The sequence below is a fragment of the Dermacentor albipictus genome, chromosome 7, assembly GCF_038994185.2.
Source record: "Dermacentor albipictus isolate Rhodes 1998 colony chromosome 7, USDA_Dalb.pri_finalv2, whole genome shotgun sequence".
In the NCBI taxonomy this organism is placed as follows: domain Eukaryota; kingdom Metazoa; phylum Arthropoda; class Arachnida; order Ixodida; family Ixodidae; genus Dermacentor; species Dermacentor albipictus.
Window position 1 is genome coordinate 87,626,585 of NC_091827.1, and position 144,179 is coordinate 87,770,763.

General features: G+C 47.0%; 2 protein-coding genes and 1 pseudogene across 2 annotated transcripts in view; 1 reads left to right on the forward strand and 2 right to left on the reverse strand.

The window, feature by feature from the left end:
- The first annotated feature begins 6,315 nt into the window (after nucleotides 1–6,315).
- LOC135899718 (sphingomyelin phosphodiesterase-like) lies at nucleotides 6,316–86,313 on the forward strand. The gene is made up of 13 exons (XM_065429036.2): nucleotides 6,316–6,448; nucleotides 60,274–60,535; nucleotides 61,369–61,560; nucleotides 66,751–66,912; nucleotides 68,644–68,889; nucleotides 70,469–70,638; nucleotides 73,298–73,417; nucleotides 76,004–76,084; nucleotides 77,233–77,320; nucleotides 78,638–78,720; nucleotides 79,754–79,934; nucleotides 82,499–82,683; nucleotides 84,919–86,313. The coding sequence occupies exons 2-12, from the start codon at nucleotides 60,284–60,286 to the stop codon at nucleotides 82,559–82,561; spliced, it is 1,638 nt and encodes a 545-aa protein (XP_065285108.1). The 5' UTR covers nucleotides 6,316–6,448; nucleotides 60,274–60,283; the 3' UTR covers nucleotides 82,562–82,683; nucleotides 84,919–86,313.
- Nucleotides 86,314–87,672: 1,359 nt separating this feature from the next.
- Nucleotides 87,673–144,179, reverse strand: part of LOC135899685 (uncharacterized) — a 58,838-nt gene continuing 2,331 nt past the window's right edge. Inside the window, exons 2-9 of the mRNA XM_065429009.2 lie at nucleotides 134,216–134,444; nucleotides 131,894–132,292; nucleotides 127,142–127,455; nucleotides 114,092–114,302; nucleotides 112,159–112,365; nucleotides 110,675–110,941; nucleotides 103,685–104,131; nucleotides 87,673–88,374 (exon numbers count right to left, since the gene is read on the reverse strand). Of these exons, the coding sequence (XP_065285081.1) occupies nucleotides 87,877–88,374; nucleotides 103,685–104,131; nucleotides 110,675–110,941; nucleotides 112,159–112,365; nucleotides 114,092–114,302; nucleotides 127,142–127,455; nucleotides 131,894–132,292; nucleotides 134,216–134,444 (2,572 nt within the window). The 3' untranslated portion in view covers nucleotides 87,673–87,876. The remainder of the gene's footprint in view (nucleotides 88,375–103,684; nucleotides 104,132–110,674; nucleotides 110,942–112,158; nucleotides 112,366–114,091; nucleotides 114,303–127,141; nucleotides 127,456–131,893; nucleotides 132,293–134,215; nucleotides 134,445–144,179) is intronic.
- On the reverse strand, nucleotides 126,267–126,362 carry LOC135899720 (U2 spliceosomal RNA; annotated as a pseudogene).

Below are 144,179 nucleotides of genomic sequence, written 5' to 3' on the forward strand. Positions count from 1 at the left end.
GGTTGGCTGAGCGGGGTCTATAGGATCTGCAATTCCAGTGCCAAATGCGGAGGGTGGGAAGCTGCTCGGTATGTCTACGTTGGGGAGCCGCCATGTTGGTAATTGTCCTCCACCTGGAGTAGGTGGTTTGGTGTTGTCGAGCTAGAATCCTCTGCGGATTCCACTCGTGCTGTCTTTCGTCCTTTGCGTTTGGTTCCTAGCTGCTCCGCCAGATGTTCATGAGTCACGAAATTCTTGTAAGCATATGTCATGAAGTTGTGTTGTTGTGCCATGAAGCCATCCAGTTTGGCGTCGAGTGTGGTGACCGTACGGGTTAGTGGCTCTACCTTTTCCATGATTTTAGTTACCACTGTCTGTATGGTTCTGTCTGCTGATGCGAGAAGTTTTGTAGTGAGGGTTTCCTCGAAGACTTGAAGGCGTCGTTCAACAAGGTCAAGAATCTTCGCTTCATGTGCTTGCAGCCGTTCGTCTACCCGCTTCATTATTCTAGCTTCTACCTGTCTTAGTACGCTTTCTTCCACTCTCTTCGCTACTTTTTCCTCGAGTTCTGGCGTGTTGCACTCGGCTACCGGTTGCTGTCGTATCGTCCTCTGTAGATTCTGTACTTTATGTTCGAGAGTCCGTATCGTCGCTGTCTCGCCCGAACTGCTCGGGTTGCATGAGGAATTCGAGGCGCTGCTTCCGTTCGCCGCGGCGACGTAAGTGATTCGCCTAACGGAGCGAGACCATGACCGAGAGCGGGATGTAGAGCCCGATCTTAGGATAGAGCGAGAGCGGCTCCGGCCAGGTCTTTGTCGAGGCGAGGGCCCCCGTGAGCTGTCCGAGGTGGTAACCAGTGCGGGGAAGTCTTCGGTGCTCGAGCTCCAGTGATTCTCTCGGGCGCGAGCGTTGTCAATCTGCTGTCTTCTTACTTGGTAGGGAGGCGGGTTGTTACGGAGCTTCTTCTTACATTCCTTGCCTGCCGTTTCGTGGTCTCCGCCGCAAATCTTGCACTTCGGGTGACAATCGTGTTCTTCCGTGACTCCATCGCGCCCGCATGTGTAGCAGAAGTTGGCTCTCGGCTGAGGACATATATCCTGTCGGTGTCCGATGGCGCCGCAGGTTCTGCAGTATTGGACGGATTTTCGGTAGGGCTTGCATCTGTAGTCACCGCTCTGGTACGTTACGTAATGAGGGACGTGCTGTCCGTCGAAGGTGATAACCGCGGCTGTTGAAGATCCTAGCATGCACGCGCCGAGAACCGTGTATCTTGAGTCCACTCGAAGGCCGGCAGCTATCTCCGCGGGACTTGTACCCGGTTCGAGGCCGTATATCACTCCGCGGCACACATCGTCTGGGTGTCGAATCTGGGGATTTACTTGATAGACGGTTCCGCCGAGTTGTATGGTGTTGATGTGCTGCAGTTTGGAAGCTCGTTCCGTACTTGCCGTGCTCGCGATGATCACATTCTCTAGTTTCTGCACTTGTACACGGACATTATCGTGAAAGTCTTGCTGGACCAAACCGCTGGATCTTCCGATGGCATGTGTCACTGCGATGAGTGTGTGCTTCGAGAGGTCAAGTCCTGCTTGAGGGCGGAAGACGATTTTGAAGTCATCAGTAGGGAAGGGTCGCATCCTCGGAATGCGTTGACGCTGCGGCAGAGCTTGTGCTTGAGGTTTGGCGTCTGGTTTCAGGACTTCTATGGCTCTTTCCTCGGCAGATTTATTGTCTTCTTTTGCTGATCTGCCTTTACGAGAAACTTGTAGCCACTCGATGTGGGCTTTACCCGTCGTTTTGCCGCTGTTCGCGTCGTATGTCCACTGTGGTATGGTGTCGGAGTTAGCATCGGTCGCCTCCATTCGCGCCGTTGTCGGCTCTTGTAAAGCGTTCGCCATCTGTTTCCAGAAAAGCGGGCGCGCTTCGCCTCAGTTGCTGGTTCTGCGTGATTCACTCCTACTGCGAGAGCGCCGTGCTCGTGCACCGCGGGCCTGCAGGCGCGAGCCGCTGGTCTCCCGCTCGTGCCACGGGTGCTCCGGCGTTAGGGTTATCTTGGAGCGCACGGTCACAGAATGTTCAGGGTTCGATTATTCGAGTAAAGGTCTACTCACTGCGTCGTGGCTGGTGTCAAACGATGCCTTGCAACTTCTGGAATCCGAGGTTCCCAAATTCGTTGTGTTTCCAGGCAATGTTCCACACAAAATAGCGAGAAAAGCAGGAGCCCATGTGAGGTACGGCTGTGCTCCTCGGCCCCCTGGCGGTCTTCCCCTGGCCGGCCCAGTTTCATTTTTTTTTCTCTTAATGTCAACTAGCATAGCGGCTACCTCCATTGGCTCTCTGATCCACATCGCAATTTTCCTGTGTCATAACGTTACGTCTGGCGGTCCTTAACTTGTTCTTTAGCTTCAGTGTAAAGCTTCAAGTTTCTGCCCATGCATATGATAGCACCGGTAGAACGCATTGTTTGTACACCTTTCTTTTCAATGATAGTGGAAAGCTTCCAGTCAGAATTTGATAATGCCTTCTGTATGGACTCCAGCGCATTTTTATTCATCGGCAAATTTCGTTCTCATGATCAGAATCACCTACGAGTAAGTGACCTAGATAAATTTACCCCTGCACATACTGTAGAAGCTGACTGGCCATCATAAATTTTTGTTTCCTTGCCAGGCTACTGAGCATTATGTTTGTCTTCTGCATACATATGCTTAACCCTACTCTTACACTTTCTCGATTAAGGTCCTGAATAATATGCAAGTCATCCTCAATGTTGCTGAACAGAACAATCTCATCTGCAAACCGAAGGTTGTTGAGGTATTCGCCGTTGATCTTCACTCCTAAGGCTTCCGAACCTAATAGCTTGAATGCATCTTCTAAGCATGCAGTTGGAGATACTGTGTCTCCTTGCCTGACCCCTTTCTTGATACGTATTTCTCCGCTTTTGGATAACTAAGGTACCTATGGAGACTTTGTAGATATTTCCCAAGATATAACGTACCCCTCCTGTACTCCTTGAATAAGCAAGCCTCCAGTAATGCTGACATCTCTACTGAATCAAATGCTTTTACATAATCTGTTGAAGCTTATGAGAGATTGATTCTATTCCGCAGATTTCGCAATTACCTGACTGACGACATGGACGTTATTCATTGTATAATATCCCTTCCCGAAGCCAGCCTAATCACTTGTTTGACTGAAGTCAAGTCTTGCCGTGAATGGAATGGAAATTATCTTGGCGAATACTTTATACATTACTGAAAACAAGCTAATGGACTTATAACTCCTCAGTTAATTCTTTAACGTCTACCTTCTTATGGATTAGTACAACGTTGGCATTCTTCCAACTCTCTGGTACACTTGAAGTCGTGAGGCCTTGCGTATAAAGGGCCGCAACCATTTGGATCATATGTCCTCCATCTTTCATAAAAACCACCGTTATTCCACCTTCTCCTGCTGCAAGCTTGTATCTGGGACATGTCTTCTTAAAATGCCCTTCTAACTTCATCGCTAGTTATAGGATCTTTAGTATTCTGTTCATCACTACTTCCAATGAAGGTCGTGTGGCTGCTGTTGGTACTCTACAGGTGTGTGTTATATGTCTGTTTATCCTGTTCTTTTTTTATTCCATAACGTTTGATCGTAGTTGTTCTAACTGTATTTTAGTTCTTGGTGCACCATATGCAGACCTCCGGTGGTTCCTGGGCGCCTAAAGGATTGATTGATTGATTGATTGATTGATTGATTGATTGATTGATTGATTGATTGATTGATTGATTGATTGATTGATTGATTGATTGACGACCGTCGTTCAATGACTCTACCTCATGCTTGAAGGGACACTAAAGCGAAAAATTATTTCTTCTGCATCAGTAAATTACCGTTCTACAACACCAAAAACACCACTCTTACAACGATAAGAGGTTTGGTAAGTCATAGAAAGCGCAAGAACAAAATACGGGTGGCGACGCCTACTTAAGTTCCCGCACCTAGGGGCTGTGACGTCTTGGATTTTGATGGCATCTTCTAGGGCCTACTAATTATATATAGCGGTACAGATTGGCTACATTGTGTTCTGCAGGAAGCAAATATTAAACATGGCAAGCTTCGGGAACCATTATTCAGCCAAGGCGGCCCAAATGCGACAACATACTTTGGAAGCCATGACGTCACGCTGATGTACCGGTGCTGGGGTTTTGGCGCGAAATTCAAATGTTGATACTTGGACCTTCATTTTCTCATCTATTGATCAAACTATTTTTTTAAATGACTGCCTGCAGGGTTCTCTAACAATGCTTCATTAGTCTAAGCTGATTTATTGTTTCACTTTAGTGTCCCTTTAATGAGTATGCTCATCCGTCACGCGTTTACGTATGCACATGTGCCTGCGCGTGTTATTCATATTACGGTGAAGCTGTATGACGGAGTTCCGAAGCGGTTTTTGTGTGGCTGCGGCGACGAATGGTGGCGTGGTCCTATATCAGTCGAGGCGACACTGACGTCTCCCGGAATTTCCTGACCGTGGGGGCTCGGAGCTGCTGCTGTCTTACTGAATAGATGACACATAAAAAATGAATTGTATAGTGTACGTGCCGGGTTGTGGGATCGAACCTTGGTATTCCACCGCAGGAGCTCGATACTATAATCATAAGGCCACGGTTTTTTTCTCTTTCTTTCTTTAGTGGTATTCATTTCAGGCACGCAAGGCTCCTGATAGCGAACTAAGAAGTCTCTTCTAGTTACACGGCAACGAAGACACATGCACAGAGCAACATAGAGTTATTCTTCATTCTTGAAACGCGCTTCTCAGGTTGTGGTCAATCTTCACAAGAAACACTAAATGGTGGTAAGGATAAGCATCTTACCAATACAGAGTACCAATCTGGACGAACTTCAATTTCTTCGTATAGATCTTTCAGCTGGACGGTCATTTTAATAAAATGAGTTTCTGATGAAATTATATGAAACCTACCGAAGAAGCTCTACTTCCGAACTATTTCGTCTCTCTTATTAGCCCATTAACGCACGAAGAGTGTTTCGGTGTAAGCGGTGGTTTTACTCTGCAATAGTTTGAACGCGACATAGAGCAACTGCCTATAGCAAAAACACCAGGTCCTCACGAAATTCCCCGTGAACTTTACAAAGCATTTAATAATCGTCCGTGTCCCACTCTAATGACAATTCTTACCGAGGGCTTCGCGAGCGCGACCGTTCTATGGTTCTTCAACAAAAGTCACACGGTTTTGATTCCAAAAAGTACCGATCGAGTAAAATTACGTCATGCTGAGGGCTACAGGTCCACAACGTTATCCAATGTTCCCCATAAAATGTTTGCCGAAGTTTTGTCTAATAGATTACAATTTGTAATGTCAAGCCTAATTCGACCTCACCAAACATGTGGAATAAAGGGCCGCTATGTATAAGACTAACATTCATATCACTCGTACTGTTCACATGTGTATAATTATGGGTAAACTTCATTGTTGACAACGCCATACCCTTGTTTATATTTTGACAACTCATGAAGTAACTTGTGGTTGCTTTTCTTTGTGCGCATAAAAGTGCTGTGCAATTTTCGTCCCCAACGTTTTGTTAATCATGTTTGCAAGCCTATGTATTTTCTGAGTGGTAATGCTTGCCATAGCTTGTTTATAATTTGTTCAGTTTCGTTCACTATGTTGACTTTCTCGCCATACCCCGCAATTCCCCCCACCCCTGCTTGGTCTTCGCACTGCAGTCTGTGCAAAGTAATTCTTGATTAATATTCAAACTATTATGAGCAACTCGCATTACTTCAAGTTGACCTCGCAAAAGCATTTGATCGTGTTCCAACGCGTTTCTGTTTTTTCTTCTACAACCTAATGTTGGTTGTAGTTTGTTAAAAGGAGTGCGATTTCGTTACATTGTTCTACCCACTTGATTGTGAATAACCAACCCTCGGAGCATATAGCGTTTCAATTCTCTGTCCAGCAAGGCTGTCCTATGTCGCCCCTCCCGTTTTCTCTTTACTTAGAGCCGCTGTGCTTGAACATTCTTCACTCAGACAGTATTCATTGTTACAGCGTGCTAGGACAGAAGGTTAAAGCGCTTGCGTACGCAGACAATATCGTTTTTTAAAGCGAAAGCGTTACTGGCCGCGAAGTTGCGATTTCGCTGCGGCCGTGCTCCGAGGAGGCACATGACGTCACTCCGCGTTCTTCGTCGTTGCGTTCACCTCCGCTCGCTTCGCCAGCTGCGTCGCATGCCTGATAACATTTCGGAGGATTGAAAAGGAGTGCTCGCGTGCGCCACAACCTCACTTGAGGCGGCAGTATGGACGGCGACAATTCTGATAAGCAATAAGAGGCCTGGAATCGACATCGGAACGAGATGGAGAGGAAACGAATCCCCCAGGAAACAGACGAACCGCGCGCCGAACGACTGGCTAAACGCCGCAACAAAGCTAGACAACCAGACTAACCTGGACTTGCAAGTAAGCTTAACCAAGGCTAACCATGCCATGCCTTAGCTTTCGCTACGTATATCCTGGCATAGCCGAGCTAAGCCATTGCCAATTTTTTCTGCAAGAACAAGCCAAGCATTGAGCAAGTTGTAGGTACTGTGGAGTGATTTGGCATTGTTTAAGACGTGCAGCTGAATTATTAAAAAGTTCTGGTGTGTGATTTGGGTCACGCTGGTCTACACCTACTCCGTTCGCTGGAATAGAGTGGTAAGTGGTGCCCTCAAAATGCCTCTATGTTCCATTAAATGCGCACAAGTTGCGTGCACAGTATTGGAAAGAGAGCATTCCGGCCCTTGAACGCTACGTTAAATTCTTTGCACCGGACAACCTTTTATTTCCGGCAAAGCTTAGGCATTCAAAACGCTCTTGGCAACAAACCTTTTCCACGTACTACAAGTGATCCGCGGTGCCAGACCATACATTCAACGTTTTCACCGCGCATTTGCCATTTTATTATGGTCTTCGAGTTGTAAAGCCATGGGACGAGATAACCTTTTCAGGCTGGTTCGCGTTCCGTGACTTCTCGTTCCGTGACTGTTCTCTACCTATAGTTCGAGCTTTCTGACAGATAAACGTGAGGAATGTCTTATCTGACCTAGCAGTTTCATAAAATTTTTCTTCACGACCATGTCTGGGGGGGGGGGGGGCGGTTATGCGGGAAGTATAGTTCTCGGCTCGTTTTCTGGCAGTGAAGTTTTCAAATGACTATTTGCACTGGGTATCACGAAACAGAGATTCAATATCTATGTTACTGCAGCCACCACTTTACCGTTCAAAATACATTGGCCTGCCAGGACAGGATGTACTAGTTAGTGTGCTTAAAATGCCCCTGCCTCCATCTACAAAAAAACCTTCTTTGGAAATTACATTCTGAAACCTAGCCTTTCAGAACCTGGCTGCGTTCAAGAGACATTGTCGTGACGTTCATTTTGTTCAGCTCTATTCACGAGGTGGCGGGATTGAATCCCAGCCACCTCGGGCGAAATGCGAAGAACACCCATGTATACTTAGATTTAGGTGCACGTTAATGAACTCCAAGTGGGCCAGATTATCCCAGAGTCATCCCATATCGTGGTTTTTGGCGCGTAAAACCCCATAAGCTAATCTCTTTTTTGACGTCCAGTAATTGTCGCTCGTGCGATGTACCTAAAATAACTGAAAATTGTTTTATAGGCTGCAGGGATGCGGATGCTATCTTATTTTTGGGTGTGCTTCAACAAGCTCTGCACAAAGACTTTGATTTGAGCGCTCATTTCGTGCGACATCTGGTGCCAACTATATTTGTGACGATGTACGCTTTGACATGTTTCTGCTTATTGGAATGCATAGCCTGTATAGCAAACACCCATGCTGCATCGAAATGCTGAACCTAATGGCTCACAATGGCACGCACACTTCAAGTGCCAACGCCAAGTAGCTCTTCGAGTTGATCGGCACGTGTGTCTCCGTGCACAGGACGGGTGTGCGAGAGCGCATGCGTGGGCGTTATAGTTTCCTTTACGCCGGAGACGCAGGAATGAAATGAGCATATTTACAGCGTTTGATTAACCTGACTTCAGGACAGATTCGCTTCACATAAAGGGTGTTTTCCTTTTTTTTTTTCTAGCTGCACATAACTCTTTAAAAAATTGCCTGTGGCAAATTGCACAATTCTAACATTCGGGCTAAATTACTCGATGAGGCGGCCACTACTTCCACGAGAAATCAAGATGCTTGATTGAACGATTACCAAAATTACGCAGATTATCTGTTTATCTAATTACTTTACAGCACACATTTTAATCTACGAATTGTAGGTGGTAAGATGGCAAGGCATGTCGGCTTGGAAGAATTCTGAAGATGGCGCCGGTTTCAAGATATGCGCCGTCAAACTTGCATTAACTTGCTCTAGTTCCTGTTACTCTTTTTTTAGGAAAAGGCTGCTTTATGCATTGAATCACAAAAGTAACTAGAACACCTATGCATTTCATCGGACGCTTTGAAAATCAATATCTCGAAACTGGTGTAGCCCTGGGAGTTCGTTCCAAGTGGATGCGCCTTTCGAACTAAGCGGCTACATTTCCTAAGTTGAAGTATGTGCCGTATAGTAAATAATTACGGGGTTGTGAGGTTAATTAGTATAATTATGTTATTTAATAAAGTAAGCGCTTTGATTTCTCGTAGAAGTAATGACCATTTCATCGAGTAATTTAGCTCAAGGTTTAGAATGGTGTTATCGATCTGTTACAGACAATATTTCAAAATTTGGTACAACTAAAAAACAAACGCGCCTCGTAGATTTCGAAGACGTGCGTTGAATCTGCATTTTTTTTTTCTGCTCAACGGCATTTTGTGGCGACAGAACGACCGACCGACTTGCGGGGAAGCAAAGCACAACGCGCAGACTCTTCCGTAATCCACATAGGCTGGTCATCACCATTAAAGTAGCGTTTGCACACTGATACAAGTACTCCAGTTATAGGTCAAGCATCAAACGTTTATTTCTCGGCATCTGTTCAACCCTGGCCTGCCACGTGCCCGGCACCATTTCTCGCGCACGTGGTGCAGCCGTGCGATCGGCGACACTTCTATTAGATAGCAAGAGATAACGACACCGACACCAAGAGAAGGCAAACACGTCATTTCGGTATGCTTGTCCTAGCCTTGGCTTATGTCCCATAACAGCGAGCTATTCGAAGTACTCAAAAAAAAAGAAGGGGGGCATGGTCGCTCTCCGTCTCCTCTTTTTTTTTTGCTTGTGATTTACGGTGAAGCTGTATATCGCTAGGGTTCCATAGATTTTTCGTGCCCGTGCGTCAACAATAATAGAAAGCTCAGCTTGGGCCAATCCCCAAAACAGTGCAATACCGGGCCGTCCCGCGGCGAAGGCGAAGCAGGCTTCGAGCACACCGCCCGTAATAATAATAAAAAATAATAGTAATAAGTGAAATAAATAATTCAAGATGCATTGTTTCAAGTCAATGGGTATACTGGGACCGTTCGTGAACAGCACAGGGACTCGGGAGCAGAAGGCGTTGCCCTAGCCTTAAAGGACAGTAGGTACAGCCATGCACCCTTGACTAGCAAGAGGACAATACCACCAACTGTGGGGATGTCTGTGCCCTACAAATGAAAGACGGAATTGCGATATTCGCTGTGTATATATCTCCAGGCACACCCAAGTGTGATATCGAGAAGCTCATGACCACGCACTTTGAATGGGTTAGCCGTGCTGACACCATCCCTGTGATCATCAGTAGTAGATATCAATGTATGAGGTATCAAGATATCATTTCAAAAAGAGACAATGGTTCCCTGAGTTTGTGCTTGGAGAGTGATTTGAAGTGCCGCACCAATCCAAGTCACTCAACAACGGTCGTGTATATATTTAACTTTGGCCAAGATTCTAGTTTGTAACCGAACCAATCAGTATATCAAAGCTATCGTCACTACCATTACGGAATGATGAAAATAAATACATGCACCCTTGTGTAACCCTGTGCGATGTGCTACATCTTAGCTGGTCATGCACCTTCGCACAGTGGAATGGCTTCTTTTTTTTTACTTTACACCACAATACCTCGAAAAGATGTACACCAAATCCCTTAACATAATACTCTGCATGCTTTCTGGGGCTTTACGTGCCAAAACCAGGATATGATTACTAGGGACTCTGTAATGCGGGGACACTGGAGTAATTTTGACCACGTAGGGTTCTTTAACGTGCACCCACTGTACACGGAAATGCGGCCACCGCGGTCGGGATTTAAACCCGCGCCCTTGTGCTTAGCAGTGCAACGCCATCTGCAACGCCACTACGGGGGATCTACTATACGAAACTAAGAACTTCATTCAGATAGCAGCACCGAAGTATAAAGCTTTGTTTTATTCGTTCGTTTAATATGTGCTTTATTTCTCAACGACATTTAATTTTATATTTAAGGTCGTCTATAGCAGCAATCTCATTAGTTTAAGGCTGGGCATCGACTAAAAATATTCACCCAATTGACCGAAAACATTTCATCTGGTATTTATTAGATAATAGAATGTATAAAGCTACGTGGATTAGCAAAAAAGATCAATAAAGCTGTGTAAATTATGCAGATGAATTTTGGCGAACGAACAAACTGCGCTATTTGAAGCAACACTTGCTTTTCAGCGACGTTTTGCGTGAGTGGACATGACAAGCACAACAAGTTCAGTCTGACACCGTCGAACGCCCATCTGCAGAGGCCGCTGGGTCCGAACTTGGTAACATTTTCCAATGACAGAGAGTTCCTTTATATGTATTAATTTGCTCGCCCACGCCAGTTGAAATGAAGAGGCACTCCCGTGATGTCGGATTTGCCCACCTTTGATCCATAGCTCAAGGTGCAGTGGGCACTGGTGTCTTTTGTCCTCATCTCATTTAGCAATTACACATATATCAACACGCGGTCAAGAAAAATAGGTTATTCCTGTTCTGATTCACCGAGGAGGGCAAAAATCTTTTCATGGCACTTTATTAAAATACTATAACGTATAGCACCCAAGTCTTATGAAAAGAGTCATGGCGAACGCACCGGCCGAACACAAGGCTCACTCTAATTTCTTTTTTTTTTAATCTCTGCACTTTATAAGTCTAAAATAACTGCACTGGCCAACCACCCTGTGCGAAAAAAAAAAGATTATCTGCCTGCGCGCTAATAGAATTGTGCTCATAACAGCAAACATGATGCATACCCCCCCCAAAGAGTATAAAATGTTATCGTAATTCAATGAAAACAAACATTTTGTCTGAGTGCTTAAGTGAATAGAATGAATGCAGAATTAGAAGTGAATGAGTGAGTAAATATATTTACTATTCTCTCTCCTATATGCAGTCTCCGAGTTTAATTTTTTATACGTCTATACCATGCGCGCAAAAAGGCTGATTTGGGACATTACTGACATTCTTTGTAAGAAATTTGGACTTATTTGCAATTCTTTTGTAAACTAATGTTGGCAGTTTGATGTCAGAATATTGACCTAAAATACTTTGCCGTGCAACCACAAAACATTGACGAACAGTATTCCCAGATTTGTAAAAATTACACTTGTAACACATTTTCAGCTGTAAATTTCCCATTGAGTTTGCCCGCCTTTAAATATGAAGGGCTACGCATGTAATATAAAGACACCTCCCAATTTGTTTCACAAAGTTTATTCGGGGTGACATTTTTTCTTACGCTAAAAAAAATTATGTACGGCCGAAAGTACATACTGCCCCTCACCAGGTCTGGTCATGTTGAGCTGACCATCTTAAGCTGATACCAGACGCGCTAATGATAGTGTCTGATAAGTATTAGATGCACCCGCCGCGGTGGCTTAGCGGATACGGTGTTGCGCTGCTAAGCACGAGGTCGCGGCACCGAATCCCTGCTGCGGCGTGCGCATTTCGATCGGGGCGAAACGCAAAAATGCCCATGCCCCGTGCATTGGCGGCCCGGTAAAGACCCGCTGGTGGTCAAAATTTATCCGGAGTCACACACTACGGCGTGCCTCACGATCACATCATGGTTTTGGCCCGCAAAAAGCCAGAATCCAAATCAAGCATAACATTCCTACGCGCCGCGAAAAGAGATGAAATTTCAAACCAAACGGCGCTTGTCTTTGTCGCTGACGCCGCATTCCCAGCCGGAGAGTCGACGCACGGCCGCTCAATGGAACGCAGGTCGACGTATATCGCGCAACTGTGCCTTAGTGTTTCTCTATATGCTGCCGCAGCGGAAGCATATGCAGGAACACTAGCGCGCCTGCGTACGTGGAGGCGCTGTGATGTTGTTCATAGAGACCTGCGGCTTCGAGAATTATTCAAGGGAACATCAGGTATTTGTTTAACCTGTTGCTTCAATGGAAGAATTAAAGTTTACCGAAATAATAAAACCGACTGTCTGCGTGTTTTTGTTTTACTACGTGCCGTAGCAAGAGAGATGTACTTCCGTTTCGTCTGCTTGTTCTCACGCCGTGCAGTGGCGCGCGCAGAACACCGAAACCGTGTTCCAGCGCGGAATCATGCTCTGTGATCCGTTTGTGCCTGCCTCGGTATTCGTGTAGCGCTTATGCCGCTAGTCCAGTGTGCTCGTGCACGGCGCGCAAAATCGTGCGCTGCCCGAAACTAGACACAACAGCTGTAATCATGGCTTCGCGGCACTGAAATATTTTTATCTCGGCTATTAATGAGCCGATTTTTTTTAAATTTGTGGCAGAACGCTCCCTAGAGGACACGTAACAACTTTCAGCGTATAACCAAACTTTGCTATGGGTCCTGGTGAGGGGCCCTTTAAGAGGAATCATTGTAATGTGAAGCGTTATATAGTGGTTCCTTATTTGCGCGTTTGCGAGCTAAACGCACTGGCTTCTCTTCTTCTGTTAGAGATTATCCTTGGCTGCTCTCGCGGATGGCGTAGAAGCAACGCCCACCTTTGGCCGAGACAGGCTTGGCGTCTGAGAGCAGTAGCAGTGGTGGAGAGTGGCGAGCAGCGCCCGGTGTCCAATCTTCGCGCCAGTGAGGAGGCGCCTCCACGACAGGTGCGCACCAGTTGCGCAGTAGCTGCGCCTTGGGCGCGTGAAAAGGGCGGAGCGTCGGACTTTGTTGCGGATGGCGTGACATTCATGCCCAGAGTAAAGGGACTTTAGCCCAGAGGACCCAGGGCCCTCAAATAATCGTATGGGCTCCCAGCAATGGTCAGGCGGCGCAGCGATCGGCTAAGCCGTCAGCGCCACCGTGTCAGTTGCGCGAAACACCGAGGTGGCCACTGCTACGGAGGCACATATCCAGCTTTTCTGGACACGTACCTACTAGCGCCCCAAGCGGGCCCGGCACGAAGCTAGCGCGTTTTCAATGGAACGAGCGGGTTTTTTGCGAATAACAAAAGCTGCAGGCCGATTATTGAAAAACGCAGGTGACAAACGTGTTCTGGATGACAGTCCACACGAGCCAAATATAGTGATCACTCTATGGCACGTAAAAATTTTGTTCCCACAGCACTTAAAGTTTTAGCAATGGAAGCCTATGGAAACGATGAAAATTTGTGCTCGATTTTTGAGGCAAGAACGATGACTGTAATAAAACTATCCATTTTTCTAGACTGCTGGGATGCTGTGTTCCATTGGGACATATTACAGAGAACACTAAAGAAGGACTTGCCGATTACACCATATGGGATTCGTTTCTTGCCTACTCTAAATGAAGACAAAGTACCCTATGACATGTTCATGCTGGTGTCCTTACATAGCTTATGGAAAACTAGAATGGCCGTGAGACATGCCGAAGTAAATGCCCGGCCTGTTAGAGAATACTTCATTGAAAGCATTTGTCATATTAAGGAAATGTATAATTTGCAAAAAGAAAAACCAACATGGCTCAGTGTGATGACTGAGCTAGCGAATTTTAAGCGATTTTAGCCCTGTGACTGCCAACCAATGGCAGAGATGTTGTCGTGACCGTTGTCTATTGTTAAAATGTCTTGTTTTGTAGCCTTGTTGCCATGTCGGTAATAAAGACAAAAAAAGGTAGCCGTGGCCGAGTGGTAGAATAGCGAGCACCTTTCGTCCCGCTTCACGGGCGGCCGTGGTTCGATTCCTTCTTCGCAGCGGTTTTTTTTTTTTTTAAGCAGCATAGGACCTAGTTTTGTAGTCTCTCACTAGATGGCAGAATGACAAAACCCAAGATTTGCTTTCGGTTTTGGTTTTTCAGCAGCGCATTTTTTGAAAGCCGCATAGGGCTTATAGTCTCCTACCAAATGGCATAAACACAAAGCTCAAGACTTGCTTTCGGTTCTGGTTTTCCAGTGGTGCTCTTGAAATATTATGCTTTCTGTTTTTCCTCGTAAAACGTAACAGTATCGTGTTCATTTGTTAAGTCATCGCTTTTATGAAGGTTTTATTCATTGGACAACATAACTAGAAGCTTGCGCATGGCTTTGTGTTATGAAAAAAAAAAAACTTTCGTGCTTTGTAGCGTGGAACCTGCAAGAACAAGATGGCTATTCTTATTGCGTTCTTCTGGAAGGTCCGTTTTCTTCGACTTTCGGCTGTCCTTAATGGCACACACTCCGAGCGAATGACGTCCAGCTGTGCCACAATGTTACCCGGTGGCCAGTGCCATTCCTATGCAACATTCGTGTGGAACAAAGGGTCTGCTAGGCTGAGTCGCTGCCCGAACGTTAATTATTTCTAAATATTCATCCAAATAAGAAATGCACCAAGTAGGAGATGTGCAGCGTCTGGATTAGTAGCTACTGTTAATGTGTTCCCTACAGCCAAGTGGTATCAATCCGTAGGTGTGGCCGTAAAAAACCATTTGAATAAAAGTCCGTCGTTCGGTGCATTTGCTTTTAATGCGCAGCATTCTTTGTGTAGTACCCCAGCAATTTGGTAGCAAAATCGTGCAATATCGTACCTGTAACGCCATAAGCTTGACGCATTTCCCATATAAATATATAGGTCTTCATAAAAAGGGTTGGGGTGACCAACTTGAAATTGGAAGTGGCATCAGCATAAATTTGGGCCAAGGTGAATTTAGCAGTGATATGGGAGTGGCCCTACCTAAATTTGGAGTGAAATGGTAGTTAGCCAAGCTGAATTTGAGGCTGATATGGGGGTGGCCCAACCAAAATTTGACGTGATATAGGGGTGGGTAAGCTTAAGTTTGGGGGAATAAGGGGGTGGGCCAGCCTGGATTTGGGGATGATATGGGGGTGGGAGAACCTAAATTTGGGGGTGATATGGGGGGTGGGCCACCCTAACCATGGGCGTGATATGGGGCTGGGCCAAGCTGAATCGAGGGGGGGGGAGGTAGGGGGGCTAACCTAAATTTGGGAGTGATTTGCGGTGGGCCATCCTAAATTTGAGGTGATAGACGGGTGGGCCAGGCAAAGTTTGGGGCTGATATGGGGGTGGGCCAACCTGGATTTGAGGATGATATGGGGGTGGGCCAACCTAAATTTGAAGGTAACATGGGGACGCGCTAACCTAACCATGGGGGTGATGTTTGACTGGGCCAAGCTGAATTGGGGGGCGGGCGAAGGTGACGGGTGGACTAACCTATATTGGGGTATGATTTGCGGTGGGCCATCCTAAATTTGAGGTGATCGAGGGGTGGGCCAGCATTAGTTTGGGGCTGATATAGGGGTGGGTCAACCTCGATTTGCAGGTGGTATTGGAGTGGGCTAATATAAATTTGGCGGTGTTGTGGAGGCGGGCCAATCTGTATTTGGGGGTGATATGGGGTTGGTCCTACCTAAATGTGGGGGCCATCTCGGGGTCGGTCAATCTGAACTTGGGGGCGATATGGGGGTGGGCCAACCTAAATTTTGGGGTGCGTCGAATGGAATTTGGGGGGACGATTGATGGAAATTCGTGGGTGGACCAACTTGAAAATTAGGGGTGGCCCAATTGAAATTGGGGATGGGCCAACTCCAAGTTTAAGGCTGGGCGAAAAAAAATCGGGCGTGGCCGACTTAAAATTGGGGGGGTGGGCCAATTTTAATTTGAGGGTGTGCCAACTTGAAATTTGGGGGTGGGCCTATCTAATGTTTGGGGGTGGGCCAATTGAAATTTGGGGGGCCTGTTTACGAATAGTTAGACAACACCAGTCGTGTTTCTGCATCTTTTTCATCATCGCAAAGTATGTATAATAATAATTGTTACCTAATACCCCTCAAGGTGAGCTACCACTCGAGCCTTCCCACCCCACTGGGCTGATAATGTCACAGAAGTATTCTCATCGTGACAACTGCGACGTTCAATGCGGAGATCACATGAACAAATCGCAGACTGAGCTGACCATTTTCACACCAATGTCATTGCTAACACTACTCGCTCGTGCTAGAGGCAACACAAGCTGACAATTATCATAATTCAACTTTCACTCGCACGCTAGTCGACACGCTCTCAGCGCACTATTTCGCCAATCATTGGATAGAGCCTTGCTGAATGTTTTACTGTCATGTTGCGTCGTTTTTCACGAAGGCCGTCTCCCGAAAAGAGAATAGATTTTTGAGAATGACGAGGCAAGCTAGTATATAACTCATACGAAGCAAATGTATAAACGGTTATAGTGATTTTTCAAAAATGAATATAAGTAAATAAGATATCAGATGGTATTGTTTCGACCGGGCATGACAACGAGTTTTTCCCGCCTGTCACAGTGCTTTGACCGAAAACCTAATCATTTTGCTCAAACGTGTTGCCCAACACTACATGTGCTAAATGTAGAAAAGTGCGGTGCGTGGTCACAGCTTCAAAGCCAGTCTATTTTGTGTACGGTTGTTGATATTGTAGTAATGTGGAGTTTTCTTCTTTATAAGAGCACAAAAAGAAAAATATTACAGATGGTAGTAAGCGCAAAGTAAATTGGAAGATCTGAAACCAGCAATTATCTTTAATTTGTGGATTGGTCTTCTCCGCCGGTAGATCACTGTCGCATTACTTCAAAGAATTTTGTTTGTGTGCAACTGCAGCAAAAACGAAAATACTACCATTTCATTGCCAGGACCTTTATGCCCTCCACACACACAAGAAGGACACCAGATAATTGGCAATATCAGTTTATAAACTGACATTGCTTTGCTAATTTCAGTGTAGCGTGGTGCCTGCGGACGGAGTATTTTCTTAGTATCAGTCCAGTGTTAGCAGTGAGAAGCAGTTCGGTGTACCATTCCCATGAGGGCCTACTAGCCATTGTAGCGCTTTACCGTAGGACAAATTAAGTGCTAAAAACTTGGTGTGCCTTGTCCTTTCCGCAGGTCGTCCATCCATTCTGTTATGGTGACGATCAACATTGTGTCCGTCAGGCCTCCTCCTCATTTTTAGCTTCACCATCGCGAGAGCGGACAGAGAAAGGAAGCTTTCTTCACAATCAGCCCCAGCGGGATTCCACCACTCGTAACTGCTGCAATTTGCATTCAGTGACTGGGCATGCTAAGCACATCCTTAGTTTCACAATGACTAGAGTACGCAGAAAAAGTAGAGCTTTGGTCGCTATCACTACCACGAACCCATGTCAATGCAGATATAAGTACGTGCAGGGGCTGAGTATGCTAACCTCTCCGCTACCACCTGCTTCCACCAACTTAGATTTTCCAGGCATACCTGCTTCTTGTTTCCGTCGCAGACGCATGCAGGATAAGCGCGGATAACTAAAAAATCTCAGTGCCCTTCCACTCTGGGAAGAAACATGACCTGCAAAGCTGTGTATGTGGGTCCCTTAATGGTGAACTGCACCTCCACCGTACGTCGGCCCCGCATTGCACTGTCTTCGGGATCGGCCCACGTATGGGGAGTGCTTTACGCCTGCTTCACCTCCGTCGCGGGTCTCCCCGGCATGGCGTTACATTCGGGATCAGCCCACATATGGGGAGCGCTGAACGCATGCTTCACCACCGCTGCGGGTCGGGCCGGTATTACGCTACCTTCAGGATTTGGCTCTACACGCGGACGCGATAGTGGAGAAAGTAGCCCTTAAGAGGAAGCTTTAGCTCTGGTGGTCCTATCTAAATAAATGTAAAAGGCGAATTCGTTTTTCTTGACAGCCACTGCATCTAATTTGACAAGGTTTGTTGCATTTAAAACAAGAACTTAAAATCTAGTGTCTGTTGGTTTCGAATTCTTGAATTAGGTCATCATTTGTTTATTCAATATTGTCCAAAATGGCAAATTTTAAGAAAACGAAACCATCAAGTTTACAACTCTCTTTCGGCAAAGAAAACTGATATCAAAATTATGTACACTGCATCTAACAGCACATCTAAAGCAGACAAAATTGATATATTACGCATGAATCTTAAAAAATTTAGTAATATGGAAATACAGCTTTTCCACAACCCTTGTTCACAACGTAACGACTTCAGGTAAGATATAAATCGGCATACTGGAATTGTCTAATGGATGCTGTTTACAGAATCGCGATATCAGTTCTTTATCTGGAGTTAATAATTTGTAAACTTCGTGTTGTGTACTTTTCGCACTTTCGAATTGTTGAATATCTTTTACCAAAATTCAGGCCCTAAATAGAAATTCCGCTTCCAATAGTCACTAGAATTTACCTTTCTATCCCGAATCCAACAAATTTCATTAAAATCGGTCCAGGGGTTATCTAAGAAAAGCGTTTCGTCGCTTTACATCTATTTGAATAGGCCGAGTCGGAGTAGGGCCCGTGTTAAAGCTTCCCCTTAACGACTTCGCTGTAAAAAAAGGAATAAAAGAATAAAAGAAAACAAAAACGCTGCATCCATCAGTATCGCCGGCTCAGATTTCGTCATGATGGCACCGTCCCCATCGGCACGGCTCCGTGAGCAGCTGCCAAGCTGTTCACTTTCGTTATCTTCCTTCCCTCGGCGGCCGCGCATTGTCTTGATGCCAGCGGCGCGCTAAATCTGCACCATCATTCCGTCATGCATCGCTTCTGCGACCAAGCAAGCTTTCGGCGGCACACGTACGCTGCCGTATTGACACCAAAACTTTAAACTGCTTGCTTTCGAGAAAACAGCATGAATAAAAATGGAAGGCGACTATAAGGCCACGTGGAATATGTTCGCGGGGCCATACTATTGATGACGGCATCCCGAAAGGCTAGATGTGGTCAGGTTGGCTTTACAGGTTTGGAAGGAATGACTGACGGTCTAGCTGCTTCATTATCACATAAACAGCGCTTGAAGTTGTTAGCGCAGTTTGTGTGTGGTTCCTCCTTTGTGTCCCGTCGTGAACTGCTGTTCTTTCTGTGGCTTTACAGATGTCCCTTTTCTGCGTCAGTTACGCCTTCCAAGAGTGTTTACTTGGAAAATTTTTGTTTGCATGGCTCTTACAGAAGCATGTTTAGTCGAAAGTTTTTCGATTGGCTGCATAATCTCGAGGACGGGCTCCAAACTTCTCATTTTCTTTAGCCACGTAAGAACCATTACTGAAAATTTAATTAACGTAGCTTTGTTAATTACGCAAACAACTTCTCAACTTACTCCGCATCTAGAGATTACCAATCTGAACACTCGAATGATAAAATGATGTTAACATTGTTTGTATCATTTCAGAACTAAAGCTTGTTTTCAATCATACCTTCCCCAGACATCTGTTGAATGGAACCGCCTCCCTCCCGATATTGCAGCCATTGAGGATAATCAACGATTTCGTGATGCACTAACAACCTTTGTTTGTTTTGGAGAATGTTGAAATTATGTCCTGACAAAATTCACTGTATTGTATTTATTGTCTTTGTAACCTGTATTACCCACTCCCCTCTGTAATGCCTTTGGCCCTGAGGGTATAATAAATAAATAAATAAATAAATAAATAAATAAATAAATAAATAGTTTTGTTTCGTGCAGTTAAAAGCAGCCGGCATATTTATGGTGTTGTAGACTTCTTATAAAGTAAGTGTGAAAGCTTGGACAGGTTATCTTGGCACAAATCAACTTCATGAGCTTAAGCACATGTGCCCAACCTTGCACGACTGCCTTTACAACCGATTCTTATATATTATACAAGAAGCACCTCAGCGCTACGGTACATCCCACAAGGTGTGCGAGAACATTGTGTGCGCTCCCGATTAAGAGCCTGAGCGTTGGTGGCATCAGGCTCGGTTTCCTGGCATCATAACGAATAAAAACTGCTGCCTGGAGGAAAGCATTGGGTACATTTTCAGTACTTTGTAACATATGGATCAGCACGGATGTGCACGTTAGAACGAAAAGTACTGAAATATTAAGATGAGGCTTCCGCTGGATGTATTTTAGCGGTCTAATTATAAGATCTAAAGAAAAAATACTGTGATTTTGTGACAAATAATGCTGACATGAAATATGAGCTCCGACACAGTAGCCGTGGTGGAACTGGCTCCTGGACTATTGGGATACATTGAACCACGATACGCTGGTTTGATAGTTCGCGCTTGAATTTCCTGTATGTCGGCGCCGCTGTGCAGTGTTGGAGGCCCTTTTTGAACGACAAGCACTATTTTTCAGCTAATATTGAAAGCAACTGTATTCCTTTTTTAAAGGGGGGGGGGGGGGGAGCTTTTTTTTTTTAGCGTCTAACCACAGTTCCAAAGTTATCAGTTAGCTCAAGATGCGCCTGCATGTGTTTCTAATATCCAGTATGTTGTCACGGATTCAATAGCGAAAGAGCGTTATCTTATCAGATTGCGCGCGTGAAGCGAATACTGGCCTACATTCGCCGTCACATTTGAGGACCCGAGATTGCGCTGCAATGTACGAGCATTTCAGTCTGACGAACTGACGCCTTGATCCGTAGATAGGAATCAGAGGAAGCACTTTGCGCGCAGCCATCGTTGCGCTTTGAGCGTTTTCTTTTCCAGCGCAAGCTCACCTTATGTTGAGATATATTCGTGACTCACTCTTTGGAAGTGTTTTGTTCTTGACATCCCTACAATGTGAGAGTATAGAGGCGCTCCATCTTCATCGAGTGAATACTTGGAAACGGACTAGGCCTTTTCTTGCGTCTGCGTTTACACACTTACCGCATCAATTTATTTTTATAACCTAATTTAGGAGGCTGTGAAACACAGCAACCTTTTATTAACAGGACGTTTTAATGACACAGAAAATGTAAATGCTTATTAGTCGGCTTTCACCTCATGGTAAGGAATTTCAATAAAGATAGCTCTATGATAATTAAAAGCCTATCCTCTTGACAACGTTTAATCTGAGTTCCTCTTTGCAAGCTGATACAGACTTGCAGGTGGTTCGTATCGGGGGCCCTCAACGTATGTCTAACCGTCAAACAAAGAGTTATTCCGAATGTTTAATTTCAGGAAGGCGTGTTACCCTCCTACATTCATTCCCGTTCGCAAACACGCATAAGACGAAAGTGCTGCGTGAAGAGCGTCGTTAGTCAAAACCAACGAACTAGCGTAACTCACCTCGCTTATATCGCTGTCATTTAGGCTTATATAAGAAATATATATATATATCTTATATCGACGCATCACGAATCGAAAAAGAGCTGTCCGTGACCAGCCCAGCTAGGTTTCTTTCATTTCGTACTTCGTAGTAGCGGCTAATAGTAGCTCACGAAGCAGAGCACTGAGTGTGGATATTGCAGAGAAGGTGTTCTATATACTGTCTCGTCACCCACCAAAAATTTCCCACCGTGATACTGGCCATTCGTAGAAAATTGTATATGTGACGCCCAGCCATTTGCAACACCGCAACTTTGTTTTGCGATTGGAGAGTCCAGGTGAGAGAGAGGGTGCTTATGTAAAGACACGCTATTTTCTGCAGTAACATAGGAATGCATGAATGAATGCCTTCATTTATTGAGAAAAAAGAAGAGCAAGCATCAGTGGAAGCACGTCTCAGCAGATTGGGAAAGAAGCGGGGAACAAAGAGGAAAAGCTGGAGGTCGGGTGGCAGGCAAAGTCGCAGTTTAGGGGCGAGAGAATATAAGCAAGAGTTGGTGAAACCAGTTCAATTCTAGTGTAGACCTGTGATGTGGCGAGTAAATGATTGGAGTCACCGCCAAGCATCCGTCATTTACGGTAGTATAAGCACCCGCCGTTCTTGGTAACAAACGTTTACTGAAAACCAATCTTCGCAATTAATCATTCATCAGCCATACCTCGCCACGTATTTCTTAGTGGCAGGGTCAGTGGATTTCAACCACGCTGTCGCGACAAGTTACGACTATAACGTGACGCTTGCGGTTACGGTTGCCATACTCGTGACTCTTACTATTGCGCGAATACTATAAACATGGGTTTACTGCACAAGTTAGTGAACAGACATTTTAGAACCACGTTTCTCACCTTACATACGCTCAACGCAAGCACCATTGCAGTATGTTACGGTGCGCGTCCCTTCAAGACAGAGACGAAAACAAAACAACGCGTTAGAAGACAGGGTACCGACTTGGGCCTCGTGCCAAACATATCCAAGCCAACAATATTTATTTTATTTCAATAACCTAAAGGCCCAATGCGGGCGTTACGTAGGGGGGGATTCATCAAAGAAAACTTAACAATATACCACACAGAATATGAACGGCTGAAGACAGGAATAAACAAGTTAATAAGCCAGGTACAAGTTGACAGGGGAAAGAATGGCTAGGAACAGGTACTGAAATAATGCACATGTAGCAAAGCCCACAAAACAAAACGAAAATCGCACCTTCAGAAGTTACAAAACATGTCATCTAATATTCCACGGAACGTTACGGCCCACACGCAAACAATGAAAAAAACACAAAAAAAACCGCATATCATTCTACAGTGGAATTTTCTAAGCATGACCAAAGATCTGTTTGAAATGATGATGTTCCAGCGATATCCGCAATGCTAGAAGCAAGCGAATTTCATTCTTCAATAGCCAGGACCAAAAGTGAGTATTTGTATCGTTCTGTCCGAGCGAAAATGGGTTAGTCTTCTTCATGTGATCTACACAAGCCGGTGTGTGCGGCACCCGGGAGAAGATGTGAACTCGCGGATGGTGTGTTGCTGTGGTAGAGAGTATGGAAAAAAGATAAATGGCTGTGTTTTCTGCGCATGACCAGAGGCGAGACGGAGCGATATTTTCAGTATTGTTACACTTTGATACCGAGAGTAACGGAAACGGATGAATCGAGCAGCCTTGTTTTGTATAGATTTCAACATGTTAACAAGATAGGTATAATGACGGTTTCAGATCACGGATGCGTATTCTATCACAGGCCTGATTAGCATGTTGAATGCGTGTAGTTTTGTGTCCTGGTTGGCTTGGTGTAGTCGGCGTCTAAGAAGACCAAGTTTTTTTAAGTGTTTAGTAGTAATCAGTTCAATATGAGTGCTCCAGGATAAATACGAGCTAAAATTTACACCGCGGTATTTTACCGACGCTGAAGTTTCAATGATAGTATTATTAAATGTGTGGGCATTAAGAATCGCCTTAGCAGCGGAAGTAAACTTGAGATGTATAGTTGTGTCTGCGTTAATTACCATCTGCCCTACCGCACCAATGAGTTAGTTCATCAAGATCAGTCTGGAGAGCAATGATGTTAACAATCATGCCGTCGTTTCTATGCAAAAAGGTTATGTATTTAAACTTCTCGAGTGACAGTCCGATCCGCCACCTACGGGAGCGCTTGAAGCCGCCGGCGGCCATATTGTTAGAGGAAAAGGAGCACGGTTACAGTACGTGGCTGCAAGCACGCGCGACGCAACTGTGCTTGCGGTTCTGCGATGAAAAATGAAATGAGACCCCTATAGGAAATATATCAGTCCGGCATTGTGTGTCGCTGTGGTCAAAAAAAAAAAAAAGAATGTCATGGTGGTGGGTGCCTTGTGTTCTGTGTACAATATGTTGCGAGAACTGAAAAACAGTCGTTTCCTGTTTTCTTCATTCAGTAACCTGCCGCGTGCATCGGCACTGTGATGCCCTTTCGTCGATACGTGGTGCCGGGCCGTATTGGCAAAACATGACCTTGAAATATAGTATCCTTTTGCCATTTCTTAAAAAAATCACTATTTGTGTTAATGAGCGTTTTTGATTTAAACCTAGAAAACAAGAAAAATATTCAACGGTAGGTCTCATTTTTGTCCGGCGTTTCAGTTCTAGCTTAAAAGAGTTGGTGAAAGCAAATTTACAATAAAGCTAACGCGACCCACCATCTGCACGAAGCCGCAAGCCTACATGCGCTCCAATAAGGGTAACCTGCCAAAGTTAAAGTCATGCGTCACTGGCGGCTCAAGCAATCTTTACTTTTTTTTCATTTCTGAATACGTTCTTCCTGCGTCTGCGGCAAAAACGAGAAGTGGGAAGGCAGGGAAACGGAAATTTGTACAGGCAGGTGGTAGCGTAATGGTTAGAGTGCCCATCTCCCAAATGCAAGATGCTGCATTTGGGAGATGGGCTCGAATCCCGGTGGTTTGTTTGGGAAGACAGCTTTCTGTACACTCTGGTGACTGCGACGCTCAGAATTAGGCGGCAGCCTGACGACAACGGTCGCCGTCAACGTAACAGAATAAGCGGGCGTGCAAGGTCCCACTTAAAGCCGAAAGTACATTCAGAGGAGATACGCTCTACTCTTGTCGGCAAAAAAAAAGTGATGAGTAACGAGCGGTGTTGTTGAGCGACGCTGTAGACCGATAATGTCACCATAGACAGGACCATGCTCCAATCCCGCTGCTCAGCGGAAATATACATCGACAGCATTTCAACTAGCGTGTTATTGATACTTCATTAAGGCCGTTGCGTGTTTGTGTTGTGTCTTGCAGGAGCTAGTAGTATAGGAGATGACATTGGAGAGAAGGCGGTGAGCGAAGTCCGCGAAAAGTAATTGAGGATAGCCATATTGAACGTCGACGCCGTGTTGAGGAAAGCCTGCGACTTCAGTTGCTCAGCCGACAGAAAGGCTTGAGTGGTAGCATACCGCTGGGCGTATTTGGTAACCACAGCGATAGACACACACTTTGCGGAAGTAAACAGGGGAAAGGGACGTAGTGAGTTGGCCGCCCTTTTCAAGCTCTGCTTCAAAAATGCATGTGGCGAAGTATGACGCACCAAATAGTATATGCCAACCCAAATGAATCAGCGCGGTCATACTTGCGCGACATGCCATGGTGGCCTGCCACCAGGACATCATGAAGTTGCAGCGATTACAGTTTTCATTGGGTACTTGAGAATAAAAACGAGCACATCAGAGACGTCCGAGGGATGTTTCTACGGTATAAGAATACATCGCTCTCACCCCCCCCTCCAAATAACTAAATCACGAATATAAGCTTACGAATAGGGGCATCATAAGATCGAGCACTAGGGCGCTTGTTGATCTTGTTCAGGATGATGTCAGCGTTTCATTCAGCGTTTATTTCTGAGAAAATGAGTTGGAGTTACGTTTATCTGCATCACAATGGTGGGCGTAATCAGGCAAACATTGACAGCATTTCATTAGAGGGTGCCTGACTACTCTGTGGAGATTACGTTTAACAATGACAACAAACACAGAAAGCATTGCTTACATCGATTCGCACATACGTGGGATCCGCATAATTTTGTGACTATCAATTTAGATGCTTCAGAATGGCGCTCATTAGCGCAACATTTCCATCCACAGTGAGCATAAGCGGCTGCCGTATCCACAGTAGAATTGATTTAAATGGCTTTAATCCCATGGACATATCGTCGCCAACTTCCGTGGGAATTGAGTCGTCAAAATGGAATACAGGTGACAGGGAAATCAGGAGGTTGATGAACGGCAAGAAGGCGGAAGCTTGCGCATGACCTCAGGGATATAAAACGACTTTTTGAGCAGCTTGGTCAGGGGGCCATGCAATGGTTTCCACGTCTATTAAAAATCCTCCAAAATAGTAACAGAGGCCGACCAAAATGCGGGCATTTTGGGAAAGGTGAAGCCGCTGGAATTTTCACGACAGCCTTAGCCTAAATACAAAAAAGATGACTTAAAATTAGGAAACCATAACGTTGACAGGGTGGCCAAATTCTGGCACAAATAAATCGGCTGTTGAAGCAGTTCAGCTGAAACGCAATGGTGCGAAATAAGGCGAGAATGTCGGCAAGTGTTGAACAAAGGTCAAGTAGGTCCTGCGGCCGACGCCAGCGCTCAGCAGCTGTCAAACGACTGCACGTATTAGCGAGATGCCTGGTCGTCAGTAATTACAGTATGATTCGGGTCTGAAATATTGGACGCGGACTCCATCACATTGAATACAGTGCATTCTACGGTGTCATTCTTGGACAGATGGTACCCATTCTCCAGCAATGAGGATGGGAACAAATTGTCTCACGGGCCGGCTGTCACCTTCCTCCTACTGCCAACATTCCTTTCCCTCCGTAGTTGCTTAGCTTGTATTCGGTTCGGCTGCTAATCACGAGGTCTCGGGATCGAATCCCAACCACGGCAGCCGTATTTAAATGGGTGTGAAATGCGATAACCCGCGTACTTAGGGTTAGGCGCGCGTTAAAAATCCCAAGTGGTCTAAATTATTCCCGAATCCTCCACTACGGCGTGCCTCATAATGAAATCGTGGTTTTGGCAAGTAAAACCTCATAATGCGTTATGTGACATTCGTTAAGCATGTCCTGGGCAGTCGCACAACTCTTGAATACAATTAAGTGTCAGGAGTTGCGCGTGAGGTCCTTGAATATGTCATCATCATCATCATCATCATCATCATCATCATCAGCCTGGTTACGCCCACTGCAGGGCAAAGACCTCTCCCACACTTTTCCAACAACCCCGGTCACCTACTAATTGTGGCCATGTCGTCCCTGCAAACTTCTTAATCTCATCCGCCCACCTAACTTTCTGCCGCCCCCTGCTACACTTCCCTTCCCTTGGAATCCAGTCTGTGTATAATAGCTGTGTCTTACCAGTACTCACCTACGGGGCAGAAACTTGGAGGCTTACGAAAAGGATTCTACTTAAATTATGGACGAGGCAACGAGCTATTGAAAGAAGTGTAATGACGAAGAAGAGCACAGGAACAAGGCCAGCCAAATCGTCTCTTCCATGCCTGCTGTGCAACCAGTGGGCCAGCCGGATAGCCAGTGCTTGGCACGAGTGTGAGCCGTTCGAGGTACCAACTGTTCCTGCTCTGCGTCACCTGCCTGTTCAGTGCACCCATTACAATTGGTGGAGGTGCGGGGTACTCAAGAACATCTACACCCTGGAACTCCGGTCTCGGACTCTGCCTCCCGTCATGCTTGACTCTCCCCGGCCGACGCTGCCGCCACCCCCCGTTGCCTGCTCTGGCGCTGTCCCGCAACGCAATCCAGCGGTTTTCAACGGTATGGACGAACAGGACGTCAATGACTGGTTGGCTACGTACGAACGGGTGAGCTTGCACAATCGATGGGATGATACCGCCAAGTTAAATGCCGTCATATTCTACCTAGCGGGAGTGGCTCACCTGTGGTTTAAGAATCACGAAGCCGACTTTCAGTCCTGGTCCGTGTTCAAGACCAGTTTCGCTGCAGTTTTCGGTCGCCCTGCCGTCCACAAGTTGCGCGCCGAGCAGCGGTTACGAGGGCGAGCGCAACAACCCCGTGAAATGTTCACCTGTTATATTGAAGAGGTTCTCGACCTATGCAAACGTGTGGATGCGTCTATGCCGGAAAATGACAAATTGAAGCACATTTTGAAGGGCATCGCCGATGACATTTTCCAAATGTTGATAGCCAAGAGCCCGCGCACCGTAGCAGAGCTCATAAACTTGTGCCAAAGCTACGACGAGTTGAGGAGGCAGCGCGAGTTGACTAGGCGCCCCTCAGTGGCTGACGAGGCCCTCTCTTCCATGACGGCCTTCTCTGATCGTTCCTCCTTGCTCACACAAATCCAAGCTTTCGTGCGGGAGGAAGTTGCACAGCAGGCATGGAAGAGACGATCTGGCTGGCCTTGTTCCTGTGCTCTTCTTCTTCATTACCATTCTTCATTACCGCAGCCATGGCCTAGTTGCAGAGCGCCCGCCTCGGCTGCGGGAGGCTGTGGGTTCGATTCCCACCGCCGCCGGGTACCCACTGGTTGCACAGCAGGCATCGAAGAGACGATCTGGCTGGCCTTGTTCCTGTGCTCTTCTTCTTTATTATAGAAGAATGATGGGTGTAACGTTAAGGGATAAGCAAAGAGGAGATTGGGTGAGGGAACAAACGCGAGTTAACGACATCTGAGTTGAAATCAAGAAAAAGAAATTGGCATGGGCAGAAGATGTAATGAGGAGGGAAGGTAACCGATGGTCATTAAGGGTTGAATATGTGGATAGCCTTTATGGCGTTCGATAGCTGCTAGTCTACATTGCGGCTATATAATAAAGGCGGAACGGCAACATGGTAGACAATGTGGAGAACTTACAAACCCCGCATATATTACTGCACAATAATTTTAAATAGCGTTCTTGCTTCACGCACGTGGATAGCCGCCATAGGAGACTACTTTCGAAACTAACTGCAAGTACTGTATATGTCGTACCCAAGGGTGTACCTGTCCTGGTGGCCAGTAAATGTGAGGTAATATTGCGAGCAGCTTCGCTCATAGCATGCTAACGGATGACGACACGGACTGAAGTGACTAGCGCAAGAGTGGACAATAGAGAGACGCTACAAGGACAAGCGCCCAGTTGGAAGTTTGCGCTTATCCTTGTCGCCTCTTTAGTGTCCCGTGTCCACTCTTGCGCTAGTCACTTTAGCATGGAATACCAACTAGCCCCCTCTCACATCCTGCGACGACACAGGGACAGTTTGCTCAACTCTTGTTTCGTGACTTTTGTGTCAAGGTGAAAAACCGACATATCCATGTATATGTCTTAATACTTAAGCACATCTAGATTGGCAGCTGCAGCGATAGCCCATGAGTGCGCATTGCAAAGTCGCTAGTGAAATAATCCATCCACGACGGCGTCTCTAGTAGGCGCGGTGCGATGTTCGGACGTTAACAATGTATGCCGATTGAAGAAAGGCTGCCCCGAAGTGCTTCTGACGGTTAGGCTAGCTTCTTTACTCCGTAGAATTAAAAAAAATGAAAAAGAAAAGGAAAAGAGAAGAAAAAAAAGAACCGAATCAAAAGCCCAGAATCAACAATTGCTCGTTGCGAGTAAACGCTGGATGACAAGCAATTTCCAGGCGACGAGCGAATACGCTTGATCAATAAAACTGATAATGCCGGCGGGACAAGCACATTGGCGAAGTTGAATGCGCAGGGATAGCTTTTACTTTTTTTATTTTTGTTTGGTTGACGTCATCACGCGTCACCGCGGGAAGTTTGAAAAGTTTAAGGTGAGTACGCCACGTGGTGGCATTCACGCGAACTAAACCCTTGTGTCCAGAAAAGCTGGATACGCTCGGGCCGAGAGCGAGGATGACGTGGCGTCGCGGCTATGCCCTCCCCCTTCACGTAACGCCCCACGCGCCAACACGGCAGGATATTTTCCCTTTTGGCCGCTCTGCTTTGTAGAGGCGCGCTCGTGCCGTGGCGTCGCAGCCAATGGCAACGGGAGCTGAGGTGTCGTTTCTCTGCTACAGATGACAGACGCGGGATTTTTTGCACAATGAGACACTTGACGCTTTCGAATCAAAACAGGGATAATATAAATGTAATAAAATTAACCACTGCGGAAGATAGGTAGGTTATAGAATCAAAAGAAACACGACTGTGGCGCATTAATGTGTATGAATGACAAAATCCCAGCATAAACAAACGCAAATCAAACTAAATTTGGTGAAAAATATATAATAATGCCAGAATTTTTCAAATCTGACCGTAAAAGAACTGCCCATTTATGTAGTCAAAAAATTCCTTATAAAATGAGTACATTGCTATCGTCTGGCATTTCAACCGTAGGTTGAAGTTGACGTCGTATTACATCGAAGGCGTGGTTCGTTATTTTTTTTCGGATTGAGAAAAGCTTACTGGCAATCATAGTCAACCGTTCAAGAATGACAGTACCTGCTCTAGAGCAGTAGACTTGAACTAATCATTGCTTAAAAGATATTTTACAGAACTTTTACAGATTTATCTTAATTCCACCTTTATCACTTGGGATAACCAATGTTTTTTGCAGAAGAGCGGAATTTGTATTGGCTCTTGCATTGCTCCCATTCTTAGTGACTTGTTTTTATCCTGTTTAGACCATGACATTTCTTTACAAGTGCAAGGCACTGCAGTTTTTAAAACATTTAGATACGTTGATGACTTTTTAATTTTCATTGACTGCTCTTCTGATGCCTTCATTCTGGAAGCTAAGAAAGCGTTAGAAACGTTTCAGAAGTGCTTAGCCCCCCTTCAAACTACTCATGAGCTGCCGGCAGATAGGTCTCTTCGTTTTCTCGATCTTCGCCTGAATTTTCAGGACTGCCACACGTGTTGGTCGTACGAGCCGCGAGCCAACAAACCACTTCTGCCGTATACGTCCGCACATTCCAAGCTTGTTAAGCGGGCCATTGTCAGTTTGTGCTTCAAGAATGCCCTTAGCAAGTCTTGCTGCCATGTTGTGGACGTAAGCTTGGAAGCGCAAACTTTACGGTTGTCCTTGGCTGGATATCCCAGCGTGGTGCTAGTGTCTGTCGCGGAACGCATCTTAAGAGAAGCGCGATCCAGTACGCAAAAGTCAGTTGCCGATGCCCCTCCTGGCACACGCCCTAAAGTTAGTGTCATACCCTACATGCACGGGATTTCCCACAACTTGAAAAAGATTGCCCAAAGAGCGAATGTAAGAGTTGTTTTTTCTGCTCCCGACGAGCTCGGCAGGCTTTGCAGGCTGACGGATCCAAATGCCGTCCCTTCCGATAAATGCAGAAAGCATCACCGAAAAAAGTTTGTCGAGTGTGTACACCGGGTGGTGTACAGCCTTCCGCTTTCATGTGGCAAGAAATACATAGGACAAACTGGGCGTTGCCTCAATGATCGGCTCCGTGAGCACAGCAACAATGTTAAAAACGGCTCTGGCGGTTTCTTGGCGATCCACTGTCGCGATCATGGGTGCAAACCTCTTGAGGATCAATGTACGATTGTTTCCCGTGGCAGCACGCAGCTCATCCGTGAGATATCTGAAGCACAGATGATCGCAAAATTAGGTGATGCGTGTGTCAGCTTCCCGTCTCTAGCTCTCACAGAAAAGGAATTACGTTACTTGGACGCGGCATCACACGACACGTAACCATGTTACATGATTTCGCACTTCATTTCCGTGTAAGCGCATGCGCGATCTACGTGCATGCCATGTATAAAATGACGCAGTGGCACAATAAACTTAGTTGAAAGTTTGCGCTTGGTGTGTCGTCTTCTTTCACGTCCGTGTCGTTTTTTATGTCGCGCAATATCTTTTAAGCAATGGATTACCAACTTGCCCGGAATGCTGCTCTCATTGAACTAATCAGGCTCATATATTTCATACAACCTGCTCTTCAAATGTGCCAATAACTATGCACACTTTGCCAATAACGTTTAGGTGAACCTACAAAAGACATGCTGTGCCAATATGCTACATTTATTTTGTATTTTTGATGGAAAGAGAAAAAATTATTTTTGAATGACGACGGATTCAGAAGGGTAAATCTGCTTCTCTTATGTTCACGAAATATTTCCATAATAGGGGGCAAGCCCGCAGGCGTCCTTATGACGGGCCATAAAAAACGCCGCTATAGCTTAGTGGTATGTTGTGCACGACACAAGTAGGTTGACGCGCAAGTCATTTGTACAGGAGCATGGCCGTAGCCTGTACTAAAGTTCTTTCCGCGGGCACCAACTGGGAGTCTGGCAGTGGGAAGGACTCGAGCGTCTTCGCGCCGGGCAAGAAAAATAAGAACAAGCCAGCATCGGCACCCGCATCGCCTCACGCGATACATTTCGAGGATTGCATAAGCGTCGCTCGATCGCAGGCACCTGATCGGACGTGCAGAACACCCGTTACGGCGCAGCTGAGTTTCCAAAATTTACATTTGGCAGGTCGCTTTCGAGTGCTCGCAACAGATTCGCCCGGTCCATGCAAAGTGCCGTGCTTCAACTCGCAGCGCTCTCTACTTCGAATTCGGCAGTCAATCGAGTGGCTCATCCGATTGCTCTGGCAGCTGCTCAACGTATCGGGCTGGGCAAGTTTTCCTTTGCTCCAATCTGTACTAGGCTTGCCGATCGTCCCGAGTTCAGCGTCCTGACTTCTGAGTAAATGTCCCCTGTCCCGACCTCAACAAGTATGTCCCGACTTCACCAAGTCGGGACAGCCGAATTTCCGGACTTTACTTTTTTTTCTACTGGCTAACAGTGAATAGAGCACATTTTGCTTGACAAATAACTTACGCAGCATTCTTTCTCTGTGTTCTGTTATATTGTTCCAAACATAAAGGTGTTTTCGCTTTTGTCGTGGTTCTAGTTCTGTTGCAGGCTTTATAACCGCTCAAAGACCTGTCCGCATTGGTAGTCGTGATAGTCGGGCAACTAGACTGAACCTTTCTTATTGAAAATCGCCACACGGTAGGGTTAACATCATGTCTTCAACTTTGTTGCACGCGTCGACTGGCGGCTCCTGGCATTACCAGGGTCGGTCGTTTCCAGACCCCTCCTGAAACCTGACTCCCCTCCCACCCGTCTCGACTTCGTCTACTCGATAGTTGGCAACCCCAATCTCTACGTGACTTCACACTTTTATGAAGCTTGTCAGAGCGTCGGAAGAACCAGTCGAATGCATGCCATTACTGTACCTTGCTAACGTGTCTTTCAGTGGACCATTGAACTTTATTGTGCTGAAATTGCATACTGTTTTTCTGCTGTGGTCCTTGAAGACTGTAGTGCTTTGAAATGAAATTTATTCAACAGATTAGCTGAAACGAAACAGTGTGCAGAAAGAGCTTCCAAAATTAAATCACTGCGATGAGACCTCTCATACTAAGTAGACAAAGGAATATTACGGTAAGGGCGTAAGCATGTAAATAAAAACAAACCAACAAAAGCGATAGCAAAGCAATGCTAGTATAAGACGGAAGTTTTTGTAATAAGTGGTAGCATAGAACATATCCCTATGTAACCACAATAGTATTAGACATTAGATAACATGGTCATTACAAACGCGTAGTCAAAACATCACTATGTTGATTATTCAGGATGCACCAGGAACGTAAGTACAAACTAAACTCATGAAACTATGCGTGATTATGTGATGTGGCGACAAACTGTGAACTGCAGAGGAAGAAATGTATAACCTCAGAGTTTGTATGAGTGGTGAAAGCAGTGTCCTAGACTTAATCTAATAAGATAACGTATTCCGCACCTTCATTAAAAAATTAATTACGCGTTTGACGTGCCAAAGCCACGATGTGATTATGAGGCACGCCGTAGTGTGACTGTCCGGAAGTTTGGACCACCTAGGGCTCTTTATCGTGCACTTAAATCTAAGCACACGGTGGTTTCGCATTTCGCCCTCATCGAAGATTAACTAAAGAAAAAAAACAGTTCCTTGAATGCCATACTTAATTTGAACTTTTGGGAGGAATAAGTTTTCCAATCGAGAACTTGTTACATTCTGATTACTGATGTCATTCTTATGAATGAGCTGAAGAAGATAATGGTTACTATTGATGTAATAGGGGCAAATATTCCGACATTATTATTTACAAAGTACAGCGTTTATTGGGGCAATGAAAAAGTGAAGACATACGGTATCTGAACGTAATTAATGAAACCACGAATATAACACCAGGAGAGATCGAATTTTGGTCCGTTATAAAAAAACTGCGGCAGACCCCATCTCACGGTGACTGTCGACGGCAATGCGTTAGCACTGTATCGTATTGAGACCCAACTGTTGCCGCGTTGGAACGAATTATGCTTGAGGCGTGTACTTCAGGGCGACTCCTCTTTCGTGCTTCTCACTGTCATCTAGAGCTGCCACCCCGAAGCCTCCGCATGGCCTCCTCAATGCGGGGCTCACCAATGTGTGCGAACGCTGAAAAACGTGTCATACTGCGGCCGGACTCCTTTCTCGCGATTCTTTCTGCACACGCTGCGCCATCTAGTGGCACTGCCGAGAAGTCCACGAGTGGCCTCCGAGACGCGAAGCGTGGTGCGCCGGTGCCTACGAACGCTGAGAATTGTTCACTCGTTTGGTCGCACACTCAGTGGCACGCACTCAGTGACCCGAGTTAGCGAGAGGTTCATTGAAAAGCGGCACATACCCAGTGCATTTATGGCGGAGCCTGGTAACGCGTCGGGTCGCTATCCTAGAGGAAACCCTGCGGCGTGAGTTTGATTCCGCTCAGTATCGAAGAAATTCAAGGGATTTCTTCCGTCGTTGTAGAGCGGCACATTCCCAATGGTACATACCTAGTTGCTCAAATTGGCGTCAAAGACTTTCCTTGAAGAGCGGCACACGCCTACTGGTACATACCCACTGACCTAAGTTGGAATTAAAGAGGTTCGTTCGAGACTAGCACAGACCGAGTGGCACATACCGCGTACTTCAAGTTGGCGTCAAAGAGTTACTTCGAACAGCAACACCTACCCAGTCCTGCGTCTACAGTGATCCATGTCAGGGTGAAAGAGGTTCGTTGACGAGTGACACGTATGTTCACACTGCCACGTACTCAGTGACCGAAGTTGACCCGATGGTTGGTTTCGAACCCTGCTACCTCAGCACGGCAGCCAGATGCGCTACGCATTCGATCCCTGATAACCCAGCAAACCAGGTAGACGGGAAAACGGTTAGATACAAAGATAGATAGATACGTACAGAGCCCCCAAAAAGTGTGCAAAGTACTACAAGAATGCTAACGCATTAAAAGAAAAATATACACATTAAGATTATGACGCGAAGTGACGACGTATAAAAGCGGATTCCTGTAGAGTGCTTTGTTATTCGTTACTGCGAACGGCCGCCGCGAAATATGTATTGAAAGGACGAATGCATGAATAATTTACTCGCCAGTGCTGACGTGTCTGTCATTGTCGGCGAGAAAGGCATCGTACTCCATACTTGCCAGCACAGTTATTGAACAGGAAGCACCCGGAGCTTAGTCGGACACGGCAATGCCATGTCCAACTGCGTGTCTTCGAATATAGCTCCCTACGTGGTAGCGATTGTGCTCGAGCGTATAATTTAGCAAACGCGTTATATTCGTATCACGAACCCGAACATCACTCGAGGGAAGCTCTGCGGCAGGAAAAATAAAAAATGAACATTCGGTGACAGAGCGTCTAAGCAGACATGGATTCTTTAGGCTCCGCAGACTTTCCACGTTATGGCCGCCCCCACGGACTCTTGGAAAGTGGATCGCACATTACACCACCTGTGAGTGGACCAGGCACTCATCGGACAACTCACCCGGCCCCCATCCGACGACAGCGGCGTCTTCGCAGCTGGCAACGGCACAGGGCACTCATGGCGTGCAGTGCACGCAGCCCTTCTTTCCACCCGCCACGTCTCACCAGCTCTAAAAAAATTAGCACTGTCCATCAAGGATTGCAGAATTAAGCGTCATTTCCTCCTATATATCACTACACATGTAATTTAAATCTAAAGAAACCATCTACGCGGTTGCCGAGGCCCCCGACACTGCCCGATGCTGACTACAATGCAATTCTGAGGATTCGCAAGGGCCTCAATTGCGCTGGGCTAATCCAACCAATAACACAGTGCTTGTGAGTACATCAAGCATGCATCGAACTCACCCCCACTGAAACATCCCGGCCCTAACATTCGATGGGATCCCCTACGAAGTCACCACCCATCTCGCCGACCCTTCAAACTCCTGCCGTGGCATTTTTAGTCTCCCTCTGGACTACCCCGAAGATGACATTCCCCCCACCCTCCAAAGATGCAATCTAACCATGACCATGGGGCCTGCGCGCTGACTCCAGCCCAGCGTCCCTTTTTACATCAACTATGAAGGTTGTGCGCTTCGCTGCCTTCCCTTCGGACAAAAGGCCTGCACCCACTGCCGCCAAATCAGACATCGGCAGGACGTCTGTCCCTCCACGACCGATACTACCAGGCTAAAGTGTGGGCTCAAAGACCGTCCAACGGACCATGAGTGCGGCCCCTTCTGCGTCACACTTATGTGTCGTCTATGTGGCGGGGCTCACCTCACTGGTCCATCGCTGTGCCAACGGCACTTGAAGACCAAAGCTTCTCCTGAATCCCGGACACCTCCCAAGCCCACGCAATTTTCCTCATCTCGGACATCCAGCCTTCACTGACAGCAGTACCCTGGGCAGTAGTGTAGTCGCAGCAAGAGCAAGAAACTGGGTGCAAACTCGACACCCAAAAAGTTGCTAGACATGCCCTGTCAACGAACCCCCCCTCCCATCAGCACTCCACACGACCCACCCAGAAAAGCTTGGCGAAGGCCTCTAACTGCTCCTGATCTCAAAACAGCAGCTTAGAGAAATTCCTCTTAGCTGAAAACGGCATCTAAAGGCGGAAATTCACAGGCTAAAGCTCCAGCTTCAATCCCGGATTTCCCCTATCGCAGCTTCCCAGCAGCCCCTACGCAGACCCTCCACTTCCAGTAACTCACCTCCTACCTCCTCCGCACCCTCGGGTACACCCTCTCCCGCCATGGACACTACATCCCAATCTGTCGAGACCTCCCTCCCACCCTCAAGCAAATGCATAACCCTGACACAACGCGCTAGGAAGAATACCTGGACGCTGCGGTCTTAACATTTAAAGGCAGGATAAAAGCTCTCGAAAATACAAGACATAAAGGATTCGCTGTCTTGGAAAGCAAAATTGCTCACTTGGCAGAATCACTGCTCTGGGGAATGGCCAAACAGCAATGAATGAGTAACTTGATAAATGTCTTGATATTGTTCAAGTACACATTCAAAAGACGACAGGTTGGATGGCGGCCGTCCCCGCGAACCTCCCAAATATATTCGTACCCATCTCCTCCACAACACCAGACCCCCCGACGATGGCTGCAAAACCTAAGCTATAACTTTGTGGTCTGGCAATGCAACTGCAGGGGGTTCAAAAGACAGAAAATTTCCAACAATACCTGGCCTCTGCCTCAATCGCCCTGCTGTTATTGCGCTACAGGAGACCCACGGGCGCATGGGCTTCCGAGGGTATAATGTACACCAAACTAAATTCACAGATCCACCACACGCTACACTGCTAATGCAAAAACATTTCACGACGACTCCCTCCCAGTTCGACGGCATCGACATGGAACGTGACTTTTCAGAAATTCTTCCATCCAAAATTCAAGTGTCAGTTTTATATGCATTAAACATATCTAGCCGACCCCAAGCGAAAGAAACATTATTGCTTCAACACTCACGCTGCACGTGCAATTGCCGCTGGAGAACATCGCCCTATATTAATAATTGGCGACTTCACTGCACCAAATCTGATATGGAGCCACTCTGTATCCACACCCAAGGATAGGGCCTCATGGGTCCACATTCAGGGCCACCGCCTCACCTTACTCAACGATGTATATATCCCCCAGATTAGGCAATAGTGTAGCCAGAGACATATCCCCTGACTTTACGATCACCCATCGCATTGATCGGGTCACATGGACTAATCTCGAAGTTAACCTCGGCAGTGACCACTACGTTATTCAAACCACCACACACTTTCGCTCCCAAGCCCCTAGCTGATCCTAACTGGGAGAAGTTCCGAGAGGCCCGTCAATCCTTGGCGCCTACCGAGATTGAGCACATCCCGGAATGGGTGCAACTTCAAATTGAGAAGCAAATACATACCACCACCTTACCCCCTGACACTCCCCTCACCTCGGTTTACGCGAAACTTCTTCACATGGGGCAGGCTAAGCAGTCTCTCCTCAAAAGGTGAAAGAAGACACGACACAAACGCAGAATAAAATTGCCAAACTAGACCTCCAAATGCAGCAGTGTGCCACACAGCTCGCCTGCCAACAATGGGATCAGAAATGCGAAAGTGTGAATGGCGGCGTAGGCAGCACGAGAACGCGGAAACTCCTGCAGCCCTTTGTGGACCCTACTACATCACGCAACACATATAAGCATCATGTCAACAACCTCCTACACTCACACAAGGACAACCTAAACACACTCTTTCAGGATCTCCGCAACAGACACCTACTCCTCGCATATCGATACAAGGCATCTGAATATACCTACACGCCAAACGGCGCTATGAATACTCCCATAATGGAGACTGAGGTTAGACACGCACTTTAGACATGCACGTAGCTGCGCCGCAGCCGAGCAGTCGCACATGCGACCAGCGAGTGCAGCTAGCTGATCAATACTCATGTCGTAGGGACCCGCCAGTACCGTGCGTGCGGGCTGTGTGAGGCGTTGCAAGAACAGGTCGCGCAAAATTCGAAGCTGACTTTCGTTTGAGGAGTGCTCACCCAGTAACCGACGCAACCGGTGCAGCAGTTGTGATGGTTGTTGGTCGCCAAGATCCTCGGAGAGGAGCTGGTGGAGCCTACTCCATTGCGATAGCTCGAGGCGCTGCAGGGCCGTGCGTTTCACGTCGTCTTATGCGGTGGCTGAAGGCGTACCCGCTAGCAAGTCGTCTATGGCATCTGCGATGACGGAGCGTAGCGCGGCGACGACGCGCAAGTACCTTGCTGTCTGTGAAGTGATGCGCCGGAGTTGAAAGGGGGCCTCTACTCGCATAAACCAAACTCGGAAGGAAGGAAGGAAAGAAACTGTATTTTTGAAAAAGAAAATTAGGCGAGCGTGATTGGGCCTTTAGTCCAGGGCTCCACTCACGCGAGTGGCTTGCCGGGCTTGGTCCAGGAGAGCCACTTGGCTCTCCTTTCCCTCGTCCGCAAGCCATGCCTCCCACTGTCCATTTAACGTGAGTGTGTGTTCATTTATGCATGGGCTAGTAATATGTGAAGGCCTTTCCAGGCACTCCCATGTGATATGTTGTAGTGTGGGTTTGTTGGAACACCATGGACAGACGTCCAGAAATCTTGTTGGGTTTATTTTACTGAGTTTATGCAGGTTGGGGAAGCTGTTTGATTTGAATGCGTCACCAGTCCCTACTCTGCTGTCTGTTAAGATCCTTGTGTGGACGACCGTAGACTCTGCGTTCCTCCCGTTGTTGTAGAAGAATGCCACGGGTGCTTGGGAGAAGTCCCACGCTCGGCTTGGCCGCAACTCGGTTGTTGAATCCTCGAGCTACACGGTCTGCTGCACCGTTACCCTCCAAGCATTCGTGAGCCGGGCACCAAATAATGTCATGGTGTTCTGTCAAGCTTAGTCCCATAAATCTGCGTGCCATTTTGTGTACCGTCCCATTCATAAACAGGCTACATGCCGTCTGCGAGTCGGATAGTATGGCTGCCAACTCGTTTCTGTGTTCCGCGTCTGCAATGGCCACGGCTAATGCAGTTGCTGCTGCCGCACGCGTGGACACGTGGACACCACGTGCACACGTAGTGGCCTCCCTTCCCCTCCGTCCGCCTTACCACGTGTGCCCTCTCTGCCCAGCTGTCCCTTCTTGACGCCATGAGGGGCGCTTACCACACGACGCGCACGTCGGCACTTCATGTGTTAGCCAACTGTCCTCCCCTTACTGTGGACCTGGATCGCTTGGCGGCTGAGTACTCCCTATTTACACTTCGCCAGGTGACACAATATGGCGTTGAAACTTTTCATCCCTACCTACTTGACTTCCCCTGCGACCCGTGGAAGGACCACCCTTGTGAGCGCGCCGGGTTTCCCTTTACGCGCCTCACCCCCGAACACGCTAATATACTTTCCCGGGCTCCTGTTTATCATGTATACACGGACGGTGCCTTCACCACCACTGCAGCGGGCGCCGCATTTGTAGCATTGGATCGGTGTGATCGCGTCGTCCGTGTAAGCAAATACCGTGTTTTTAGTGCCTCTAGTGCATTCGGCATTGAGCTGTGTGCATTTGAGGAGGCACTGGCATATATACCTACCCTGCACCATACAGTATACCTAGACACCGACTGTCTGTCGCTGCTGGTGGCCTTGCCACGGTTGCGCGGTGCGGGGGAGCAGATGTGTCGGGTCAGGAATGCGCTACGTTTCCTGGCAAGAAACTGACCTGGTGTACTGTTATTTCACGTACCAAGGCACCGGGGCGTGCTGGGTAACGAGCTTGCTGACGCCGCCGCTTCGTCTGCGTGCACTACTGGAGCTGTTCGAACGAGCGCTCACTCCGTTCGGTCAATTAGAAAGAGGTTCTTTGGGATTGCCGCAAGCCAGTGGCATCAATACTGGCAGCGGGAGGGGCAGGGCTCCTGCCTCTACGCTTGGGTGCGCAGTGTCCACTCAATTCCTGGCTGGTCCCCTCCAGACCGCTTACTTGTTCACCTCTTTACAGGACATGGGCACTTCCCATATTACTTACATCGATTTCATCTCAGTGCCACGAATCTGTGTACTTGCGGCATGGAGTGCGAGCGAGCGGAGCATTATTTTTCTGCGTGCCCACGCACTGCGCCGATAGTGGTACAACTGTGCGCTCACTCCCGGATTGAGCATGTTATGCCATCGGTGTACCCTGCTGTGCTTCAAAGTAAACGACAGCGCGCATTGCTCTTACAGTTACCCCATGCCATTGTGCGTTCTGTTCCTATGCAACCAACCACTATCACTTTTCCGGATGGCTCATAACTCCTCTTGCTCTTCCATGGCTTCTTTCTCTCCCCCCTCGCTCTTTCATGCTTTCATATTAATTTTTGCATTCGTGCCATCTGCACTGCACATGCCTACCATGGTGGGGTCTCTACCCCGTTGCTTTTGGTCCTAACTGCATGCTACATCTACATTACTTTCCTTCCTATCCACCTCTTCACATCCTCTTTCTATCACTCTGTTGCTCCATACCATACTGCCTTCAGACCCATGCTAGCACGCATCACTGAGCTCCGCCGGCTCGGCGACTACCCCGGCATTTGTAATTTAGCGCTTTCAGGTCAATCACCAGTCCATGCTGCACCCGGCCTACCATGAACCTATCATCCTGCCACGGAGCTATGTGATGTACTCGGACCCCAGCGGCAGGAAGTGCGCACATAGCTCTGTTCCCTGGACAGAAGATGGACAATCGCCGTCTCCTATATGGACGGAAGATGGCTGCCCTAGTTTAAAATATCCCATCTTTATGCAGTAAACCTGCAGCATCCTAATGAATGTGCATCACTGCCGGTGATTAACGCTTAATATAACATACAGGAGCACGCTACATGGTGGATCCGCGCTGCCAATTTTACTGGCCTACCTCATACTCCTATGATATCCTAGCTTTTACCTTTGGCTTCAGCTCCCCAAACCTTTTTTTCTTATCTTATTGGCTTTTGTGTCTAAACTTATCTTGGATTGTCATTCGTGATGGTCCCTCATTGCACAAAACCAAGTAATACGCATTATCACTAACAGTGGGTTTTTCACGAGTGCTACTCTACTACTTCGTGGAAATAACATCCTTGTTGTAACGAACTTGTTCAACTATCATCTAATAATTATGTTTTATAAATTACTTACTAAACATCTCTCATATCAATTCATTGATTCCAGCCTCCTCATCAATAACAATAATACCAGGTTTGCGCGTAACTCCAATTTTCTACTACCTATGGTCCATTCTAACTATGGAAAAATGACATCATCCATCGCTGCTATAAAACTGCGGAATGCTTTACCCGTCAGCATTAAATCTTCATCCTTTCATATATTTAGTCATGCCGTTAAGCTGTTTTATATGTGTAAATAAGTTTACGTCATTCATTACACTACATTTGTCAATGGTGTGTATTGACAGTTTTTTAGAGCGCAGCTCTTTGGCGTCCGTTCCTGGGTTTCGCGTCGTCGTCGGCGTCGGCGTTGTCGTCGGCCTCGTAACCAGCTCGCCGACGAATCTGCTCCGCCACCGCGCATGCGCGCTGTCGGCTCTCCGGGCGAGGGAGGATGATGGAAGGGAGGAGGAGAGACTGTGGAGGAGGGCTGGCTACACAAATGGCTCTTTGGCGTCCGTTCCTGGGTTTCGCGTCGTCGTCGGCGTTGTCGTCGGCCTCGTAACCAGCTCCGCCCCCCTTTCATCCCCCCAGCGCTAGCAGCGACCGACTGATACCGCTTTCGTGAGTCCGCTACCGCACTCACGAAAAACGTCGTGCACTTCCTGCAACTCGCATTAACCGTCCATCGATCCACACCGATGTTAGTAGTGGAGGACTTTAATGTTGACATAAAGACAAACAGCAATTTCCTAACACTTATGCGGGAGAACATCCCGTTCCTCTCGCTCGTAACGTGTCCCACGGCTGTGACAACCTCGCGAGGCACTTGTATAGATCTCGTCTTTGAGAATCAAGCATTGGTGTACCAAGTCGAACATATATCAGTCTATTTCTCCGACCACAAAGCTTCCTTCATGACTGTCAAGAACTGTTAGTGGAGTCTTTGTTAAAGGAATACGTGTGAAAAATAAAAAAAAATTCTGTGATAGCGCATACATGTGTTGCTCGATTTCTTTGCCTCAATCTATCGAAAAATTGAAACAGCTTATTTTCTGCGCTCAAATTTCGCATTAGGAAATAACGTAATCGTCGGTAATTTTTTTGTTTTGCACTGCATGATTGTATACATTCAATTTGTTTTCATTTCTCTTATTTTTCTATGTTTTATTCTCACAATTGTGTGTGTTTCTTTTAGTTAGCTTGCTCTTTAATACGTCTGTACATTGTTATTATTAACCGAGGGTCCCGTTGCAGTCTTTGACTTTGGGACCCTCGTCTGTATATTGACTCTTACCAATTAATTGTACTTAAAGAATAATAAACTGAACTGAACTGAACTGAACTGAGCTGATTGGCTTTCTAAGCCCGTTATACCTCAGGGTGGTGCGGGCCTACCCCCTCTTTCTTTTTATGTTCTTTTTGAACTGGGGGAAGCAACTAAGCACACGTCGACCGAGTTACGACTGTGGCGGCTATGACACGTTGTTTTCGGTTGACTGCTACCATGTGAGTCTCTCTACTGGCTCTGCTAGTGGCTGTGTAGTACGCGGCCGAACCTTTCCCAAAATGATTCAGCAGGGTTACAGCTCGTGCTCGTCTTCTACCAGCACGGCATGTTGGGTGCATATTCTTCGGTATCGGTGCCACCATGATATGGTATCTTGCGTCCCTGTCCAGAAACACTCTATCCTCGTCGCAGTATGGTGGTCGTGGCACGAAACGCACCTTTTGTAGAACTCACGTCCCTGGTTCGTTGAGCAGAGCCGCTCTCTTTGAGCTATGAGGACCGCGCTCGCGTATTTCTCACAGGTACTGTTGATGCCTAGTTTCTCAACTTTATCGTTGTTAGCAATTTCGATGATGCTAAGCGCTGCTTTGAAGGCTATCCTTGTGATTATATTAGCTTGTTTCATCTCCTGGTGTGTTAGTGCTTAGTACGGGAGTGCGTACGTCATCCTGACAGTTATGTAGACGTGGGCCAGCCTGATCCTTTCTACTTCAGTTAGCCCATCTCTACTGCCAGCTATCCTTCGTATCATGCGGGCTACCTTCCCTCTTGTTGCTCTCAACTTTTGGATGGTGTGCGTCGTGCCTCCGTTTTGTTGTACACACATTCCGAGAATGCGCAGTGTTTTCACCTCCCTAACGGGACGGCCATCCAGATGTATCGTTACTGGTACAATATCATTCTGTCTCGCGCATTTATCCCTGATTCTGATCAGCTTGGTCTTCTCAGGTGAAAATTTCATCCCTGCTCCGTCCGTGAAAGCCAGTATCTTGTCCGCTGCTCTCTGGAGTGTGTCCTGTTTTTCCGCATACGACCCCCTTTGCGCCCAAAGGGTTATGTCATCCGCGTAAAGAGCAACGCCTAAATCTGGGTCCTGCTGTAGTTCAATAGCTAGCTTACGCATGTCCACATTGAAGAGGATAGGAGAAAGTATAGCTCCTTGCGGGTTGTCCCTCGGGAGGTCGAATGTGTCAAACCTAGTCGATCCCAGACCCATTGCCGTGGTTCGGCGCGTCAGGAAGGACCTAACGAACGTGTATACGCGGCGGCCACAGTTTATGGACTCCAGGCCTTTCATGATCGAGTCATGGGGGATTGTATCAAAAGCTTTCTTGATATCGAGCGTCAGTATAAAATGGTCACTCGAGCCTCTGATCGGGTGCAGGACATCGTACTTCAGAAGGAGGAACATGTCCTGTGCTAATACGTGTGGCCTGAAGCCGAACATGTTGCTGGGTAGAAGGTTTTCCGTCTCTATATAGTTGGATAGTCTGGTTAAGATCACTTTTTCAGACAACTTGCTCACCCATGATGTCAGCGAAATTGGTCTTTTAGGTTCTGGATATCCCTGGATTTACCCAGCTCCGGTATTAGGGCGTTGTTGGACTCTCCATTCTGTTGGGAGTTCTCCACCCTCCCTCCAGACTTTCTCGTTAAAGAAGTCCATGATTTGTGTTAGGGCTGCGTCACTCAGGTTTCTTATCATGTCATTGGTGACATGATCACTTCCTGCAGCCGTGTTTTTCCGAAATGATTGGGTTGTCGCGTATACTTCTCCCAATGTTATAGGTACATTTAAATCAGGTTGCTATATTCCTTTGTAATCCGTGTGCAGCAACTGTGTGGTAAGGTTGTGCCCGACATATATCTCCTTGATCATGTTTATTAACGTGATATCGTTCCCTTTAAACTCATTCTCTAAGGTCTTGAGTGCCCTGTTCGTCACTGTTTTTGTACCTATGAGGGCAATCATGCTTCGCAAGATGTGCCATGTCCACTTAGTACTCAGTGTTCGTCTGAGCGAGTCAGTAAACTGTCTCCAGTTGGCGTCACTAAAACGTTGCGCATACTCATTATCTTGCTGTGCTAGGTGAGCTATACGTATTTTCCGCTTTCGGTTAGGTTTCTGTCTCCTCCAACGTTTGGTGAGGCGCCTTCTGGCATCCCACAAATGAAGTAGGGATTATTGGGCCGAAAGCTGAGAAACTGAAGCTCTGCGGCGATGACAGGAGACGTAATCATGGTGTCGTCTTCGTCAGCAGGAGTAGGAGCAGCGTCGTCCATGGCATGTGTTCGAAAAAAAAGAACGTAAATGTCCTGGGTCACCACTTGCTAGGAGCTCGGTTTAGCGGGGGCAAGGAATAGACGTTTTATGCGAAGCATATTACGAGAGCTCAACCCAGCTACTCAGGCGCGGCGGTGTCGCCTTGAATACCACGTGACACCGTGACATCACGACAGACGAGAAGTGGCTTTGGCTTAACTCTTGCAAGATGGGCTGGGTGGGAATCGAACCAGGGTCTCCGGAGTGTGAGACGGAGACGCTACCACTGAGCCACGAGTACGATGCTTCAAAGCGGTACAAAAGCGCCTCTAGTGAATGCGGTGTTGCCTTAGAAACGAGCTGTTTATAAGGCTCAGGCGTGCGTCGCTTGCTCAGGCGCACATTTCGTTGCCGCGCCGAACGCTGCGTTGCTCGACGCTCACCGCGTCCAATGCGGGGCGTCCAAGCCGAAGCAGAGTAACACATGAGTTGTTTCTTCGTCTAGCCGAACCAAATATAGCCAAGCAACAGCAGTTCACCAAGCTAAACAGTGGTTCAACAACTAAAATAAAGGCTAGTATGCTTCGCATCCTGGGCTTAACCTTACCTAAGCCACAGCCATTTTTTTTGCAGGTTGAGAACGGACAGTAGACTGGCTTTATTCAAAAGTAAAAGCAGGATTGCCGAGTGGCAGCGGTGGCAACCCAGTCAGGCTGCCACGTTCGTTCCAAGAAAGAGCAGGAGGCAATAACCCCCATGACGAGGCAAGGCGAGGTAAACAGGATTTCTGGAGGAAAGGGCAATGACCCCCACGGCGAGGCATGGCGAAGTGACAGACGGTCGCTACATGACAAATCCAGAAAGGTGATCATATCTATTCTATTACCGATGGTTTCTTTGTTTGCTTTGCAGCTTGACCTGCGATTAATCGAAAGTCGCTGTTTCCTGCTGCGTCATGGATCCATGACGGAACTATTTCAGAGGTACATCGCTTTCAAGCAACTTAGCCAGGAGACCACTTAGCACATTGAGCGAGCACCACGTGAGCGCAACGCCGCTCCGGAATGCAGCCGCGTGGGAGAGATGGATGGAAACAACTTTGCAGAAAATCCGGTAAAGTTTAACGACCCGAGCTCGGGTGAATGGGTAAGAGTAGAAAATGCTGCAGAGGATGCAATCACAAAATTGCAACCGTCCACTTCCGTCCTGATGGCATCTGCAGTGCTATCGGGGCCGAAAATTGGTCCCCAATAACCTGCCTTATGTGACCGCACGGTCGACACCGGATATGAAGTCAGTGAAAAGCATGCATACTACGTAGAAAGACCCACAGTAACTGTACATCGTGAGTTTTCTAAGGCTCATCGATCACACATCAGGTAGGAAGGCATTGCCGGAGACGTAAGACCACACTATCCTATGGTGCTTGCTAGAATGCAAAGTGGAAGTCGATAGTGGGAAACAGAAACAACGAAGTTGTATTACATTCCGTCAAGATCAGGAAAGAAGTGGAAGGCAAAAAAGAAGTTTCTTAACTGTTTTCAATGCCTCCTAGACTTCCAAAGGACGCAACCCTCAACTCGTCTTGTTGGAGGGCGACAGCTTTTCCCTAGACCTTCTCAGAATGAGGCGGATGTTGCTTGCTAGGGGCGGATGCTCTGACATTTGGTAGTGTGCATCTACAGACGTTCCCGGTAACCGCGGAGGCCGATGTACTATAACGAGTGTTTCTTCATAAAAGCCCATAAGAAAACAAGACCAGGACGCCGTATGTTCACGGCATCGCCCTATAAGACCACACGTGTGAAACACATGAGTGCCTAAAGGAACATTTAACACACACGTTAGCCCACTGCATGCGTGGCTGGCAAATTTCAGATGGGCTCTCGGAAAAAAATGGGAAGGCACCGAGTAGTACGGTCGTGCCCACATCGGCTCCTCCTTTCTTCGATATTTTCGGTGAGAAATTCATCGCAATCTCGATGATTTGTGCACCAACGGATGCATAACGAAAAGAGGAACCCACGGATACCAACTTTTCTACGGTGGTTGGCCCTTTCGTCGGTTTTTCGAGCTGCTTCTCTTCCGTGACGCCGCGCTCCCCTCAGCCTGACGGCAAGGCCTAACAAGCGTTCGCCGGGCAGGGTTAGTCCCGCCTCGTCATGACAAAGGGAATGGTTGTTGTAATGAGAGGAGGTGATCTTCCGCCGGAAGAATCTGTTGCGGAGCACGGCTGGCGCTCCGCCGCTGTCAAGAAAACACTCGGCGCGTCTCTCGTCTCGACAGCACCCGTGAAGCTGTAAGCAGTGAGGGGCACCGCGATCGTCTCAATGGCAGCCGGAAGCCCATTAGCCTAAAGCACTAGATCATCAAGTCGTCGTGAATGTCTCAGCTCCCGAAGCAACACTGGAAGTTTATCGCCCGCACCAGAGGTGGTCTGGATGTTTAGAAAACTGGCTCCGCCCGGCATGGTCGGGCCGTCGCCGCGCGGCAGGACTCACGTCCGAGCAAGTTGGCCACGACATAGTCTGCTCCAAGGCAACACAAAATATTATCGTCCTCAGCAGCGCGTCTCGCGATAACGCAGATGCTTATCTAAATATTAAATACATCACCCTGGGAATGAAACAGTACGAACTCAGCACTTACGAATCCGCGCCGTACGCCATGTGCAACGGTGTCATACGTCAAATTGATGAGTCGGAGAGAGGCCGACCTAGACAGAAGCATTCTCAACGAGAGAAATCCCTTAGCCCTGGGAGCGAAGCGAATCAAGAATAGCGAAACCGTAGTCAATGTTTTCGACGGCTACAAGGTCCCCAACTTCGTTTTCTACGGTCGGGCGCTAGACAAGTGCTCTTTGTACGTCAGGCAGCACGGCTGCTGCTATGCCTGCGGTAGACTAGGCCACAGAGCCGACGTCTGCTCAACGCCGAAGGACAAGCTATGCAGGAAATGTGGGGTCAACAACCCCGACGACAACCACACCTGCTCGCCTACTTGCGGCCTCTGCGGGGGCCCGCACGCCACAGCGGAGAAGATTTGCAAGCAAAGATTCCAACTCCCGTACATCGTTCGACGGAGGAGAAGGGAAAGAAATACGGAATCCAGGAATCGAGACCCGTCACCAGCACAGACAAGCGCCGACAGCAAACCGGCTAGACCTTCGAGCAGGCGCTCCCGCTCGAGGAGCGGCTCGAGGTCCTGGAGATGTTCCCGGTCCAAGTTCAGGAGCCGTTCCGGGTCCATGTCCCGGGGCCGCTCCAGATTGGGAAGCCACTCCCGGAGCCCACAGAACAGGGTCCGGTTCGAGGAGCCAGCCGGTCCTGGGAAACAAGGCGCCACCTGGGCAGGCAGGGTGTGGAGTAGAGGGAGAACTGCCGAAAAGGTAACTGTGGGTGCGACGCCAGAGCATGGTTCGTCTGAAATAGCTCAGCTTAGGAAAGAAAATGCCGAGATGCGCAGCATAATTGAGTTAATGCAAGCCGAAATAGCAGAGCTCAGAAAGGCTAATCAACCTCACCACGTTCCGGTCCCTAGTTCAACCCCCTCAGGGCCCCTTCGGCAACCCCCTCTCCCCAACCCCCTCGGGGACCCCCTCTCCCCAAACTGCAGACGTTCCCATGGTCGTGGAGGCGAGCCACTACAGGAACCCAGCCAAAAGAAAGGCCGTTCCGAGCATGCCCGAAAATGTACCGGCTAAAGCCAAGTCCGAAGTCTGAGAAATGTTGAATTCCATTTGCTTCGAGATCAAGAAGATTAACGAACGACTATCTGCAGTGGATCAGCACTCTTGGTCGTGGATCAGAAGTTAGACGCGCAAAATGTCAAAATTCAATGCTTACAAAACAGAATGCCAGAGATAGAGTCCAAGATGCAGGAAATAGACATCGGGACGTCGACCCACGTACGTCCCGTTTAATTCCCGGATGGCGCGTCGGTATTTACGCCGCCACCACTGCACATTCCCGGACCGATTAATAGAACCATCTCCCTCGAGATCCTAGTAGCAACGCCGGAAGGCGCTCTATACAGCAAGGATGGGGCCACACACCCAATTTAGGATTTGGCAGTGGAACTGCAGAGGACTCCACCATAAAAGATGCACCCTGCAGCAGTTTGTTCGCATTCACAAAGAAAAGCCACATGTTATATTATTGCAAGAAACGATGACTGATCAGGTTTCACTCCAGGGATACAAAGCTCTTGCTCTCCGTGAGGACGGCAGAGGAATCTGCACATTAGTCAGCAGCAAGTTCACTTTCGTCGCACACGATGTAGGGGTCCGGCCTAGCAAGACGGAGACCGCCCTAGTAGAAGTCATCCCAAGCCAATCCAACATCTCCAGCATTTTTACACTTAATGTATATAGCCGCCCGAGCGATCACAGACGTTTCCAAACCATCATCACTAGGGCAACGAAACTCGCCGGAAACTCTCCGCTGGTTGTGGCCGGCGATTTCAACGCCCCCTTTCACGCGTGGAACTACACGCACGAAACGGTCAAGGGCAGAAGCCTGTGGCAGGAGGCGGGAGATGCGGCACTCTCTCTATTGACGGACCCAGCCTTTCGCACCAGACGAGGCACCTCCTCGACCAGGGACTCTGTCCCGGATCTCTCCTTTGTTAAAAACGCTGGCTCATACATGTGGTAGAATCTGCTCATAGACCTCGGTAGCGATCACTGCATCACGGTCTCCAGCTTACAAGTGGAGCAGAAAAGAAAGAAGGCCTTCTCGGTCGCTGACTGGGACAAATTCCGTGAGGTTCGCAAGGCCCATGCCGCCCGTGGACAAAAGCCGGAGAGTCTCATCCATTGGTGCGCACTAATTCTGCAAGATGTCTGCTCCACCACCAAAACCATAGAGATGGATCTAGAGACAGACAAAATCGATAGCAGGCTAGCACACCTTCTCGAGGCTAAGCAATCACTTCTCGAGAGGTGGAAAAGGCAGCGCTTGAATCGCAAGCTCGGAAAAAAGACAGCCGAGATCAACAAGCAAATTGACGAGCACTGCCAAGCCCTGTCTAGGCAGCGATGGGACGAAATTTTCAATTCGATCGATGGGCGCATGCGCTTGGGTGGCAAGTGGAATCTTCTCAAACACTTGCTCGACGACTCCGGCACCAAGTCAAACCAAAGTGTACTCGCTAAAGCGCTCCACGAAGCCAAGAAGTCGTCTTCGGAAAAGGACGTGCTGGAGATGTTGGCTAAGAAGTGTCTGCCACTCACAACTGTGGCCGATGAAATGGCATACCCAGTATACAAAGGGAAGCCGAACTCCGCGCTGGACGAGCCTTTCAAGATCAGTGGAATCCGCCGCGCCCTAGACGACCTCACTGGTAGGTCAGCACTCGGCCCGGATCACATTAACAACAAGGCTCTCAGAAACCTAGAGTACGCATCGATCGAGTCTCTCACAGATGAGATAAATCGGATTTGGGAGGATGGAATTGTACCGGAAGAATGGAAGTTGGCGAAGATCATACTAATCCCAAAGCCCGGTAAACCGCCGAGCTTGGACCACCTCCGCCTCATCTGACTGATGTCATGTGCAGGGAAGGTGGCCGAGCGCGCCATCTATAACAGAATTGCCGAGTATATAGAGACCAACGACCTTTCCCTCACAGCATGATAGGTTTCAGGACAGGCCTCTCCACCCAGGAAACCATGTAACTTATCAAGATCGAAATCCTGGAACGCTGCACTCGGGACACGAAAGCCATCCTTGGTTTGGACCTTGAGAAGGCCTTTGATAACATCCGTCACGAGTTCGTTCTCGACGCCATCTCCAAACTCGACCTGGGCTCGTCCTTCCATGCCTTCATCAGGTCTTTCTTGAGCAAACGATTCGCCATCCTCTAGGCTGGAGATTTGGAATCGGAGGAAATAGAGCTGAGCAGAAGAGGCACCCCCCAGGGGTCAGTCATCTCACCGCTCCTCTTCAACATCGCAATAGTCGACCTCTCAAGATACCTAGGCAAGGTCCAGGGCATCGGTCACACGATCTACGCGGACGACATCACTGTCTGGTGCGTGGGTGGCAGTGACGGACAAGTCGAAGCCGCTCTCCAGGAAGCTTTCGACACTACAGAGCGCTTTCTAACCGACACGGGACTCCGGTGCTCCCCAAAGAAACCGAGCTCCTTCTCTTCAGCCGAACTAGAAAGGGCCGCAAGCCACAGAACTGAAAACCCCCCACTGAAATTGACATTAATCTCTACACCAAGTGTGTAAATCCCATTTCCAAAGTCGCGCCCATTCGAATCTTGGGAATGACAGTCGAAGCGGCGGGCACGAATAGCATCACCATTCACACACTAGAAAAGAAGACGGATAGCGTCATCGGTCTAATCAGGCGGGTAGCTAAAAGAAGGAGAGGCCTGAGCGAAGAGAATCTGATAAGGCTAGTCCATGCTTTCTTGTTATGCCATTTTACGTACGTAGCGGCCATGCACGTCTGGAAGAGGGCCGAGCGAGACAAGCTAAATGCCATGATAAGCAGGGGGATCAAGAGCGCGCTCGGACTACCAAACTACACACGCACCGACCGACTCCTGCAGTTGGGTATTCATAATACCCTGGAAGAAATTGCAGAAGCACAAGAAAGAACACATACTCTGAGGCTCTCCGGCACCAGGGCAGGCAGACGACTCCTAACTGAGATGGGCGTCCCCCGGCCACTATCGAAGATGCCTACCAAGGCCTTGCGAAAGAGCAGGAAGATAACATCATCATATTGCCCGCCCCACGCAATATGCATCCCCAGCGCAACGTAGAAAGAAGGAAGGCCAGAGCGGTGGCGCTCCTACGCCACGCAACAGAATTCCCTGGTGGCAGCTGCTTCGTTGACGCGGTCCAGTATGGCAACAGCGACAATTTCACGGTAGTGTCAATCAACCACAGGGGTGGTTGATTGACACTACCGTGTCCCGACCGCTAACGCCGCTTCGGTACGAAGCACGTCACCACGTGCTGCCGAGCAAGTGGCCATTCGCTTGGCCCTCCTGGACGACAAACATGCCAATATCTTCAGCGACTCCAGGGCAGCCATCCGCGCCTTCAGCGTTGGCGCCGTGTGTAAGGAAGCCTGCCGCATCCTCGACGGCAGAAGCATCACCACCCACACTCTCACGTGGTTCTCCGCTCACATGGGATTCATCAAGGGAGGTCCCACAAACCTCAACGAGCTGGCCCACTCCAATTAAGGCGCGAGGTCTCGCTTTCCGCGACCATGGCGAACTCCAACGCCTGCCCGCAGTGGTGGAGAACAGAGATTAACCGACCACATACAATGAAATTGCGCAGCACTTTTATCTCGGCAGGAGAGACTTTCCCCTTCCACACAAGAAGTTAAATAGAGCGCAGGCATTGACCCTCAGATTATTGCAAACAGGCTCATGTCCCAGCCCAGCTTTATCCCACAAAATTTATCCCGACACCTATGCCACTAGTTCTTGCAGGCACTGCAATGACATCGCTAGCCTGGACCATATGCTCTGGCGTTGCCCCTCGTTACGAGGCACAGAACAAATCAATGAGGACAAGTGGCTCTCCGCTATCAAGAGCCCCGACGCCGGGGCGCAACTATGAGTTGTCCAGAGGGCCCACGATGCGGCGGTCGGGCATGGCCTAACTGTCCCACCATGGGAGCGGCCCGCAGCACGCTGACTCGCTTACCTCAGGACCTTCATTAAAGTTTTGCATCCATCCGTCCAACCTGCAAAAGCATTTGCTGCAGTTCTCAAGTAGTCACAGTATTGGCAGTTATAGGCCTTCTCATTTTACTGGCGCCTCATTTTGGCATGACATGAGCAAACGCGGCAAAGCTTCATGTGTACCTTCATTGACAGATAGGTGCCGTACATCGAAAATACTGCGGTCTATGCGCAAAGATATTTGTTTAAAGCTCCTTTTCTCATTTCGAGTCGTGAAATGAAAGTGAGTGTGACCAGGATTCAACCTAGGCGAAGCCCGAGGACTTGCGTTGGATTATGTTTCTGCTTTCTATCGGCAGCCGAAGTTCAGCAGTACAAACAACCTAGGGCAAGGAATCATGACCATTTTCATTCAGAAAGCACGGAAATAAAACCTCCCATTAGCAATCCGCTATACAAACCAACAGCTGGCAACCGTAACAACATAAAGAGGCACCGTTCTCCGCTCTTAACGGAAGTTTAACACCTGTTCGTTAGGCTCATAGCCTCTCTTTGGATATTGTGTCAAATCGAATAGAAGACGCAACGTAAGTAAACCGAGTGTCATACTTCATTGTTCAATTTTCTCTCAAACTACAGAACGACAGTTCATTCCAGGAAGTTTCTGTCGGAGCCTCACCCGGCATCTCATGCTAGTCTCTTGAGGAGCCGACACCGTCTATTCAGAAACTCGGAATAGCGCACGTGTATGTGCATTTTCCCTCAGTCGCATTCATGTTTCATTATGCAAAACATGCGCAATAACTCGCGAAATGTGCACTTATACCACGAATTAAAAACATGTAAAATGTATCACTCGTGTCGAACTCAACGTGGAATCGTGGTGACGCTGCTTAATTTAAACGCTCTGAATAAAACTTATAATCAATATGTCAAGTCAACGACAGCGCGAGAAGGAAAAATCAAAAGAAAGAAACGTATGGAAGGCGTATTGCTGCCATAAACTTGATGCCGCTTGATTATAAAACAGTCACTACACTAAGAGTTTCAGTATATAATACTCACGCATAAGGCTAAAAATTCTCGAAATGAAAGTATAGCCACATAAAGCGTTGAGATAATGAGCTAATAATAGAATAATTTATATATGGGTTAACTGAAGTCTAGAAATGATACGCTAAAGAGAAATGAAAGTGGGCCGAAAAGCAACTTCCCGGTAGGCACTGAACCAGCAATTTCCGCATCACGTGTGCGTTACGCTAACGATTGTGCTACGTTCCCACGTCCCCATTTTTTGGTGTTTAAGCATGTATGCAGCTTAACACCGTGGCGGTGGATCCTTTTGACCAAGCTGTCAAACCAAACCCGACAGCGAACAAAAAACTGTACCGAAATCGGAATTGCAGCCAAAGCTGAAACCGAACCCGAACCAATATTCTCAGAACGTGCTTGAACTCGAACCGAACGTGAAGCGCAAGCAAAAATAATAATAATACTAATATTCACCGGTTTGTAACGAAATGGTTCAAACATATAGAGTGGAAATTGGTGCTTAATACATAAGCGATTCATAAAGATAATTATTTTTCAGTCTGCGCACCCCATGAGGACATTGTTGCGACTCACGAGTTACTCTATGGGCGAGAATGAGGATAGGCGATGGGTATGTGCTGATAACTATACGGCCACCTCGGCAGAGACTCGTACACTTCTGAATTCAGCCACGCCATTTGTGTTCTGCGCCCGAAATGTTTTTCAGTGGCACCGCAGAATCACCGCTTTTGTTGGAGTTCCTACTTCGGCCATAAAGCCCGCTCGCAACAAATACTACATGTACCATAAAACGCACACACCAGGCGACAAGGATAACAATAATTACGGTAAAACTCATCTCACGACGACTGTCGATGGTAATGCGATTAGCAACTGAGCAATATAGTGATACAACGTGTTCTTAAGTCCCGTTTATTTAACATGTGCTGTGGTCGTTCTGAGAATTTCGTCGCTTCGGCGATATGCGACATACTCCGATATTGTCCCACTTTGTTATGGCACTCACTTTCCAAGGTTATCCATGAGAATGGCGGCATGACCTTAACTATATGACACTGACGCAGGGACAATGATAGAATGACAGAGAAAGTATGACGTCGACATAGCAGCGAAGGCGGTATAATAACGACAGCATGACGACAATAAGATGCTAATTAACGAAGCGACTACAATGAGGTGACGATGAGTCTTGGAGATGATGGCATGATGAGGACAGTATTACCACAATCAGATGAAGAAGCTTGGAATGAAGGCTATGGTAGGGCCATGACGCCATGAAAACGACGGTATGACAATAGATGCAAGATAACGTCTGTCTGGCAAGGACGCAATGAGAACAATGGCATGACAACGACGGTACAATCCTGATTGAATAACGACAGCAAAGCAACTGCACTTTAACACAGTGTGAAACATTTAAATACCTATAGTCGGATACAACTTTAGAAAAAAGGGGGCGTTTACTCCTCCGAGGCGGGTGCGCCAGTGGGCGCGCACTCTGGACCGACGTCATGCGCCGGACGGCCGGTGACTTCGCTGCTTCGGTCATCTGGGCGGGGCCTCCCCTTTTTTCTAAAGTTGTATCCGACTATAGGAGTGCATATTTCTAGTGACTTATCTTGGACCCATCATATGAATCAGTTAACTAATTCCTGCAACTGATTACTAGGTTATCTACGCCGTAACTTGTCATCAGCATCTCCCTCAGTCAAACTACTAGCATATAAAACCTTAATCCGAACTAAACTAGAATATGCTTGTGCTATTTATGAAACCATCAGGGTAATATGATTAACACCATTGAATCGGTCCAGAACCGAGCGGCCAGATTCATTCTTTCTGACTACTCCTATAACACAAGTGTTTCAGCCTTAAAATCCAGGTTGTGTCTGCCCTCGCTCGCCTCCCGCCGCAATAGTGCTCGTCTTCTTTTATTTTTTAGGTTCTTTCATTTACAGCCCACAGGTAACCAGGTCATCATTCCAGCCCATCGTTTTTCCCGTCACACACAGCCTAATGCTGTGTACATACCACGCGCCCATTCCACTACGTATCAACGTTCTTTTTTTCTATACACAGCCCGTGAATGGAATACCCTTCCTTCTGACATCGCCCTCATCACTGACATTTCTCGTTTCAAAGCTGCCGTCGAAGACCATCTTTCAAGTCGCATTACCCAACCTGACACGCCGTTTTTTCAATGTGCCCACCCCTCATGTAATGTCCGGTTCAGAGACCTTTGAGGTATAATAAATAAATAAATAAATAAATTAAGATACAAGGACGAACGGAGAATTTCGACGTGCCGACGTCGTCTTCATGACAATGTGGAGACGGTACTGAAGCGATGACGATGATAAAATGACAGCATGACGACGACTGTGTGATGACGATGGCTGAGGACGACGGCATTACAAGAGTCGCATGTCGAAGTTAAAACGACTCAGCGGAACGACTACGGCGGCATCATGGCTGTATTACAACGAATGATTCACGGCGACTGTATGACGCCGACGCATTGATGACGATGGGATGACGAAGGCATAATGACAGTGGGACGATGACGAGTGTATTATGTGTTTGGCGTGACGACGACGATATCACGAGACGTGTATGACGACGATGCCGTGACGATGACGTCGTGGTGAGAGTCTGATGACGAAACTGGAGGGACTAGAATACTCGTTTTTCTATAACACTCTTACTTGATTCAATTCGAAAATTTTGCTATTCCAACATCGCTATCATTTCCTGCTATTTTCACCGTACACGGTAGGGACAATAAAAGGAAGCTTGGGAAAGAGAGAAGACGCGTCGAGGCACCGCATCACATGCTACCATGGCCATGCGGCGACACTACCTAGGATGACCTTCTTTATGTGTATTGCTGCTGTAGCTGTAAAACATTAAACTTCATTCTTATTGATGTAAAAACATTTGTTTCTGTATCCCATGTGCCATGGAGCCCACTTCTTCCACTTCCCGACAGCCTGCACAGGTGGTAACATTGCGCAGCATTTAGCCAAAGGACAGTATAAAGTTTACGGTGCTAAAGCAGTTCGCGAACCGATTCAGTGTTGCGAACTGGTTCGCAAACAATTATACATTTTTATTTCTTCGAACCGAGACTGAACCGTTACGAAATCGGTGCCCACAGCACCCGAACCCGAACCGAACCGGTATTTCTTTCGGTTCGACACCCAGCACTTGACTGATGGCATCACGCAGGACTGACCAATAAACTGGCAGCTGACCAATAAACTCTCGTATGAAAACGAAGTGGCTGCGAGCCAGAACATTTTTTTCCTAGCTCAATTTTCGCCTGATTTCTGTGTATATCACAAGGGAGCCGCCATGAGTCGTGGCACGGATGCAAATTCACGTCCCAGCGCCTCTGCTGGAGATTGCGACTTCTGTGGTGGCTGCGTCTAGAAAACGAACCGGCTTCCAGAAGACAGCAACCGCGAGGATACCAGCGTCTACTCGCTCAGCAGTGATCACTTCTCCGATGACGACTTTCTGCTTGTTAGGAGCCGCAAAACGAAACGAAGAAACACTAGGGCCTACCTGTTTTCAAGCACGTCGACTGTAGAACCAACTCGGAATGCTACAGTCAGTGCGATTCTATTTGTCCCAGAATTCGCTACCGACAATCTGAGGCGACTCAACAGACAGTCTGTCTCGGTGCTTCTTGAAGCGGTGACGCCAAATCAAGTCACGGACGCCAGAGTCAACATACGAAAAAATGGCTTGGCTGTTGACGTTGTACATGAGAGTGCGCTGAGAACTTTGAGCAAATATACGGAACTTGGCGGCATGAAGGTTCGCTCGTATATTCCACTGGACAGTGAAACCACTACTGGTGTCATCTACGACGTGGACGTCTCCATCTCTAGCACTGACTTGCCTATTCTAGTGAAGTCAACCATTGATAGCTTCGCCATAACTCACGTGTCTCACCTCAGCGCATCCCGCTGTGTGAAGGTAATTTTCAAGGACGAATCTCTTCCTTCAACGTCCAAGTGCGCAACCTTAGACACCCCGTGTGACCATTTATACGAAGGCCACTCCAATGCCGCAATTGAATAAGGCTGGACCACGTGAGCGCTGTGTGCGAGCACACGAGACTCTCCTTGCGCAGCCCGGAGCTCCATGCTGCAGACTCCTGTGTAGCCACAGTTCTGAAATGCCACAATTCGATTGGGTCCTATGATGCTGCCTCAAAGGTCTGCCACGAAATGGAGAAGGAAAGGGAGGTGTTGAAGCAGTTGGCGAGAGACCGTTCGTCTCGTCGGGAAGCTGTTGCGGCCCTCAGAAAGCGACGCTCCCGACGCCATCGGACTTCAAAGAACGCAGATGCCTCTGTGAAGAGCGCGCCACATCCGTCAATTCATCCTCCTCTACCCCCTAAGCCAGACGTAGTCGAGTCTAACTCTGACAAGGCCGTGCCGCACAACACCAATACTGAACCTTGGCCCGCGCCGCCAAAGATACAGTCGCCACCACAGCTGAAGCTGCAGCCGAAGCCACAACCGAAGCCACAAGTGAAGTCGCAGCCGGAACCACATCCAAAGCCACAGCCGGTGCCACAGCCGGTGCCACAGCCAGAGCCACAGCCCATGCCACAGCTGGTGCCACAGCCGGAGCCACAGTCACATCATAGGATACAGCGCACCACGGTAGAGGCCACAGCGCCGATTACCGATAAATTGCCCGAAGAAGACCAGCAAGTGGTTGTGATGCTTCGATTCCTGATAAATACACTTCGCGTACTTTTCAGCAAGTTGCATACTCCGTCAGCGCTAAGTGCAGTGCAAGTGCTGGATGCTCTTAATCCAGTGCTAGCAAGTCTCGACTAAGCCCCATGGCTCACCCGCAACTATTCGTGCAACTACCACTGGCCCTTTGGTCGTGCCAGATGTCATCAACACAGATCACCAGCTATGGAACTCTACTTTGGTGTCACTATGCTTCACTGCGCATACAGTGATCCCTTCCTTCCTCTATTATTTCTATTCCCCCTTTCCCTTACCCTAAGTGTAAGGTAGTAAACCGGACGCTCGCCTGGTTGACCTCCCTGCCTTTCCTCTCTTTGCTCTCTCCTTCTCTCTCGTATGCTGCCTTAAAGCATCAAGTCTCCTGCAGTCGAGACCATCGCTATGCAATGAACGAAAAGAAGAGGAACTGAGGGGCCCGATCTTTGCTCATCGATTATCAAAAGTCGCGCCTCTCGGTTCATCTTCTTCTCATTCATCAACATGAAATTAGTACTTTAGCACAGCGAAGACGTAGATTTAGAGCCAGAACCAGACTACTACAAGACTCGACAACACTTCATGTGAATCACTTTCAGCTAAAACAAGCGCAGCTAACCAGTCCTGCATCAAAAGAACATTAGGAACAAACTATTGTTGATGTTATGTAGCGTCCCGAGGTATAGCTATTACGACCGGTGTTTTCATTTTCACTCTGGCGTATTACCGTAAAAATTCAGGAGACACACATAAGACTGCTTACGTGTGGGAATGCGAAAGCATTATAATCGCTTAGGTGAAATATTGTCGACTGACGTTTTCGGCATGCCTTATAATTTTTTCTGCTAAATAGGTGTGTGTGTGTGTGTGTGTGTGTGTGTGTGTGTGTGTGTGTGTGTGTTTGTATACATTCGCCACAGGCTGGAAACATTCGGGCCAATTTGATGCAGAGCGATAAATCTTGTTTTGTGCCTAATGGTAGGTCTGTCGTGTCCATGTCGTCTTCTTTTTTGTTTTGTTTTTCTTCGCCTTCTGAGGCGTGCTTACGTGGGCGACCACGTTTCACAGCTGCCCCAGAGGTAGACGCGTCGGAGTGAAAAGCGGTAGACACAGCACCGATGAAATCCGAAGAGCAAGTGATACGCGGGAGGCAGCGAAGTGACGTGCGCAATAACGCCCGCACTCGGCACGCATCATTTTATGCACTCATGATTTGGCATCGAAACTGCATCGCAGTAGACACAGCGCCGATGAAATCCAGAGCAAGTTACACGTGGGAGGTAGTTACGGAGGCAGTGACGTGACGTATGCAATAATGCACGCACTAGGCACAACTTTAGTCAACCGTAACCATAGACCCACCGTGGAGACGGGGAAGCGTGCTCATTTCGCACCCAGACCAAAATTTACCTAATTCACTTTTCGAAGGCATTATTTACTTTGTTTACAAAAAACTTGCCTGACAAATTTGACGTCAATCCGAGCATTTTTATGCGTTATTACTCTTCGTGCCATCAGCCATATTGGTATCATTTTTCGGTCACGCCGCCGACGACAACGCCGGATTTCCCCCTTAATGGGACATCTAGTGCTTTCGCACTAATATATGTTATTTTATCGTAGCGGTTAACCGCACACTGGTAGACACTACACGGAAGCAGCAGCGGTGGTGACAGTATCTTGTAACGCTCTTTTCGACCATATATAACGCTTGAACCCTTCTTGCCTAATCACAGAATTTACACAGGCGACTGTCGCAATGGGAAGAACTTGACTCGTATTCCCGATATAGCACCAAATTCTTCAGCGGTAGCAACACGGATAGCTTCACAGCCCCTTCAGACGCGGTAGCGAAAATGCCGAACCGCTATGACTAATGTTTTCAATCACCCGTGTTTTCATCCTACCAGGAAGCGAGCAATGCGAGGGACGGTGGTAGGCGGCGCCGTCGCGGCGCTGTTGCCTCTGGCGGGCGCTCAGCTCTCGTTCTGGCACTTGCCGGCTGATCGTAGCAGGGCGAGGCTCCGCGACCCGTACGAAGCACTGGATGTTCTGTCCCGCATGGGATACGCGGCCTTGGTGGGGCAGGAAGAGGGAGACGGCGCTTATGAAAGGAAGCAGGCCCTGGACTACGTTGCCAAGCTAGGGTGGTCTGATGTAGATATTGCGGCGGTAAGTATACATAACCGTACGTTGTTCGCTGTTCATTTGCTGAATTTTACACGACGTTGTTGCGAAGTTACTCCTCCGAAAAGACATAGAGAGAGAAAAAATAACGGGAGGCGAAGTAGACAACGCCCAGTTCGTTACCCTACACGTGGGGAGGGGTAGGTCGCACTGCGTCCACAGTATTTCAGAAGCTGCTCATATGGCGTCCGCGTGTAATGACGCATGGCTTTTTGCCAGAATCCTTCACACCGTCTCTGCCAATGAAGCCATGTCTACGCAACATGCGCTGCTCCAAGCTAACTCGATAACTTGTACATTGCAACTGCTTCGGAGTGGTGTAAACTACACGATAAACAAAGTGTGCGCGGAAAAGCATAACTGATACGCACAATTATTAAAGAGGAATGTGACGAGCGTCAATTCTCATTTGCTTTTCAATGTGCATACACGAAGGAAATGTATAAGGAAATATAGTCCATGTAGCATAGGCAACAAAAGTTAAATTTTTCAAAAACAAGCAGCAAAGGCACAATCTTAACCTTCGTGATCGACGTAATTGGCCTCGCAATCAGGGAGTAAAATAGGTGTGGAACTCTAATGCAGGCAGCAAAGAAGCACGTTCATCTAGGCTGATTAGTCGCAGGAAGCTCAGATTACGATTTTTAAAAATGTGAACAAACGAAAATAGCTGGCACGCATTCAGCGAGCCCATCCAAGTTATAAACAATGGCTTACCGATATCCTTTAAAAACACATAACCAATCCAAATATACATCCTATTTTACAGTATTTAACGGCGAAATAAATCTTGATTCTTAAATGTCCGGAGCACGCAGGTTATGGAGACCTTCAGGACGGGCATAACGACGCCAGAGACATGCGAAACCTGTGAATACTTTATGAACGTGCTGAAGAATGGCTCGGGCAAGTTTTCCATGCCCGTCTTCGTCGCATTCCTGTGGACCATGTGCTACATCCAGTCCTACACCACGAGCGAAGTCTGCACGGGCATTGTCAGGTCCTACAAGGTGAGCGCTGGGCTAGTGGTTAAGTGAAAGCAGAAACCACTTGATGCAAGATGATGGTAGCTCAGCACACCTTTAAAAACGAAGATTTCTTCGCCTCTTTCTTCGACTTTTGCGCTGCTGCTATTGCTGCTTGCACGTCGCATAGAGGGGCGATTCAGGACGTGTATACACATAGCAGGAGCGTGGCAGAGAGGAAAGACGACGCGAAAAGCTTGTTTGGACTTTTCCATCGCGTCGCACATGCACGATGCCCTTTGGAGTTCCCTGGGCGACGCCACATGAGCCTCTTGACAGCTGTAATTACCCGTGAGCCCCCAGCAAAAGCATTGCAGAAACTGCAGCACTTGCCTTTCCACTAACGTGCAAGTCCAGATGAGACGTGGATAAAACTGTAGAGAGCAGAGGGGAGAGGGCGAAGCTGATAATGGGTAGAACCGACGCAGTCGCAAAACCGGTGAATGACAGCCTTGATACTTGCACAGCTCCCATACATGGGGAGAGGGGGGCAAGGAACAGATGAACAAGGCAAGGAAACAGCGGTTGCGGGCAAACTGAAGGTACGGTACGTACGGTACGCCTCTGCTATTTCCGAACAATCTACACCATGCAGGCTTGTCAAGCGGACAACTGACTAGGGCGTGCAGACACCCTGCGTCACCGCACCAAAACACCGTAGGGTCTATGCGGCACAACGGAAGCGGTCGCACGTCAAAGCTTGACGGCTGTGGCATTGCTCGAGGTCACAGGTTCAATCCTGACCCTGGCAGCTGCACTTAGAATGGAAAGAAATACAAAAACGCTAGTGCACTTAGATTTAGGTGCACGTTAAAAAACATCAGGGTGCCAAAATTAATCCGGAGCGCGGCACTATGCCGTGCTTCATAATCCGATCGTGGTTTTGGCACGTACTGGCCCACGATTCAATTAAAATGATCACTTCTGCCACGATGCTACATGCCATGTGAAGCAATGATAATGTTAAACCCTCTCAGAGGTTATGATCACTTGCACACAGAAACGCCTCAAGCAAACACGTCTCCCTCTGTGTTCTTTGTACTGCGCAGACAAATAGCAGTGATGCACGTAAGGTAACGTTTGACATCAACTCACCGCTCTAGTATTTGACTAAACGCTGAAGAAATTACACATTCGCCGTCTACATCACTGCTAATCATGAATCAAAGCACACAGCATACAAAGCTTGGCCTATATCGATTCTCACAGTGCGTGGGATCCCCATATTTCTTTTTTACTTTTTTTTTCAATTAGTTTAGACATGCATTGTCTGTGATGATGCGACTAAAGGTGCATTAATTCTGCCTGACTAGGGTCCCTCCACCCGTGAATTCCTTCGTGGCAGCAAGTAATCAAATCCTTATTAATGCGAGAGCCCTAATCGGCTCGTTGCAATGGCTCATACCCGAAAAATTGGCGTCTATTCCAGTGAAATAAAAAATATCGTCATGAGAAATAGCTCATTCTCCCATAAGCAAGCAGAGATGCAATGACTGAATATGATTGAAGAAAGAAAGAAAGAAAGAAAGAAAGAAAGAAAGAAAGAAAGAAAGAAAGAAAGAAAGAAAGAAAGAAAGAAAGAAAGAAAGAAAGAAAGAAAGAAAGAAAGAAAGAACCTTTAGGTAGTGCATTAGGTTCTCGCATGTGTCGTTGAGAAGGTCGACCTAAAGCAGCACACGTGTACTTCACACTGTGGTTTGTTATGTCTTGCACGATGTCTGACCCCTCCGATCGTATAACTTAGTGCACTACCATGTGTGCACCATGCTTTCGCGTACACGTGTTACAGGAGTGTAACATGATGCCGAACTTTTTTTTCACGCTTAAAACAATGGCAACATCAACACAGATGTAACGTCGTGTCAGACACTCAGAATATCAAAAAAGAAGGTGAAAAAAAGAAAAGCATCACATAGTGCCCCTCATTTATCCTCAACAGAAACGCATGCACGCGAAAAGTAGCCAGCACCATATTCGACGCAATAACAGGGAAAGAAAAGATTGGAGAAATGGCGAACTAACATCATATTCTGAAGTAGGCAAGCACACACAACGCTTTCTACAGCAAGAAGAGCGTTTGAAGTTACCAAATGTAGCAAAAATAAGTAACAATCGCTTGGTAAGGCGTCGAAAAATTGGCTGCGGCTTAGCTCAGCTAACCCTGGCTATGCAAAGCGAAAGCTGGGTTTAGCGTCGTTAACTCTTGGTTTCACTTGGTTACCCTTTGATTTAGTTGTAGTTATTATACTTAGGTATACAATCATCGTTAAGCCAGGTATGACGGCTGTACCTAGGTCGGTGGCTAGATATGACTGTGATTTGGCTTGAGTAGACATGCATCGTTTGACGGTGCGACGTCTGTTGTGCCACAGGGAAAGCGCAAGTGTTAGACATGCAAGGAGACGCCGGGAACATGCTTAGCATCGAAGCACACACGGACAGGGCGCGAACGGGGTGGCTACATTTATCTCAACTGTGCGACGCCTGCTGCATTACGAACCCTCTCCAGTGAAGCACCTCGCCGGGAGATATCCGCGGGGTGGTGAGACGCCGCTTGGCGACGACGGCTCAAAGCCTCCCGCTCCCGCGCAACGCTTACAGAAGACGGCCCGGTCTCGCTCTCATCCATGGCCAAGCTCGCACTAACTAGGCGAGCCTGGTGCTCCTCTTAGCCAGGCACTCCGCGAGTCACGTGGTCAGCCGGCGACCTAGCTGCGGTGAGCGCATGCGCCAAGCCGGCGGCGGCGGCGGAGCTCGGCGCGGCGAGTTACGTGATGCGCTGCCAAGGCTACGGCGTAGCTGCGGTTAAACGAAGGTCAAATTGCTGGCAACGGCGAATCTAGGTTCGACGAGGTTAGTAAAGCTTTCGCTTTAACAGAAAATTGCAAGAAAGCCGGCGCCAAGTGGCAGCGTCACCAAGCGCCTGATGCTTTGATGTGCATTTCTGAACGGTGAGTAAGTAGCATGAACGAATGGTTCCGTTGTTGGGCGCTTGGCAAGTGCCTCCGTTCGTATGGGACAAGTGCCAAATAGTGTTGTACTCTAAAAGGGGTAGTCCTGCATTCTAACCAGCTTCGGCGGTTGAGACAGCGTCCGACATAGAACCCCATATCATCGACAGACGATTGAGTGTATTCAGGTCTTCAGGGGGCCTGCAGTTCCATACTCGCCAAAGGATGACTCCAGTCAGGCTTAAAGACGCCGGAAGCACACATAAACCAGTCCTCAGACAACGGTCCATCTGCCAATATCAGATGACAAGCCATGGTTTTGTTTCCTGCTCACACCTCTTAGCGAGCACTGTAATCGGGCGAGTTGGTACGAGCCCTTAGCTTTGAATAGTGTACGCCTCACCAAACGGTGTACGTCTCGAAATAAAAAAATTCGTTGAAAGTAGCGCCTGTCTTGTATTCTTAGTTCCGTCCGTCCTCCCGTTTTGGCTGTCCGAAGTTACGCATATACCTTTGAGCCAGTATTGCGTACACGCGCGTCTACAGAGTGCCTGCATTCTAAAGAGTGCTTGTTATGTGTTTCTAGTAGGGGTGTGCGAATATTGAAATTTTCGAATACGAATCGAATACGAATAAGGCGAAAAACTGTCTTCGAATATCGAATCGAATATCGAATATATGTGTACCATTAAAAAATTGCAAAACGAGGTAACAATAGCTTTATTACCCTTTTAAAAATAATATTGCATTTTACGAGGCTGCTTCAGGTTAAAGAGGCACTCATTCTAGGTAATGCACTCAGGTAATGTAAGGTAATGCTCTGTCAGGTAAACGCTTGTTACAGATTATCGCGAAGGAAAATTGACTGCTCAACATGTTCAGAGAGTAAAGGCTCTCTATGCACTGTCACAACATTGGCCCAGGTAACATATTCTAGGTGCTTATTTTATTACGCATACTTACAAAGCCCGAAAGTACATCATATATTGTTATGAAAGAGCCCTAGAATAAAGCTTGGTAAAACAAAAAAATCGCACCCGCCGTGGTTGCTCAGTGGCTATGGTGTTAGGCTGCTGAGCACGAGGTCGCGGGATCGAATCCCGGCTACGGCGGCCGCATTTCGATGGGGGCGAAATGCGAAAACACCCGTGTACTTAGATTTAGTTGCACGTTAAAGAACCCCAGGTGGTCAAAATTTCCGGAGTCCCCCACTACGGCGTGCCTCATAATCAGAAAGTGGTTTTGGCACGTAAAACCCCATATATTATTATTATTTAAAAAAATCGAAACTGATCATGTCTCACGGGCCTGATGCAGATAGACTGGGACAGAGCGTACACATTCATAGTAAGGTTCGTTACAGCACTTAAGATCCCATTGCTGTAACGCTGTGTCGTCGTTTTGTACCTTCTTTTGTGTTGCGCTGTAACGAACCTTACTATGAATGCCAACCAACTGGCCCAACTTGCCATCTTGATGCAGAGCATACAGATAATGAGCGGATCATGTGACGCTCTCAGTGAATAAACATGTTCTTAGGAGAATGTGGAGCAAGCGTATAATTCGTTAATTGCTAAATTATTCACAGTCTGTCCGAATATATTCGCCGTTTCGACCATTATTCGGCCGTCCTCGAATATTCGGGAATTTACGAATATGCATTTCGCGAATCGAATGCGCTTAGAATAAGGAAAGTATTCAAAATTTCGAATATTCGCACACCCCTAGTTTCTAGCTCTGTATAATAGCTTGTATCACTTGCTTGCTTTTCTTCTTTCTTTCTTCCTTTCTTTCTTTCTTTCTTTCTTTCTTTCTTTCTTTCTTTCTTTCTTTCTTTCTTTCTTTCTTTCTTTCTCGATGACGAACAGAAGAATTCGCCCTTGGGTTCGTAATTGCGTTTTCTTGTTTAGAGTGGTCATTTTTGAATGGTGAGTAGTGCCTGCGTGGAAAGTCGCCACCCAGATCAGATGCAGCGAAATAAGATCACACTGGGCACTTTGCACCACCTGTTGATACTGCTTGCAACAGAAAATTTTCGTCGGCATTGTCTTCTAGCTGCTTGAGGAACGAAGTCGACGTCACAGGCTTACCGCTGTTCGCTAAATCGCTGGATGCGTTGTCCGACAGCCACGTCGCATCTATATAAATTGTTCTCTCATTGTGGTAAAACGATCGGTCGGCCTACTTTACCAGCACTTGTTTCGTCTTCCACGTCTTCTTCAAGGACGACGTCGGCTACGTGATGAGAACCACGAGGTCCTCTCCGAACGAGCTCTGCACGCTCATGTTTGGTAGGACGTGCGGAAACCTCACGTTGCCGGAACACGTGTGGGAGATAGACGTTCCAGCAAAGCCCAGCGACACCACGCCTGTACTCAGGAAGAGGGTGAGTTGCTTCCTTGCACGGTTGACTCTTACAGAGAACACCTAGTTAGTATTCAAACCAACATAGCTTAACTGAACTTCTCGTCTACCCGCCGCGGTTGCTCATTGGCTATGGTGTTAGGCTGCTGAGCACGAGGTCGCGGGATCGAATCCCGGCCACGGCGGCCGCACTTCGATGGGGGCGAAATGCGAAAACACCCGTGTACTTAGATTTAGGTGCACGTTAAAGAACCCCAGGTGGTCGAAATTTCCGGAGTCCTCCACTACGGCGTGCCTCATAATCACAAAGGGGTTTTGGCACGTAAAACCCCATAATTTAATTTTTTTTTTGAACTTGTCGTCAACCTCAAATATCGTGGCACATTGCACTTGGGATGGCCCCCATATTATCAGAATATTGGCACGTACACACGTACTTGTTCGTTTCTTTTTTTTTTTCTGTGACCGCATTTCACCGGCTAACAAATGTTTCCGCTCAGCGCACGACGCACCTTTGTGTATCGGAAGTTTCTCGAATGTTATCGCGGGTTCTATCTGTCGGCTGTGTTTTTAACCCAGCCTTGCGTAATCATATAGCGTGCGCGAGGCGAATAGCGGTTTACATTTTAGAGCCTACGCGAACACCAGCGATTTCGATGGAACGGTCAGTGAGCCATGTATAAATAGCGGACGTGTCTGATCCGCAGATTAGAATTTTTCGACAATCGACGAGTGCGATCGCCGTTATCATTGTGCTGAGTGTTACTTGTGCTGGGCACAGGTCCACCATAGAAAGAGTGAAATTCGAAAGAGTGAAATTCCCATCTCCGTCACTACAACGCGACAATGTAAAGTTTGCGTAACGCAATGTTCTCTCGGGACATTGAGAAACGTAGCTGATAACAGCGGCGTTACATATTCTATCACTTGCTTAAGTATATTTCTCACAAAATCTGCCGTTGCCCCACAGGTAATTGAATAATTAAAATAACTTCTGCGGCTCTACATGCCAAAACCAGGATATGATTGTGAGGCACACCGTAGTGGGCGGGGGGCTGCGGATTAATTTAGACCACCTGGGATGCTTTAACCTGCGCTCAATGCAAAGTACACGGGCGTTCTCGCGTTTCGATCCCGTCGAATTCCACAAGTAATTAAACTCGCACACAGATTTGCCATTGTGAGTAGCCCTGTTTTTCTTAGTTTGATTCTGTTGGCATTTGTGCTTATGCTCGCGCAGAGTGCTCATTCTTGCGCCGCTCCTAAAATACACGCCTAACGCTCGGGAGCCCTTGCATACGTAATTCGTTGCAAAGACTACGATTAACCCACGTAGTTTGAACTTTGCCTACGGCATTGCTCATAACGTGCCCCTTATTTTCCTCAAGCATAAACAAGGTGCGTCGTTTATATAGCAGCGGATTAAACTCGACACTGTTCGTAAAACACACTTATAACGCTCCGGAGAGCTCGCATACGTAATTTATTGCAAAGGCCGCCATTAACCCACCCACTTTTCCTTTCGCCCTATAATTCAGCCATTACCTGGCCCTTACTTTCGCCAAACACAATTAGGTGCCTCGTTTAATTCACTGAGGACGCTTGGCGTACCTCTCTTTAGCAGGCATATCGTTTTACTGCAAAGCATTCATCTATAGGCCACAGTGCACCAAGCAACGTTCTCTCGAAAGCAGGCAATCCTGCCATGAGATGTCTTTCCTCGGTGGCTCGCCTCAGTGTTTTGCGCGTGCAGGCGCAGTCAACGGCCGAGCTGGCGTCGTCGTTCCGCGTGCTGCACCTGTCGGACACGCACTACGACCCGGAGTACGTCGAGGGGAGCCTGGCATCGTGCGACGAGCCCCTGTGCTGCCGTGCCGCATCGGGAGAAGTAACGAACGACACCGACCGCGCGGGCCGCTGGGGTGACTTGCGTTACTGCGACCTGCCGTTCCGCACGCTGGAAAACATGCTCGAGCACATCGGACGACAGGGACGTCAGGTGAGCGAGTAGCTCCTCTTTAAATTTGCAAAAAAGAAAAAAAAAATGCGGCAGAACCTACCTCAAGATTAATTTCGACGTTATAGTGATTAGCAGTGTAGTAAAGTGGTGACGCAAGGTACATTGCCACCACAGGCACGCGTCGTATTTGAAGCGTCCATGCAGCCGGGTTCCTCTCGCCCGCTCCCCTCTACGCATGCTGCGTCATTCGGCGGCGTCGCCACGAAGCGCACGTGTGGCGCTTGTGTGAATACACATTCAGGAAAGTTTTGTCTGAATGTATGTGACAGAGTTTCGATTGCACCCAAGCACGAGATAAACCATGATCTTTTTTTCCCATTGATGATTGGCACATACGCTGTAGCACACACTCAGTGAGCGAAGTTGGCGTCGAGGAGGTTCACTGAAGAACAGCGCATAAGTATTGACATGCACCCGGTAACACGAGTGGACATGGAATGGGTTAACTAGTGAGCGGCACATAGCTAAAGTCACATACCCAGTGATTCAAGTTGTTCGGCGTCTGGTTTCGAAACCCGTTCCCTCAGCACAGCAGCCTGATGCCTTACCAATCAGACCACGGACTTCCCAGTGACTCAAGCGGTGACAGACAGGCAGCCCCCGAAAGGTGCGTGCATTATCCTAAGAATGCTAATCGCATTAAAACACTTCAGTCTACACCCGTCCATCTTAAAGGCATCGTTAAATAGCGATGGGCCTATTGTAATAGTACACGCGCGTGTGTAATGTATTCGTTGTAAACGCTATTAATTTTCGTAGCAACTGGTCGATTATTAGGAAAATCAGGGCAAAAACTTGCCTTGCTGCAATTTGTAGCGAAAGCTTCAGTGTCTATACTTCGGTGTGATGCTGTAGACTTCAAATCTTCCTCTGTGTATGTGCGTGCGCGTGTGTGCGTGTACACAGTGTGTGTGTCTTGGGGGGGGGGGGGGGGGCATGTGTGTGTGTGTGTTTGTGCGTGCGTGCGTGCGTGCGTGTACGTGCATGCATTTTTACTAGGGTATTTTAATGTGCGACGAAGTCTTTCTTCACTCATGAACAATTAAGTAAGCCAGCATACAAAATCGGCTGAAGTCGCGTACATAAACTTCACAGTGGCGTAGTCACCTGTCCTTAGTGCACGCGTCTTTCCTGGCTCTCCGAGTCTCCTTTCGGGGCACGAGCGGCCGCGTTATTATTTCAGAAGTGTCAGTAACTAATACAGCCTAACTTACTGCACTTCTTTGTTGTTCCTTTACTCGAACTGCGCATGCGCAAGGAGAGTTGAGCTTGCATCTCCCGTGTGCAAAAACAACGCACCCAACACCCGCCTCCAGTTATGACCTCGGTCGTTGCCTCATTTAGGAAATATATCGTTTATATTTCAGGCGTATACGTAAGTATACGCCGTAAGCTAGTATAAGCGGTCATTGGCCAAAAGCTGTTTAGAAAATGCTGGAGAGCTCTGTTACCTTTGCCCACGTCTGTACATAAGTTGGATCTCGCTTATGCAGACGTATGTAAGTGACCCTCCGAAGGCAATTAAAAGCACTTATGGCGCGATTTTCATTGTTCTTAGCCTCAGTTCGCCTACTGGACCGGCGATCTCCCACCCCACGACGTGTGGAGGATAACTCGGGCCGCCAACTTCGAGAACTTCGAGACGACCGTCTCGACAATCGCCAAGAAGCTGCCCGGCGTCACGGTCTATCCGGTCGTCGGAAACCACGAAGCTGTTCCCCCCAACATGCAAGTTCCAGCCCACTACTAGTTTCTTCGAAACATAAACGGCGCGCTCCTGCACTATAAGACGCACCTTCACTACTTTAATGGAATGCAATGATGAAACAATGCTTTACCGAAAAACATGGTGTTGTAAAAAATAAATCGAAAAGAAAATAGTGTTTTCTTCTCTAAGTGCACTGCATCGAATTGGAGGCTCCATTGTAGCAAACAATGGAGCCTCCATTGTTTCCAAGGTTTTCCAAACGAGCGAGGAACGGAACGAGCTGCTAATCAATTTAAAAAAAAGACAATCGGAAAACGTAATGAAGAAAAACAGCAGTACAATTAGAGTAGAATTAGCAGGAAGCCGTTGAAATTGAATACGAAGAGCACAAAAAAAAATAATTTGCTGGTGTCCTGTCGCCTGTGTTGTCTCTAGGTTGTGTCTCGTGGTCTTTGTTTTCTACACGATTCAAACAAAAACTAAGTTTAGTCAGACGTGGCTCACGGCTTGTCTTCAACAAGACACCAGTAAGGTAACGCGCTACTGCTTACACTTGCGTGCGAAATGGCCCCATAAAAACAACCTTCCTTGAATTGCTGCACGACTTGGAAAGGCAATTTTACCGTTCTCCTCGATATTAACTCGTAATGATAAAAAAATACAACTCATAATTGGCATTTTTAGAAAGAAGTAACAGCGCTATTGCATTACACAAATGTTCTTTTGTGAGAAGATCTTCGTCAAGTGATGGAAAATAACGAACGTAATGATAGCAATACATCTGACTTTGTGCGCGGCAAAACTCGTTATTGAACGACTATAATAGATTATCAGTAGCGCCGAAGAGCAGGTCACGTTTGGTCTGACCTCCTCGTCGCAGTACACGTGTCCCGTTTATGATGCAGATAGGTTTGCTGGAGACAAAAAAAAAAAATGCCTCGGTACGGCACAAGTTCTGTCTGGCATTTCTTACTTAAAAGGGCCCCTGAAACGGTTCGGACAAATTTTGTAGGCGCGTAGGGTACAGCTTAAGTAGAACATTCGCACCACAATCTAGGTGAAGCGTTACGTATTAATGGAGCTGCAAGCGATTAGAAGTTACCCTCCTCCCTAGCTATGCTTTTCCTCCTCAACTCGCTCGCCGAGCGAGCGGCGCTAAGCTCCGCCTTCACTGGTCCTGCGTCACGATGCGACGTCACATCGTCCACTTCCGGTTGTTTTGGAGCACGCCTCCTCCTGCGCGAGACCTCTCCGCTAGCCGCTTGGCCGTCGACCGAGAGCTATTGAAGCAGCGTGCGTTGCGAGCATACTGTCGTAGCGCCGAAGGTGTCCGGTATTCCGGTAACCACAGGCAAGCTGGTCATTTCGGCAAATGACTGGAGGCATAAACTCAAGCTGATGAAGGAACTTCAGCGTAGACGTACGTGAGCAGCCTGATCGGTCTGCACGGTCCAGACACTTGTTAGCGCAGCGCTTAACCAGCCAAACAAAGCGCCAATATTGCTCTAACCAAGTGTAAAACATTTTAAACATTTATACAAACAAAGTGTTGATGATTACACTCCTGCGAAAAATACACACCAGCAGCAAAGAAGAATACACTTCGTTGCTGCTACTGTGTATGGTTGAGCTCTGTGCCACCAGGTGGCTGCACCGTGCAGACCTTTCACACTTGCCCTTCTGCTCATCTCGTGGCTCATCCCGGCACAGTCAAGCGGCCAGACCCTGTCCCCTTGCGCTTGCGTTTGCCCTAATACTGGACTCGCGAAACGGTATTGCGTTAGTAATCTTCCGGCTTAAAGTAACGGCCACAAACGCTCAAATCCTGGCGCCGATCGGATACCGGCAGTCCCATGAGCAGCAGCCAGTTCGCTTGTATACTGCCTTGCAGAGGGACACGATGTCGCAGCTTGACATATTGCCCGTCGCTAGGTTTGCAGTCCACAAGGCAACAAAGTCGAATCATAGTGCTCGCGAAAAGACTGAGACCGACTCTGACCGCGGAGCTCTCGTCAAAATGGAGTACGTTGTAACACAAGCAGACGACACTTGCTGTGTGCCGGAAGTGCTGAAGTGTACTGAAAAATTGTTCTTGTGCATTCTCTTTATGTTACTTTCTTTTTATACAAACAAATGAACTAACATTCCAACTATTACGAAGATTATTTGTTTACCATACAGTTGGAAAAATTATCGACCACGCACACTGGTCAGCCAATCAGATAGCTCGCCCACGTGACGTCATATGGGTTATTTGCATCATATGGGTAGGGGCGGCTTAAAATTCCGCCGAGCAGTGCGCTACGATCGGCAGCGATGTGTATTTTTAAAACCTTATAATAAATTACCCGCTTTACGCAGAGCACTTAGATGCATCAATTAATGATCAGAAGGACCTACTCTAACGACTCAGTACGTTTGTAGAAAATCGCCAAAATCGTTTCAGGGTCCCTTTAGCAAAACGCTGCTTCAATTTTCGAGGAATTCTGTATCACTTATCCGACACTTCGCGTTGTTCGCTACGGGAAAAAAAAATCAGAAGGTATACACTGAGCAAGAGAGCGGCAAGTTGATAACGAAGCAGCAGGACTCTCACCATGTCCGCTTTCCGTGCGTTGTATGCATGCCAACCAAGGGACAGGCCGAGCAGTTCAAACATGGAACTCCTGGCGCGTGCAGGTTCCCCGAGACCGACCACAGCGATGCGCAGCACGCCGAGAAGTCGCAGTGGCTGTACGACACCCTAGCCGAAGATTGGAAGGTGTGGCTTCCGGAAGACGCCCTCGCCAGCGTCAGACGGTAGGTGTCTCCGAACGTGTGCAGCGAGCGCCCACGGAGCTTGCATCTCGATCTTACGAGCACGGCCAGTGGACGGCGAGAACTGTAGCTTCAGCACAAAGCTCGGTTAGCCAGGATCATGCGGTCATTGTGCCATATTCCTCCAATTATTTTCCTCCTCGCGCTTCCGCTTTGGTTAGACCGCCGCACCGCATGTGTTATAACCAGGATCAGCGAGCGATGAGCGGTGGAAAAAGGAATAGAAGTGAGCGATAGCGTTACGTTGAACCGGTGCCACGCATCGTATACCTTTGTCTCGCCTGATGTGCGTCCTCGTAGACTCACGAGCATACTATGGCATGCGGCTTCGAGTTCTAGAGCAGCGTGACGCTCCACATAAAAATCGTGCGCCTCATGTTCGCGATACTGGGAAGCCGGCCGCCAACGCTAAGCTGCGACGAACGGTTGTCTGTAGTTGTGATCTGCACGTAGCATCGCGCTCAGCATCGCGCTGTGGACGTTGTGACGGATCTAGCACTAAGATCTCGTTATGCCGCAATGTAACGCCGGATCAAGTATCCTTTCAGCGCAGGTGTTTAGATGTAAGAGGCACCGCATCCTCGCTGAACTGTTGCGAAGCTTCTGGTCCACGGCCTGTAGACATACCGCCATTTATTCATGGGCAGTTACTTTCCGCAAGAAAAGAGCAACAAGTTCTATAGGGTGACGCAATTACGATAGCATGATAAGGTGCGATATCGAGCAGGTGAAGTTGCACTTGTGGAGCAGTGAACAGCTGAACTTCAGATAAATTGAAAACTTGATATCAGAGGAAAAGACGTAAAACGAAAGTTTGGTGGTAGCCCCACGTCGAAATTCGCACGAAAGCTTTCCGTGACACCATACGTTCTCGTGAGGTCTGGCATCGCCTAGCTAACTGTTTATTCAGAAAATGGATATTGTCTACAAACATTAACGAGCGATTCGCCAGCAACCTCCCACAACTCCTATTTTTCTCACCAGCTTCTCTACGAGAAAATGAATAAAACAACTTACAAATATGTGACTTCACTTAGTGGCATCGTCCGTGTCCGCAATTGAATGTTAAATTGAAAATTAAAAGTTATACCTCCTTCAATCAAATCCCGTCCCCTCAATTTTCGCACTGTCCCTATCCTTTATCATTCGTTTGACTGCTGCAGCTGCAACTGTGCTGAATGTAAATGAAAATGGACTCAGTTTGATTGATGAATTGACAGCGTCCCAAAAGAACCGCCTACTTATGGGAGACCAAGTAGTGGAGAGCTCCGGAACGATTTTGAAGATGCGGGGTTTCTCAGCATGCACCTAGAGAATGTACAAAGGTCACATATTCCAGATAGTGGCCCCATTCTGAAACCTTTTCTCAAAAGAAAAATAAATGTAAATTCGACGCACTGTGGGGAATCAACGTCATGCGAAGCATTTTGCCTGGTAGCACCGTTTGGGATTCTTCGAAGAGTTACCACATGGACCAAAGTGCTTGTGTAATTAAGCAAGCAGTTGTTTTCGACGCGAGCATGTGTGTAACGACAGAAGCAAGACGACGACAATAGTTAGTACACCGTAAAAAAATTTACACCCTTAAGGGTCCTGTCGCACTGGTAACACCCTTACCGTTAGGGTCTTATAAATATGTATAGAGGACGAAGGCGGAGCTCTGTCTAGACGTGCGATGACAAAAGACGTAGTTGAAAACTACGTAATCATTCTGACAGCCTTGGGCGCACAGAAACATCCAATAGGAGAGTTTAATATCCTTCCTTCTGAAATTTTCTTGTCGGATATTTCTGTGCGCCCAAGGCGGTCAGGATGATTGCATAGTTTCCAACCACGCCTTTTGTCACCGCACGTCTAGTTAGAGCTCCGTTGTCGGCCCCTATAAATTTTTGCAAGGCCCCAACGGTAAGGCTATTTGTGACCCGTGCGACAAGAAAACACCTTTAAGGGTGTGAGCATTTTTACACTGAGTGACGGCGATGACATTACGACAGCATTCTTTTTCCTTGGTGAGGAACGTTACACCCTGTTACGTTACGATCTGGGCTGATCTCCAGGATGGTACAATGAAGTGCAGCGTCTTCGTAGCCTCCTTCAACGAAATAAAGTGGTAAGCCTGCGGCCAAGTGGAAAAGAGCGCACGCGAGGGCATGTGCTTAGCTCTTGCTGTTTGGCGTGACCAACGTGTCAATCGTCTCGGAAAGATGGCACGGGTCGTTGGCACGATGGAAGCATGCACGCGCAGGGCGCCGTGCTCGGCGTCGGAGGTTCGATACCATCATCGGACACATTTGAATTTTCTTTTTTTATGAAACGAGGCGAAACTGGAACCTACCTACCGCAATGTTTCTGGGATGAGCAAAAGAATGCTTCGCATTAAAATATGGGTCCGGTCACTGACAGTAGCAAAAAAAAAAGGGTATTCTTATTTCGTTTAGGTATCTTGTGATCTTGTTCGTGAAGTATATCTGTCATTAACGAATCCGGCTGTACCTTCTTGTCGATCCATTACTGTTATGCTGCCTTACAGCTTCTGTTGTTCTTGATTTATCTCTACTGTTATACCAGGGCTGGATACTACGTCGCTAAGCCAAGAGAAGGTCTTCGGCTAATATCGCTCAACACAAACTTCTGCTACAACTTCAACTTGTAAGTGCGAGTTACAATTCTGTCTTTCTTTCCTAATTAACGATACGGTCTAATATCTTGGCAGGGTACACTAATGCGTTCTGGCCTTGTCAAACTGAGAAAATAAGTCGAACGCATGGCGGAATGAATAAAGCAAGAAATAAATATTATCCTACCAAATTGGGTAGCGCAACACCGTCTGAATCAATGTGAAGATGGTGGTTGGTTTAGCATTACCCGCACTGGTATTTTTCTTCACAAAACGTTTCGAGCACCGTCATATGTCAAGTCACGCGCAAATCTGCAGCCGTCCCCCCATCGCCCCGAACTTACCGTTCACACAGGTGTATCTCACCGAGGAGAGGGCAGGGGAGGGGGCGTGGGGGCGGGGCGATTATAGTAAGCAAAGTGCTGGCGCAAGAAGGCGCAAAAGTTCATGAGCCTAGCACAGAGTCTAGTCTATAACTGTCATGCTTCGCTTACCTTTGTACCGGCGTGAGGTTAACTGCAACCGAAAACACGCGCTTTCGCCAGAAATGTAAGCACGTGAAATTATTGAATACGTCTTTGTTTTCAGAGAGGTCTGTACCGTGGCTCAAGCAGGCGGGGGTACAGAGTTACTTAGGAGGAATTAGGAGGATTTCCTTGTCATATTCTGTTTGCCGCAGCGGATTCCCTAGCAAACTCCCACGGGGATAGTAGCACCTTCTTGGCGCGCCCGGAGTCCTTGTGTGTCGTCTATGTCACGTGAGATTGCTCCAGCCTAGCGTGTTTGAAGTAACAAAACTCCCATTGCGAGCGTCGGGAACTGCCCCTAACGAGCTAGGGGAAGCTGTCACAATGTGACATCTGCGCGGTCTTTTGTGGAGATGGGCGACTTCTCGGTTTGTTTTGTCGATAGGACATTTTCCTACAAATTATGACATGGCAGGCAATTTGGAACCTACTATTGTGCGCTTAACTGCACCGACTTATAGGGAGAACTTAGTGACTGTATAGCAATGACGCCATTTTAAACTGAACTTCAGAAAACAAATTGGTCTCCCATGAGAGGCTCTACCATTCTATCTTATCGTGCTGCACAGCTATGCAAACCTTTGAGTCACCTTCGCAGCTTTGCTCTTTTCCTTTTGGGAGTGGTTCATGACCGTTACGTGTTACCTTGATAGCTGGCTCTTCGTGAACTCGACCGACCCTGGAAACCAACTGCGATGGCTGGTGGACGAGCTGCTTGATGCCGAACGCGTAGGCGACAAGGTACGAAAGCGTTGCCTATGCGGCCTGCTTTTCTGAGCAGTGTAACAAAACAATTCACAGCAGTACGGTCTTTATTATCTCTGTGATAAACACTGATTACCATATTATGAAAATAAACTTTAATAATCAATTTCTTAGTATCGAATATTGCAGTTTCAGAACGCAAGCCGGTCAGTGTTCAAGGCATTTTTTACTCGGCAGACAGCTTAACACTATCACCAGTTTTGAGGCAGTTCTTCCAAAAGCCAGCCACGAACAGCATTGGTATTGCACGTAGTTACCTCCCACAGTCAGGAGGTATCTTTCGAAAAATAGTAAGCGGAATGCCAATGCATTCTGCATCAGATAGGTAGGGTTCTAACTCGGCAAGCCACTTTCGTTTCCATACAAAAAAATAAACTCGCTTTAAAAATAAATAAATAGAAAACGATAACAAAAAAAGACTTCAGCACGCGCAAAGACTCGCACATGCAAGAGGGAAAGGAAAAAAGAACCGACGAAGCATAAAAACGAGGCCGAGTCACTGCACAAAATCATTTCCAGTATTTCGAGCCGGTGTCCGCAATTTATAAATAACGTTCCTTCGCTCCACTGGAAGCTGTTCTTTCAAGGAGGCCACTAACTGACCAGGGCACAAGTACTGTCCAAAGAGACAATGGATGAGAGCCCAGAGCCCTGAGTTTTGAAGGGTGGCTTTTGCCTTTGCTGGGGGTACATGGGGCATTCCAGAAGCATGTGCCTCGGTTCGGCGCTCGGCCATCTCGAAGCTAGTACCTGTCAAGTGGAAATACGTCGTGCATCCTAGAGAAAAATTTCACAAAATTCTGGTGGGCGGGCTTCAAATGCATACTTGCAGCGTGTCCACCAAAATATTTGCTCAACAAGATAATTCACGCATTTTCGTTAATTAAATGGTGAATGAGATAGGGATGTAAACGCAGGCGCGCATGGTGAAAATTGGGTAATGTGATTAGATCAGTAGATATGTGCGGGCATATGATAGAGAAAACAAATGCAAGGGAGCAGTAACTGAAGATTAGTGAGGAGGCCTTCGTCCTGCAAGTGGACGCAAAAAAGTTATGATAATGGTGATAACGGCGATCATGATAATTACCGCGACATTTCGGATGCTCACGGACATGAATGTCGTATCGCCAAAAAAATATGGCCTCTTTCTTTACCGCGGTGGTTCTAAAACAAGCGATATCAGGTAACCGCTGAAACACTTGGCATAAGCAGTTGCTCGTGTCACTGGTACAGTGGTATTTGACGACCTGATGCGAACAGCACCGATTTTACATCGTGTCGACATTTCAGGTGCACCTGATTGGCCACATTCCTCCCGGCTTGCCCGACTGCCTCGACACTTGGAGCGCCATGTTTCACAGAATCGTGGAAAGGTGGGCGTGCATGTATTTTATTTTTATTTTTAATGTCTAATGTATATGTAACTCGTGATCTCCTTAGTCTGCGTAACCCTCCAAACGCTACATCTCTGAACATCGATGACCATGCATGCAGCTTTAAAACTTCTTCAACAGTCCAGAGAATGCTTCGCAGGAAGAAACCTGAAAAATGATTTACCTTTTATCCCTTCCGTATTCTCACGAAACCATAATATAGCAATAAAAGACGAGTAAGGAATTAAGGCGCCCATAAGCGGTCATGGTGACTCCCGGGCGATGACATTCTGGCGCTGCAAGCGAGGTCATGGGTTCGGTTTCCGACTGCGGCGACTGCGTTCTAGTAAGAGCGGATCGCAAAGAAGCTCGTGTGCCAAGCTTTGGGTGCTCACTGAAGACATCAAAGCGGTAGGAATTATTACGGAGACACGCCCCAGTGCGGTGTCTCTTCTATCCACAATGTAAATTTGGAACATAAAACCATTTATTTTTACAGCGCAGCTCTTAGGCGCCCGTTCCTACGGCGAGCGCCGGCGGCGTAACCGAGCGAACGAACAAGTGGAGAGGTGGGTGCAGTGACGATGGCCACGAGATGGCGCCAGAGTAGAGCGCGTCGTCTGGTAGATTTGTAGGAGGCTGTGAATCGCGCCCGCACGTCACCCACGCGCTGGCTCTCGCGGTCTCCAGATTATCCAGGCAGTCGTGGTACACTTCGCTCCGTCGGAAATGCGCCGCACGAGGAAGACTGTCCACGCAAGTCAACATATCGCGAAATGAAAACACGTATACAGCTGCGCTCAAATTTCGCATTAGGGAGTATGGCAATCGTCGGTGAATTTCCTTCCGATTAAAACGCTGTTATCCGGTTAGCGAGTCGCTATGCGGCGAGATGAAAACCAAAACAACGAAGGGCTCTACATGGCCTTCGACTACTGAATATGACTTTGACACTAAATGAAGACTTCGAAATGCAGTAATCTTGAGTGTCCAGCATGTTTAATTTTTTTTTCACCCTATATCTTGGTGCCAGGTTTTCAAGCACAGTGGTGGGCCAGTTCTACGGCCACACGCACTACGACGAGGCGATCGTGTACTACTCGTCCGTGGACAGGTCACGGCCTTTTGGGCTCGCCTTCGTCGCGCCGAGCGTCACCACGTACACCTTTCTGAACCCAGCTTACCGGATATACGAAGTCGACTCGGAATCCAAGGTGATATGCGACTGCGGCTGTTAAGAGGAAGCTTTAGCTCGGGCCCAACTCCGACGCGGCCTATTCAAATACATGTAAAACGCAAAAACGTTTTTATGAGATAACCCCTGGATCAATTTTGATGAAATTTGTTGCATTTGAAAGAGAAAGTTAAATTCTAGTGACTGTTGGAAGCGGAATTTCGATTTAGGGCTTGAATTTCCTTAAAACGATTTTCAAATATTTGAGCGTTTGAAAAAAATAGAAGCACGAAGTTTACAAATTCATAGCTCTGCATCAAGAACTGATATCGCGGTTCTGTAAACGGCATCCATTAGATCATTCAAAGCGGACAAATTCAATATGTCATTTTACATCTTACGTGGATTTGTTACGTTGGTTACAAAGGTTTTGCAAAAGTTGTATTTCCCTATGATTAAATTTTTTTTATATTCATGTGTAACATATCAATTTTGTCCGCTTTAGATGTACTATTAGATGCAATTCACAGAATTGTATTGTCATTTTTAGTGGTTGAGTTACAGAGTTGTAAACTTGATAGTTCCGTTTTTTGAAAGTTTTCAATTTTTGCCAATTTTTAATAAAATATTTATGACCTAACTCGAAAATTCGAAACCAGCAGTCACTAGATTTTAAGTTTGTCTTTTAAATGCAACAAACCTCGTCAAATTTGGTGCAGTGGTTGCCGAGAAAAACGAATTCTCCTTTTACATGTATTTAGATAGGAGCACTCGAGCTAAAGCTTCCTCTTAACATTCATGCAAAAGCGCATTGAGACAATGGCAACATGACGAGGGCGCGGCGCGGCGCAGCCGACTCTAAACTTGTGTGTCGTGCTTTTTTTTTCTATTGCGAGATCAAATTAGATGGACACTCAGGCGAATTTTCGCCATAGCCGTCGCTGTGATGATGCGCTTATATTTATGTATGTTATTAGTTCATTTATGGCGTATATGTAAGGTGCATTCCGTGTTATTCAAACGACATAGGAGAATTTTAGCAGAGCCTCACTTACACGTTCGATCGCGAAATCACGCGCTCAGTGGCTGCATAGAATAGCGTTTTTTTCGCTTTTTTCTCACAAGTGCGTCTCCCAGACACGCCATCCACGAGCAGTCAGCTTGCTTACAAACAAAAGTCGCAGTTTCGCCCGAAAGGCGAAGCATCGCTTGCGATAGAAAATTAGTAGACAGCTATACGAAGTAAGGATAGTAGTTTTATCGTCCGTATAAACGTGGAAACATTGGCTTACTAACTGAAATAATAAGCATGGTAGCATGGTGTCAACGAGCACAAGCAAACATGAACACATCACACTCGATTGCTTGGTAGGCTGCCGGATCCTCGGTACGCAGTTGCTGCTTGCGCTCGGCTGCACGAGGCTGTTCTTGTGCCCGGGCTGCAGCATCGGGGAGGCGTAGACGAGTTCGTTCCCGGTTCGCCTCGCGGCGTTGCTGATCGAAAGCTGCCTGCTCCTCAGGAGTGCGTAAGACGCGTGGTCTCCCCCTTTCGGAGCCGAAGAGAAACTGCCGCGCGCGCGCTCGGCCGCGACGGTGAACGAAGACATCACTACTGGCGTAGCCAATCGCGCGCCTCTCTTTCTCTTTATTTTTTCGCGCATGGGCATGGGGTTGCGCCGGAGGAGTTTTCGGCGTACAGGTGACAGACTGACCGACGAATCAGCTGCCATATACAGCTTCGCTGTAAGAAAGTTTGAAGATGCAGCAGGCTCATAAAAGCACTTACACGATAGGTGCGCAGTGTATGTACGTATGCCTAGATGTATCTATCGGTTTGTCTTTATTGTACGAGAAATATTACACACCGCACGTGCTGGTCCAAGCAAAATAGCTTGTGTTGGTAAAAGACCAAACAATCAGCATAAATAAATTCCGGATGTGCGCAAAAGGAGAGACAAATGACTGAAATCAACAGTATAGCTAGCTCACGTATATAGTCATTAATATTGATAGCACGGAAGGTCGATACATTCCTGTTTACCGCAGTTTCTCGAAAAAGAATATAAGGCATCTACCTTCACGAAAAGTACAGTGAAAGCTTCTCTTGCATCACATTTTACCAGCCAGATTGGATAACTGTACTGGGGGCAAGTTCCTTTTTGTTTGTTTCAAGAAAACAGTGTAGGCTCCGGTTTTAACCTTTCGCTACAAACCATTGCATGGCGAATAGCCGTCACATGAACAAGCTTTTACCTCGCGGGCATCAACACACCCTTGTTTGGTTTAATGTTGCTGAGCCACGTAGCCGATCTTCGCACTTCTGTTTTTTTATGTTTTCTAAATATGGATCTTTCATTTCTACTCACATTTTTATGCACATTTTCTCTATTCCGCTGTTGTGAAAAATGAATTTCGTCGAATTAGTAACCCACTCCTGTCTAATGTTCTACTTTGGGTGTGCAAATAAATGTACAACGTATTAAATTAAAATGAGCGTTTGAGGAGAAATCGCAAGAAGTCGGTGTGTTCTGTGCGCAACGCGAGAACTGTCGAATTAGAGAGCCTCAACAGCCTGCGACACTTCTTCACTTGTCTGCCCTCAAGCTGGTGACGAGACACGAGACGTACTCCATGAACGTGACCGAGGCTAACCAAGGTGACGGATAACCCCGCTGGAGGCTCGAGTACAGCACCGAGGACCTGGGTCTGGCGCAGGTGGGCCACGAGGACTGGGCCGCGCTCATCGGAGCCATGGAGGCTGACCAGGCTCGGTTTAACCAATACGTCGGGTGAGTGCCCCGGTGCCACATATAACGTGTCTGCGCGGCCCCTGCCAACACATGGTCTCATACCATTGTGACACGGCAAACTAAAGTGCACTTTGAGCACGTGCATTTCAGCGCGCCGAGTGCCCTTTTGGCGGCGCGCTGCTGCACGAGAAAAAAAAACGTTCTTTCAAATTAGTTGCGATGGCTATCGGGAGTCAGAATTAAGGCAAAGCATATATTTGTAAACAGCCCGAGAGCACGAGTAGTTTTCGCTGTTTTTGCATAGCAATTGTTTTTTTGCAGTGCGGCGCACTTTATTACCTTGTAACGTTAGCGATTAAAGAAGTGTTATTAAAGATTACTCCTTAACCCTGCTTTCAAGTTTACTTTATATTTTTATTCATTGCTAACGAAGCTACACACTTCGCTGCCGTGAAGTGTGTTCGCAGAGCACAATCGCCAACGCGTGCGCTCTGCAGTAACTGTCGCTAAGCGCCGAGTTCCCGTGTGTCAGCCTGCGAATGACACCAGCGGCGAAGAGTATGCGCTCAAAGTGCGCTTAAGTTTGCCCGTGTGACAGGGGTATTAGATACTCAACATTGACTTCCTTAATGGCTAAGTGATAACAACAATTTTAACACAACCAAAACTGGCCAGGCCATCATGGTGGTCATTACTGTTTATTTCTGTCAGAAGAACCCCCACATCTTCTACTTCGAGAGATCCTTCCTTTCTTCTTCTTCTTCTTCTTCCACAAGCCTACACTTCCTCCCTTTTCTGCGTCGCCCGTTTTGGGGTGACGACCAAGAACGTTGCGGATGGCTGCAAGCTCCAGCTGTTCATCACTCATGATAGCCTACATGCTTGAATAAAATTCGCTGCACCGATAACTTCCTAACTCCAAAGATCCTAGAATATTTGCTTCGCCGGCTGGTAGTTACATCCGGGAGAGCACAATCTATTGCAGTCCAACTTTTCGCATTTGGTCCGGGCGCCGCACGTGCACCTCAAACGTGGTGGCCTCTCTATTTCTGCATCGCTCCTCAGACGTCTTGCAGCGTTCAGTCAGTGGTAACTTGTCTGAAATCCCAAGACCTATGTCTATAGCCAGGTTTGAAATATTATAGGCCGCAAAATTTAAACTGCACTCAAGGCAGCATTCAAGGAATTGTCTGATATTATAGCCTTCAATTGAAACAATATTCCTACGTCAAGAAAAGCAATGGCACTATCTACGTATTCCTTGCCAGAGCGTGCCGCCACCATTCTGATACACTGGTCTATTGAACCAGCAATGACGAAGTTTTGCGTACCCCCGCGCTTCTCTTTTCCAGCTTAGCTTGCTCAAGCCTACACGTATGGCTTGGTTTATTTGAGTGTTTAGGCAGCATAAGCTCGTTAGGTCGTGGCCCACACTTGGCTTTTTTTTATTTGGTACAGATGGCATGACCTTACGTTGTTCTTGATGTCACTTTTCATGTCTTTCCAAATAAACATCTGAGAAATCTGGTTGACTGCGCCAAATTTGTAATAGAATGAAGAGTGGCTTGGCCACCATGGCGGCGATTGCGGTATATTTCGGTCTGACGAACTTCCATGTTTCACCTTCAAGAGATCGCTTCTAGCTTATTTTTCTTCAGCTAGCTTACAACAACAGCAATAACAATAGTAATAAGCCCACGTTCGATCACTGGATTGACAGTGGCATAGTAATCATCATCAGCACTAAAATTCCTATCCGCTGCAGGACGAAGGCTCCTCCCAACTATCTCAAATTGCCCCTGCCTTGCATCATGCGCAACCATTCCATACCTGCACAGGTTCTAAACTTGTCAAACTACCTAAATCTCTGTCCTGCTCATCTACGTTTCCCGTCTCTCGACATCTATTCGGTTACAGTGATAGACCACCGGTTATCTGCGCTGCGCGTTAAACAATCTTTACAGCTCCATTTGTTCCTCTAACCTCACCTATAAATGTCAGCAATCACTGCCACTGTATTGCTGACGCTCAAAGTTACGAGTATCATGTTTCGTTCCGTCACTCGCTGCGCGGTACTCAGAATCTTCTCATGTTTCTTTGTTATCCCCAAACCTTACCGTCAATGTTGAGACTAAATTGAATTGTTGAGTTCCTTTAGAGCGACACACTGTAGGTACCACCTCGTTTCCTGTTGTGTTGGTGGAGCGCATGGTTCTGAAAGCGCGTATAGTTCCGAAATCAAACACACTTATCTATTTCTCCCCCAACGCTCAGGTACACGACTCGCCTGGGCGACCAGGAGATGAGGTGCGACGACGAGTGTCGCGAGCGACTGCTGTGCCGCTGCAGAACGGACAGGGCGCACGACTACTCGGCCTGCCCAACAGGAACAACGCCACCGGGAGGCAGTACAATCATTTAGCGTGACGTGCGCCGACTGGGAAGCATCGAATTTGTTTTCAACCAAGGAATAATCGCTCGTGACGTTCGTGGCGGATTTGAACCTGTGGTACGAATGTGTTGCAAGTAGCTTTGGCGCGTAACACATCCCTCGACTTCTTCGAAAGTACAGCAGCGCCACCCTCGGCTGACAGAGTTACTATTCTTCGATAACACTCCTATGCCAGGGAAGTGACAGCAAGTATCAGTTTACACTCAGCTTCAAAATGTTTAGCTGGAGTACAAGCGCGCAAACCATGCTCGTGGGGTCTAGACTAAGCTCGAGATTGAGCCCATCGCGCCCTCCCATGGAGGGCCACGTAGGTCAGGGTCACGTGCATTCGCGCAGTATCGATGCCGATTGGCCGATGTCAGTAGTAGCTTTCACTTGAGTTCCATATTACTGTGAAACCGACTATAATCGTGATATTATTAGAGTTAATCAAATTCTGAGATCGCATAAGGCAAGAAAGCTGCTTCTTCCAAAAGTTGTATTTGGCAAAAAGGTAGGGTTTTTTTTAAGTGCAGCCGTTTTCAATCAAGCCTATTATCTTTGTCAGTTAAATTACCAGGCACTACAGAGTGTGAATAGTCGGAGTTTCTAACATGCATCGAATACCCGTGTTTTTAATGAGAGTGTTTAACAGGAAATTTTGAGATTCGATCTTGTGAAATGTCGGGCCGTACAGCGCAGAGGGAACGACCACAAAAAAGGAGAAAGACGACACACGCAGAGCGCTCTGTGTGTCGTCTTGTCCTTTCTTTTCGTCGTCATTGCCTCTGCGCTGTACAACCCGATGATCGTGAACCAACAAGCCTACATTTCTACTATCTTGAAGAAGCCATGACGTTCTGTTGCCGAGCCCGAAGTCGCCGGTTTCAAATCCAGGTGGCCGCATTCTGATGGGACAGAATGCACTATAATTAACGCCCGTGTAACTAGCACTGGGTGCTAGGTACACGAGCGCTGGGAATAGAGAATACGGAGCCCTCCACAACGACGTCTCTCACTGACCCGATTGTCGCTTCGGGACTTGCTCCGCCAAGGATATTAAATGTTGCGGCATGCTCAATTAATGTAGAATACCAGAGGATTGCTACGATTATGGGACCTTGCCTGTTTAGACATCACGAAAGGGTCCGCTAACGACCAAGAACTGGGGTGCCCTGTTTGTTCATACACAAATTGTACAGTTGGACGGAGATTTATAGAAGAAAATAAAATTTTCAGTCAGACTTCCTCGTAATGTTTCTTTTTTCGAATGACTGAAAAAAGAATATATTCAGTATTAGCTTCAATGTACGGACACAGGGCAATATATCAGCCGCCGTGGCTGCTTAGTGGCTATGGTGTTGGGCTGCTAAGCACGAGGTCGCGGGATCGAATCCCGGCCACGGCGGCCGCATTTCGATGTGGGTGAAACGCGAAAACACCGGTGTACTTCGATTTAGGTGCGCGTTAAAGAATCCCAGGTGGTCCAAGTTTCCGGAGCCCCCACTACGGCGTGCCTCATAATCAGAAAGTTGTTTTGGCACGTAAAAATTCATAACTTACCGGGGCAATATAACTTCGCAGTGCACCGTTGTATATTTTCGATAATGATATACTGCGCTCTTAGATGAGTGTCGCGTGTCTCATGACAGTACTTTCTAGCAACTCTCGCCGACACGCGTACCCCAGCCCAGGTGTCAGTTGGAGGCGACTTCTAACAGGAGACGTCGAACACTTTCCGCGGTCCTGTCCGAGCTGCCGTATAGTGAGAGGGACGCTCTTGAGAATATGCGTAACACCTTCTGCATGCGTTCCTCCTGCACCTTGTATCTTCAGAACGGTCTGTTATAGCTCGCAACAGAGCTTCACGCCTTCTATTTACATTATAAGAAAATCTGGTCCGCCTGACCTGATTACAAGAGACGCTCGGGCGCAGCGAATGCCGGCTCGATCACCCCTCCCACTTGTGTCCCTAACATCGCCACCACCACCCCTCCTAATATTAAAATTTCTCATGTGAATTCAACGTTAACAAATTCAAATCACTTATGTAGGTCATGAACTAATAATATTGCGCTGGTTTTGATTTCCAGCGTACTATAGGGGCACTTTCTTCCACAAATAGTTTACGCTACTTACTCCACTCAAGCCCACGACGGTGTCTCGAGACGAAATCACACTGCAAGGACGCTACTTTTTTTCTCACTCTCTTAATAGTTGTTCAAAAACAACGTGTACCACAGCATTGCCTCCGGCAAACAGTCTTTATTTATAAGCCAGCAAAATGGTATGAACATAGGACGTGTGCAGGGCTTACTGAGGAGCAGCGTTCACTGTCTATCTGGGCCCCCCTCCTGACAAACGAAGGCGTCAGCAGTATTCGACAAAAAATTCGCTATACAGAATTGACAAACTCCAGGTGCAAAGTACATTGCGGTAAGAAACAAAAACATATCGACCATGAAATATGTGAAAAATAGAGGACGCACGAAGATAAAAGCAACGGCGAAGTCAACAGGAACGCAGAATAATAAATCAATACATGCGCTTACACACAAATCAGACTCGACGTTGAAAAGTCGGATCTAAACGGCATGGAACGAGAAATGAGCAGCATATATATTGTCTCCTAGATCACTTGAAACACACGTGCGTACAATCGAGAATTCGAAACGGGCAATTAAGGATCATGTTCGCAAGTTCTTTGCGTTACAAGTGGCATGTAAGAAACAGTCACTTCTGCCCGAGGTGCGCATCCCGTAGAACGTCAAAACAGATGAAACGCACGAGTCGAGCAGACGTCATAACTGGGCGCACTTCGCCGGCACCGCCATCGGATCACCGGCGCGACACCCGAAGGCTTTCGTAAAGTTGCCACTCGCGAACTTGCCTCCGGACCTGAGCGGCACGTTGCACAGCTCGCTGGCACCCAGTTCGCCGCAGACGGCGAAGCACCACGACACGAAGAAGAGGCGGTCGTCGTCGCGACGTGCGCGCGCGACGTCTACTGGCGACGACGGCGACGAGACGTCGCGACTGCTGTGGTACTCCCTGGCGGCGAGGTACGCCTTCCACAGCGGCTCCAGCGTGGCGTTCCTAAGCGTCAGGCTCCTGGCGAAAACGTCAGCGGACACGCTCCAGGAGCGGTGGTCGTCGCCGGAGGACAGCTCCGTCGTGTTGAGGCACGCAGCGAGGGTCTCTACGAGCATTTCGTATTCCAGGACTTCGCCGGTTTCGAAGTAGTTGGCGGCGACCACGGCGGCGAGCAGCGACCCGAATGCGCCGTATTTCACTGGAAGCTGCGGGCACATAGAGGGTGATGAAATGGCTCCGTGCTTACATTCAGGATATGCGACAACACATAGCAATAAAACCAATATCGGGTCACGCGATGTCAAGAAGCAAAGAAAACGTCAGAAATTGTATTGGATTGGGCAAACTTCAATAAAGGTCCCGCAGGACGTACGTCAGCGCGCAGTGGGCGTCTCCCACGCAGGGACCGACAGGGAGCAGCCGCTGCGCGAGCCTGCTGGACGGCCCATTGCCGGTCTTGTAGGAGCGGGCTTCGTAGGGTCTTCTCCCACTTGTCGGAGGTATAGTCGGGCGTTTCTACACTCCCAGAGCACGTGCGCGAGTGTCGCCGTAAGGAATGTATTTTTTTTAATAGGAAACACAAGAATTAACTATTGATGAGGGTTGCATTTACAATAAACTTCGTAGTCTTACCAGCAAAAATGGAAATGAAAGACGAAGAGTGGTAACCGAACCCACAACCTTTTCAAAGACGCGTGCTACGCTTTTGACGGTTGCCCCGCCTAGTACTTCAGCATCCATGTACCTTTTCCCCCTCTACCCAATTACGCCAAAGTGGTATACATACATACATACATACATACATACATACATGCATGCATGCATACATACATACATACATACATACATACATACATACATACATACATACATACATACATACATACATACATACATACATACATACATACATACATACATACATACATACATACATACATACATACATACATACATACATACATGAAGCGGTCTGCGCTGGACGCATGAAAGAAGACGAAGGAAGGTTCTAGGGGAGAAGTGAGGAGGAAGAAGTTGGAATAAAATGGCGGACGACACCCGTCTCACTTAGATTATGTCATTTCTGTTGCCGTTCTAGTTAGGAACGCTACATTTTGGCGCAGCCGACAGTTTTCGAAGACCAGCGATGCGGGTGACGTTTTTCGTCGACCAGGCGTCATCAGAGTCTGTTGTGTTCACCCGATACCAAGTGCACGGTGAGCCAGCGACGGACCTTCCTCTTGAAGTTAGTTCTACCGCGCTGATCAACGTGGTGCTGCAACAAGCTGCAATCAGCCGCCAAGCCCTCGTGCAAACAGGATCGGTGACAGTGAATCTACAACTGCAGACACTGAGCGAACTCGTTCTGGAACCCATACGACGTGGCACCCTCAAAGAGGAAACGCCTGCCGGGAAGGTGAGCCTAGACTTGAGTGTTATGGAACTGCAAAGGAACATTATACAACAGATCGAAATAATGAGAACTTTCGTCCAAGCGCTTAGTCGAGAGCAGTCAGCACGAAGTATTGTTGAACCAGATGTTTTTGAAGGAAAATCGCAAAATGCACACTACTGGCTGTGTTTTTTCGAGTACGCCTGTGACAAGAATCTGTGGCACTCCGACGACAAAAAGATTTTGCATATGCGCCGCTATTTGGGCGGTATAGCCAGAAAATGGTATGACGCGCAACTCATGGATTATGGAACAACATGTTGGGAACTGTGGAAAAGCAACTTTTTAGGGGCTTTCGAAGGCAACGCAGTAGAAAGATGGGATGCGGCACTGCGGTTCAGTTATACAGGTGGCTCTCTGCTTGAGTACTGTCTTGAGAAGCGTCGCCTGTTGTATTCTGCAGAACCGAAGCTGTCGTCTTCTGCTGTTGTAGCTTTGATAACGCAAGGGTTGTGTATCGAGATCCGTAGTCATGTCCAGCTCAAAGGTCCAAGAACGTTTGATGACCTTCTGAACTTTCTACAGACCTCAGTGCCAAGAATTACATCGAGAAGACAGCCAGATGGTAGAACAGAGCAACTTGATTCCAATCTAGAGTCATTGCCGTCAACTGAATGTGAACACAGCTTCATAAACAAATCTCTGGGAAGCGTAAATCATGACTGTGAGGATGGTGAAGAACCAATTACCGCAGTTCACGGCAACCTACTTCCACATAATCTGTCTACCGTGCATCACAAGCCCCAGAAAAAGAGCTTCAGTGAGACAGTATATTTGGTGTCGTCAAGCTTATTGTACGCCCCCATTAAGGTAGATGGCATTGAAGTGAAGGCTCTCGTTGACAGTGGAGCTTCGGTATCTATTATCAACAAGACTCGAGTGGATGCCAGTTGTCTGCACGCTGGTAGAACATTGCGTGTCCAAGCCTACGATGGGTCAGTGACCATGCATAGCGAATGGGTAACCCTGGCTATTGAATTTCAAGGAAATGCTATTACCAGTGACGTATTGGCCATTCCCAATGTCACCTACGATTTTCTTTTGTCCCGTCCAGACATGAAAAAACTTAAGATGAACCTCTATTGGGATGACAAGGTAATGGCCGAAGACACGATAAGAACAGAAGACCCTGGTGAAGAACCTAGTGTATCAAGGCTAATTTTTCACCACGAAGACATCAAGACTAAGTACCCAGAGCTTATATGCATAGGAAGCTACCCTCCAGCAATGAAAACCCATGTCGTTCCTTTCGAGCTCGCAGATAAAGCAGTGGTTCGTAGAACCCCCTATAATATGTCCAGAGATAAAAAGGTGTGGCTGAAAAAGGAGTTGCAAGAAATGTTAGACGCAGGTATCATCCGGCCTTCTGTATCCCCATTTGCTTCTCCTATCACTATTGCACCTAAAGAAGACGGGACATTCCGCCTCTGCACAGACTACCGGGCTCTCAATCGTCAAACTGAATTGATACCTTATCCAATGCCGAGAATCGACGACATCATTGACGAAACCGGTGGTTGCCATTGGTTTTCACGAATAGATCTCTGCAAGGGCTTTTGGCAGATTCCACTAAGTGAAGAAACGAAGAAGTACACCGCGTTCATAACCCCATTTGACTTGTTTGAGTACAACCGCCTACCATTTGGTTGGAAAAACTCCCCTGCGTGGTTTCAGAAGATTATGACGGACATTCTGAAACCTTACCTGGGCACATTTTGCAATGTGTACATCGACGACATCATCATCTACTCAAAGACAAAGGACGAACACCGTAGTCATCTTTCAAAAGTTCTTCATGCCCTCAGTCTTGCCCAACTCAAAGTCAACTTCAAGAAAAGTGCGTTCTTTCAAGATACCGTAGTATTTCTTGGCAGGGTGTTTGATGGACAGACTAAAAGCACCAAGCAAGAATCGGTAGAGAGAATCTCCAAGCTGGTAAAGCCTTATGATGTACACTCCCTGCGCGTTTTTCTTGGCCTTGCAGGACACTTCCGGGCGTTTATCAAAGACTACGCACTGAGAACAAGGTGCCTCACACGTTTAACTCAGAAAGACGTGCCTTTTCATTGGGACGAGAAGTGCGAAGCTGTCTATCGTGAGCTTGTAAACCTAATATCGTCGGACCCCATCTTGCGAATACCGGATTTTTCCTTGCCTTTCGTGCTGAACACGGACGCATCACATTATGCTACCGGTGCAGTTCTATACCAGAAGCCATCCAAACAAGCTGATCAAACCAAACACTACGTCGTGGGGTACTACAGCTATACTCTGAAACCCGCCGAAATCAATTACTGTACCACAGAAAAGGAAGCTCTGGCCGTCTTAAAAGCTGTGCAGTACTTTCGTACTTACCTGGAAGGTGCCAAATTCATACTTTTCACGGACCATCAAGCATTGACTCAACTTCTGAGCATGGCCCAGCCAAGAGGCCGCATTGCTAGATGGGTGAACTATCTGCAACAATTTGATTTCGTAATTTCGCACCGTCCTGGCCCACTCCTCACTGACGCTGACGCACTATCAAGATTACTTGTACAGGAATCAAGCAATAATCCAGATACAATCAATCATATTAAGCTATGGGAAGGTACAGAAGAGCTCCAGTTTATCAATGGAAGGTATCACGTACCACCAACTATGATTCCAAGGATTCTTCATCTATACCACGATACCCCTGAATCGGGTGGACATGATGGCTTCTGGCGCACTTATAAGAAATTGCTCATGAGATTCACATGGCCGGGCATGAAAAACGACATCAGCCATTACATCCGCACATGCCACCTCTGCCAGGTGAACAAAGTTAAATTCAAGCAATCGACAGACGTTATGACAAACCCTGAATATTCAAGCATCCCGTTCGAAGTAATTCATTTGGACTTCGCGGAGCTCAAAAAGAAGGGGAAAGGAGTCAAGCGAACGCAAGCTTTCTTGCTCTCCATAGATGAGTGCACACGGACGATTGCGGCTAAAGCTGGCAAAGAAGACGCAAACAGCGTAATAGACCTCCTCAAAGCTGAGTGTTTTAAACACACAAAGACGCTCGTCTGCGACAACGGGCCGGCTTTTCGGAGTGCCAAATTATCGAAGTGGGCCCAGGAGCACGGCATCATGATAAAGTATTCTTCTCCATACCACCCGGCAGCAAACGGCCTAGCGGAACGTGCCATACGAGACATCAAACAGTATCTGAAGATGTATCCAGACTTTGCCGGTGGCTGGAAGTGCTGTCTCGAGGCCGCTGTGAAGCATCACAACAGATCATACACCACGAGTTTAGGCTGCAGCCCTCATTTTGTAACTTCAGGTACAGCGCCCATACTTCCTGCAGATCGTGAGCTAGGTCTCCTAGAGAACCTCGAACTTGCGGAAGTAAGAAAAACTGTCAAAGAACAGGAGATCTACAAGCGCCGCATGAAGCGAAACTTTGATAAAAGGCACAGTAGCGAGATACCGGACATACAGCCTGGAGACTATGTCCTTGTAAGGAAAGGAGCTGTGCCCTCAAATTCAAAATATTGCGGACCATTTCAAGTTATTAAGACTGCATGCCAGCATGGAATATTGAAGAATGTCTGGTACGCCGGAGCCTCGGGCCAAACGGAGTGCGCCGCTATTGGAAACGTATTCAAGTATTACCCCAGGAGGTGTAATTAAAAGAAATCCGGAAGAGTGAAGCGGTCTGCGCTGGACGCATGAAAGAAGACGAAGGAAGGTTCTAGGGGAGAAGTGAGGAGGAAGAAGTTGGAATAAAATGGCGGACGACACCCGTCTCACTTAGATTATGTCATTTCTGTTGCCGTTCTAGTTAGGAACGCTACAATACATACATACATACATACATACATACATACATACATACATACATACATACATACATACATACATACATACATACATACATACATACATACATACATACATACATACATACATACATACATACATACATACATACATACATACATACATACATACATACATACATACATACATACATACATACATACATACATACATACATACATACATACATACATACATACATACATACATACATACATACATACATACATACATACATACATACATACATACATACATACATACATACATACATACATACATACATACATACATACATACATACATACATAATCATACGGTCCCTACTAAGCCTCTGTTTAATAAATATCAACTCATGCCCTTAAACGTGCTAACAAACTATAAAAGTACAATGGTGCTGTACAGCTCTAGAACTAACAAGTATCCAGTTCACTATGTCGTTTCTATACATTCCCAGTTTCGAACACGAGGCCACAAATCTAGCAACTTCTTGGAGCCACTAGTAAAAATGCATGTGGGAAAAAGCGGCTATCAGGCGTGGGTTGTACTTTGTGGAATGCTCTTCCTGTCCAGGTAAAACAAACAGCATTCTTGCTATGCTCTAACATTACTATAGACGTCTAATAAAAGTTGAAAAATAAGATTACCCTATTATGCTGCAGTGTAATAGTATACAAGAGGTCTCCTGCCTGCTTGAAAGGAAAAAAAATTGACATTGCCTTTTCTTTGTCTATGCATGAATCAATTGTTGTTCTTTATGTATGAATTCATAGTAGCATGATGCTAAGAATCCACATGCTCCTCCTTTATAAATGTTTTGTGCTTACCGTAGCTATAACGCTAGGAGCCTCTCCGTTGGTGTACTGATCAGCCCGAGGGCCGCTTTGGAGGCGCTTCTAATTAAGGCGTCACCCTGACCTTCGCCCTTGTCGAGCGAGTGGTACGACAGGCCGTATGTCACCCTACCCAGCACGAAGGCTTGGACGAGCCTTATGGTATCTTTTTCGCGCATATCCTTTCTGTGGTTCGTGATACATTGCTATCATTTTGGTTATTCACTGTATTCTTTAAGGCGGTGTGCCGGTGTCCACACTACGACTACCACGAGGCCAGACGTCGAGGCGGCCAGCTACGATAGGCTACGCCACGTAAGCATAGCCGTAAACAAGTATTTGCCATTAATGACTAGCGCTTTCTTACGCACCACCTCAGCTACGACGGCAGAGGCGACTGCTCTAGCCCTAGCCGTACGGTTCCAGGAGTTAAGGGAGTACGTCGCCCGTAATATCATCAGATACGCAGGAAGCCTGCTGGCTCTCCATGGTCGGTGGAATACCTGCCGCAGCCTTAGGGCTGCTCGAACGCACACCGACCCATTGCCGGAGGTTGACTTGGCGCCTGGGTCACGTCGGGCTCAAGGGTAACGAGAGGGCGGACGCGTTAGCTTGCGAGTTTAGTAACCGAGCTGCGCTCTCCGACCCCTAGTTGTCACCCGTTCCAATTCTAGCGAGAGAGATTCTTACTTACCAGTGTTTCACGTGCCAAAAGTATCGAAAGCCTCACAAGCCCCTAAGTGGAGAAGAGGCGACCGACCTAAGAAGGATACAAACGGAAGCATATGGAAGCAAGAGGAAGCTTTAGCTCGGGCCCAACTCCGACGCGGCCTATTCAAATACATGTAAAACGCAAAAACGTTTCTCTGAGATAATTCCTGAACCGAATTTAGTGAAATTTGTTGCATGTGAGAGATAAAGTTGAATTCTAGTGACTGTTGGAAGCGGAATTTCGATTTAGGAGCTGAATTTTGTTAAAAAGATTTTCAAAAATTCGAAAGTTCGAAAATAATAGAAGCACGAAGTTTACAAATTAATAGCTCTGCACCAAAAACAGATATCGCGGTTCTGCAAACGGCATGCGTTCTACCATTGAAAGCGGACAAATTCGATGTGTAAATTGATATCTTGCATGATATTGTTACCAACGAGAAGGGGGTTAACCGAGGGGCCCGATTTTTATCAGTCATATCATAAGAAGCCAACAAACACTGACACCAAGTATAACATAGGGGAAATTACTTGTGCTTAATAAATGAAATAAAGAGACGATAAATTACTGACAATTAAAGTGAATGAAAAACCAACTTGCCGCAGGTGGGAACCGAACCCACAACCTTCGCATTTCGCGTGCGATGCTCTACCAATTGAACTACCGCGGTGCCGTTTTCCCATCCACTTTCTTGGGTATTTATTGTCCTAGTAGAAGCCTGGGAGTGTTAGCCAGCGCCACCACTTGCAGACCTTGGCGGCGCACGTGGAACGTCCTTTTTGCCGCAGGCGTCACGAGAACGTCATCTTTTTGGGTAAAGACAGCTGGTCAATAAACCCACACAGCGAAGGTTGTGGGTTCGGTTCCCACCTGCGGCAAGTTGTTTTTTCATTCACTTTAAATTTCATTAATTTATCGTTTCTTTACTTCATTTATTAAGCACAAGTAATTTCCTCTGTGTTGTCCTTGGTGTCAGTGTTTGTTGGCTTCTTATGATATGATATTGTTACGTTGTTTAACAAGGGTTCTGTAAAAGCTACATTTCCATATTACTATTTTTCTTTAGTTAATGTGTAACATATCCATTTTGTCCACTTTAGATGTACTATTAGATGCTTTTCACAGAATTGTATTATCATTTTTCATTGCTGAGTTACAGAGATGTACACTTACTGGTTTCGTTTCTTGAAAATTTTTGATTTTTGCCAATTTTTAATAAAAAATTGAGGACCTAAATCAAAAATTCGAAACCAACAGTCACTATATTTTAAGTTTTTTTTTTAAATGCAACAAACCTCGTCAAAATTCGTGCAGCGGTTGCCGAGAAAAACGAATTGCCCTTTTACATGTATTTAGATAGGAGCACACGAGCTAAAGCTTCCTCTTAAGCTTACACACCATGCATCCTGCGCTTAACCCGGCTAAATGTCCGTGGTGCAGAGGTAAGCCGACACTCTACCACATTTCGTGAAGATTGGCGCCGAAGGCCAGAGGCTTGAACTCTAGTTTGGGCAACGAGACAATAATTAGTACGGAGCAGTGGTAGGCAAAGCTCGCCAGTTCGGACCTGGGGGTGCAACTAGCACTTCTGGATCAAGTCGGGCGCCGGGCGGAGGTCAGTGTAACATTGGACGGAGGACCCCATTCATAAGACTCAGTGACCCCTTACGATTTGTCCTTTTGAATGAACTCTTTCACGCACACACACACAGGCCAAAACTTGCCTAATAAAATTCAGTTAATTTAATTGCATCTGTCGGATCCCGTTGCATACAAGGTTACGTATATCTAGAGATAATCTAAGACATGTTCTATGAGTTGTAATGTATTGAGTGATTAAATTCCTTATTGGGCAAAGAAGGACTCTTTGACCTAATTCGAAAATGTAGAGGTAGCCAGGAGCAGGATCTACGACAATTGTAAGAGCCTTGTTTCCCAGAAAGAGCCGCAAGGAAGACACGACCACATATATATATCTGCGCCGACTGCAAGCAACTCGCAAGGTTGCGAGTTGCTTGCAACCTTGCGTATTGTTGCAACCTCATATATGCAACCTCGTATTGTTGCAACCTTGCGTATATGCAACCTCATATTTGCCTGAATGACACCGGCAAATATGACAACAACTTTCCCATATTTGTTAATGACCACTTGTCACCACAAAATAAGGCACTCTTTTCCAAAGCACTAGTGCTAAAGAAAGCCAATAACTGGAAGCACCTGTGGACGGATAATTGTCAGATTAAGGCCAGAAAGACAAATGAAAGCCGTGTCTGTCGCATTGCTGACGAGTCCGACCTTTCTGTTTTCAACTAACTGCCTGTATTCTGACTCTTAATTTCATTGCCATCCACCATGGATTCTTACCTGTCAGCATCTGCGCTGAATAAATTCATGTCACGCGACTACCATTCAATTATTCACTTCAATGCTAGAAGTCTCCGCAAGCATTTTGATGATTTTGAGAACCTGTTTTCGACACTTAACAATACCTTTTCAATAATATGTGTGTCTGAAACCTGGCTTAGTAATGATGACAAGGACCTATTCTGCTTTAACTCATACACTTCTGAGTATTCTCACAGAAAAATTAGTAATCACGGTGGTTCAGCTATATTTGTCTCATCTAACATTCCATATAAACGACGGCCAGATTTGGAGTTGAATATTACTAACTGTGAATCTGTGTTTGTTTAATTTGATTCCCCCGTCTTCAGTATAGGCAACAAGAACTTAGTGTTTGGCTGCATTTATCGCTCACCTTCTTCTTTAGTTACTCATTTCTGCAGTGCGCTTGATCTAACCATGGAAAAAATATCATACGCTAATTGTAATGCAATAATCATGGGCGATATCAACATTAACCTCTTAGATACCAATTCATCTAATTCTTCTAGTTATTCAGGCATCTTCCACAGTTTTGGATACGAATGTTTAATTTCTCTCCCTACTCGTTGTCCTAACGTTGCTGATGGCACCTTAATCGATCATGCATTATCGAACTTAACAGATCCACCTGAGGCTGGAATTGTTACCATCGATATTACCGATCACTATCCTATCGTTCTACGCCTGCGCAATCACTCAGCCTTATCTAACACGTCATTCTACAGAGTTGTACTTGACAAAGAGATGTTCCTTGCAAGCGTAACTGAAACTGACTGGTCAAAAGTTATGTCATCTAATGAACCTCAAAAATCTTTTTCGCAGTTTTTAACCACACTTTCATCGCATTTCAACTCCCACTCTCATAATATAAAATGCAGAAAAAAGGTATCATTGCCACAAAATCCATGGCTTACAGATAACCTTCTGAAAGCTATGCGGTCTCGTGAAAATTTATATAAAAAAACAAAGAAGCAACCTTTCAATACTAAACTACTTGCCCGTTACAAAAAAATTTCTAACTCTCTTTCTGCAAAGCTTAGAAGTGCGAAGAGGAATTATAACGAACCAAAAATTATAGAATGTGGTAATAACACTAGGAAAAAGTGGGAAATAGTCAACACCTCTTTAAACCATAACTCTCAGAAAGTCATTTCGAGAATCATTCAGAATGACATGGAATACATTAATCCGCTTGATATTGCAAATGCATTTTGTGATGCTTTCTTCAATAACACTTCTGATTCTGATTCATGCTGCAACATGTCCTTTAAGCGCTTACCTCACTCATTTTTCCTTTTTCCAACAACACCTGATGAAGTAATTTTAGTAATTAAAACCCTTAAAGCCACTAGTGCTGGCCTAGATAATATGAATGCTTACCACATTAAAATGATCGCGGAACATATCGCTAACGTCCTCTCAGCTATCATTAACCTGATTTTTAAAATCGGTGTTTTTCCACGAGAACTCAAACGCGGTCGAGTCATTCCCGTTTTCAAAAAAGGTGATCGCACGCTTACACGGAATTATAGACCCATTTGCGTTCTTCCATTTTTTTAATAAAGTTATTGAAAAACTTATCGAAAAACGTTTAACAAAATATTTAGACACATTTAGTATTCTTTCCCCTTTTCAGTTCGGCTTTCGTTCAGGCTTTTCAACTAATCTGGCACTTATATCTCTTACTGATTATCTCAAAAAAGCAATCGATGAAGGTAAATTTGCAGCCTCCATATTCGTTAACCTATCCAAGGCCTTCGACTCAATTAATCACACAATTCTTTGTGCTAAAGTTGAAGCCATCGGAATAACTGGTCCGCCTGTACTTCTAATCCGCAGTTACTTAGAAGATAGAAAATAAGTCATTAATATTTCTGGGTACTACTCTAAAGAAGCTACTACTAACATTGGTGTACCACAGGGGTCCATATTAGGTCCTTTACTTTTCCTAATTTATATTAATGATCTGCCCAGTTGCCTCTCCTCATCGAAGTGTATCCTGTACGCAGATGATACTGCTATATTTAGCTCTAACAATTGTATATCAACGCTAACACGCGAGCTCAATGAAGATCTCGTTAAAATATCCACATGGTGTGAACTTAACAAGCTACAGATTAACCATAATAAGACCAACTTTGTCGTTTTTGCCTCACATCAGCGATCGCCTGAGCTCCTTCAGTCTATTTCAATTAACATTCACCTAATCAATGCAGTTGATCATTGCACCTATTTAGGTGTGGAATTTGACCGCCATCTCAAATTTCACCTTCACATTGCTAATGTTAAACAGAAAATGGCATACGGGATAGGCGTTTTAATCAAAGCACGACCATATTTATCATTTTCTACTCTCATGTCGCTTTATTATGCTTTTGTTCATTCTCATATTAACTATAACATGGAATCATGGGGAAACACCTATAACAGTCACCTAACGTCGTTGCAAGTCATTCATAATCGAGCTATTCGGCTAATAACATTTTCACCTCACAGCATTAGTGCAACGCGGCTGTTACGTGCACATATTATTTTGAATGTGACTGACCTTGTTAAATATAACCTGGCCATATTTATTTTTAGGGCTTTAAACAATGATATTCCAGTAACCATCATACCGAAGAATTCCCTTACTAATACTAATAATACTAGATTTGCTGAAGATATTAACTTCATTTTACCCTTAGTTCGCACCAACTATGGTAAGCAATCACTACACTTTTCAGCTTTATCTCTGTGGAATACATTACCATTCTCTTTAAAATTGTTCCATGCTCACAGATTTCGTACAGAACTTAAGCATTTTCTTTTAGCTTCCTCCGACTTTCCCATTTGAGTATAGTATGTGTTGTATTATTAACTTTCTCTTTTTCTCTTGATTTCCTTCCCGCATATATATATATGTATATTTTTTACTTTCTTTCTTCTTAGCTATTTTTATAGTTTCACCTTTCGTTGACTATATCGAAACCTTGTTTTTGTTTATTACATACATATGCTGCTTTTCTGTTCATTTATGCCTTGTCTCATAAAACCTTTATTCGTAAATTTTTCATGTTGCCATTGTTGTATGTATTATTAATTCTAGTCATCATGCACAGGAGGTCCCATTTCAGTTTCTAACTACGGGACCTCCTTCTGTATATACATATGCTGTAATTATCCTCATTTTGTTATGAATAAAACTGATTCTGATTCTGATTCTGAAGGAGCCCGGCTAAATATGCCGTGAATCCTGATCCCTGCTCTTGCTGTGTATTGCTGCTTTCGCTGTGTTTTAATTGAGGGGCTCAAAAAGATGCCGTGATCAGGCGAGTGGGCACCTCTTCCCGACGAAAGTGCTTCGTTCTCACCCCTTCCTGCACCCTGGGAATCTCCCCTATAGGCGGTATATGCGGGTAAGGTGTTAAAGTACGTGACGTAATTACAAGAAAGGGAAGTTCCTAATGCGACTGCTTGGAAAAAACAGCTTCGCTGGAAATTGTGCTGTGACCCGCCGTGGTGGCTTGGCGGCTATGGCATTGCGCTGCCAAGCACGAGATCGCGGGATCGAATCCCGGCCGCGGCGGCTGTATTAGGCCGGAGGCGAAATGTCCGTGTGGCGTGCATTGTGGGCACGTTAAAGAACCCCAGGCGGGCAAAATTAATCCGGAGTCCCGCGCCACGGCGTGCCTCATAATCAGATCGTTGTTTCGGGACGTCAAGCCCCAGAGTCTTATTATTCATTTTTAAAATAGTTATTTGGGAAACAAGTGTGAGCTAAGAAGATTGAAATTTAATTTTCAAATTCTAGCTAAAGTAGCCAAGAATTCTTACTTCTCGAGTCTTGGTAAGAGTTCCGTTCGTAGAGGACTCGAAACAGTATTGGAAAAACGTTCGTCTCAATAGAAAAGAAAGTACATCTATTCCTCCTGTAAAATATTCTCACACAATCGTTGACGATGATGCGTCTAAGGCAGCCATCTTTAGCAGTTATTTTTCGTCCATGTTTAGTCAAAGTTGCTCACGCGTTGTTAGCACGGTTTTTTCAACTGAGGCAGAAGTGATGCCTGAAGTCACTTTTAGTGTGCCGGGTATTCGAAAATTGTTAGAAAGTTTCAAACCAGCTAATGCGTGTGGCCCTTATGATATTCCAGCAGCGATATTAAGGAACTGTTCGGCAATATTATCTTTGTACTTTCACTGTTTATTTCAGAAATGCTTAGTTGATAAAGCCCTACCTCGTGATTGGAAATTAGCACGTGTTACACCTGTTCATAAGAATGGACCGATAAATGACGTTGAGAACTACAGGCCGGTGTCTTTAACTAGTACAACATGGAAAATATTTGAATATCTCCTTTATAGCTGTATAATGACACATTTGGTTAAACATAACCTTTTGCATCCTAGTCAACACAGATCTCGGCAAGGTTTTTCTTGCTCAACGCAGCTTGTTGACTTCACGCATGATTTGGCTCTAGCAATAGATAAGCGTAAAGTAGTTCGCTGTATTTTCTTGGACTTCAAAAAAGCATTCGATGTTGTTCCTCATGACCTTCTTATTAGTAAATTACGGGGCTATAAACTGAATGAATCTCTTATTGAATCTCTGAAACTGAATGAATCTCTTAGCCGAGTATCTATCTCTAAGACAGCAGTCAGTCGTTTTCAATGGTTGTTCTTCCGGATATGCTCCCGTGACCTCAGGAGTTCCTCAGGGCTCAGTTCTGGGCCCTCTTTTGTTTCTGTTGTATATAAATGACATTACTATTGGCCTCATCTCTTCGTTCAGAACGTTCGCGGATGACTGTGTATTTTACAGCACTATAGAGAATGAACGTGATTCCGAATACCTGCAGCATGATTTGAATGTAATAGCATCCTGGTGTGCCCATTCAGAAATGTCATTCAATGTTGAAAAGTGTATTAACGTCACCTTTACAAGGAAACGTTCATACCAGTTGAATACGTATAGCGTAAATAACGCTGCTTTAAGCACGACCAGGGAATATAAATATCTAGGAGTTTAGTTAACGAGTGATTTGAAGTGGACTAGGCCCGTTCAACACATCAAAGTTAAAGCTGCACGTGTTCTGGGTTTTCTTAAGACGAAATTTCAGCGAAATTCCATCTAACTTAAAAGAACAACTGTATTTCACTCATGTGCGCTCATTGTTAGATTACGCATGCGTTTGCTGGGATCCGTATTCCAAAGAGCTGGCCTATACGCTTGAAAAAATACAGAAAAGGGCAGTGCGATTCGTTTTAGGTAATTAGGATCGTCAACTTAGTATGAGAGAAAGCAAAAGTAAACTCAAATGGGGAGACTTGAAAGATCATAGACGGAACCTCAGGGTGAAATTTTTTAATAATATCTACCATTCCAAAACTGGAATCGATAAGGAGAAGTACATCCAAGCGCCTTCCTACATATCCCAAAGAAGGGACCACAGTCTCAAAGTAAATGAATTTTTCTTTAAAGGTGACGTCTTGCGCTATTCATTTTTCATTAGATGTATAAGAGATTGGAATGATCTTCCGCCTATGATTGTATCCATTGGCTCTAATGATGATTTTTACCGCGCTTTGTCTAATTAGTTTCTTTATTGGTCTCAAATATGATGCTTATTTTTATGTATGCCCCTGCTGCAATGCCTGCAAAGGCGAAGCAGGTATCAAATAAATAAATAAATAAATAAATAAATAAATAAATTGGGCTGCGATTCTGCGAAGCTTCAAAAGTCTGCTTTCTTTTTTAACATTAGACGCCCGGCGCATTCTACCATAGCACATCTACCTAAAGCAAAATTACTCAACAATAGCATATTTGTAAGCACGACTGTTGATACAATAGGACATTCAAATGGGGCTCAGGGTAAAACAAAAGTGAAAAACATATATACTAGTAATTCAAGAGAACGGTTGGTGCTTCAAAATGTATCATAAATAGTTGAAGGTGTAATGTTATCCCTCGTCGTACAAGGCAGAATAGCGATTTTACTTCGTTTTCTTCCACTGTTTACAAAAAAAAGTGCTGAGTACGTAATCAGGTGGGGACGGACGGCAACCCCTCCTCCCCCTCCCCCCCCCCCACATCGCCTTTTCATTAGCTCACGCTCTTTCAGTGCACTCGGCCGTAAAAGAGAACGCGCACACAACAGCAAAAGCAAACAAAGGGGGGTCTTGCGAAGGGCCGATTCAACTTATGTGAACGTTTGCTAGTAGGAATAGCTGCAACGTTTCATTAACGATTTTATATTGTAAGTTCTCTGTCGAGTGGAAAAGGTTGTTCAACTCACCGTCAGGCCGGGTGCAAAGAACGGAACGTTCCAGGCGACCGGTTGCACCAGGTACGGCCGGCTGCCATTCCTGGTGTCGTCGTCGATCTCCACCCATTTCAGGCCGCTCCAGTCAGCCGTGGCGACCAGTTCATCGAACAGGCCGCAGCAGGCGTCACCGGCGGCTGAGACCAGTGCACTGACGCCGTCTTCGCGGGCGCAGCAGGTGGCGAAGCCCTCCCGCCTCTGCGGAAGGAACGCCTCGGGGAGGCGGCCCCTGGAGGCCCACTGCCAGACCGCAAGGAACGAGCTGCGCACCGGGTAGTAGGTAGCCCACGACCCGAACACGTCGGCCGCGTGCCGGAGCAGGCTGATGGAGAGACGGTTGCGCGACAGAAGCCGGAGGCCGCGCGCGTCGCTCGAGCGCCAGTGCGCGCCCACGAAGTCGCCAAGGAAGGAGTCCGTCACCTGGGGTTGCGGTAGTGCCGTGGTACCCCTAGTTTGCTGTCTTCCCTGCCTCACTCTCCACCTCTAGCTGACGTCATTTGCTGACTGGTGAAAGTGCGCGGGAGGGTAAGGGGAAATGGGTAGAGTATCCGGCTGTCATGCTGGGGGACCCTGGTTGAATCTCACCGCAGGACACGTAATCTCTCGTATCGAAGATACCCGAACCGAGGCGAGGGTGCGAACTCGCTTATTTACGCGTGCGTCCACCTTAATACCCACACACCTATATGAACCCGCCTACCTGGCCACCTGCTTTCTTATCCACTCATCGACATACCTGCCTATCCACCATGAAATGAAATGTTTCTTTTTTTATATTTTAACACATGAAAGGGAAAAATTGCCATCCACCCGATGGTATAGCACGCAGATAAGTAGAAAACTTAAACGGGTTGCGCAGGAAAAGAAACCCTCATGTGTTCTAATTGCAGCTACGTGCCGCGCTGGGCGGTTGCCAATTCCCTTTCAGAAATATTTCTCTACCTTAACCAGCTTTTGCGGAACTGTGGCGCTGAAACGGGCTCCCTGAAGTGCTGTAGAAAATAGCGCCTCTTCCTCTTCACAATCTCGCTCTCTCTTTCTCTGCAGAACTAATTTGTCATGTTCAACTTCTTTGTGCTTCGAGATGACATTACTTCAGCCTCTCGCGGCGATTTGCTAGTCTTCTGGTTTGTTCAGCTGCTAGATCGGCTGACCCAGAAAAGCATTGGTCCCAGGTTCGATCCCTAGACCAGGACCAATTGTAGTTCAATGGCGAGGCTTTCTGCAAAACCCGTCTGGATTTACTTTGAGTCTATGTGCTACGGTCGAGTCAACGACATTTTTCCCTTTCATTAAACCGTATCCACACAACTTGTCTGGAACATTTTACATCATCAAGAAACATAACCCTTAAACTACCATCATCATCAGCCTGGTTACGCCCACTGCAGGGCAAAGGCCTCTCCCATACTTTTCCAACAACCCCGGTCATGTACTAATTGTGGCCATGTCGTCCCTGCGAACTTCTTAATCTCATCCGCCCACCTAACTTTCTGCCGCCCCCTGCTACGCTTCCGTTCCCTTGGAATCCAGTCCGTAACCCTTAATGACCATCGGTTATCTTCCCTCCTCATTACATGTCCTGCCCATGCCCATTTCGTTTTCTTGGCTTAAACTAAGAAGTCATTAACTCGCGTTTGTTTCCTCACCCAATCTGCTCTTTTCTTATCTCTTAACGTTACACCCATCATTCTTCTTTCCATAGCTCGTTGCGTCGTCCTCAATTTAAATAGGACCCTTTTCGTAAGCCTCCAGGTTTCTGCCCCGTAGGTGAGTACTGGAAGACACAGCTATTATACACCTTTCTCTTGAGGGATAATGGCAACCTGCTGTTCATGATCTGAGAATGCCTGCCAAACGCACCCCAGCCCATTCTTATTTTTCTGATTATTTCCGTCTCATGATCAGGATCCGCCGTCACTACCTGCCCTAAGTATATGTATTCCCTTACCACTTCCAGTGCCTCGCTACCTATTGTAATTTGCTGTTCTCTTCCGAGACTTTTAAACATTACTTCAGTTTTCTGCAGATTAATTTTTAGACCCACTCTTCTGCTTTGCCTCTCCAGGTCAGTCAGCATGCATTGCAATTGGCCCCCTGAGTTACTAAGCAAGGCAATATCATCAGCGAATCGCAAGTTACTAAGGTATTCTCCATTAACTTCTATCCCCAATTCTTCCCAATCCAGGTCTCTGAATACCTCCTGTAAACACGCTGTGAATAGCATTGGAGAGATCGTATCTCCCTGCTTGACGCCTTTCTTTATTGGGATTTTGTTGCTTTCTTTATGGAGGACTACGGTGGCTGTGGAGCTGCTTTAGATATCTTTCAGTATTTTTACATACGGCTCGTCTACACCCTGATTCCGTAATGCCTCCATTACTTCTGAGGTTTCGACAGAATAAAACGCTTTCTCGTAATCAATGAAAGCTATTTATCTAAGGGTTGGCTATATTTTCCACATTTCTCTATCACCTGATTGATAGTGTGAATATGGTCTATTGTTGAGTAGCCTTTACGGAATCCTGCCTGGTCCTTTGCTTGACAGAAGTCTAAGGTGTTCCTGATTCTATTTGCGATTACCTTAGTAAATAGTTTGTAGGCAACTGACAGTAAGCTGATCGGTCTATAATTTTTCAAGTCTTTGGCGTCCCCTTTCTTATGGATTAGGATTATGTTAGCGTTCTTCCAAGATTCCGGTACGCTCGAGGTCATGAGGCATTGCGTATACAGGGTGGCCAGTTTCTCTAGAACAATCTGCCCACCATCCTTCAACAAATCTGCTGTTACCTGATCCTCCCCAGCTGCCTTCCCCCTTTGCATAGCTCCTAAGGCTTTCTTCACTTCTTCCGGCGTTACCTGTGGGATTTCGAATTCCTCTAGACTATTCTCTCTTCCATTATCGTCGTGGGTGCCACTGGTGCTGTATAAATCTCTATACAACTCCTCAGCCACTTGAACTATCTCATCCATATAAGTAATGATATTGCCGGCTTTGTCTCTGAACGCATACATCTGATTCTTGCCAATTCCCAGTTTCTTCTTCACTGCTTTTAGGCTTCCTCCTTTCCTGAGAGCTTGTTCAATTCTATCCATATTATACTTCCTTATGTCAGCTGTCCTACACTTGTTGATTAACTTCGAAGGTTCTGCCAGTTCTATTCTAGCTGTAGGGTTAGAGGCTTTCATACATTGGCGTTTCTTGATCAGATCTTTCGCCTCCTGCGATAGCTTACTGGTATCCTGTCTAACGGAGTTACCATCGACTTCTATTGCACACTCCTTAATGATGCCCACAAGATTGTCGTTCATTGCTTCAACACTAAGGTACTCTTCCTGAGTTAAAGCCGAATACCTGTTCTGTAGCTTGATCTGGAATTCCTCTATTTTCTCTGTTACCGCTAACTAATTTATCGGCTTCTTATGTGCCAGTTTCTTCCGTTCCCTCCGTTTCAAGCTCGTAGACATGCACACCTATACACAAGAGACGAGACTTCGCGCCACAAAAAGCCGGGCGACACACATTCATGCTCCTCGGGTATGACGTCAACTAGATGCCCATTTTGCCCAACAACACGCCGCCGTGGGAAATCACGGCTCTCACCGATGGCAGGCCACTTCCTCTCAATATGGACCCTACTCAGCGAATGCGGCGCCTTGCATACGCCAAGAGGCATGCTAAGGCTACGAGTTCACTCTCCTTGACTTAACGCATCGTATACACGGACGCTTCACTGCCTGCAGACGACGCTAGTAACACCTGTTATGCCACTGCGTGGTACGACCAGACAAATGAAAATCAGAACCGCCGCCATCATATATTATTTATGTATCATTATATATTATTTCCTCCGATCTAAAATAGAACAAACACGTGTCATACGTGGCAACAAAATCACTCTCAGCGCTTTTTTCCCTCCAACGGTCCCTCAGATACGCTTCACCCAACACCAAACTACTCGCGTACACGTCACTCATTCGCTCCGTTATGGAATACGGCGCCATATGCTGGTTTCCATACACTAAATGTGCCATAGCGAAGTTAGAGAACGTACAAAGAAAAGCAGTAAGATTCATTTATAATAAATACCGTCGTCATGATTCCCCAACTGAACTTCTACGCTTAGCCGGACTCCCCAACAATTAGCGACCGTGCTAGATATCTCCGACTAAAATTCCTGTTTATCCTCCAGATCAATGCCCTAAAAATAGACAAAAATAAGTTTTTAGTACACTCTAATGCTAGAATTTCAAGAACGAGACACAATAAACAATTATCTGAGTATAGGTTTCACAATGACACCTTCAGATATTCATACTTCCCACAAGCTATCAGAGAATGGAATATGTTACCACAAGAAGTTGTCGATTGTACAAGCCTCGATTCTTTTTTGTCTAAGCTGTCTAACCATATCTGTGTTGCTACATGATGAAATGTGGTTTTTTACATTATGTTCTATTGTCACCATGAATGTGCATCGCTGTACATGAGTATGTATACGATTGTTTTTAAACCAAAGCCAAGGCCTCTTGTAAATGATTATCGTTGAACCCTGTGTGAATGATGTATGTTCCCTTTTATGAATGTACCCTTTCCTGCCAAAGCCTTCGTTAAAGCTAGCAGTATGTACCAAATATATAAAAAAATATCAGCAGAAGCAATGTCCAGCACCCGCGCTGAGCTAATAGCCATCCTAGATTATTTGGAGTGGGCCCTCGCAACTCCGTCTCAAACTGACCCTGTTCACCATCATGTGTACACAGACTCCCAGACTTCCCATCGGCCATGTGCTAATGTTATTTACACAGATCTCGTACTGCAGAAGATCCGGCACCAAGCACGCCTGTTTAGCGAATGCGGTCACGATGTTACCATTCACTGGGTCCCTGCGCACTGCGGTATCCCCGGAAACGAGAAGGCTGATAGACTGGCGCGCGCTCATCTCTCTACAGCTCTAGCCAGAGCCTCCGATAATCCTTATCCACTCCTAGCTACCACACCTGAGCTAGCAGACCCGATGGCAGACAAGCATGCGACCAAACAACGACGTGCCGCCTACCTCGCAGAAGTGGGCAATCCACTCTCTATACCGTGGCTTCCACCGAAGGTATTCACACGGTGAAAGTCAGTCTTGCTTCGGAGGATTCAGACAAGCACCTTCTTACTCCACACTTGTTGAACCGTTTCCACAGGGGTGGCACACCGCCACCCGTAAGTGGGTTCTGTTCCATGTACACATGTCGTGCTTATCTCAACCACTTTTGTTGGGAGTGCCCCCTCTACATCCCACCAAGGCTTCGTGCCCTGGCCACCATACAGCGGGGACCCTGGCCTTCTTCTCTCCGGACTTGGGATTGCCCGGATACCACGTCTCCGGACCATACCATCAAGCTCTGGCGAGCACTGCTGCTGTTCCTACAGGACCCTGCAGCACCACCCGTCGGCGATCGGCTCCGCGACAGCCACAAGCGTCAGGCGGCCCCCACTTAGCTGCCTCCAGGAAGTTCGTTAATAAAACGGACGCAGCCTTACCCTACCCCTTTTGCAATAGCACCCCTCCCCTTTCCACCGCAGCGTCTTCGGCGCATTTTAATGTGGAATAAACGCGGTTTCATTCATTCATTCATTCATTCACTCCTCGGGTCTAGGCTAATTCGAGTACTTACCATCCTATGGTTACTGCAGCGCACCTCGCTGAGCACGTCCACATCTCGTATGATGCCAGGGTTAGCGCAGAGTATGAGGTCTATTTAATTTCTAGTCTCGCCGTTCGGGCTCCTCCCCGTCCGCTTTCGGCTATCCCGCTTGCTGAAGAAGGTATTCATTATCGGCATATTATTCTGTTCCGCAAACTCTACTAATAACTCTCCCCTGCTATTCCTAAAGCCTATGCCATATTCCCCTACTGACCTGTCTCCAGCCTGCTTCTTGCCTACCCTGGCATTGAAGTCGCCCATCAACATAGTGTATTTTGTTTTGACTTTTCCCATCGCCGATTCCACGTCTTCATAGAAGCTTTCGACTTCCTGGTCATCAAGACTGGATGTAGGGGCGCAGACCTGTACAACCTTCAATTTGTAACTCTTGTTGAGTAAGTTTCACAACAAGACCTGCCACCCTGTCGTTAATGCTATAGAGTTCCTGTATGTTACCAGCTATATCCTGATAAATCGGGAATCCGACTCCTAATTCTCGCCTCTCTGCTAAGCCCCGGTAGCACAAGACGTGCCCGCTTTTTAGCACTGTATATGCTTTGTCTGGCCTCCTAACTTGACTGAGCCCTATTATAACCCATTTGCTACCCTTTAATTCCTCCAATAGCACTGCTAGACTCGCCTCACTAGATAACGTTCTAGCGTTAAACGTTGCCAGGTTCCTATTCCAATGGCGGCCTGTACGTAGCTATTCTTAGCACCCTCTGCTGCGTTGCAGGTCTGACCGCCGCCGTGGTCAGTTGCTTCGCAGCTGCTTGGTTGTGTTCATATAGGAGGTTGTGGCGAAGTACTGCACAAGGGTAGCCAATCCTGCTCTGGTGAGGGAGTGCGTTACCGGTTCTGGTCACCGGTATCAGGCCACACTCCAGGCCTGTTTATGCAATTTTATCAACGCGCGGATTTTTTTTTTAATCCGGTGGAAAATTGCGCGGCACCGGGATTCGAACCACTGAACTCTTGCACGCGAGGCGGGTGTTCTACCTCTACGCCACCACTGCACCTTATACCCTTAAACCCTTAAACTATGATGTGGAGAAAAAACTCTTTAGCCCCTTCTGCGAAGTAGACTGCTGACCGGGTGTTTTCCGGGATCACGTGGTGGCGTGGTGGAAAAACTTTGTGTCACACTGCTGACAAAAACGTATAAATCGGGGAATGAAGCCAAGCTACAGCAGCTGACAGACTTTAGTTGAATGCAGTGACCTGGTCATCGTTATTGTGCCGTGCTCGATCGCTCGCACTGCTTACCCTGTTGATGATGGAGCGTGTCTCCCAGTAGGCGTCCTCGAAACGGTTCTTGGCCAACGCCAGGAAGGCGTACGCCGTGCCGGAGAATGAAGTGGAAAGATGGAGGCAGGCGTACCTATGCGCCTCAGCGGCCGCCGTACTATTCGCGAACATTAGCTCGATGGCCGGTGCGTAGGCGAACATGACGCTCGTCTGCAGCGCGTACCAACTGATCACCTGAGTGGTGAACCTCTGAGGACTCGAGGCCTGGTACGTTTCTCCTGTGTCCTGGAACAGCGCACAAAGCGAGCGAGAAAGCGAAGAGGGGATTGAATCGTCATTGGCTTCAGCTGACCTGGGCCTGAAAGTCCATTCAATTTTCTTCTACTCCGCCTTACCAAGTACGTGCAGTGAAGCGAAGGTTCGTGTGTCAGGCCTATCAGTCACAGAAGCCGGCTACGTGTTCCAGGTAAGGCAGCATGGCTCACGCATTGTGCAGCGCTAGCCTTTCTGTGAAGCTTCCATTCATTCGACGTCGCGCGGAGGGCGATAAAATGCGGGCAGTTAAGGAGCCCTTCTTCTGGTTCTCTTTTCTAGTTGGATGACCCGACAGACACATTTCGCTGCACTGCACGGATTTGGTGAGATGTATATTTCACTGGTTCAGTTCATAGTAGTTCAGTGCGAGTACAACTAGTTCACGGTAGTTCAGTTCCAGTTCCATGCTCGGGCAGAACGCGTTCGGCACATAAGCCCTGCATGGTAGAATCTCTCGCCCATGGGCAAGGAATGCCATGAACTTCTACTGTCCGAAGCCTGCGCTGGATGAAACCTTGAGCAGAGTGGTTTAGAATTATTCGGGCATTCTAGGCTGGCCAAGCGAGACTGCACAAGGACTGGTGTTACGAACTACTCCGTTGAATCCAAGTTTATTAGAGGGCCGCATTAGCTATTTTTGGGATCGATATAAGCGCACTGATCGTTCGTCGACGTTAATCTGGACACATTATACCAGTATACGGGGGGTTGTATGTTTGTAGATGCTAGCTGCATGTTCGTAGACAACAGGGCGGAGTGTAGGGAGAAAGAGCAGGTTACAAGTGGACAATTCCTTTCTCCGTCGTTGTTCAGCAATTTGAACAATATTCGTTGCCAAGTAACTTTTAAGAAGGTGATCGCATCTATTTTATCTTTCTTCCCGAGAAAATTCGCGGCTGTAAACTCTGTCGTCTTTCGTTCGTTCGTTCGTTCGTTCGTTCGTGCCTGCATGTAGTGTAACCGCCACGCCACCACACCTTCATAACGTTATGCTTGAAACAGCGCAAAAGACTTGCGGAAGAAATTAAGAGCGGATAGACAGGCGATTGCATCCTCTAGTTTCTTCCGCAATTTTTTTGCGTTGCTTCAAGCATAAAGACGGTGAACTAACTAGACAACGTCAAAATGCTCTTAGAACAGATCTTCGCAGCGTCACGGTCTGTGGCTTGCCTATACATCTGGCGTACCTGTGAAGCGAAAAAAGCACGGAATAGCTCGGGGCATGTGATCTCCATGTACACAGGATAGTAAGCATCCAAGTGGAATAGAGAAACCAGAAGTTCCTTCCAAGCGTCGGCTGTCAGCCAGGGTGTCCAGAGGGCCGCGCCCTCGGTTGTGGTGCACAGCGGCTGCGAGGTAGTGTCCTCTGCCACTTCAGCCAGGTCGCGGACAACCTATGTGAACAGCATGGTGCTTAACTCTCGGTAATGTATTAAGATAGGAAGCTTCATCATGATACAATCTTTGATTTCCAATTTGAAAGGCCTGCCGAACATAGAAATATTCTCGTTAAGAAATATTTGAAACAGTTTCAGTGATACGTTTGCTCTATTTACCTAAACGATATAAAAGCGCAAGCCCGTTACTGACTGGCCGGAACATCCGGATAATAATAAAACTCATCACATAAGATTATTGTTTAGAGATATGTTTATATACACAAAATATTCTCCAAAATAACATCCTCGCGAGTATCGTTACGCCGTTGCCAGGGATACATCCACGTATCGCATCTCGCTTCAAATGTCTTCAAGTGCAATATCATCCCGAGTACTCGTCACGGCAGGCTCCATGTTTTCAACAGTCAATAAATATATACTGTCTTTGCAATGTAGAACAACTAAAGTGCACGGAGAGAGAAGATATACGGGACTTCAGTAGAGCTGTAGATGTGTCACGTATCCTTTCTTGTATCCGCGTATTATAGCTGCGCAACAGTGAACACTTTCGGGGTGACAAGCAAATCCAAAATCACAGCATTGGTCCTTTAAGCTGGATGGGAAAGCAAACTAAAGTTGGCTGGAACGGGCCTGGGCAGTAGTAAGGTAGGGGCCAGCGTTGCTATGCTTTATATCACCACAAACTGCATACCACATCGCTGATCGACACTGCGGTGCGCATTGACGCGCCGTTCAACGCACAAACATCTGTCCACTGCGCAAAGGGTCAGCACTCGGTAAAGGCTCAAATGGAACTGAGTTGCGTCGTATCACCTCACACAAACTGACACGCCTGGAGACCGTATTGCCCGACGGTTGAGTTTTATGTCCTCCCCGTAGGTGTTATCCTTCACGGAATAGGGGTTTACCGGAACCCTGGATGGCACCGACAACGTCGGCAGCGATACCTTGATGCAGTTTGTCGAATCACAACGTGTTAGAAATATTTTTGCATTACACTGGCGTTCTCTTCGAAGGAAAACAACACAGAGCACTGCAGGTTAAGAATTACGTTGCCAGCGCTTTACACCAGCAGCTAATTAGAATATGGCTGGTCATTGCAATAGGAGTACTGATTCCTCTGTGATTAAAGGGGCACTAAAGAGAAAAACGATTTCATCTGTATCAGTAATAAATTGTACTGCTACAATATCAAACGCCGCTCTTACCACGATGAGAAGCTTGGCAAGCCGGAAAAAGCGAAATAACAAAACACGGGTTACGACGCCGCCTTGAAATTCCCGCACCAGCTCGCTGTGACGTCACAGATTTTGATAACATCTCCTAGGGCCTAGCTGATTCTTTAGCGGTTACATTGTGTTCTACAGGAGCGAAAGATTTAAAATGGCGAGTTTCGGGAGCCTTTGATCCGCCAACGCGGCCCTAAATACGAGAAAACACACTGAAATCCGTGACGTCACAGTGACGTACCGGCGTTTCGAATTCGGTGCCAAATTCAAAAACTGCAACTCTGACCGTCATTTAACGATAACAAAGCTTTCAAAGAACGCCTTCTCCATCTAAACTGACTGCCCATCTAAACGCTCTGCACTACCGACACGGCTGCTCACGTCAGCGCCTGCGGTAGCCCCGTGTTCCGCGAAGACTAATAAGCGTGCGGACATGCAAAACCTATATTACTTTTCGGACCATCAAGCAAATCGTCCTCATTCATATCAACCTTCTTTTCGATGAACTTGGTTTCTTCGGCCAAAGGCAAGGGCTTCAGCGTGCGGTTGACGAGCGTCACGAAGAGGAGCTCAACGTACGCGTCGAACCGACCTCGTTCCATCATGTCGGTCACCAGGTAGCGAACCGGAAGGAAGTGGCGCGACAACTTCACTCGCACGATGATGTCGTCGTCGTCGCCTGTGGTCTGGGAGCGCCGGCGGCTGCACGCGTACGCGGGAGAAAGGGAAACGATAAAATTCCCGCATGGATGCTCAAAGAAAACTAGCGGAAAGGTTGAAAGTCAGCTTAGCATACGCTAATGCGGACGAAGGCGAAATCCTGCCCGCTAGAGGCATTCATTACATTTCTTGACATTTTCCTTCTAATGCGTTGTTACTTCCTTTCACTTGTTTTCTCCCACCAAAGGTCATGGGTTCGAGCGCCTCCATTAACCATATCTTAATTGACCACGTATTAAGTAACCTCGCTTAATTTAACACCAATGGTAATGGGTTCGACTCTCGTTCTTCGCGATGTCAATTGGAATCCAACTTGGAGATATGGCCCGTTCGCCCATATCTCCAAGTTGGTTCGACTCCCACCAAATGTCGTGAGTTCGAGTGCCTCAATAGATAGAGTACCTCTATCTTGATTAACTGTGCCCTAAATAAGTTTGCTTTAATCAACACTATAGGTCGTGCTGACGCTTCTTCGCCTCGGCTTCATGCTTTCCTATAAAAAATCGATGGCCTAATTCGCCCAACGGCCATGTGTCTTAATTAAATTCTAATTAACACCACTCGTAGTGGGTTCATTTGCCAACAAATGGCGAGGGTTCGACTCCCTATTAATTTTGGTGCCGTAACGCCGGACGGCGTAACGCTGGACATCGGATTTTTAAAGCCTTATGTGGCTCGTTGCGCGATTGCCTTGAAAAAAAAATGGCTGTGGCTTAGGTAAGGTTAAGCCCAGGATGCGAAGCATACTAGCCTTTATTTTAGTTGTTGAACCACTGTTTAGCCTGGTGAACTGCTGTTGCTTGGCTATATTTGGTTCGGCTAGACGAAGAAACAACTCATGCATTACTGCTTCGCCTTCAAGAGTGGAACGCGACAGCGTTCCCGTCGACCCGCCAAGGGGTGTAAGACAATGGGCTACAGGGCAGCGACTACGCGCCCCGCATTGGACGCGGTGAGCGTCGAGCAAAGCAGCGTTCGGCGCGGCAACGAAATGTGCGCCTGAGCAAGAGACGCACGCCTTAGAAACAGCTCGTTTCTAAGGCAACACCGCATTCACTAGAGGCGCTTTTGTACCGCTTTGAAGCATCGTACTCGTGGCTCAGTGGTAGCGTCTCCGTCCCACACTCCGGAGACCCTGGTTCGATTCCCACCCAGCCCGTCTTGCAAGAGTTGAGCCAAAGCCACTTCTCCTCTGTCGTGACGTCACGGTGTCACGTGGTTTCAAGGCGACACCGCCGCGCCTGAGGAGCTGGGTTGAGCTCTCGTAATATGCTTCGCATAAAACGCTACGTTAGACAAGTTGTACAAAAAAAATTATGGAGGACGCTTAAGCTTCACCTTCAAGAGTGGAACGCGATAGCGTTATCACACCCCGTTCGCATCGCCCACTCATTCGCTCGGCATGCTCTTGAGCCACACAAAGACACGCGGTGAGCGGCGAGCAACGCAGCGTTCGGCGCGGCAACGAAACATGCGCCCGAGCAAGCGGAACGAACCAAAGAAATCGGTGTCTCGGAGGGACAAACGATCTACGCGAGCCAAAGGTCGTGATCGGCACGGACAGCCGGGCCGCGACGCACCATGAAGGCGGACGCGATCACGGGGCTGACGCCTCGATGGGATCGTCCTCTATCACGCTTGGGAGCACCACGCAGACGCATGACTCCTCGCCAGCAGCACGGCACACATCGCAGGGGACGCTTTCCCACCAGACGCGCTACGGCGCAGCGATCACGTCAGAGGCGTCCCGCATCGGACGCTGCACCTAGGAATCGCGCTTTCAGCGGAAAGAGGAGCCGCGTCCCCTGAACACGAGGGTTCGAGTGACGCACGCTGGAAGTTGGAAGGGGAGAGAGCGAGAAATTTTATTAGACGCAAGGGGATTGGGGCATCCTCGCACCGGTCCACGCACGGCCCCAATGCACTCAAACGAGACGCAGGGGAGAAGCGGGCGAGTGGCGCGCCACCTGACGGGGCAGCGCTGTACATTGCTAGGAGAGGGTCTTCTGTGTTTGCCGCAAGACGGCTCTGCGTGTGCGCCAAGCGCAGAATAAATGTAGCAGAAACGTATTTCGGTACTCGTTTAAGTGCGACTTCTGTAATTTACATGCTCATAATTACTGATATACACCGCAGTGTAACTTTCTACAGCACGTGTCTAAGGCAACACCGCATTCACTAGAGGCGCTTTTGTCGCGCTTTGAACCATCGCACTCACGGCTGAGCGGTAGCGTCTCCGTCACCCACTCCGGAGACCCTGGTTCGATTCCCAACCAGCCCACCTTGCAAGTTGTTTATATTTATGAATTGCCTTCCGCCATTTCTCGCTCACGGCCAATGGCGCCGACGCCAACGACACCGGCTTTTCTGCGACACGAGCTCCTTAAGGGGACCCTGAAACTCTTTTGACGATTTTCTACAAACATACTGAGTCGTTAGAGTAGGCCCTTCTGATCATTATTTGACACATCTAAGTGCTCTGCGTAAAGCGTGTAATTTATTATATGGTTTTAAAAATGCACATCGTTGCCGATCGCAGCGCACTGCTCGGCGGAATTTTAAGCCGCCCCTACCCATATGACCGAAATCACCCATATGACGTCAGTGGGGCGAGCTATCCAATTGGCTGACCAGGGCGCGTGATCGATGATTTTTCCAACTCTATGGTAAACAAATGATCTTCGTAATAGTTGGAATGTTAGTTAATTTGTTTTTATAATTAGAAAGTAGCATAAGGAGAATGCACAAGAACAATTTTTCAGTACACTTAAAGGGACACTAAAGTGAAAAATTATTTCTTCTGCATCAGTAAATTACCGTTCTACAACGCCGAAAACACCACTCTTACAACAATAAGACGTTTGGTAAGCCAGAAAAAGCGCAAGAACGAAATACGGGTGGCGACGCCTACTTAAGTTCCCGCACCTGGGGGCTGTGACGTCTTGGATTTTGATGGCATCTTCTAGGGCCTACTAAGTATATATAGAGGTACAGATTGACTACATTGTGTCCTAAAGGAACCTAATAATAAACGTGGCAAGTTTCGGGAACCTTTATTCAGCCAACGCGGCCCAAATTCGAAAACCCACTTTGGAATCCCTGACGTCACGCTGACGTACCGGCGCTTGCGTTTCGGAGCGAAACTCAAATACTGATACTTGGACCTTCATTTTCTCCATCTAATAATCGAACTATTGTTTTAATGACTGCCTGCAGTGTTCTCAAACAACGCTTTGTTAGTCTAAACTGATTTGTTGTTTCGCTTTAGTGTCCCTTTAGGCACTTCCGGCACACAGCAAGTGTCGTCTGCGTGTGTTACAACGTACTCCATTTCGACGAGAGCTCCGCGGTCATAGTTGGTCTCAGTCTTTTCGCAAGCACTATGATTCGACTTTGTTGCCTTGTGGACTGCAAACGTAGCGACTGGCAATATGTCAAGCTGCGACATCGTGTCCCTCTGCAAGACAGCGTACGAGCGAACTGGCTGCTGCGCATCGGACTGCTTCTATCCGATCGGCGCCAGGATTTGCGCGTTTGTGGCCGTCACTTTACACCGGAAGATTACTAACGCAATAGCGTTTCGCGAGTCCCGTATTAGACAGTTTTATCCCAGCGGGTTTACGGCCAGCGGAGCGGAGCGGGCGAGCGGAGACGCGACTGCGCATGCGCACCACGCTGAGGCGGCCAGCGGTTTTACGGAGCAGCGTTTACGCCCGCTGGAAAGCACTCCCAGCGGAGGGTATACGCATCGCGCGAGCGTGCGTAAGGGCGCGCGAGCGTGTATGGGAAATGCAAGACGGCAGCCGCGAATATGAACGCCGGCAGTTCTGCATCGAAGACGGCGACTTCCGCGCTGACCCGTACATTAGTACTCAGTACATTATTAACAAATAATGCACTGAGAACATGTAATGTATCTTCATTCAACATTTCTTGCATAATAAAAGCAAGCGTAATTCAATTTCATTTCTCAGTAACTCCTATTCGAACCACTAGGTGGGGCAGCAGAGCGCTCCGCTCTAAAGTCCCTTGATGATTTAAAAGTAGCGACACTCTTTGAACTCTGCCGCCGCCGCGCGACCTCCTCGCCTCCTCCTCGCCCCTTGTGCGTTCCCCCCGCGGTAACCAATTTCGCCCCCGTTTTTCTGCACGACGATTGGTCTCCCTGCCGTTGCCCTTGGAAACGCGCGGATCTTGAGTTTTGCTTGTGTTTTTCTTTTTCGTTCGCGCCATTTTCCTCCTCAGCACGGCTGGCTCGGCGCTTTAGCTCGGCGTAGCGAACGTTGTACGCCGTGTTTCCTGCTATATGTGTTAGCGCTATGCCGGGCTGTTGCGCATATAACTGCAGCAAGAAGCCTGAAGATGGTTATGCCGTTTTTATGATACCACAAGGAAAGCGTGACGGCTTGCGCAGGAAGCAGTGGCTGCATGACATTGGCCGAAAGAACTTTGTTCCGACAAAAAACAGCGTTGTTTGCGAGCTGAGGCGTCTTTCTTATAGCTCGTAGCAAAGCATCCCGTAATGCTGCATTTTTTTTCATTCTTCCGCTCACCACGCCAACCACGCTCACCACGCTCATAAACGCTCACCGGCGTTTATGTTGCGGTTGTCCTCAGTATGCTTAATATTCCCCTCACACGTCGCGAACTGTTGTTATTCACTCGGAAGTGCAGCCTTATAGATTGTGCTTTGCGCCCTGAAAAAATTAGTGCAAGTATGCCCGTGTTATTGCAGGTGATGAGCGTTAGCTAGTCAACATTGAGTTTTTTTGAAGTTTTAAGGCGAAAGCCTTGAGATCTCTGTTTCAAGGTCACCTTGTAAACTGGAGGTATCACGTGACCCAAGGAAGGCCAGAGGTGACCCAAATCATGTCCGCGCCTGCATAAGAGTATGATTGCCCAAGTTAATTAATGAATCATTAGTGATTGACATAAAATGGATTAGGGAGGATTAATGATTAGCGTGTCTTAAAGAAGATTAAGGTGTATTAGAGTGCCTTAAGAAGCATTAAGATGCATGAATAAGGATTAAGGTGGGTGGAGGTGGATTACGGCCGATTAATGTGGATTAAGGTGAATTATGGTTGCTAAAGGAGAATTAAGACCGATTAAGGTGGATTAGGGACCATAGAGCTGGATTAGGTTTGATAGAGGTGGATTAGGGTGTATTAAGGTAGATTGGGACTATTAAGCAGGATTAAGGTGGATGATGGAGGATTAAGACGGATTATAATGGATCGCGGTTGATAAAGGAGGATTAAGAACGTATATGGTAGGTAAGGTGCATTAGGGGCGATGTAGATTGATTAGGTTGTATTAAGGTGGATTGGGAGTATTAAGCTGGATTAAGGTGGATGAAGGAGCATTAAGGTGGATGAGGGTGGACCAAGGTGAATAAGGGTTCATTGAGTATTAAGCCCGATTAGTCTACCATAATCCCCCTAATGCACATTAATCCACCGAATCCACATTCATCGACCTTAATCCTCCTTCATTCACTTTAATCCACCATAATCCACGAGAGTCCGCCTTAATGAACCCTAATCCAATGTCATCGACCTTAATCTGCTCTAACTCTCCTTAATGCACTTTAATCCTCCTTAACCAACGCTACTACTTCCTCGTCCACTTTAATCCACCCTAATCCGCTATAATCGTCCTTAATTCACCTTAATCCACATTCATCTACTTTAGTCCACCCTTATCCTCCTTCATTCACTTTAACCCACCAGAATCCTCCTTAATGCACCTTAATCCTTCCTAATCCTTCTTCATGCACTTTAATCCACTATAATCGTCCTTAATGCACCTCAACACATCTTCATCCACCCTAACCCACCTTCATCGAACTTAATCCAACCTTGTCCTCCTTTATGCACCGTAATCCACTTTCATCAACTTTAATCCACCTTAACCCTCTTTAATACACCCGAATTCATCTTAATCCAATCCTAATCAATCATTACTTTGCTAATCATTAATCATCTCCTATGCGCGGCTGCACATGCTTTGATTCGCTTCCCGCCTTCCTTCGGTCACGTGATATTTTCTGTAGCCCACAACGGGACCTTGATACAGAGGTCTGAGGCTTTCGCTTAATAAGCCACACACAAAGGGATGTGTCACAAGCAATACTATATCAGACGCACGAAATAAAGCATCTCATCATGCGGCAGAAAAATATTCTGGAGTATAGAACTCGCCTCAAAAGCTCCTTTTACATCGGTATACCCCGTTCATACGGCTTTAGGAAAAAACCAACCTCGTCATAAATGTTGCCTCTAGCATTATCGATGCTGCTGTTAGCATTTCTCAAAATTTTCAACCCCACTGGGGCGCGCAACTGGCCCAAAATAACACGCCTCCATAGAATCCTGCGGCCCGTCCGCGGTAGCCAAGGAGGAATAGCGTGCCGTGCGCAGCCGGCGGGCGAGGAGAATCGAGGAGGAAAGCGCCGTGAGGAGGAGAGTGTCGCTACTTTCAAACATCAAGGGGCTTTACTCCGCTCTTTACCCCGTCCGAGCGGGTGATCCGCTGGGCTAAAATTCTTTTTTCGCGAGCCGCTCCGCTGGCGCAACGGTGAAGACCGCTCCGCTCCGCTGGCCGTAAACCCGCTGGGCTAAAACTCTCTATTAGGGCAAACGTAAGCGCAAGGGGACAGGGTATGGCCGCTTGACTCTGCCGTAACGGGATGAGCCGTGATGAGCAGAAGGGCAAATGTGAATGGTCTGCACGATGCAGCCACCTGGTGGCATAGAGCTCAACCATACACAGTAGCAGCAACGAAGCGTATTCTCCTTTGCTGCTCGTGCGTATTTTTCGCAGGAGTGTAATCATCAACACGTTGTTTTTATAAATGTTTAAAATGTTTTGCACTTGGTTAGAGCAATATTAACGCTTTGTTTGGCTGGTTAAGCGCTGCGCCAACAAGTGTCTGGACCGTGCAGACCAATCAGGCTGCTCACGTACGTCTACGCCAAAGTTCCTTCATCAGCTTGAGTTTATGCCTCCAGTCATTTGCCGAAATGACCAGCTTGCCTGTGGTTAACGGAATACCAGACACGTTCGGCGCTACGACAGAATGCTCGCAACGCACGCTGCTTCGATAGCTCTCGCTTGGGGTCGACAGCCAAGCGGCTAGCGGAGAGTTTTCGCGCGGGCGGGGGCGGGCTCTAAAAGAACCGGAAGTGGACGATGTGACGTCGCATCGTGACGCAGGACCAGTGAAGGCGGAGCTTAGCCCCGCTCGCTCGGCGAACGAGTTGAGGAGGAAAAGCATAGCTGGGGGGGAGGGTAACTTCTAATCGCTTGTAGCTCAATTAATATAATACGTAACGCTTCACTGAAATTGTGGTGCGAATGATATACTTAAGCTGTACCCTACGCGCCTACAAAATTTGTCCGAACCGTTTCAGGGGCCCTTTAACGCTGTCGCGTTAAAACGCGTGGCCTCCGAGCGAGCGGCGCGCACAGACAAAAAGAAAATCAGGTATTGCGTCCCTGACGTCAAGCGGCGGAGGCAGCGGTTGTGGCGACAGTCGACTGCGAAGCGAGAGAGCCGGCGATAGAGGACGCTCGCCCGGGGCCTATCGGATTGCACGGTAGGACCCGGAAGTAGGCTAAGGCCGAGGATATAGACATATGGAAATTAAGTTATCGAAATAAGCATCATTCTAAATGTCCCCGTCTTTATTGTGTTTGTGCTTCCTGAGGAAAGCAGAGGGTTTGTTGCTACATGCAAGCTGGACGTTTCTCCAGATTGCGCGGGACCTTCTTATCGTTCTGCAGGAGTCAGAAAATTTTACACGAGCATTTCCGAAGTTATTTTCGAAAGTAACAAAGCAATCAGTACGACCCCAGTTACGATATTAAGAATGCCTCTTTTATATTTCCTTTAAAAAATTGTCACGGTGCTTACGAGTGTAAAACGCGAATGTTTAACGTTATATCTGCAGTGCGGGCTAGGCGTTCTCGTACCAGATCTTCATGCCCCGCTTCCGCCATGACAATTCAGTGTAAATGATGTTTTATAGCGTTAGATCTGTTTTAAACTACTACGCTTTTTGCCGATGCTCATATGCTCGCCGGCTTTCTAAGCATACACTGGCGCAGCCGGGTGCGCACCAGCGCGTCGAGAGAGCCACCACAGCTAGTGTTCCCGTAAACAACAGCAGGGCAACGCGAAGTCCGAGTCGCCACCGAGTCACGAAAGGAAAGGCGTGGTGGCCGCGCGGCGACAAAACTTCCACGATATTGCGGGCATAGAGAAAGGAATATAGCTATTCTGCTGACGTGATCAGTAGGTTCCGCGACCCATGGATGGATGGATGGATGTTATGAGCGTCCCCTTCGGAACGGGGTGGTGGGTTGCGCCACCAAGCTCTTGCTACTATGCTGCCTGATATCCTACCTAGGTTAACCAATGAAAAAAGAAAAGAAATAAAACACTATGAACTAACACGTCCAAATTTTCTGATCCCCTATTGCGAACTGTGTTTTTGTACGTCTCCGTATTTTGTCGTTTCCCTACTTTTCTTCCACCGATCCTCCAATCGCCTCTTACTAATGTCTATTGCGGACCTGTTTGCTTTACCACTGCTCCCGCTGAACCCAAGGGCTTCAAGGAGGCCAGTGGTGCCTAAATCGACCGCTGGGTAGACGTCTTCACATTCTAATTAAATATGCTCCGTCGTTCCCCTAGCTTTACCGCAGCAAGCACATGCTTCTTCTTCCTTCTTACATCTCGCTTTATAGGTGCGTGTTCTAAGGCATCCCGATCTCGCTTCGAAAAGTAATGAGCTTCCCTTTGAGTTATCATAAATGGTTTCTTTCCTGATTTCGTTTTTTCGTCTTAAGTAGTTACTCATGGCAGGTTTCTTTTCCATTGCCGCCACCCATGAGATTAATTCAGCATCTCTAACTTTCCGCTTGACCTTCTTTGTTGCTGTGGTGCCCACCCCACAGGCCCCATACTTGCTGGTAAGCTTCCTAGTTCTTTTCCTCCACTGTGAATCAATGTTTTGCCTGTACAGATACCTGAACACTCTCCCAGCCCATTTACTTTCGTCCATATTCCTCAGCCGTTCTTCATACTCAATTTTACTGAGAGCTTCCCTCACTTCAAAACTAGTCGCGCCCATATCCCCCTGCACAGCTTCATTTGTAGTCTTCCCGTGAGCGCCCAATGCGAGGCGACCCACTGACCTTTGGTTCCCGTCGAGCCCTGATGGTACCCCTGATTTAAAGCAAACAACCGCATTTGCAAAAGTAAGTCCTGGAACCATTACCCCTTTCCACATACCTCGGAGGACCTCGTACCTATTGTATCCCCATTGCGCTCTGTGCTTCATTATGGCTGCATTTCTCTTCCCCTTGACTGTTATGATTTTTTCCTGTGCTTCCATATATCCATTGCCTTCGTTTATCCATATACCAAGGTATTTATATTCTGTTACCCGAGGTATTTCTTGGCCCTGTACCTCCACTATCTGTTCACTGTTTTCATTGAATACCATAACACCTGATTTTCTAACACTACATTTCAAACCTAAATTGTTGCCTTCCTGTCCACAGATATTAACCAGACGTTGCAAATCACTTTGCTTGTTAGCGAGCAACACAATGTCGTCCGCATAAAATATACCTGGGAGTTGCTACTCTATTACTGTACCTGCCTGTTTGTATGAGAGATTAAACCCGATATTACTTCCTTCTAGCTCCCTCTCCATCCTCACCATGTACATCATAAACAGCAGCGGGGATAAAGGGCACCCCTGCCTCAGTCCCTTGTTGATTTGAACTTTCTCCGCGCTTCTCATCCCTTCCAATTCAACGCAAACGGTATTTTCTAAGTAAATCTCTCTCAAAAGCTGTAGACAATCGTTACCTAAGCCTTCCCCTTCCAGAATATCCCACAAAATGTTGCGGTCTACGTTGTCGTATGCTCCTGTAATGTCCAAAAAGGCCACATACAATGGTCTGCTTTCTGATTTTGATATTTCGATACACTGAGTAAGAACAAACAAGTTATCATCCAAACGCCTGCCTATTCTAAAGCCATTCTGAAGCTCTCCCGAAATGCCATTATTCTCTGCCCATGCTTGAAGCTTTAATTTGATTGACAGCATTGCTAGCCTGTATATTACCGATGTAATGGTCAACGGTCCATACGAGTGAATTCTGTCTTTCTCCCCCTTACCTTTATAAATTAAATTCATTCTACTTTGTCGCCAACTGTCTGGTATTCGTCTATCTCTTAAATTTTTTTCCACTGCTTTCACCAGAGCTTCCTTACTTTTTGGTCCCAGTTCATTTATCAGCCTAACGGGAACGTCGTCTAGCCTTGTGGCTGTGCGCTTAGGAATTTTCTCTTCCCCTTTCTTCCAGTTTAAATTTGTCAGCACCAGCTCCTTTTCCACTTGGGTCTCTTTCATGCTATTTTTTTCCTCAAGTACAACCTCGTCATTGCCTTGGAAGGATTCGGGTGTTGCGTTTCGGATGTAATTTATTGCCGCTTCTCCTTCCAGTCGGTTTTCATCTTCGTCTAGGATATGTTGTTGTATTGTTGCTGACTTCCTGCCTAATAATTTTATGTGATTCCAGAATATTCTAGGTGCGGCCTTCTTTTTCCCACGTATTTCTGACAACCAACGTTCACTTTCACCTTTTAATTTTGCTTGCACCAGTATTTGAACCATAGACTTTTTCTCCCGGTATATTTCCCATTTACTGGTTACTTCATCCTGTGGCTACTGCGCCTTCTTTGCCTGCCTGTGCTCTCGAGATGCTTTCTGCCGTTCGGCGATCGCTTCTCGTATGTCCTTGTTCCACCAGCTTTTCGGTTTCTTTTTTCCTTTCCAACGAACATGTTGTTTCTCTTTACGTATTTCTGTCGTTATTACACTTAGAAGCTCACCATATTCCCACTCCTTACTTGGCCACTTGCCAAGTTCTTCTTCAACTCTAGTGACTATATTTGCTATTTGTTCAGCGTTCAAATTTGGACTGGCCATTGTGCTTTCCTTGCTCTCTTTCCCAACTACATATTCCATTTTCAAAATGATGCGTTTATGGTCACTCCCTATGCTGCTAAACCCTTCCTCATCGATGACCATTGCTCTCAACTTATCATGAATTCCTTCTGTCATCAGACAGTAATCAATGGTCGATTGCCGGTTTCCCACTTCCCACGCGATCTGTCCTTCACACTTAGGCCCTGTATTCACGATCACGGGGTTATGTTGCTCGCAAAGGTCTAGCATTGACTTCCCGTTATTGTCGGTATAGCCATCCATGTCGCTGCCCTCCTCGCCCATGACGTGAGGAGGGCAGCGCCATCTGGTGGTGTTGCTGGGAACCGAGTTTTGCGTCACGTGACCGAGTTCTCATTGGTGGAAGCGCACGTGACATCGCATGCGCTTCCACCAGTGGAAGCACCTTCTGGCACCCTGCCACGGCTACGGACGCTACACCAACTATGATATACATCCACCGGGCCAAGATTATACCCTACTGGAGCTAAGAAACATGAAAGCTTTAAAACAAACAAGAAGTCAATATTAATGGCTTATTAGACTTGACCGCAAAACAAGCGGAACCATGCACCATATTTTTATTTCTCTGTAATCAAGTTAATCTTGCCCCATTTCTTCCATATAAGAAGTGTATAGTCCGGTCGCAGGCATTCACCAGCGTACGCATTCGCTCTTCATATATAGGATGTCCCAGCTAACGTTATCCAAGCTTCTAAAAGAAAGAAAAACAAGAAAAGATACGGTGCAAGATACAATTATAAGATCCATGATGTTCGGTCGACAGACCACTGACGACCAAGCTTATGTTTCTGTCTTGCGCCAAGTTTCACAGCGCAGCTGTATGTGGCTAGATTGTGGAAAAAAATGCGTGATCTTATCGAGCTGTGTAGATCGAGAATTTCTCCCCATACGTGGGCCGAGCCCGAAGACAGTGCAATACCGGGGCGACCCGCGGCGGAGGTGGAGCAGGCTTTGCGCACTCCGCCAACTTGCAAAAATAAGTTTAATACCTTGGGTCCATATACAACACGTATCAGATATTAAGCTTTCCTTCCGGCCTCCGGTGTTGGCGGTCCCGTAAGCGTGCTGCCCGGCAGGACCGCGAGGCGGAAAGAAATGCGAACCGTCCATGTGGCCCCGATCCCGCAGACTTGGAACGTTTACCGGAGCAACGGCCAGGTTTCAGAGGGAGCTTGTGGGGAACCAATTTTGCCGCGCCTGTGTTGTGTGTGACCGCTTGTGAGTATCGAGTGACCTCACAAACATTACTGCACTGCGGGACGTTGACCAACGCACGATCATCTTGGCTACGGTGATGCAGTGTGCATGCGCCCTCTGAGTGCGGTGTCTGTTCTACGTGCCCGGATTCGATAGTAAAAGGTGTCGTGCCGCGTTTTGCAGCAGTACGTGGGTATGTACGCCCCCCGGTGCCTCATCATCATCATCCGAGGCTCAGCGTCGTGGAAAAGCAACTAGTCGCGCCTCGCCTTCCATTTATGCGCACATACGGCGCTTGACGCACGGCAATGGACCGTTCGCCATTAAGGGGCCCACATACACAGCTTCACTGGTCATCAACCTTCGCAGGATGGAATGGCACTGAATTTTTTTTCTTTCTTCTTTTTTAATATTTCGGCTAAGATTAACTGCTCCTACGCGGTATATTTTCTATGACAGAGATGGGCATCCGAGAAACATACAATAGAGAAATGCCGTATGTATTCGCATCCACAGATTTCTACCGGACTCTCGGTGTTTTTCAGCAGAACTCGTCACACGTTGCACTACCTGCGAGTGCCGGCGGGGCGGCGACACGTGGTCTCGCTCCGCGGTACGGGCTCGAAGTCGAACAGGACGGCCCAGTCCAGCACCTCGTCCATGAACGCCAGTGCCCCGAGCACGTCCATGTCTTCGTTCACGTGCGGCCACGTCATGCCGGCGCCGCGCAGCAGGGCCGCGATGGGCTCGATGTCGCGGTTGCCGTGCCGCAGGACGTCCTCGCAAGCGTCGAACACCAACGCCGCCTGGCCCGCGACGCCGGCGTACAACCGCCCCGAGCGCCGGGCCTCGCCGCCTTCCACGAACGTGCGGTGCGCCCACCACTGCGCGCCCCGGATCGTCTCGTTAGATGTTTCGTCCGCTGAAGCCCGGGCATTACTTTTCGTACCAGTTGGCGCCAGCAGCTTGCCAAGGAATCACCCCTCCCCACCTCCCCTGATGTTAATTGTATAATTTTCCATTTTTCAGTATTGATTGAGTGAATGAGTTTAGTTAGTTAGTTAGTTAGTTAGTTAGTTAGTTAGTTAGTTAGTTAGTTAGTTAGTTAGTTAGTTAGTTAGTTAGTTAGTTAGTTAGTTAGTTAGTTAGTTAGTTAGTTAGTTAGTTAGTTAGTTAGTTAGTTAGTTAGTGATTATTTACACTTTGGAGGATGGCTTCTTACCGATTTCCACTACCTAGCGTTCTTTTAAAGAAAGCCTTAAAAACAAATGTTCCTTTTTTTTGCCTTCCACCCCCATTGGAATACAGAAGCCGAAGCAGGGAACCATAGTAGTGAGCTGACATTAGCCAACACGGCTATTCTTACGCGTTTATGCAGTCTATTAGGACGTGTAAACGGGGGAGAGGGGGGTGGGGTATTCTTTAACAGCACCGCGGGAGCGTCGACGGGCCGGCCGGTCAGCGTCTTCTAATGGCGAGAAGCAACGAGGTCAGCAAGATCTTGCTGACCTCTTGCTGACCTCTTGCCGGTCTTGCTCTTGTTGACGTCGCTTCGTCCCGTTAGAAGGCTGACCGGCCGGCCAGTCTCCAGTTGCTGTATCGGCTCCCTTTAGGGAGGTTCCTAAATACCAGTCGACGCTCGCGCTGCACTGCCAAAACATCGGTCGACTGTGCATTCATTTCATTGACATCTGTTCAAACAATGACAAGCAAAGGTAACAAGCTTTTTGACAGATAGGGTTCTTTCGAGAAATATCTTTCATTACTATTTTGAATGAATGAGGCACACATGCTTTTCGCATAATTCTTAAATAAGAATATTAAGCTCAAGAAAATCAAATGATCATTTAAATGGACTCTGACAGATGCAATAGGTTCAAACACATGAGGCCAGTGGCGCAGCCAGAAATTTCGTTTGGGGGGGGGGGGGGGGGGCTCACATTGCAGCTCGGTCTCCTCCTTAAGAGCAAGCTTTAGCTCGGTTATACGTATCTAAATACATGTAGAAGGAGAATTCGTTTTCTCGGCAACCAATGCACCAAATTTGACGAGGTTTATTGCATTTAAAAGAAAAACTTAAATTCTAGTAACTCTCGGTTTCGAATTTTTCATTTAGGCTGTCAATTCTTTATTAAAAATTCACCAAAATCGCAAATTTTCAGAAATCTAAACTATCAAGTTTAAAACTATGAAACACGGCAATGAAAAATGATATCACAATTCTGTGAATTGCACCTAATAGCACATCTACAGCGGACAAAATTTCTATGTTACACTTGAATCTCCAGAAACTTAGCATTATGGAAATACGGCTTTCGTAGAATCCTTGTCCACAATGTAATCCGTTCACGTAAGATATGAATTGACAGACCAAATTTGTCCGCTTTGACTGTTAAAATAGATGCCGTTTACTGAACAGCGACATGTGTGCTTGATGCAAAGCTATTAGTTTGTAGACGCCGTGCTTCTATTTTTTTTAACTTTCGAGTTTTTCAACATAGTTAAACAATGTTCAGGCCCTAAATAAAAATTCCATTTCCAACAGACACTAGAATTTAACTTTCTCTCTCAAATGCAAAAAAATTCATTCAAAGCGATCCGGGAGTTATCACAGAAAAGCGTTTCTGCGTTTTACATGTATTTGAATAGGCCCCATCGGAGTTGGGCGCGAGCTAAAGCTTCCTCTTAAATAATTTGTCTGGGGATCAAATACATGAATAATAACTGCATTGTCATTACTAAAGATGCTGCAAACAAATTCTTGAACGCTACGCACTATCAAAACAAGTCAAATATGTATTTTTTCATAAAAGAGTGTACTTGTATGTGCCAGGAATTGAGCCCAAAATAACCGATATTAATGCTTCCATGTTTTTTCTCTATTTAATAAGTAAATAACATATCACACGAACTTTAGAACTATAACAGTTCGAAACCAGCAAGGCAGTGCATGCCGCTGATATGAAAAATGTAAAGGCCATGAAATTAGCAAGCTGAGGACAAATATTGTAATGAATCTTTGTCATTCAAGAACCTTGTTTAAATTCTTGTACATATGCAACGGCCAGTGAAAAATCTCAGTGACGCTGTCATTTGTTTCAATGTATTACGCAGGAGCAGCTCTCACCGGTCGTGTATCGTGAGTAATTGCATCGAAATTATAGCCGCAACAGAGAGCACGTATCAAAAGCAGGAGCTCTGCAAAATAAACGAGGGCGAGTCAAATGAAAGTGAGCCAATGCGAATACATGACAAACGGGTTACCTTATTTAAAAGTAGTCTCCATAATCATTTAGACATTTGTCCCGTTGTCTAAGGGGTCGCGTGATTCCCGTATCATTAAATTCCTTGGGTTGCTGATTCAAAAAGTCTGCAAATGACTCTTTCACGTCATCGTCCGACACGAATCTGGCTCGCTTGAGCGGTTTTTTCAAATCCTCCAAAAAGTGGAAGTCGCAAGGCGACAGGTCTGGGCTGTATGGCGGATGTTGCAGCGTTTCTCACTTGAACATTTCCAGTTTTGTATTAACCACATCAGCGACGTGGGGACGGGATTGTCGTGGAATAAGATGACCCGATTCGTCAATTTTCCACGTAGTTTGTTCTTGATTGTGACATGTAGCCGACCTGGCGTTTTACAATAACAAAACAAACTGATAGCCTCTCAAGATTTAGCATATTCTATCAGTAATGGCCACTGACGATCGAAAAAAAAGCCAACAAAACCTTTCCTGTGGAAATGACGGTCTTTCCTTTCTTGGGGGTGGTGAATTCGAATGTTTCCACTGTAAGCTTTGCTGTCGTGTTTCAGGCTCGTAGAAGTGGCACTATGGTTCGTCCTCGATCACACTTGCAGACAAGAAGTCGTCACCCTTATTGTTATACCAGATCAGATGAGTCAAGGCAGCGCTGAACTTCTCCGTCTTCTGGTGGTAGTTCAAAATCTTCGGCAACCATTGCGCACACAAGAGCGGATAACCGAGATGTGCATGAATTATGGCGTGAACCGAACCGTGACTGATGTTCACACATTCTGCCAGTTCATCGATGCTTATCCTCTGTTCTTGTCCCATCAGCTCATCAACCTTTGCAATTTCGTTACGGGTGATTGCACGATGGCTTTGGCCCGGTGGAGATGGTGGACTTGAAATTTTATACAGACGACGGTGAAGACAGAACACCCAATGCTGCACTGCCAACTAAACTTCATTTCGCGAAGCGACACGTGTCAATACCCTCGTTGGCAGCAAAGTAACAAATATTCGAACATACGCTCCCGCCCCGTAAGGCAAGAGTCAGTATACCTTGTTACTTTCAAAACAATCCTGAAGTGTGAGTCAGTGGACAGAAGTGCTCTATTTTGCATCCCTTTCTGTTATCCGCATCGTAATAGCGCAAGAAATTTCACAGTAACGGTTTTCGCCCTACCACCGCCAAAGCTGACTGTACTTTGCTTTCGCTTTTTTTAATAGGAGCGTGCGAAAATTCGAACATTTCTAATAACAAGTCGAATGTATTTCCATTGAATTCGGTACTCAGATACTCATAACCAACGAGTACGCACTCGACAATAAGGATAAACAAAGATAGTGAGAGGTTCAGTTTCCTCGTTTCCGTCACAGAAAGCCATCGCGACATACGACAGCCAAATTGGCTTCGATATCGAGTGATATAGGAGAGGTCGACCAAGCCACGCAAGAGCGACGGAGCGGAACATTCAAACAGGAGAAGTACAAGAGGACGCATAGAGTGCAAGACCGAAGACTGAGATGATGAGAGGCGTTTTGTGTGGTGTCAATCTATATGTGTGTCTGTTTTCGCGCCTATTGCATAGACACTGAGAAGATGCACCTCAGGCAACAATCTGCTAACCTAGATTCCTTTCCTACCTAATCCCCAACATGGGCCGAGAGGCGTCCCCTTCCTCAACGTAAAGGTTTCATTCATTTATTCATCCTTATATTACCCGAATCTATCACATACCCTAAGCTTCTATAGCCCCATGTGTATTGATCGCGGGGTGATGTTGATGCCTAGTGCTCATGTGACACCGATACTCAGGTGGGACCTATTATATCATATGGTTAATAATTATTATCGTATGCTTATCTATCGCATTCTATTTTGAAGCTTTCTGGTAGTCAGGTTCTCGGCAATACTCGTACTCTTGCTCCACTCGTGTAGTTGCCATTCGGACACCAGCTATTGTAGCTTTAATTGCGTACTCGATTCTAGCGCGCACGTAATACTTTACTAACATTTTCCTGGGGAAAAACAGTATTACTGCAACATATTTTGTCACTACAATTTGCATCTGCCTGCCTTCGTGTAGTGGCGCACGCTCTTTCCCGGGTGGCGCCGACTCCAGCCGCCGCACACGTATCGGTGCATGTCCTGACACGGGTCCACGGCGCGGTCCATGCTGTCGTCGAGCAGCGAGTTCAGCTGGACGCACTCGTCCGCCTCGCACCGGGACGTGTTGTGGGCCGCGGACTCGGCCATGTGCGCCAGGGGCTCGCCACTCCCGCGTCGCCACAGCATCGCGAAGCCCGCCACCACAGCCACGACCAGGACGCAGGCGCAGAGATCGCAGCACGTCAGCGGCGACTTGAGCAGCACGGGCGACGGGCCTTTCGACGCATCCGGCTTCCCCGGCGTGGTCGCTTTTGTTGCTTGAACGGAATCGGCCTGGACGTCTTGCAGGCCCCGGAGCATCCGGTCCTGCATGGAAGAATGTGTACACGAAGGGCGGCGAATAGGTGGGGGGGACTCATTCTTCGCCCAAAGAAGCTGGGCCACAACTTAGCACCGGCCGCTAACTCCCAAAGCAGGCGACATCTCGACAGCTGCGCGCACATGCGTCGCGAGCGACCTTGCACGTTCTCGTTTATTAAAGTGACGTTTCGATAGCTCGTATCCCTCCCAAACTTGCGATTTCGTGCACACTATGACGCGCTCGCGTACGCTGAACACTCCTCGAGTATTCTGTTAGGTACACCTGCAAAGTGGGGGAAGTGCGCCTATAATGCGATGGGGGGATCAAACCTCTGCCTTCCAGCATAGCAGCCCCAATGCTCTAGCCATTTGGGCACGATCGCACGCATGCTCATTTCGCGCCAAGACCACTCCTTGAAACGTCTGGCGCGTACGCCACGTGCCAGTTCCTCGCATTCTTCCCTGGTGACCGCTGTCGCTTTGAAACGCTGCGTTGGACTGCACCGCCTTGGGCATCGGCCTATATTCTTTGTGACAGGTAGAAGGTGTGGGTCTGCCTATAATGCAATCGCATTAAACGAAAGGAAAATAAACTACAACGTGCCGGTACTAGTCAGTGAAAACAGCGCTCTTGAAGAACACGGACATGCACAGATGCGAAGTGCTGACATGCAACCACTGATTTATTAAGCAGGCACGTGCTAACCCCGCCGAATCCCGACACGTGCTCCTAAACCCTCCTCTGAGAATACCTTCCCGGTTATTTCGCAGTCAACACATAGCACGCTTCAAAGGTCAAAGACTAGCGATGAACAGCGCTTTTCATTCCCTCTATTTGCACTGTGGAATTCATTCTTTGAGATCATCACAGCTCGCAAGTACCTCTAAAAAAATTGCGACAGGCCCACAAGCCATCTTACATAGAAACGCCTTCCCTGTAGCGTGCCACTATGTTTCTTTCTTTTTTCCCCTTTTTGTGTGCTTAATGTGCAACTTTGCTATCCGCGAATTTCCAAACAATATACACACTAATCGTTTTCTGCCCATGTCAAAATTGTGCTTTGGTACACTGTAGTTCTGTATTTGTTACATTTGGTGTTGCATCTTTCGCACCTACAGAGATATGAGGTGCTGTACGCCCTCCCTGAAACTACAGACAAGATAGCCTGTGTTTAAGCTCCCTAACTATATGCATACTGAAGCAAGGAGTCAAACACAACCTTCTATTACTATCTGGGAAGTCGTGGTTGTTAATATCGACACGCCATCCATCATTGGAAACAACGGTAGGTGTCAGCCAATCAGCGCAGCGTGAGCCGTATACTATATTGCACGTCTCTTTACGTCATGTGTCGCTTCGCGTCAGTGAATCGTCTATGCGAGCTTTCTAGGGCGCCGAACAAGCCTCGTACGTTCCCTTACCTTGCCACACTATTTTGGTATGAACTGTCATAGACGTTTTCTAATGTGAAAGTATTCTATGAGGCTGTTCTCACGATGTTAGGCAAACATTTCTGCGAGAAACCACGCAGTCTTCGCCTTAACGTTTGCCCAAACTAATGGGCACAACGCTGTGGCTAATGTAGATGCTGAACTTGACTAAGGGTACCGGACAAGTAAAACTCTTGCTTGGGCTAGTTGGTTCATGCTTGAAGTAGGTAAAGGCAAGGCGCAGAAGACCAGGACTTAGGAAGAAGAACACAAACGACAAGACGGGCGCCCGTTTGTCGTTTGTGTTCTTCTTCCTAAGTCCTGGTCTTCTGCGCCTTGCCTTTACCTACTTCAGGTACCGGACAAATTCAACAATTTCTCCACCACCGTAGTGCAAATTAAAAATTGGTTCCATAGTCGCGATCTTTTTTGAGGTATCACGACTTTAATTGTAGGCATTCAGTCTCCAGACATCGTACATAGATCGATCGCAAGTACCTGGAAACTAAACTCGCTGACGTCGGCGGCACCTCCGACTGCCAGCTGCGTTTGGCCACCACTTCGCGGGGTCATGATTTTGTCGAGCGAGGCCTGTGTGGGCGTGGCCTCCAGCGCGACGAGCTCCTGGTCCTGGGGATAGCCCAGCACAGAATCATCGGGACTGGCCGTCACCGGTGACGTATGCGCGGACTTCTCGCTGGCGATATCCGCGGTCTTCGCCTTTTCTCTGCGTAGTAAGGCAATAGTCCCGCGTACAGCGTCAAGAGGAGGAAGAGGACATGTGCTGAATGAGGAGGGTAAGGGAGGTCATAGCCTCCACCGTCCGCAAAATACAGAAAAATGGAAATCAAAGGAAAGCTGGCGGTTAAAAGAAGGCTAAGGAGCAAACCGAAGGAGGTTTAGAATAGAGCACTGCACGGGCCGAGGTCGACCCAAAAGCCCGGCCACGGCCCGGCCCACAGCGTTTTTTGGCGGGCCCGGGCATGAGGCCGCGGCTCGGGCCCGCTCATTAAAGGGCCTAAGTCGTGCCTTCGAGCACACACGAACCTTATGCATTGCATTTTTCGAGGCATTCTGTGCCAAGCTGAAATGGCAGGTGCAAAGAGCTGGCTCTTATAGTCGGATACAACTTAAGTCTGCAATGAAGCCTATGACCGCCCTCATAACCGCCAGCCACTGTTCCACCGCGAGGCTGCAAATAGGCGTACTTCAAACTTTCCTTATTACCTAACTTAGACAGCAACCCCAAAAATAAAATTATAAATGCATAGTTTTATACGCTTTAACTCATCTATTAGTGGAACGGTGAAAGCCTAATTCTTTATTGAACTGAAATAAAACACTTGCAACGTGAAAAACCGGCGTGCGACACACATATTCGCAAGAAGCAAAAGCCACAATTTGTCACATTTTTGTAGAAGATTTCAAATACTGTAAGAATTTCCGATGAACGCTTATATCCAATAATCATTAGTATTGTTTACTGTGTTATAGAAAAAAATTGTCTGCACAAAACGAATCGGGGCTGCACACACTCCAGTTTCCAACATGGTCGTCTCTCCTGTGGAAGCGTTTCTCGCTGAGCATGATTATGCATCTACCGTTCCTGCTTCATCGAGCTCGCCTTAATCCACTGTGCCGTTATCATGTAAGCCTCAGGCATGCAAGGCTACTTTAACGACACCGAGCCATGGTTGTTCAAGAGAAACAGCAGTGAGAATGCCTTCGGCGGTGGCGTTCAGCAAATCTTGCTGAATGTGCATATGAAGCTGCGAAAAGAGCAACCGAAGTTTGCGATCACGCGAGAGGGGGAGCGAACTGACCGGTGTGAGCTTACGCAAAGTTTTTGATCTCAGGCGCACTGCCAAAAATATGGACATGAGAACTACGGATGCCTCTACGGAAGCGGCCTAGAGGTGAGGGCTTTAAGAGGCGCCTACATAATTACGACAGCTTCACGCTGACCGCACTAAGAAACTGCGCCACAACGAGATCCCAACAGTGCAGAAGATAGCTGCGTAATTAGCATCCGCGAACACAGATGACCTGCCGACCCTTCAGCCGTGGACCATCCGCCGCCTGCACCTGGAAATCGGCTTCAAGAGCGAGAAACGTGGGAGGAACTCCTTGCTCATCGAGCACGAAGACTTGCTGCGGTGGGAGCGCAAGTATCTTTACGAAATTGCTTGGTACACGGAAAAAGGGCGCAAGATATTCTATCTTGATGAAACATGGGTCACTGCTAGCCACACAGTGAGTAAGATCTGGACTGATAAGACAGTCAAGTCGTCATGCGACGCCTACATCCGCGGCCTATAACAACGCGGATCAAGCAGCCGTCGGGAAAACGACAGCGGCTGATCGTGACTCATGTTGGTAGCGAAGACAGATTTGTTGATAGTTGCCTGGATACGTTCCTGGTAAAGAAAACATGTGTCTAAATGGACGGCAACCGTTTCTAGACGTGGTTCCGCTCGGTCTTCGATAAGCTGCCACCGCAAAGCGCCATTGTCATGGAAAACGCGTCCTACCATTCCCAACGCATGGAGGAAATCCCGTCGCTATCATGGCGGAAGGAAGCGATCCAAGACTGGGTGGCCTCGACGGCGATCTCGTGCCATGCCGCCATGGCCAAGAATCAGCTGCTTGACACTGTGACCATCGTCAAAACTAAATTTATCAAGTACCGGGTTGATGCGGCTGCTGAGAGTGCTGGCTTTGTTGTCCTCAGGCTCCCTGCCTATCACTGTGAGTTTAACCACATAGAACTCATTCGGTCACAGATTAAGAATGGAGTAGCGACAATGAACACCGCATTCAAGACCAAGGTTGTGTACAACCTTCTCCTTGCTGAAGTGAAGAAAGTCACTGGGCCAAGGCTGTGCAGCATGTGACGGACGTTGAAACACACGTCTGGGAGATGCGTGGGTTTAGTGACAAGATGGAGTCAATCATCATCAACTTGGGAAGTAACAACACGTCCGAATTGGAGCTCTCTGGCATTGAGCGATTGCAGTGACCTGGAATACTACAAGATCGCTGACGCACGCTCCGCAGATATCCTCATTGCTGCTGCTTGGCTGTGCCCGCTGCCGCGTCTCACCTCGACTGCACGATGACTGACGCACACTCCAAAGGTGTCCTCCCTGCTGTACTTTGTGCCCTCTGCCACATTTCACCTCGACTACACGGTGGCTGATGCATGTCTTCCAGAATGCTGTGACTTTTCTCACATGCTTTCCTGTGCCTATGAGTGCAGCGCTTTATAGCCCTTTTGTATCAGGCTGCACCTTTGAACAATGGCATTAGACCTGTCGGTAGAGCTGTGGATCCTGCTAATGTTAGATGTTGCACAACTGTAGGTCTCCGAGCGCACGAGTACATCAACCATCTCGCAAGAGCAGTTGTCGCGCCACAAGAGGTGAACTAGAAGATGTGTATCACACATATTTAGTACTAGAGTTGAAGCAGTGCCCCACAGGCGTACTCATAGCTCACATTGAGTCAACGTGGACCAGGGACAGTTCACTGCAGTCAAGTAGTGCATCCAGTCATGGCTAACAGTTTTCGCTGCCTGGAACACTCGTATGTGCCACCCCCTCGACGCTTCAATGGGTCACCGATCCTAAAGTGACTTAAATGCACCTTGTGTGGTAAAGCCCATTGTGTCCCTTCTTTCTTTACACAAAGGGGGGGGGAGGGCTCGAAAATTCATTTTCCAAGCGTTTCACTCCAGAGAAACCAAGCACCAAGCCAGGGGGATATCTTGCACCCATTGCATCATTGGTGGTTGCCCGCCAGTATTTGGGATCAAACTCCACACCTCCTTTAGCTTGCCCTGGTTGAGACCCTGCACCTGCTAGTGTCAACATGCTGGCAAGCTTAACAAGCATCTTTGCATACACAAGGTCCTACTTAATCTCCTCAAACTGCAAGGCAGTCTGAGAGACGGCCATGAGGGCTCAACTGATGTCGCCTCCTGAGCCTACTTGTACATCACGAACCACGTTGGGGACTCCCGAAGGCACAAACTCGCTTCACAATGTTGCCCAGAAAGTGTAGCCCACATTTGTCTCTGTAGATGCACACTGTGCCGTCAGTGCCACACGTTCGGCCATTCTTCAGTGCTGTGAATGATGCAACTGTTGAAGGGCACAGTGTGCCTCTATTTAGGGATGTGCGATGGTCTGTATTACTAAGTAAGCCTAGGCTACTACGATCATATCTGGAACCAGAGAGCTCTCTACCGAAGCACTCACCGTGTTCTTGCTGAGGACGCCAGCTCAACATCAGTCATATCCAAAAGGCAGAGCCAGGTGGAGCCATTGCCCGCAAAACTGGTTCAAGGACTACGTTGAAAATAGTTTTCTACTCTGTTTTTCAAAAAAGCTTTATGAATGGCCATGTCTTGTTGAACTGGAAAAGTGCTATGGAATGTAATTGTAAAGAATTGTCTTTTTTATAAAGTGTAAGGTGTAATATAAAAATGGGCCAAAAATGTTTCTTTTCCAGGAAATTGTAGTGTATAATATAAAGATATGCGAGAGTGCACATTAATCGCACTCACGTTACTCGTCACTGAAATTTTCAAAACATGTTTTCACTTGAACGACTTCAAAGTGCTCAGTAGTTTCTGTTGTGCGTCAATCAGTGGGGAGGTCTGACTATGAGTGTTTGTCATATGTGAAGTGCTTTCTTCCATGTATACAGTAGTTGAAGAACATTGTGAAGTACTTTATTCTGTAAGAAAGCATTCTAAATGAATGTGAAGTGCCAGTGTATTGGCTAGGAGCTTTTTTTTTCGCTGTTGCATGCGAATGAACTTTTTGATCCGTCCAGGTCCCTTTCACATGCAAAAGGATTTAAAAGGGTACATTACTCGTACTCAAGTTATTGTCACTGAATTGTACAAAACATGCTTTCACTCAGAACAGTGCAAAGTGCTTAACAGTTTCTTCTGTTATCACAGCTCTGGCCTAGTAGTTTAAGCATCCGCCTCGCATGCGGGAGGTGTGGGGTTCTAGCCACAGCGCCACCGGTTACGTATAGGTGATGCAATGGGTACAAGCTTTCCCATGTCCTAGTGCTCGGCTCTCTGGCGTTAAATGCTTGGAAAATGGGTCTTTAACCCCTCTTTGTGTAAATAAAACTAATGTGTGGAAAGGGGCTCTCTGGTTTAAGGCGCCCTTGCACCGTAATATTCATCATCATCAGGTGGTTCTGTTTTCTAGAAAATGGTCAGGGGTGAACAATTTGTCACTCATTTTTGCACCGGTTTTCTCCTTTACAAAGCGGCACTGTTTTTAATGGTGTCATAAAGCACAACGAAGGCTTTGGCCATATGAATGCTGTTTGTCAAATGTATAGTGCTTTTTTCCATGCATACAGTAGTCGAACCCGACACGCCCTATTTCATCTCACGTCATCAAACGTCATAAAAAAGCGAAAAAATGCAAAAAAACGGTGACTATTACTCGGCGAACTATTGCCTTTCATGATGATATGTGATGAAGTAGGATGTGTCGGGTTTATAAAGTCGTTAACCTTTCGAATAAAACTTTCATTTGCGAGTAGCGTCGTGTCCTGTATTTTCTTGTGCCTTAGCCTGTGTCCTAGTAGTTCGCGCTCTGAATTTAGCCATGCTAGGGAAGCCCAGATACAGAGTCCCTGAGGGCGCCCAGTGGGTAAGCTGTTTGTCCAGATACGCATATATATCCTAAGGGATCCGTTTCTCAAGTTCTTTTCAGTAGCATGTAATGAATGCAGGCTTTGCTAGTGCGTGACATGACACTGGTCGGAATGTTTTGTCTGCCTACACGGTTTCTCAATTCTTTTGCAAAGGTTATGGTTGTACCATTATTTATGGTTACGGTTGTATCATAATTGTACCATCATAATTGGTCGTAATTATAATTTTATAATTCAGCAGGACAGGAAGAAGCAGTGCTTGTGTGGCATCGATTTCCGTCCGGTACGGGAAAGACTGAAGTCAGCACTTCAGTCAATATAGTCAGTAGGTAGAAGTGGGTCAACGCCGACAAATGTATTTTCTGAGCTCAAGCGCAGAGCAAATATCAGTGCAGTCGTCATAGGACCAGTGTCTAATGTGTTCCATCCCCATTACCGTGGATTAAAGTATAGTGAGAAATGACATATTTTTTGCACTTGTGTTTCCTCCTCTCTGAACATTATTGACAGTGGACAGCAAGACGATTACATTAAGCCAGGATTTCGCCTTTCATGGCTATAGAGATAATGAATGAGATTTAATATCTGACAGAGGGAGAGAGAGGTAAATGTTTTGCTGTGAATGCTATGTATGTATGTATGTATGTATGTATGTATGTATGTATGTATGTATGTATGTATGTATGTATGTATGTATGTATGTACATCTGTTTATAGGCCTATGTTGTCCTAGTCCAATGCATGCTCTTTTGTCCCACGGAAGCCACTGGGTCTTGGGTCTCTTCACTCAAGCCCAACACCGCATATTGCTTGAACGGAAAAATAAACACACAGTCCATCTGCTATGCTCGCGGACAACTTTCTGTGGCAGTGAAAGGAAAGCTATGGAGGTAAAGTGCGCACAAGTGAGAGCACTTCTGAAAAAAGTCCAGTGTTTTCAACCTCGTTAGTTTAAGCTGGGGAAGCGAAAACATAAGCACCTTATTAGCAACAGTTAAATAAGATAAAACGCACCACTGAATGTAAAGGTTTACTTATTTTACGGCTTTTCCCTTCCGCGTCCGGGCAAACGCGAAACCGTCGCACGTGAGGTTGCGTCGATTCAGCGTCTGTTCCGAGCAACCAAAAGCACTGCCAAACGCTGGCGGACTACTTGGCGCCGTAATACATGTGAAGCAGCCGCGCGCCCGTAGCTTTCCCTTCATTGCCACAGAAAGTTGTCCGCGAGTATAGCCTGTGTCTCAAAGATGTCTTGCCACAACACTAAGTTAACATGAACAACGGTGAAAAGCTGACCCAGCAACAATGCCTCGTGGACTGCTATATAATGATACTCTACATAAAAAAAACTTTTGTTACAATATCTGATTCATTAAATATTGCCTGTTTATACCAGCCCAGTGCAGCTCAACCAAGCACCCATCTTGGACACAAGAACTTTGCAAATGTATTTGCACATGCAGCTTGATTTCTGAATGCGCAACAGTGCAGTTACTTTTACGGTACTTTGTTCATGGCAAATCCTAATCAAGGATGGTACGCCTATGGCATTTGCTGCTTCTATGAACGTCTGCGCTTACTGTTATGCATGGTATGGTATGCGGTGTATATAACCTACGAAAGCTGCACATGAGCTATGAGAGACGCAGTGCACAGTTTCATAGCTGCATTGCCAGTTGCAGTAACATGATGTGTGAGCTTAATGTAAGGCAATCTTTGGGTAGCGTATGAATCAGACATGCACCCAAGACATTTGAAACGAACTCTCCACCATTTAATGCTCGTGGTTACCGAAACCAACTTCTTGCTCTTTACTGCAAGAGTGCATCAAACATTTGACCTGCGCAATTATGGTTACACAAACTTTAGGATGATTCTGCTCAAGGCTGTACAAAGACAGTTTAGCTAGGCATAAAATAATTGCACAGTCTCTTATCTCATATCTCATATCTCATATTCTATTCTCATATTCATATCTCATATCTCATATTCATATTCTCATATCTCGCTCTCATATCTTCAAACACAGCTCGTGACTTCTTCGTGACATTGGATAAGTGACGAAATCGACACATTGCTAATGAGAGACGGCTCAGTGGAGGGCTATGGAATAACTCCTACCATCTGGGATTCTTTAACGTGCACTGACGTTGCACAGTATACAGCCACCTCGCGTTTCGCTTCCGTCGAAACACGGTAGCCACGGCTGGGATCGCACCCATCCCAACGCCAACCTAGTTTTCTAGGTGGCTTTTCCCATCCTCGGGCTCAGCAACCAAGTCAGCCCTCAACGACAGCGTTCACCGTTGCACAGAGCCCAGAAATCATGAAACCGAGCCGAAAAATTTTGTGCCTATTGATAATGCTTGACAATTATCCTATCTCAAAAGGACGTCCGCAACGCCAACGGCCAGTTCGGAAAGCAGGCCAGCAAGCCGACAGCGGTTCTTCAGTGGTACTGGCCAAACAGGAATGTATGTATGTATATATATATATATATATATTTATATAATTATATATATATATATATATATATATATATATATATATATATATAGAGAGAGAGAGAGAGAGAGAGAGAGACTGACCTTAAAGGTATATACTTTATGACGCGATGACCGCACGGGTACAACTGAATTTAGGTTGAGTCTTCGATCAACAGCACTTCTCGCTAAAAAAAAAAAATATTTACGAACGGCTGATAACACGCACGATCAATACGAAGAGACCTGGCTTTAGGGTGGAAAGTAAAGAACTGCTAGGGCGTCGAAAATACTGTCTCGCTCGCTGCAACTATTTAGTTGTCAAGAATGGTTTCTAGCTGGGCTTGTTGGTTCGTTCATATTAACTTTTGGATTAACTACGCGAGGACGGGTCAAGAAAGGAAAGAAAATGGGCGCAAACTTGACAATATTTATTGTCAAGTTTCACGCAGTGAAGTTTCATGAGTAATAAAACGGACTCGGCAGTGAAATGAACTGCACCGCGGGCTTTTCAAGAATTAAATGCTCAGACTCCATACACTTTGTCCATGTCTGTTGCACACCTCAAAGCTTCCGCCGATGAAGAGACTCTTCAAGAACAGCAGACGCTCCGGAGCTATCAAGTACGTCGCCATTTTGAAAAGGACGCATGACGACGATTTTGTTTGCTCTTGTGATTGGCTGGCAGAGTAACACAACCCCACGCGGTCCGTGGGCCTTGGTTGCCAACTGATGTTATATTAAGTTGTACCCTACTTTAGTATGCCTTAGCAAACAAAATATAAAAACAGATGAAGTTCTACTTTTCTCTCTCACAATAAATTCGCAGTTCCGACCGAAAGGTGAAGTACCGATTGCGATAGTAAGTTAGTAGATGGCTGTACCAAGTAAGGATAGTAGTTTTATCGGCCGTATAAACTGTAAACATTCACCTACTAACAAAATTAACAATGATAGAATATGTAAGCTTGACTCAACGATGACGTAGAAAGAAACATACACACAGAGATAGCGCTGTCTTTGCGTGTTTGATTCTTTCTACGTCCTTGTTCAATCGCGCTTACACATTCTATTGAGGATTAAAACCAACTAGCCCATGAACGTGTTTTAACTAAATTAACCAGCGCGGTGTCACGTGCGCACAGGTAAACATAAACACATCTCGCTCGATGAGCGCGGAAACTCGCTGTGAAAATTCTGGAGTGAGGAATCGCGGCAGCAGCAAGGCGAATTGACCTTCCTGCACGTCTCGCTTCAGCGCGAACAAAACATCGAAAGCACAGCGCATACGAAGCCACCGGCACTGCGCGCACTCTGCTAACATCGCAGATCCCTTCGAAGATGAGGCACGCGCGGGCGCGCACTTTAGCCACGTCGCAGATCGCTTTGAAGACACACGAGCACCGGCAACGCGTCCGTACAGCGTTCGCCATAGCTTCTACTACGGCGTCCGCGATTCGCGTGGCCAACGCCGTAGTAGACTCCACTCTGTACGAAGCGGTGGGCGAGGAGGACATTGAGGCACCGTAGGAGCTGCCGTAGAAGAACGTCCCTCCTCCCTCCCCTCAGCCCCTCGCTTCGCGCGCTACAGGAGAGGGCACGCAACCGGGCCGCGTTCGCCGGCTCACCCTCACAGGCTTTCACTCATGCGGAACCTCAGGGCGACGGCAGAAATGCGCCTGGAGTGTCCATATACTATCGCAAAAATTAACATTGCTTCCGCGTAAGGAAAACTCAATTATGCAAGAAACCGCTCTTCAAACCACTTCCCTATTACCACTTTTGCGGTTGCACAAAGCCAACTCCGACTACTATATTATTTTAGCGCTAACGCAGCGGGTGTATCTTTCTACTTGTGCGTTTATTTTATGCTGTGTGCTCGTGGAATTCGCCTGTTTCTATATGTGTACATGTATATTCTCATTCTAAATGACGTCATAGGACTAAATCGCACGATCAAGGTAAACGTACGCGCACCAGCGGAAAAATAACAGCACCCATGGCAATGGACCAGATCACCGATGGTCCCACGGCGGAAACGAAGATTTCGTTGTCCGGCGTGGTTGACCAGTGGCTATGGCGTTGCGCTGCTGAGCACGAGGTCGCGGGATCGAATCCCGGCCACGGCGGCGCCGCATTTCGATGGGGGCGAAATGCGAAAACACCCGCGTACATAGATTTAGGTGCACGTTAAAAAATCCTAGGTGGTTGAAATTTCCGGAGTCCCACACTATGGCGTGCTTCATAATCAGAAAGTGGTTTTGGAAAGTAAAACCCTATAATTTAATTTA

Bases quoted from the DNA above. Each gene is read 5' to 3' on its own strand.
- LOC135899718 (XM_065429036.2), top strand. From the start codon at position 60,284: ATGCGAGGGACGGTGGTAGGCGGCGCCGTCGCGGCGCTGTTGCCTCTG. The intron at 70,639-73,297 runs GCAAGTTCCAGC...TGGCGCGTGCAG, and splicing joins GAAGCTGTTCCCCCCAACAT to GTTCCCCGAGACCGACCACA. The intron at 79,935-82,498 runs GTGATATGCGAC...TCTGCCCTCAAG, and splicing joins AAGTCGACTCGGAATCCAAG to CTGGTGACGAGACACGAGAC.